The 144,179-nt window shown below is 40.2% G+C and overlaps 4 protein-coding genes and 1 long non-coding RNA gene across 16 annotated transcripts; 1 reads left to right on the top strand and 4 right to left on the bottom strand.

Annotated features, from left to right (window-relative positions):
• Window positions 1-23,938: 23,938 nt before the first annotated feature.
• Window positions 23,939-38,725, bottom strand: rpz5 (rapunzel 5). Of its 3 annotated transcripts, none has more exons than XM_072692399.1 (3): window positions 38,518-38,725; window positions 29,134-29,198; window positions 23,939-27,959 (listed from the first exon to the last, which is right to left on the bottom strand). In XM_072692399.1, exon 3 carries the CDS (start codon window positions 27,922-27,924, stop codon window positions 26,740-26,742), a length of 1,185 nt encoding a protein of 394 aa, XP_072548500.1. In that variant the 5' UTR covers window positions 27,925-27,959; window positions 29,134-29,198; window positions 38,518-38,725; the 3' UTR covers window positions 23,939-26,739. The 3 variants fall into 3 exon arrangements, with proteins under 3 accessions (XP_072548500.1, XP_072548499.1, XP_072548501.1); XM_072692398.1 differs by lacking the exon at window positions 38,518-38,725 and adding an exon at window positions 34,877-35,647; XM_072692400.1 differs by lacking the exons at window positions 23,939-27,959; window positions 29,134-29,198 and adding an exon at window positions 35,175-36,895 and having other exon boundaries at window positions 38,518-38,701.
• Window positions 38,726-62,063: 23,338 nt separating this feature from the next.
• LOC140567585 (protein rapunzel-like) lies at window positions 62,064-67,553 on the bottom strand. The gene is made up of 2 exons (XM_072692391.1): window positions 67,137-67,553; window positions 62,064-65,236 (listed from the first exon to the last, which is right to left on the bottom strand). The coding sequence occupies exon 2, from the start codon at window positions 65,232-65,234 to the stop codon at window positions 64,047-64,049; it is 1,188 nt and encodes a 395-aa protein (XP_072548492.1). The 5' UTR covers window positions 65,235-65,236; window positions 67,137-67,553; the 3' UTR covers window positions 62,064-64,046.
• On the top strand, window positions 67,131-106,469 carry LOC140567667 (uncharacterized). Of its 3 annotated transcripts, none has more exons than XR_011980625.1 (4): window positions 67,131-67,574; window positions 98,168-98,301; window positions 99,575-100,423; window positions 101,513-106,469. It is a non-coding gene; the product is annotated as an uncharacterized lncRNA (long non-coding RNA). The 3 variants fall into 3 exon arrangements; XR_011980626.1 differs by lacking the exon at window positions 99,575-100,423 and having other exon boundaries at window positions 101,513-103,356; window positions 105,269-106,466; XR_011980624.1 differs by lacking the exon at window positions 99,575-100,423 and having other exon boundaries at window positions 101,513-106,468.
• On the bottom strand, window positions 79,557-99,811 carry rpz2 (rapunzel 2). 6 transcript variants are annotated; one of them, XM_072692396.1, is made up of 3 exons: window positions 99,739-99,811; window positions 89,736-89,785; window positions 79,557-83,104 (listed from the first exon to the last, which is right to left on the bottom strand). In XM_072692396.1, exon 3 carries the CDS (start codon window positions 83,061-83,063, stop codon window positions 82,380-82,382), a length of 684 nt encoding a protein of 227 aa, XP_072548497.1. In that variant the 5' UTR covers window positions 83,064-83,104; window positions 89,736-89,785; window positions 99,739-99,811; the 3' UTR covers window positions 79,557-82,379. The 6 variants fall into 6 exon arrangements, with proteins under 6 accessions (XP_072548497.1, XP_072548495.1, XP_072548494.1 ...); XM_072692394.1 differs by lacking the exon at window positions 99,739-99,811 and adding an exon at window positions 98,568-98,595; XM_072692393.1 differs by lacking the exon at window positions 99,739-99,811 and adding an exon at window positions 98,568-98,592 and having other exon boundaries at window positions 89,722-89,785.
• Window positions 106,470-106,882: 413 nt separating the features above from the next.
• Window positions 106,883-112,294, bottom strand: LOC140567549 (uncharacterized). 3 transcript variants are annotated; one of them, XM_072692388.1, is made up of 3 exons: window positions 111,487-112,294; window positions 109,781-109,877; window positions 106,883-108,340 (listed from the first exon to the last, which is right to left on the bottom strand). In XM_072692388.1, exons 1-3 carry the CDS (start codon window positions 112,106-112,108, stop codon window positions 108,172-108,174), a joined length of 888 nt encoding a protein of 295 aa, XP_072548489.1. In that variant the 5' UTR covers window positions 112,109-112,294; the 3' UTR covers window positions 106,883-108,171. The 3 variants fall into 3 exon arrangements, with proteins under 3 accessions (XP_072548489.1, XP_072548491.1, XP_072548488.1); XM_072692390.1 differs by having other exon boundaries at window positions 106,883-108,328; XM_072692387.1 differs by having other exon boundaries at window positions 108,250-109,877.
• Window positions 112,295-144,179: the final 31,885 nt, after the last annotated feature.

Genomic DNA, 144,179 nt, shown 5'->3' with positions numbered 1-144,179 from the left:
CATCAAACTCAAAGAAAAACATACCTGCTGGTCAGGGCTTAGCTGATCAACCAACTTGACCAGTTTAACCAGGGCTTTTTCTTCAAAAGACCTATCAGATGTCGGTTGAGTTTACTTCTGTAGTACACCTGGTGACCTGGTGGAATTTTACTTGGTGAGAGCAACACAAGTATGACATGTAAACGGAGGAGAGAAAAGTACATGAAACAATACATAGAATAAAGTACTACAAGTAATTAAGAGCAGAGGCAGAGAGATGAGAGATGTAGAATTCTGTACTTGTGCAGGTATGAATACTACATATCCATATGTAGCCTGAGTAGACATACTCATATATACAGAAAGGTACAGATGGGCTACAGGTGGTCCAGCAGACTAAGGCGCTGTAGCAATGATCAGAGGTTTGCTGCTTGGCCAGGATCAGAGAATGGCAAGGTCATGCTGCTAGCCATCAGCAGGCGGAGCCCTGGCCTCTCCAGGGTGGGTAGATGGTGATTGGGTTGGGAGAGAATGTACAGGTTGGGTAATTGGTGGTCCAATTTGGGTAAAAAATAAGATAAAAAAAAGGGTGGCTGGGGAAGCACACTTCAGACCTCCGGACACTCAGTACTGGAGTCCCACAGTGTTGTGTTCTTTCACCCCTTCTCTTCAGCCTCTACACTGATGACTGTGTCTTCAAAGATCCAGCTGTAAAGATCCTGAAATTTGCAGATGACTCCACTCTGGTGGGCCTCATAGCCAACGGTGATGAGTCTGCCTACAGAAAGGGAATTGAGCAGCTGGTGTCCAGGTGCAGCAACAACCACCTGCGGCTAAACACAGAAAAGACTGTAGAGATGGTGGTGGACTTCCGACGCAATCCACCCCCCCCTCCACATCAACAACATTGCAGTATCCATGGTGGATTCACTCAAGTTCCTGGGCACCACCATCTCCAGAGACTTGAAATAGGAGAAAAACACCATCTCTATCATCAAGAAAGCTCAACAACGAATGTTCTTCTTGAGACAGCTCAAGAAATTCAACCTGCCACAGACCCTGATGATCCAGTTCTACACAGCGATCATGACACGAGTCCATTCTCACAGCCTCCATAACTATCTGGTTTGGTTTCTCCACCTTACAAGAAAGAGCCAAACTCCAGCGCATCATCAGGACAGCAGAGAGGATCATTGGATGTAACCTGCCATCACTTCAGCAGATGTACACTAGCAGGGTGAGGAAGCGGGCTGGCAAGATTACATCTGACCCCTCACATCCTGGACACCTCCTCTTCCAGACACTCCCCTATGGTAGAAGACTGCGGTCCATCAAAACCAGCACAACACGTCATGCTAACAGCTTCTTCCCCAAAGCTGTAGTGCTCCTCAACCACAGTGAACACCTCCCACTGTAAACCTCAAAACATACAACTGAACTGTACCAAACCGGACTGAACAGCTATTTTGCACTCTGCCTATTTGCACTATGACTATTTGCACACTGTACAGATGTTCTCTCTCTGTAAATATCAGCTCTTTATTACCTTTAGTACTTTTTACTTTTTAATTTATCCCCTACCCTATTTATTGTTTAGTGTAATTTTCCTTTAGATTAATACTGTAAATAATCTGTGTTCTGTGTTTTTGTTACTTGTCATACGTGTTGCTCTCACCAAGACAAATTCCTTGTATGTGTAACATACTTGGTGAAATAAACAGATTCTGATTCTGAGATAGTCCTCTGATACAGCCCTCCTAAATCCAACCTGTCAGACTGTACAGATTGTAAATAAGGATTAAGGGTGTGATGTCGAATGTAATGGCTCATTTAATTGTGTTATTACAGCCCTGCATTATTGCAGCACAATCACATTAATTACTCACAACCTGTGATGGTTCATGCGTTCTGAGTATGAAGACCATGGCTTCGGCCATGGTTCCGGGTGGTCTAAGCTGACCACTGATGGTCAATGTGGTTTGAAAGCTGGTCATCCTGATGAAAACATACCCTATACTGGCAAGCCTGCTGGTCAACCAGCTCTTAACAAGTATAGTATGTTTTGTGTTTGATTTTGGTCAAGCTTGGTTATGCTGGTCGCCCAGCTTGGTGATGCTGGTCATGCTGGATGTCCAGCTTCTGAGATTACTTAAGATTAGTCCAAAACTAAAAAAAAAGCTTTACACTCTAAACATGTTTGCTCCATTAACCACTGACTACTTCACTGAACTGGTTTTAGGATGCTCTATCAGGAAGACTGCTTCCAGTCCACCACCACCAGATGGCACTCGGGGGACTTGCTAAACTTGCCTTAACATCATTGGAAATCTGCAGGTTGCAGAGTGTCCAAACATTTGCTTTGGGGCCTTTCCTTTTTTGTTATTTTTAAACTGTATAAGAGTGAATAAGACATAGACATACACACTTTATGGCCATGGAGCAATCCCATTAAATGGAAACACCTGCTATAATTACAGCATGCTTTCCATCCCACCCAGAATAATGGGTTTCTGTTACAGGTGCCAGTTTTCAGTGGTTGGAGAGCAGGGATCAGCGAGTGATTCCCAGACAAAGGCAGATATCCGAGGAGCTTCAGTCAATACCACAGGCATGTCTGTGTTTTTTGTGCTTTTGTCAGTGCTGGGCTCATCGGCACTCTTTCTTTCAGCCCTGCTTCAGTAGGATTAGGTTCGGAATGAATCACTGAGTTCCAGATAAGAGTCCCTTGAGGCCCAGATCACATGGTTTACTTGTCAACAGTCAGTATAGACCGGTTTTGGGACAGGTACAGGTAGATTTCTGTTTGGCTAGACAAGTTAAAGTGCCAAAGCGGGTTTGCTGGAGCTCTGACACAGAAGCCGTGTTTGGTTCAGTGGATGGTTATTAAAGAAACCACAGATGAATCAGATGTGCGTCTTTGATGGCATTACTTTGAAGAACTCTTTTGAAGAACTCCAAAGTGTAGTGTACTCTGCTTTACCATTAGTTATGGTTGCTATACCTTGCAAACACTTACAGTAACACCAAAGAAATGGGCTAGCGATCTATTGCTATGGAAATCTATAGCAATTGCCTAGCAATCACTTAGCAAAACCCTAGAAACCACTAAGCAATATCATGACAACCATAACAATCACCTTGTAATTCAATAAGAATTATTTTGCGAAGTGCGGACCACGCTTGCTTAGGAGAACTTTGGGCTAGAGTTCTGGGGGGCTTCGAGGTGATGGGACACAAAGCCAGACTCCCCCCAAACCCCCCCTTGCCAAGTAGAGGTTTAGTAAAATTGGGCCATCAAGAGAAGCAGAGGCAGTAACATCACCATAGTAACATCTATCAAGAACATAATAACCATAGCAACCAGCTGGGAAACCACAGCAACTATTTAACAACACTACAACAGCCACCTAGTTACACCCTAACAACCACCTAGCAACACCACAGCAACCACTAAGCAGCACCATAGCAACCACCTGGGATAACACAGTAACCAGCTAACAAAGAAACAACCTTACAAGACCACTACAACCACTTTGCAGCACCATAGAAACAACCTAGATTACCATAGTAACCACGTAGCAACTGCCTGATAGAGTGAACCACTTTAGCTGCAAGATCATTCAGTGTTTTCTTCAGGAAATGAACTGCCCTAGTTTAACCTGTACTGTTTATACACTGGTCTGACAGGTGTGTAAACAGGTGTGTTTGAGAAAGTGGAGCTATTCTGAGGTCCTTGTGATACCATAGCAACCGCTTAGCAGCACTATAGCAGCCACTTATCAAGACCATAGCAAACACCTAAGATACCATAGCATCCACTTATCAACACCAAAACAACTACCTTTGAGACCACAGGCACCACCTAGCAACACCATTGCAACCACTTTGCAAACACTTACCAACACCATGGAAACCGTCTAGCAACACCATAACAACCTCTTGGGATAGTAAAGCAATTGCCTAGCAACCAATAAGGAAAATCGTGGCAACCACCTAAAATACCATAACAATCACCTTGTAATACAATAACATATATATAGCAAGCAATTAGCAACACAACCTCAACCTTGCAACACCACTGCAGGCACTTAGCAGCACCACAGAAACAACTTGGATTACCATAGTAACTACATAGCAACTGCCTGATAGTGTGAACCACTCTAGTTGGGTTTTCTTCAGGAAATGAACTGCCCTGGTTTAACCTGTACTGTTTAAACATCTAGGTCTGATAGGTGTGTAAACAGGTGTGTTTGAGAAGGTGGCGCTATTTTGAGGTCCTTCAGGTGTTTCCTCTTCTTTAGTGTGCTGTGCAGCACTGTAACTCATTACAGCTTGCTCATGGATGCAACGCCCCAGGCATCTTTTGTTAGTAATGGCGACGCCCACTCTGCACATATTACAGTATTACAGTTTCAATGCAGTTAAAATAGAACGTCTTCTTTTACTACACGGCTACACCTCTTCTGCTATTTGTCGTAAACAAGGAAAAGAGGTTTAAGGACTTGATCCTGAGGCGCATCATTATTAGTTGTGCAACACACCGATGCATGAATCAGACAGTTTTTATTTGATTTGAAAGCTGCCCTCCTTTAACGCTCTCATGCTGCTGCCTGCAGACTGTCATATGATGGTGTTTCTTGTACGCTGAGTGATGTGAGCCAAACGCGTCTCTCTCAAACACTGTGACTAAAATTCAATAATTCATTACACAGCCTCCTCAGAGCTGCTCCAACCCTCCACACTCGTACAGTGTGAAAGGCCTAGACAAAACAAGGCACTGTGTTTTTGAAGATATAGAGCATGCATCAGAGCATGTGGAGGCAACCAACTTAGCTAAAGAACAAAAAAAAAACAGAAGGGTTAAAGGGATAGTTCAGCAAAGATTTTCAGGAATTCAGGAAGCCTGGAAATACTTGGTATTTGAAGTGTGCTTTTTTTACTTTAGCACTAGATCTTACTGAGATCATATAAATCTAATATATTTATAAAGTGCCTTTTACAACTGGTGTTTTCACAAAGCAGCTTTACTGAATCAAGACAAGAAATCAGCAACATAAGAAGACACGTTGCAACACCACAGAAACAACCTGGATTACCATAGCAACCACGATAAAGACTGTTACAGCAGAAAAAGGATAGCGAGACACTCAGATGCAAGAACGTAGATATATTACCACTAAATACACAATATAAATAATAGAAGTAAATAAAAACAATAACAGCATTATTTACAGATTATTTACAGATGATTGCAAATGTGTGTGTGTGTGTTGGGGGGGGGGCACATTGTATTTTTATATTGAGGGACCTCTATTCCCTGAACATGTGTGTGTAGTTTAAGTGTGTGTGTATGTGGTCCGCTGGGAGCAGTGCTGGTTGACCTGCGATACCGCTCCTTCCCACACTTGGGATGAAGCAGCCTGTCACTTAAGGAGCTGCCCAGTGCTGCCAGTGTCTTATGCATGAGGTGGGAGCTGTTCTCCAGCATAGATGCCAGTGCCCTTTGGATGTTTTCTCTTCTTTAGTGTGCTGTACAGCACTGTAACTCATTACAGCTTGCTCATGGATGTTACCCCCCAGGGCAAGTTTTGTTAGTAATGGTGACAATAAAGTCTCCTTGAATCCTTGAATGAAAACCTAAGACCCCCAGTGAGCAGCCAAAGGCCACAGTGGCAAGGAAACTCTCTCTTAGAGCTGGAGGAAGAAACCTTGGAAGGAACCAAAGCTCACAAGGGGGACCCGACCCATCCTCCTCTGGTCAGAAGTTCTACTGCTCAGGCGTGCAACATTATCATAATATGATAATCACAGTAATCATTGTATAGTATAACTTAATATAATCATAGCAGTGATATAAAGAGTAATGAGAGTAATGATAGTTGATGGTGGTAATAAGAGTCCATGTAGATTTTCGAACAGTTCTGCAGACCTGCAAATGTGCTGTCCCACACTGTATAACATACTGTTGGGCCTGTTCATCAGAAATGGACATTAGTATTTTAAATGTATATAAACCACAGTAGCCTCTTATAGCCTGTGTTTTCATACTCCATACCTTTGAGATGTTATAGATAACAGCATGTCATACAGTGTCACAAACCACACAGAACAGTCGTCTGACACATTGATTTTACGTCAGTATTTATTCCTACAGTCCCCACACATTAGCTGCGTTCCAAAGCCTAGGCTGCATTTCTCGGCTGCTACATCAAGTACCCTTTGTATACAGCCTAGAAATTTACATTTACATCTACGGCATTTAGCAGACGCTCTTATCCAGAGCAACTTACAAAAGTGCTTTGCTATTTACCCAAGAAAAACTTCAGCTAGTTTGAAAAGGCTAATAATTCAAAGATACCTCTAAGTTTAGACTCTACTAAACACAAGTCAGTAAGGTGACCATAGTACTCTGCTATTCACCCAAGTATTCTCAGAAGAGGAGGGTCTTCAGTCTGGGTTTAAAGACAGTGAGCGTCTTGGACACCCAGGGGAAGCTCGTTCCACCACTTTGGTGCAAGACAGAAAAAGCCTGTACTCTTGTCTGCCGTGGATTTTGAGGGATGGCGGGTCGAGTCGAGCCGTACTTGAAGCTGGAAGGGCTCTTGGTGCGGATCGGCTTTTGACCATTGCCATCAAGTATGGAGGGGCTGGCTGGTCTGTTCTGGGCTTTGTAGGCCAGTGTCAGGGTTTTGAATCTGATGCGGGCAGCAGCTACAGGAAGCCAGTGGAGAGAACGCAGCAGTGGAGTGACATGGCTGAATTTAGGAACGTTGAAGACGACCCGTGCCGCTGCATTCTGGATGAGTTGCAGGGGCCTGATGGTGCGCAGAAGGAGACCAGCCAGAAGAGAGTTGCAGTAGTCAAGTCTTGAAGTGTCGAGAGACTGAACGAGCACCTGGGCGACTCTCTAGAGAGGAATGGTCGAATTCTCCCGATGTTGTACAGGAGAAATCTGCATGACCGAGTTACGTTTGTAACATGACCTGATCATCCATGACTACACCAAGGCTTCGAGCTTCTGTAGATGGAATGACCAGTGAGTTCTCAAAGGAGATGGCAAGATCGTTTTTAAGTCCAGCAGTTCCCGGGATGTACAGGAGAAATGCAGAAATGCAGCCTAGACTTGAAGCGATTTAAAGGACGCAACTGATGTATTTGTCCCAGCCCTCGATTACCCACAGTTCTCTGTGTTCATCCAATGTGGGGAAAAATAAAAAAAAATAAAGGGAAATAAAGCCTCCAGAGCAGAGCTCATCTAAAAATGTTAGTTTTTATAATTATAATTCACTTCCATGAAGAAATGAAAAAGCACACAAGCGTCCCGCCACAATTGCAAGAGGCGGGACCTTTCCAGTGACATCACCACACAGCCTGGTTAGACTGTTTCATCTGTGTGACCAATAGGATGCTAAGAAGGAGTTTTCATAGGACAGTCCTACCGAGGACCCCCTCACCTCAGCAGCGACCTAGGCTTCGGAACGCAGCTGTTCTGTGTGCGGATTCATCCACCAATTTAAAAAGCTGTAGTTTTTTAAGCCACTTAAGCCACATTTTAAGTTGAAATAAAAGGAGATCATTCATCAGCTATTTATTAGTCTGGCTAAATGAGTAAATGTTTATGTATTAATGTTCATTATTTATTAAGTTAGTATAATATTGTGAAATAAATCAATTGTCTACATCATTTCAAAAAGGTAAAGCATCATATATTTTTAGATTCATTACACATAAAGTGACATATTTGAGCCTTTTTGATGTTGATACTGTTTCATTGGTCATGTATTAAAACTAGAAATTTAATATTCAAATAATGTGAGATTAAGGACTTCTGATTTTTATGAACTGTAAGCTTTACTGTTTAAATGTAAAGCTAAAAAGGCTTGAAATATGTCAACTTCACTCATTATTATAAAAAAATGATATTAGATATTATATATATATATATATATATATATATATATATATTGTATATACACCTTTTCACAATAATCTGATTGTTTAAGATGCGCTAATAGAACGGCAAAGTCAGAGTGAGAGTATACATGCTGTGAAAGGTCTGATGACTCCTGCTCTCTATTGAATTCCTACAACAGCTATAATCTGATCTTGGAAATTGGAGCATGTCTACATGAGCACTTAACTGCTGAAGTCCGATTATGATTGTATTACTGGTGTGAATGTCAACACACTCAGTGTTAACTGGAGGTGTATTAGCTTTCATTACTTGTTAGCTACAGCCCATAGCTCCAGTTCAAAACTGAAGAAACTTCAGACCCCAAACATGATTTTGGGGGGCTGAGTGACTACATTGGGGGTAAGAGGAGGGAAGAGTGTGTGAATTTGATACTCGTACACTATAAAACCAAAATGCACTTCTTAATTAAACAATGATTTTAACATAACTTAAAGACTAAACAAATGTTTTAATTTATTTAGACGAGTTAGATGAGTGACCTGAGCTGTTTCAGTGAAATATGGTGATCTTTAGGGTGTACCTTCTGTTTGGAAAATGCAATCATGATAAGTCTGTCCACCCTTGCTCACCACCCGTGTGTGGTCATTGCCCATAGGCTACGGTGACTTGAATGTACATTTGTATTTTCTATAAAGGCTGACTGTCTGGCCTCAGTGTTGAACATTGTAAGAGTAAGTTACCATTTTCTCACTAGTGCAATACTGCAGGAATATACTTTCAGTGTTTTCTGTCAGATTAACAGCCAATTAGACATGCAAGATTATTCATCTTCAGTTGGGATTTTTAGTTGAAATAAATCAAAAGACTTGCTATACTTTAAAAAAAAAAAAAAGGTAGTGCACGTATTCGTCACTGTACAGTGTGGACTGTACAGCGAAATGTGTCCTCCGCATTTAACCCATCTGGTAGTGAACACACACTCACACACACGTGTTATAAACCACAGTAGCCTCTTATAGCCTGTGTTTTCATACTCCATACCTTTGAGATGTTATAGATAACAGCATGTCATACAGTGTCACAAACCACACAGAACAGTCGTCTGACACATTGATTTTACGTCAGTATTTATTCCTACAGTCCCCACACATTAGCTGCGTTCCAAAGCCTAGGCTGCATTTCTCGGCTGCTACATCAAGTACCCTTTGTATACAGCCTAGAAATTTACATTTACATCTACGGCATTTAGCAGACGCTCTTATCCAGAGCAACTTACAAAAGTGCTTTGCTATTTACCCAAGAAAAACTTCAGCTAGTTTGAAAAGGCTAATAATTCAAAGATACCTCTAAGTTTAGACTCTACTAAACACAAGTCAGTAAGGTGACCATAGTACTCTGCTATTCACCCAAGTATTCTCAGAAGAGGAGGGTCTTCAGTCTGGGTTTAAAGACAGTGAGCGTCTTGGACACCCAGGGGAAGCTCGTTCCACCACTTTGGTGCAAGACAGAAAAAGCCTGTACTCTTGTCTGCCGTGGATTTTGAGGGATGGCGGGTCGAGTCGAGCCGTACTTGAAGCTGGAAGGGCTCTTGGTGCGGATCGGCTTTTGACCATTGCCATCAAGTATGGAGGGGCTGGCTGGTCTGTTCTGGGCTTTGTAGGCCAGTGTCAGGGTTTTGAATCTGATGCGGGCAGCAGCTACAGGAAGCCAGTGGAGAGAACGCAGCAGTGGAGTGACATGGCTGAATTTAGGAACGTTGAAGACGACCCGTGCCGCTGCATTCTGGATGAGTTGCAGGGGCCTGATGGTGCGCAGAAGGAGACCAGCCAGAAGAGAGTTGCAGTAGTCAAGTCTTGAAGTGTCGAGAGACTGAACGAGCACCTGGGCGACTCTCTAGAGAGGAATGGTCGAATTCTCCCGATGTTGTACAGGAGAAATCTGCATGACCGAGTTACGTTTGTAACATGACCTGATCATCCATGACTACACCAAGGCTTCGAGCTTCTGTAGATGGAATGACCAGTGAGTTCTCAAAGGAGATGGCAAGATCGTTTTTAAGTCCAGCAGTTCCCGGGATGTACAGGAGAAATGCAGAAATGCAGCCTAGACTTGAAGCGATTTAAAGGACGCAACTGATGTATACTGTTATACATATATACATATATATATATATTTTTATTATTTTTTTTTTTTTTCAATGTTTCAATGTTCAATGTTTAGTGTTTGAAGTAAATTTAACATAAATGTTTTTAAATGTTTTAAGGTTAGCTGACCACTGTATTGCACTACTGCATGACCATACAGGATTTTAAGATTTTGAATCCTTATTGGGGTTTTCACACAAGTACCCTAATGCTAATGTTTAAAATTCCTAAAAACATAATTATTTATGTTTTATAATTAACAATAATGTCAAGCATGTTTGTAATTGTAACTCAAAATCTAGTAGATAATCTCGTAGGTAACAACAGATTAATAGTGTGCTCTGGTGATAGTGCAAATGAACTGAAATAGGCTGTGGACATTAGCATTAATGGCATGTAGTTTACCACATGGTATTAATTTGACATATTTGAGATGATTCGTTATACTTGTGGGACCTCCATGGTATATGACCAAATATTATATGGGCCAGCACTAATCATATCACCAAATTTTAACATTTTTAATTGACTTCACTTTTTTTTTATTCAATAAAATAATGCCTGTAAATCAAACATGCTAGATATGTCTTTTTCTTTGTCCTCTCCATCTTGTAGGCATCATTTTGCTAATTCCCTCCTCTCAAAAATGGTATTCATTCAGTTTTCCTAAGGGAAAACATAACATATCTCTTAATAAACACTAATCTGAGTTTTTCCTGCTTCTTAGATCAGAATGTACCTCAGGAGAGGTACAGCAAATGGCAGAGGTACAGCTCCTCTGAGGCTCCATTAGGCCATTATACAAAGACTTGATGGTAGTACTCGTGCTCCACGGCAGCCAACCATCTGATAAGCATTTACGTGTCCTTTTTTGGGGACAGAAATGAAATTATTCCCATAGAGATGGCATTAAGCGAGGGATGGGGTAACATTACGGTGATAAATGGAAGCACAATGTATTCCTGCATCCCGTGCGAAAGCGTCCTGATGCCACGTGATGTTTTTCTGCGTTCCTGTGGTCACCTGATGGGGCCGGACTCAATGCAGGGCTGTGTGACCAAATCGTATTTATGGAAGAGTAATTCTGGTCTGATTAAAAGAATCTCCTGGGTTATTTCACCAGAGCAGCATCTTCATACCACTGCCAAGGTTGAACACAGCATAGATGCTGCTCCAATGGTACTTGTGCTTTCTGGGCGAAAGGTCAACTCTTTCACAGGGGAAAGACCAAAATCGTTCATCTGATGTCTTGTCTATGCTCTGTTCAACTGTTCATCTGTAAAAGACAGAAATGGGATGGCCTTTGTGGGTTTCACTGGCTTTCAGACATCTATTTCCATGGCTGAACAGATTAGCATTAGCAGATTAGCAACAGTCAGAGGTGTTATCTTTTATTTTATAGCAAAATCAGAAACAAATTGGATGCCATTCCATGTCATACGCCCTCAAACATTTTAGAAAGTTGTTCATTTGACCAATATGACCAGTGTAGTTTGCAGATTTCGCCAATTACCCAACTCATACATATTCTCCCCCATCACATGCAATGCTCCCGACACTGGGAGGGTGCAGATCGACACCGAACCCAACTGTTGCCGATTCAACGTAACTGGGTAACCAGTTAGGAAAACGTTGTGTACCCAAATCTGATGCATCGGCCAGTAGACGCCAGCATTGCACTGGAGTGATGTGGGGGAAGAGCGCCATCTACCCACCCTGGATAGAGCAAGGCCAATTGTGCTCTCTCTGGGCCCTGGCTACTGGTGGCTAGCAGCATGACCAGGATTCAGACTAGCAATCCCCTGGTCACAGTGACGGCGCCTTATTTCACTGGACCACCCTCATATTTATTTATTTATTTATTTATTATGCTAACAGAAAACATCTCCTGTTTCATACTAAATATTGATTATTGAAACTAGAAACAAATAAAACTTAAAAAATATATTTTGGTAGCTCTTTAAAGGCCATTAAAGTGCTATCACTACTGTCATAACAACATAATAATGTTATTAAAGAGATCATCAGAAGTCATTACTAAATAAAAGGTCATATTTTACATTATTTTTGCCACTTTCCTGGCAGGATAAGGCTGGTGCTTGTGGCAGCTTGTGGCGAGACTAGTTTGGGGGAGGGGATAACAACAGTGAGCTAGTTCACTACAATGTTACTTAACAAAATATCAGTACCCTACTACTACACTACAATACATGAAGACTCTGAGTAGGACAGCCTTAAGCCGATTAAGGATAAGATTGCAGTAGCTAAACAACACATAGAACAGAGCCCTACATGTCTTTTCACAAGGACGAGGTCAGGACAGAAAGGACAGGGGGGCTGCCACAGTCACTTTGGCCTTTAGCTTACCATGAACACCAGGCCGCCAGTCTCCTCTCGCACTGCCTGCAGTGCTGTCTCTTTCAATCAGCTGCATCAGACACTTTGAGGCAATGTCCCCTTTGTACAAGCAGCTTTCCAAATCCTGCTAGGGTTTTATATATATACACTTAACTTACATTGAAAGTCATTTAATCATATAAATGTTTTTGAGTTAACTTAGCTTGGTTTAGTCAGATGTTCTCTTAGCTCACAAAATTAAATTCTGCATCTTAGTTTGGCCAACATTCAAGTTAAACCATTAAAAACAAAATGTGTAAAAACATTAGTAAACGTTAAAAACATTAATAAATGAGTTGCAGCTGAAACTGATTAAATACTGGGTAAGATGTGTTGTCTGTTCCACTTTCTATACATACCAAAACCTTTAGAAATGGCCAAAAATACCATTTTTGCCAATACTTTTAATTACTTAAATAAAAGGGGACTTAATAAGTCAGATTTCAAGGGTTAAAGCTAAAAGCAGTGAGCTGAAAAGAATCTGGCACTGTCATCTGGAATACTGTAACACTCACAAAGCAGGTCAGGTTAGCATTGCTGGGTCTATATTTGTTTTATTTTCCTATCATGATGGAAAATAGATGGGAAAAGCACCTCAGACTCTTCAGAACAGATGCCCTTCAGTGATGCCATTCAAACCTAGCTCTGGCTAAAACAGCTTCATTATATGAGTTTTACATTATTTCAGTTCACTCAGCATATTTATGATGCACATGGTACTTTTTCCAAGCCATTACTGCATATCTGTGAAATGTAAAATCACAGACAGTTATACAGATCACTGTAGGCTGGACACCCTTTTAAAAGAGTGAAAAATGAAGTGGATGAGCAGGGCTGAAGGTCAGCTGGTATTGATTTCTTCAAAATAACATAAAATTCACCCATTAGCACTAAATTCACTTTCCAGTTTGATGTAATGTACCAAAAAAGTAGATGTCCATCAACCACTGTGTTGTAATTCAGGAAATGAAAGGCACTGCCAGACTTCCCCTCAATTCTTGGCTTTGGGAAAATCCCTGGTCATTCCAATTCTCAAAAGTGTCGGGTGGTATTTTGTAACAGCAGTCCCTTAAACTCTCAAATTGACTGTTATACAAATATGTATGTATATATATATACAGTCATGCCCGAAAGTATTCATACCCCTGGCAAAGTTTGACTTAAATTTACTTTTATTTAACCAGAAATTATATTTTTGCCTGGAAACGACACAGGCATCTCCCAGGAGATAACACGATGATGTACAAGAGGCATCATTGTGGGAAAAAATATTTCTCAGCTTTTATACACATTTGAACAAAAAGTGGCATGTCCAAAATTATTCATACCCTTCTCAATAATTAATAGAAAAGCCTTTATTGGCTATTACAGCAATCAAACGCTTCCTGTAATTGCTGACCAGCTTTTTGCATGTCTACACTGGTATTTTTGCCCATTCATCTTTAGTGATGAGCTCCAACTCTTTGAGGTTCGAGGGTCTCCTTGCCATTACCCTGATCTTTAGCTCCCTCCACAGATTCTCAATTGGATTCAAGTCAGGACTCTGGCTGGGCCACTGCAAAACATTCATGTTTTTGTCTGCTAACCATTTCTTCACCACTTTGGCTGTGTGTTTTGGGTCGTTGTCGTGCTGAAATGTCCACCGGTTCCCAAGGCCAAGTTTCTCTGCAGACTGCCTGATGTTGTTGTTGAGAATCTTGATGTATTGCTCTTTTTTCATGGTGCCATTTACTGCGATCAAGTTCCCTGGTCCATTGGCTGAAAAACACCCCCAAAACATTAGGTTCCCACCACCATGTTTGACAGTGGGGATGGTGTTCTTAGGGTTGAAGGCTTCTCCTTTTTTACGCCAAATGGTGCACACATCATTGTGGCCAAACAATTAAATTTTTGTTTCATCTGACCATAAAACAGAACACCAGAAGTCTTCTTCTTTGTCCAGATGAGCATTTGCAAAGGTCAAGCGGGCTTTTGTGTGCCTTTTCTGGAGAAGTGGTGTCCTCCTTGGCCTGCGTCCGTGGAACCCAGCAGTGTGCAGTGTCCGTTGAACTGTCTGCCTTGAGATGTCGCCACCAGCAGAGTCCAGATTCACCAGGATGGCCTTGGTGGTGATCCTTGGATTTTTCTTCACCTCTCTCACTATTCTCCTGGCCAGCACAGGTGTCACTTTTGGCTTCCGACCACATCTTCTGAGATTTTCCACAGTGCGGAACTTCTTGTATTTTTTAATAATACTTTGCACTGTAGCCACTGGAACTTGAAAACATTTTGATATGGCTTTATAGCCCTTTCCTGACTTGTGAGCGGCCACAATGCACAGCCGCAGGTCCTTAGTGAGCTCCTTTGTCTTAGCCATGACTGTCCACAAACCAGCTGCAGAGAGCTGCTGTTTTTCTCCTGTTGAGTTGATTAAAACAGCTGTTCCCAATGAATCAGGGTAATTAGGATGCTTTAAAACAGCTTGGACTATTTGGAATGGTATAGAACTTTGGATTTTCCCATATACTGTGACAGTTTTCAAAGGGTATGAATAATTTTGGACATGCCACTTTTTGTTCAAATGTGTATAAAAGCTGAGAAATACTTTTTCCCACAATGATGCCTCTTGTACATCATCGTGTTATCTCCTGGGAGATGCCTGTGTCGTTTCAAGGCAAAAATATAACTTCTGGTTAAATAAAAGTAAATTTAAGTCAAACTTTGCCAGGGGTATGAATACTTTCGGGCATGACTGTATATATATATATATATATATATATATATATATATATATATATATATATATATATATATATATACACACACACACATACACATGATATTATATATGTATATACACACACATACAAATGATATTATACATTAATTTTACATTGTGTTTGTATGTCAGGTGTATTTTCAGATATTTGGAGGAGAGTTGAAGCTGCTATGGTGTCCCAGATGGTTGCTATGTGGGTGGTAGGCGGTTGCAATGCTGTTCCATTGGTGGTAAGTATTTGGTGTCCTAAGTTGTTGCTAGTTGTCCTTAGATGGTTGGTAGGTAGTTTCCAGAGTGTTGCTAGGTTGTTGCTACATTTTGTTCATCTTTTAGCTACACCTTTTCAGCTGCTAGCCATTCAGCATTTCACTGTGTCAGGTGTTTGAGTATATTTGGAGGACAGTTGAAATTGCTATGGTGTCCTGGGTGGTTGCTATGTGGGCGGTACACGGTTGCAATGCTGTTCCAAGTGGTTTCAACATTGGTGGTAAGTATTAAGTGTCCTAAGTTGTTGCTAGTTGGTGTTAGATGGTTGGTAGGATTGTGCTAGCTAGTGTTGCTAGGTTGTTGCTATGCTATGTGTTTGCTTTGATATTTTTGAAAGGGTGTTGCTAGTGTACTAGTACCAAACACAAGACAGGTGCATACTTATTTGCCTACAACATTCTGCTAAGGGGACAATTTTCATTATAAGCGGCATTGGTCAAATCCTGGGCGTCAAAACTACACTGTTAAAATGATAAGATCCTTGAGGAACTTTTGGAGATTCTTCAATTTGAAACTGCGGAGGAACCTCTTAAGGTGCTTTGAGAAACGTTCAAGAAAAGGTTTTTAGGAGAAAAAATGATTCATTGAATGTTCCTAAAACTCAAGAACCTCCAAAAGTCCCTCAAGGATCTTCTACTTTTTACAGTGTACTGTGGACCACTCTATTGCCTTTGAGCAAAACAATAGCTGGTTGCCACAGGCAGCTGTCAGAAGCCAAAAGTTTTGCCTTTGGTGGACTGGAACCGCAGCCGATGTCATTACTGGGGATGACATGGCCAAAAATCTTTGTTAAAATGTACAAAATGTTCTGCATCCTCCAAATATGATGAGATCTGACACTGGATGACATACTGTTGTCTGTAAAATATTGAGAGGGGTACACTGCATAGCTAAACAAAGTAGCAGTCTGAATTCCACCCGTACTTTTGTCTACTTTTATACAACTGAAGGGGGTTTACCCTATGCCATACTGTGTTAGAAATCACCTAAGGAAGTTGAGATTACCTAAAGGGGCACTCTGGGAAACATAAAAAACTTTACTATTACTAACATTATTACATCTCTCATACACATGCTTACTTGTCTCCTACAGTAGTACCACAGTCCTCTCTTCTATTAACATATAAAGCCCTACATGGCCTCACTCCATAGTCTCAATCTTTAAATCTAAGCTGAAAATGCATCTGTTTGGTTTAGCTTTTGGTAATTAATGTTTCTTTGATAAAGGTTGTAGGTCCAGGGGTTCGCGGACACAGGGAATTGCAGTACACTGAGATGCTGGAGCTGTCGTCTCGCTGCTTACAGGCGATCACTCAGGTTTGTGGACGGTGGAGCAGATGGACGCTAGCGTTTCAGGGGGCTCCCGTGTCTGTGTTACCTTCTGGCTCTCTCCTTTTAATGAGGCTGTTATAGTCAGACTTGCTGGAGTCGTTAGACACATTCTGATACTGCTCAACATTCTCTGCCCTCCATAAAATTCCTCTTAGAACTAACTCTCTCTTTTTACCTTCTATCCAGCCCGACCTGCTGGAAGATTGCCCGCTGAGGTCCCCTTTACCTGCATCAGACCAGCTGCCACCTACCAGTCCGACCAGCAGGCCCTTCTTCTTACGTTATTTATTTTTTGTCTCTGTTTTTTACTAATTACTAAATATGTAAAGCTGCTTTGTGATGACAACAGTTGTAAAAAGCTATACAAATAAATATGACTTGACTTGAATTGACTTGACTCTCTACAGGGAGGTTTTCTAATTTACAGACTAACGAAACCCCCTTCTAATGATGTATCTTGATAGTGGAATTTTTGAAAAACCCTGAGGGAAGGCTGTTTGATTTTTACAGCTATGAAACTGAATATCCTGCTTATATTTATTAGCATCCATAAGCCTAAGTGGATCTGCTAGCATTCAAGATATCTTTATTACTGTAGAGAGCATTCCCAATTATTTATGATGTATTTGCCCAATATATGCTGGGTAGTGAGTGAACACTCATCAGCTGGGCATTCTGCCCTGTTTAACCCCACCTGAAATGGGTTTGCAGCATGGTCCAGGCCGGATTGGTCAGTTGGAGGGATGTTAACATGTGGACTCTTCAGATTGGCGGCTTAGACCAGCTCTTGTTTAACAGATAACAGTCTGGTCAAGATAAAAGGTCAGGATATCTGACCTCAACTCAAAGAGAGAATATCAGGGAGGAGATACCACAGGGCTCCTTAGGACACCCTGAGACTCAATACTTACTCTGATCTTTCCGTTTATATGCTCTACAGGTCTACCGGGTCTAATGCAGGCACTTTACAAGTGGTATTCAGGTGTTATTCATTCAGGGTATTTACCTCATTTACATCATACAATCTATGGTATGCCATCATTACTTTGTAACTGTATCACGTACCTCAGTTTACTGTATAACATTAATTATACCATCTGTGTGACCTGACATCAACATAAAAGCTTAAACTACTGGTTTGCATTGTTTATTATTCTAAACTGGGCTTAAAAGCATAAAAGCATAACCTTTGCAATTCCCTGTATCCCTCATTGGGCTGGCCTTCCGGAGTAGGGATATACAGGAGGAAAAACCCTACAACACTGATGGACAAAAGCACAAAAAGGCCCAAAACCATGAATTCAGTCAAATTGGCGAGGATGAGGGTTCATTGCTGCACTGCAGGCACAAGGAATAACTTATTAAACCCAGACTTTAGATCAGAATGCCCTTTAACAACTCACTATGTGGAGTGAAGCAGTTGTGTGACGGTATAGCCACTGAAATTTGTGTGATGCTACTTGGTGGTGTAAAAGCTTCTATTACTTACTATTACATCCACAACATGCATTTGAGTTTTTCAACGCAAGCCTATGATGAGCTAACCCCAGAGCTAGCTGCCTTAGATAGCTGCACAAGCTAACCATAGATAGCCATATGTGATCATTTTAGTGTTGTCTGTGCAGCTTCTTCTAATGACTTCAGTAAATCTCAGTTTAATTTCTAGTGAAGGTCATGCTAGATGAGGTTAGCTACTGTCAGCTTAGCTTTCCCTGATAACAGAGGTGTCTGTTAAGTGTAGCGTTGGATGTACACACTACAGCAGATGTCATCAATTATGTCATGTATTAATGCACCTCGTTTTTGACGGTTTATAAATGTAGTTCATCTGTCCAGATCACTATCTAGAGCAATATAAAGGGTATGTATTGCCGTTATGTGCCGGCTGAAACAGGCCCCCTTTTAGTTGGACTGAATGGCAGAACATGCTGCAGGGTTTATTATAGAAAACAGCCAAACTGGGAATGACAGAAGTGATCATCTGTCCAAGTTAAAGGCAGCTGGACTTGACAGCGATCCATCCAAAATACCAAAGAACCAATGGTTCATAGGCCTATAGTTTAATAGTTATGATGCCATGAAATCTGCACAGTGAAGAATGTTTACCTGTATGACTTCTGTGAATGTCCTTTGGGTCAGTTTTCTCATATTGAAAAATGGTGTGTGTGTGTGTGTATATATATATATATATATATATATATATATATATATATATATATAATATGTATAAAATATATACACAAAATATATTTTACAATATATGGTATATTATAATACATTAACAAATATACATTTAATATGGCAAAAACAACCTTCATACAGATCCAATAGGATAGATGCAGTTGGATCATTTGTTATTCAGTATATCTTGTGTTTTTAAGCTGAGAACTAAAACAAATGTAATTTAAAATATCTTTAATAACAATATATTTATATGCCATTTTTCTGCATGTCAAATGTTTCATAAATACATTTTTGCCCATTTTCATACATTGCAAAATGCATATTTGATAAGTGGAGTAATGAATTAAATAAACTACATTTTAAAGCACCTCCTAAATCTAACGTCCCGTAAATTACATCTTGTTTTTTACGTGTCTACAACAAGTCTGCACAAACCTCCACCACCCCGTCACCTCCCTTTAACCCTGTCATTTATCATTCCTATCTCCACATATCATAAAAGCGACTGGCTTCCTACCCCAAAGCAGAAGCCCCCTGAACTCCAGACCTCCAGAGTTCTTCCCTTCTCTTACTGTCTTTTCCCAAATCTATAAAATATAACTTATTATTAACATTATTATTATATGACTTATTTATATAAATATAGTAATATAAATATAACTTTTTCCAACTGATTCTTTAAGATATTAAATTGTATTTAATGTGTAACATTAGATAGTGGGGCAGTGGTGGCTCAGTGGTTAGAACGTCGGGCTATCGATAACAGGGTTGTGGGTTCGATACCCGGGCTTGGCAAGCTGCCACTGTTGGGCCCTTGAGCAAGGCCCTTTACCCTCTCTGCTCCCTGGGCGCTGGAGTTGGCTGCCCACCGCTCTGTGTGTGCTCACTGCTCCTAGTTCACTAGTGAGTGTGTTCACTACCACAGATGGGTTAAATGTGGAGGACACATTTTGCTGTGCAGTGTACACTGTACAGTGATAAATACGTGCACCTTAAAGAACATTAGTGATTACACATTAAACAAGTTATTATTGGATGTTTCTGAACACTCCACTTTTCCATTACTAGGATTAATCATTTGCAGATAGCAAAACAGATATGGAAATCTAGCAGCTCGATGCTGCTGCTGCTGTTTTCATCACTTTAGTAAAAATATAAACCCGTGTATGGCATGGTAATGCACTTGTGATTGAGTCAGTTCTGGTGTAAAGGTGGCTGAGATGCGTCCCTGCTGTTGTTGTAAACAGGATGAGTTCTAGCAACCACAGCTGGCTCTCTGCTCTGGCTTTTTGCTTTATGATGCAGTATGTGGGCTCGCAGTAAATACCGCATATGGCCCAGGTTTGGGACCATTGGTTATATCAAATTTCTGGGCTGGGTGAGGTCATGGATGTGAGTCAGTAGCTTTATGTGGTAGTTCTGGGATTTATGCTGAACAGACATTGCCATCTAACCAAACTACAGACAGACATTGCCATCTAAGGCTGACTTCAGATGGACTATGCTAGACCTGTACTTTAATCTAGACCAGTCTTAGTGTCACACTTAGTGCCTTGGTTTCTTATCCACCCATCCATTCATCTTCTAATCTGCTTCTTCCTGGTCCAGAACCTACCTATAATCATTGGGGCATGGCAGGGATACCCCCTGGGCTGGGCCCCAGTCCATCACAGGGGACCAATTCTTCATATTCATCTAATAAATAAAGTGGTCAGTTTGCGAATGCGGACCATGCTAGCTGAGGCAAGGAGGAGAACTCGAGCAATTTGGGCTTCGAGCTGATGGGACCAAAGCCAGACCTCCCTTGCCAGGTAGAGGTTGATTGGATGATCAGGAGGAGCAGGGGCGGGGTGGGGTGCAAGTTTTTCGTTACGAGAATGAGAAGGGAGAGGAATGGTTTTATAGTGTGTAGAAATGGAGGGGAGGATTTTGGGCATGGTCCTTCTTCCAAACTTTCAGTTATTACATAACTCCATCAAAAACTATCAGTGCATATTGAAGATCCTAGAAAGCTGGCCAAAGGACTAAGGAGGATTAGTAAGAACCTGAGATCATACACTCTTACAAATAAAGGTGCTACAAAATGTGGGCCAAAACAACTGTGGGCCACAGGAAATACTGGAAGTGGGCCAGGTTTGGGCCAGGTGGGTGAGATTTGCTTTCTGGGCTGGGTGAGGTCAATGATGTGGGTTAGTAGCTCTATGTGGTAGTTTTGGGATTTACGTTGAACAGAGACACCAGTTTGGGCCCCTGCAGTAAACTCAGAATTCGTAGTCAGAGTCTGTCTGTCTTCTTTATGTTCTGTATTTGTTGTATTTACTCTTTGTTGCGCTCAGTTTTCATTGGCTGTTAATAGCATATATTCAGGGTGAATTGCTGATTAGAATACAGTAATTATCCCCCAGAACCAAGTGAAAAAAACTCTGATTAGTCTGGAACTCAATAGACAGGCTGCAAAATTGATTGTGTGCCCCTTGACGATTTTCTGAGCCAAAAGCCACCTCCTACTGTCTCCAAATCTGCAGATTCATGGCCAAGAAAGGTTTGGGCAGCCTAACTGACAGCTAGCTTTTTTTAAATGAAAAAATATATATTTTAAATGTATAAATCTAATACATATACATGTTGTGTCCTTTTTTAGAAACCCTGCTCCACTGATGAAACACTGTGGTGGTGTATTTATAAACTTGTTGTGTGTGTCTGTGTGGTGGACTGGAGCTGAACTTAATATAGCAGCACTACTGGCCACAGTTCCTGTGCATAATTATAGAGTAAGATGGGTGTTTCACTCAGCGCAGAACCACGTCTATTCATTTATTTCTCCAGCCAGTGAAGTAAATACTCCTCTACTGCAACACTGAATGGGGTGTCGGCCCAAGAAGCATTCGTTAAGTAAAGGACGATCACCGTTTCAGAGTTTAGAGTTGACAAGGAGCTCAAAAATGTCAACTGTTGGATATGAAAAAATGTCAATATGTTTGGCATTCAGTCTAAAGCGGATATTTTAACAGAGCTAGAAAGACAGAACGCAGAGTCAGAAGGTACGCTGTGTTTCATAAACATGGACTTGTTTAGATCATTTAAAAAATGTCCAGTCAGCAAAAAATCGTAAACGTCAGGCCCTGAATTGCGCTGTTTTTGCCGTTCAGGCTTGTTTAGATGTTTCATTATGAAGTACAGTAAGCTAAGTGTGGTGCTCTTGGTTAATATAATCAAAACTGTGTAATTATTGTCTCAGGAACTCTTATGAGTGTGTTGGCTACCATCTATAAATCTAGGCTTTAGGTAAAGTCCATCAAATATGCAAAAAGCCTTCCAAGGGGTTCCCTGAGGACTGCTTTTACGCCCCTACCAAAGTTAAAATCAAACCCACGCCCTAACATCACTAATTTATATTATAGGTGTAAATAAGTTCACATCTGACATCCAGGACAAATAAGCTCCTTTGAATAGTCCATTAAAGAACCCTCCTCTAGTTGAGCTTCTCACTGTAGGCAACAAAACCCAAACTTTCTGTCTTCTGTCTAAGCTGAAAACTCATATGTTTAGTTTAGCTTTTGGTGATTAATGTTTCTTAGATAAAGGTTGTAGGTCCGGGGGTTTGCGGACACAGGGAATTGTATTACACTGAGATGCTGGAGCTGTCGTCTCGCTGCTTACACGCAATCACTCAGGTTTGTTGATGGTGGAGCAGTTAGATGCTGGTGTTTTCAGGGTGCTCCCATGTCTGTGTTACCTTCTGGCTCTCTCCTTTTAATTAGGCTGTTATAATCAGACAGTCGTCAGACACACTCAACAATCTCTGCTCTCCATAAAATTCCTCTCAGTACTAACTCTGTCTCTTTACCTTCTCCGAGTAAATGGCCACCCAGCCCAACCTGCTGGAAGATTGCCCGCTCTACCTGCGTCAGACCAGCTGCCACCTACCAGTACATCCAGCAGGCCCCCCCACCCACCACCACCCATAGCAGACCAGCGGCACATCCTCCTACCGCTGCTACCTGTTTAATGACCATGTTAAAACCTAAATGAACTCTTAACTATCTGCCACTATTAATATCACCATTATTAACTATCTGCTGTATCGGGTTTGGTAACTTTTATCAATAATGTTTAAATAGTTCTGATCAGAGGAGGATGGGTCCTCCCAAGGTTTCTTCCTCCAGCTCTGAGGGAGTTTTTCCTTGCCACTGTCGCCTTTGGCTTGTTCACTGGGGGTCTTGGATCCTTCATGTCTTCTTAAGTTAATTCTTTTTCTTTTCTGTCTTTTATTAATTACTAATTATGTAAAGCTGCTTTGTGACAATAACATTTGTAAAAAGCTATACAAATAAATCTGACTTGACTTGACTTGACTTTGGTTTGTTGCTGATTTATTACCAGTAGCTGGGAAAAGAGCCTTCTCAGCTAGATGTTAGTGGAAATCAGGATGAGTGTGGAATGTTTTCACATCTTCCAAAAAATTCACACCACCATTTAATTCACTACCAGAGTCTCAGATAACTCCTCCTCATGCCTTCCAGATGAGGCTTACTGCTGACAAGAACTGGAACAGATGCCGTATTTCCTAACAGTGTTTAAAGCCAGGCCGCTGATTGAAGATGTAACTGATTAGAGAGCATTTTTGAGATGAACGTCTGTTCCATAGAGAATCATGTTTCAAACAGAGATGTGTAAGCGTGAAGAACCTTCACTTGAGGTGAAGATACTTAACCAATTCCTTAAAGGTTCTTCTCGCAAATGCTATAGAAGAACCCTTATTTTAGGAGTGTACACTAAATTCGCAATGATAGTTCATTGTAAATCCCAACAATCTGTAACTCACAGATGAGAAAAGTGAGGTAGGATCTTCTCGATTTTACCCAGAATGTTTGGTGGTGTGCCTGAGCTTTTGCATTACTGACAGAGTGGCCTTGAGCTGCATGGTCTCCTCAAGTTCACTTAAAAAAAAATCCAGGTGAGTAGATCAAATCATCTTTTATTCATGAACACATATATATATCACTGTAGGGTTGGTGTAGGGCTGCCTGTCATACCTCTACACCAACACCCAGAACAAGCCCACCAATTCTGTGTACAGGTTTCTGTTAGTAACTGCGATAACTGTCTAGCATTCCAGCAGGCTGTGGAAAACATTCATATGGCAACAAGTTCTTCTCCTTCCAGGATCCTCAATGTGTTCCAACATGCCCAAATTGGGCCTGGTGCAATGTACTAATTCCAGTTTTGATGGAACTGTGGTGTCATCCTCCAGTTTTTAAAGATCTCCGGAACAAACGTGTGGATTATGAAGATCAAGGCCTTTGTGTTTTTGATTGAATGGCAGATCACCTACATTTTTAAAAACAACAAAGTGCAAAGATGTAGCGCTTCCAGCAATGTACTGTATTTATTCTTGGTGGCTCAGCGGTTAGAGCGCCGGGATATCGATAACAGGGTTGTGGGTTCGATTCCCGGGCTCGGCAAGCTGCCACTGTTGGGCCCTTGAGCAAGGCCCTTTACCCTCTCTGCTCCCCGGGCGCTGGAGTTGGCTGCCCACCGCTCTGGGTGTGTGTGTGTACTCACTGCCCCTAACACGTGTGTGTGTGTGAGTGTGTGTTCACTACCAGATGGGTTAAATGCGGAGGACACATTTCGCTGTACAGTCCACACTGTACAGTGACGAATACGTGCACCTTAAAAACTGAAAAACAGCAATAGATAAAAGGAGATAAAAGATTAAAGGCACTTCTTTTTGCTAAATTTAAAATATCAACGTACAAAGTTTGTGTAAATTTAGCACAGACAAAAACCTAAAGCTAAAAGTGTTTTCATACCTCACACATGCCTTACACAGTTCACCAGTTTAACAAAGGAATGTTAGTGGTGCATGCACCGATCAGCCATAACATTAAAAAGCAGGTAGTGAATAACATTGATTGTCTGGTTTCAGTGGCACCTGTCAAAAGGCGGGATCTACATATTAGACAGCAAATGAAGAGTCAGTTCTTGAAGGTGAAGTGCTGGACACAGGAAGTATGGGCAAGCCTAAGAATCTGAGCCACTTTGACAGGAACCGAACTGTGACGGCTAGACGGCTGGACGACAAAACATCTCCAAAACATCAGGCAGGTCTTTGATATAATCCATGGAGGCCCACCTTGCAATCTGTGGGACCTGTCGTAAAGGACCTGCTGCTAACGTCCTACAGGACAGGACACCTTCGGAGGTCTAGGGAAGCTCTGACAAGTGAAAGCTGTTTTGACAAAACTTGGATGGGGACATACACAATATTAAGCATGGTTTTAATGGTTTGGCTGGTCGGTGTATAAAGTAGTCAGTAATTGTTCTTTTGACTTAAAGTAAAGATAATGATGATCTTTCAAATACACATTTTTTTATATATATACAAAAAGAATTAGAGGTGGGCGATGTGATGATTTTGAAGACGATATGCTTTTCTGGCTATATTGTGGGTGTTGTCATTACCTACACCTACCTATTACCTAAAACTAAAGAGACTGAAATTGCATTTCATTAAGAAGAGATTTAGTAGATGCTCCCAAATGTCGTCAATGTGTAGGATCGCCCCCTTTAAGCACCAGATGGTCTGAATGGCACTTATAAAATTGGTCCTACATAACTCAACTCATATTTCTCAATGGAATTTTTTTAAGATCGTACTTCTGGTCCAATATAACTGTTCCAACTTACCCAACAGAATATAGTGACGTGTACTGTGTTGTGCAAAACGTTATAAAAGGCCACAATTTTCCAAAACTGCTGCATATTTTAACAGGTAAGATGTAAACAAAGTCAATCAGAGCGGTTGGTGTTAAAAGCTCCACTTACTAAGATTGTTCACAGTGGTGGTGAATAAAACTGGAGGTCTAAGGGTACTACATTAAATGGTTACCAGTACGCTGCCTGATGCCTGAGACACTGGTTCACAATAGTTGTGAATTCACAGAGAAGAGACACATGCACTGTGAAACACACATTTACCACTAAATTTTACCATTTCCAATATACACTGATCAGCCATAACATTTAAGCCACTGACAGGTGAGGTGAAGAACATTATCTGGTTACAGTGGCATCCATCAAGGGATGGGATCTACGTATTAGGCAGCAAGTGAAGAGTCAGTTCTTAAAGGTCATGTGTTTACAAAAGCCAAATAGTGGTGGCTTGACAACTGGGTCAGAACATTTCCAAAACATTAGGCAGGTCTTGTGGGGTGTTCCCAGTATGCAGTGGTCAACAAAGGGAAACCAATGAACCATCAACATCAGAGTCATGGCTCATTGATGTGATCCATGGAGGCCCCACCTCACAACTTACACTTCTTAAAGGATCTGCTGCTAATGCCTTGGTGCCAGATAGTACAGGACACCTTCAGCTGTATTGTGGGACACTTGCCTTGAAAGGTTAGAGCAGTTTTGGTGGCATAAGGGGGATTCACATAATATTAGGTATTGGTTTTAATGTTGTGGCTGATCAGTATACAAGTTCACTAGTGTTTCGGGATGGTGAATACAGTTTAAAGAATTTGGCCAGTAAGAGTCTCTACAATTCACTTTTTCACACCAAACTACTTTGTTTGACTTTCTTTCGATCTCAATGATGGAATTCTGCAGAATTTTGAACATTTGGTTTAAGTATCATGATTATATTTCCAGAGCTACTTTTTCCAGAACTTTATCTACTAAAGGGTGTTCTGCACAAGGCCAAAAATAGCTGGTCATTAATAAAAATAAAGGTAGAGCCTGTTCTTTATTTGGATCTATGCAGAATGAACAAAGAGGTAGAAGTTCTTGTACTCCTCATAGAAGTGAAGCTCATCTGTAAAGCTCTTGGCATAAGCCATGTCTTTGCATGAGGTCTTGACAATGTGGACCACACATACGGGAATCTTCTCAAACAGGAGCTCCGCGACCTCTGTAATGGAGGTTTTCTTCTGGGACTCGACCAGCTGCTGGATCTGAGCTTTATCTACAGGTTCTGGGGAAGCACTGTAGGAAACCATCACATTCATTTTGTCATCTGGTGAAGGCACCTGAAACCTGCTCTTTCCCGTGAAGCACTGGAGGTCTTTCTTGTTGGCAAATAGGCTGAAGAAGCCCATGGGCGAGGTAAAGACGCGGACGGACCAGCCAACCCAGTCGTACTTCTTCGTCAGGGTATCTATTATCATTTCTGCAAGCTGCTCGTTTTTCTTGTCTCGGTTGTCCCTCACCAGCCTCTTGATGTCGATCTCGGCTTGGCTTGGAAAACTGTTGATACAGTCTTCGATGACGACGTTCATTTTCGCCTGTACCACCTTCATCTTCTCAGCCCAGTCTTTCAGCATCGCCTCCTCATCATCGCCACCTTTGAGAGCGGTGTGCCCCATCAAGGCGATGAGGCCTATGCAGAACAACTGCTTCAGCCGGGCGCAGAAGTCCTCCACTACCCTACGGTTCTTCTGCTCGTAGTTCAGAGTGATCTCCAGCACAGACTCTCCGGAAAAGTTATCTCCCGTTACGGCATTGTAAAGAGTGTGCAGGTTTTTGTCGCCCCCCGTCTTGCTAAAGTGCTCCAAAAAGAGCTTCTTCTTGACCTCCCGGAACTTTGGCTTGGCGGTGAGGATGTCCATGTACTTGCGGAACTGGTTGGTCAGGTTCTCCTCCACAGAAAAGTAGGCAGCGTCCGCCCCGCTTTTCTTTACCTCCTCGTTTATACGCTGGATCTCCTCCGATACCACCTCCAGGCGCTCCCGGACCCTCTGGAACTGCTCCTTCATGTAGTCCGCTTCTTTGCTCTCCACGTTATCCAGAGCCAGCTTCACAATGGGAGCCGCTATGGAGAAGACTGGAAACAGATCTCCAGCGATGCTGGCCACCACCTCGGCTCCTTGCTCAAATACCTCCATTACAGTCTCCACCACATCCTTTTTGTCCGCAACGAATTTCTGTAGCTTATCCGCCATCTTGAAAGATCGGTGTGAAGTCAAGCAGTGAAACTCTGGGCACAGAAAAAAAAACAGTGATCAACAACTGCTGCTACTACTGCTGCTATTACACAGTTTCATGTACATTTAAGGCATTTAGCAGATGCTCTCATCCAGAGCGACTGACAAAAGTGCTTTGCTGTTTACCCAAGAATAACCTTAGCTAGTTTGAATAGACTAATAATTCATAGATACCTCCAAGTTTAGACACTACTAAACACAAGCCAGTAAGGTGACCACTCTACTATTCGCCAAAGTACTCTCAGAATAGAGTAGACAAGAGCAACCCCTTATACTACGCTATGCTATCTTCACTCTCAGGCAAAAAACTTGCTATCTACAACTTAATAGGAGAAGGAAAAACACTTGTAATTCTTAAAGGAAGTCAGAATTTTTTAAAAATTGATTGATTTATCATGAAATTCTGATACAATGTAAAGAACAACTGCCAGATTCACAATATGTCAAAAAGTGAAAAACAGCAAATATGGAGACACAAGGTCATCTACAATATATGTCCAAATGCTGTCCAAGTGGACGCCCCTTGTAATGAATGCATTCTGCTATGTAAGTTGCACCCATTGCTGACACAGATGTGCAAATGCACACTCACACACAGCTTGCCTAGTCCCTCTGAAGCAGGTAATCATGAACCTATTGTCACCATGCTGTCTAATGCCAGGTGTGGGCTAGATGAGGTATAAAGCCCCCCGGCATTGAGCTGTGGAACAGTGAAAGAACTATGTTCTCTGGAATGATGGTTGGTGCTCCATCCAATACTTTTGGGAGGAGTTGGAGAGTTGGTGATGAGGCGGGGTGGTGATCATCCAACATCCTGATCTCACTAACACTAAATGCAATTAAATCCTCACTTATTCTAAAGTCTTCTTCCCTGGACAATAGAGACAGTTACTCCAACAAAAGCAGGATCAACTCTTTTCAAACAGTGAATGAGCAGGTGTCTCAATACTTTTGTCTATGTACAATGCTACGTTTTAAACACTGGGATTAGTTACAGAGGGCTGATGTTATGATAGTGGCTAACAAGCAAAGTACTGTTCAGCTCTACTGTGAATTAGCTGGTAAATACTAGTCACTGAATGCTAAGTCTTATGACAATAACTAAAAACGAAACTTTTTAAGGGGTTAAAGAACCTGACATTAGAAAGTAGTAAACAGGTAACTTACATCGACAGTCCGTGACTGTGTTTTTGAGCCTGTAAGCTGTGTATGAGAGGAGAAAGATGGGATCACTGCGGGAGAGAAAAGAGAGAAGAGCAAGTTAGCTCAGCTATCACAGCATACCACTCCGTGACGACACACCCCATGAGCAATGAGGCAATCCAGCAGCAGGAATTCAACACTGAGGGAGAAAATAACCCACACAGGACTACACCAACATGACAAGAATGAAATTCGGTGGTTCATCAGTCATCATTTATTTATTTTTTTAATACACATTCATAAGCTGAAAATAGGTTCTCCATTAGACTCATGTACGATCATAATGCTCCTATATATAACGCTCACATGGGCAGTACTGTAGTGGAGGACTACAAATAAGTAACCTGAGATTTTCCCCACCCCCAAAATGCTACAGCGAAGAGATCATCAATTCCGGTTCTGCATTAGAGCAAGAAAAGCATCTAAATGTGCTGAAGCATCAGCCCTTTAGGGTCAGAGCTGATGACCCCCTACACTACAGCATTAAACAAACTGGTATTCCATAGTGTCAAAAAGTAAAAAACAGCAACAATGATATACTACAAGCGTTTACACATCTGAATGATGTAAATTCAGTGCATTACTTTATTACTGCATGTATAATACTGAACATTTTATTCATGCTTGGGGTAGTGAAGTGTAGTGGGTTACAGGATACAAGGTTTGTATGTGACAGGGACAATTTGAATCATGTTACACATATTTTGTATAATTTAACCAAAAACATCATGTTGTGAGACCACATGAACACCTGTAATTATACATGAAGTTTATAATATAGAAATATATAAGACTGGTTAGTGTTTGTAAGTAGTGTTGGTAAGTTTTCTCCCCCTCCTGTAAAAATGCTATTTTGGAGATATAAGATTTTTGTATGTTGAGAGGGACAATATGAAACGTTATGCATATTTTTCGGACAATATGACCAAAAGTGATGTTTTCAGACCACATGAGCTCCTGTAATTAGTCAGAGCATTTACTGAATATGCATTAGAAACATATGAGATTGGTTAGCATACTCATATAACCTACAATGAAGACCATTCGTTGAAATTAGAGGCCTACACACTGCAACACTGAAGTAACCTATACTGCTTATGTTTCAACCTAATGCGAATCTGGCAGTAGTATTTTACATTCTGTTAAAATTTCATGACCAATGGACCAATGAAAATACTGCAAAATTACTTGAAATACAATATTAAAGTGAAGGTTTTCTCAGTCTCAGTGGTTAGCATACTCATATAACCCACAACGAAGACACTTTGCATATTATATTAAATTAGAGGCCTTCACTGCAACACTGAAGTAACCTATACTGCATATGTTTCGACATACTGTGAATCTGACAGTAGTATTTTACATTCTGTTAAAATTTCATGACCAATGGTCCAATAGAAATACTGCAAAATTACTTGGAATTAAATCTTTTTCTTTTGACTTCTATTAAAAGGTTAAGATTTTTTCAGTCTTCAGCTGTTTTGGAGATTTTGCAGAGGTTTTCATGTGACGGCAACAATTATTTTACACATATTTTGGACAATTTGACCAAAACATGATGTTTCATGAGCTCCTGTAAGTAGTCAGACTTTCGACATACTCTGAATCTGACAGTTGTATTTTACATTCTGTCAAAACTTCATAAAAATGGACCAATACAAATACTCCCAAATGACTTGGAATGAAATATTTACCCTTGACTTCCATTAAAAGTTCAGTTTTCTCATTCTCCTGTATAATTGCAATTTCTGAGATATAAGGTTTGTGTGGGACAGAGACAATTTCAATCATGTTCACCATATTTCACATTTTACATTCGGTCAGATTTCTTGATTAATGGACCAATAGAAATGCTTGGAAATTATGGGAATAAAGCCTGCTTACACTGACTCCCACTGAAAGATAAGAAGGTGTTTCCTTCTACTGTTAGATCACTATTTTGGGAGCTAAAAGGTTTTTGTGTGAGAGTAATGACAGAGTTAGGAGTCTGAGAGTCCAAGAGTGGTGTTTTTTTTTTTTTTGGCCTGGTCCGGGACTTAAACCTAGCTAGTTACCAAGTACACTACACCAACCATGAATCAAATAATGATATGAAGAAAGTCAGGGTCACTTTTGTCAGAGTTACAAACACTGGAAAAAAGTGTAAAACCTTGTAAGTCCTTTTTTGCCCTTCTTTTACTTTTTGACATAATGTCAATCGGGCAGTTGTTCATGATGAATGCTCTAATGCTCTAATATGAGCAATAGCAATCAAATATTAAACATTGACGTCCATTTAAAGTTAAGAAGGTTTCTGTGGCAGTGATGATTTTCTATTGGATACATTTACATATCTATTTTAACATTACCTTATTTTTGTCAATAACTTACAACCATGATCATGTTCACAGGGAAATGAATAAACATTACTTTCAGGGCATTTTAACAGCACGTTGGGAGCAGCTGATGGAGCAGGTGATACACTATCTCTGCTGACCTTATGCCTAGACACGTACTCAGGCTCAGGCTCGGGCCTGAGAACTGATGAACTGAGAACTGATGGTGGCGAAACTACAAATGATATATAAACAGAAAACACAAGCACTGAAGAACCTACAAGAGTGAAGTAATGACACACAACACACCTATAATATCCATCAACACTTCAGAGTGTTGTCTGTTTCTCCTCTGTGTGTGTGTGTGTGTGTGTGTGTGTGTGTGTGAGTGGCACCGTGGGTGGGGAAATGATTAATACGGTAGTTCAACTTGCTGGGCAGGAGTACATTTTCCAAAGCAGCTCAGACGGTTACCATGGAAACTAGACAAAGAAAACCTGGCCGTCAGCTTTTCTTCTGACAGCAATTCGTTTTTGCCCACATTTTTAGTTCACGCCGCCTCTTTCACACAGCTTCTTTTCCAACGTCAGGATCTAGACTGAGTATACAGGCTAAATCTACAACATCTACACCTCTGTGTCCTCAGTGCAAGTCATCTGAACTTCAATTAGGTCCAAAAAAAATGATGGTTTCAGACCGCAGGGATGCCTGTAGGTAGTCCGATCACTCACTAAACTTTCATTAGAAACGTATGAGATTGGTTAGTGTGCTCATATAACTCACAAGGAAGGCACTTCTGTCCCATAGTATATAAACTTAGAGGCCTACACTACACCTAATATCATCTCAATACAGTATGCACTTAAAACCTGCCTCTATGCTGCGTATTTCTCCCTGCACCATAAAGCACTAGACAGAACCGGTACAGCTTTCCTCATCCGGCCCCCCTCCCCTGGGTTTCTGCAGCACTTTTGAGAGACAGGGAGTCTGTATTGAGGAGATTACACAGAACACACCACTAATGCAGTGATAATATATTGGGTAGTGGCTGAGGTTTCAGACTTCTCATAGGAAGAATCCTGAGAAGCTGTAAAGAGGTTTCTAAGTGAAGGTATAATCGTTTCAAAAGAGAAAAATGAAAAATATTTTAAAAAAAATATATATATATAAATATAAAAAATAAAAAAGAGCATTTATTAATCATCTTTAGTGAAACTCCATCAACTAATAGCTCAGTTGCACCTCATGCTACTTTGCTTTAAGATCCAATCTGTATAATCGGCACCTTTTTTAGTGAATAACATCAAAAACTGAAAGTCAGATTTGAAAATCTCACTGAACCTTAAAATATGTATTAAAATAAGTAAATTCAATAAAAATCGGTACTGTGTGGTCGATGTATCCATCTTGGAAAACAAAATTTAACAAGAAAAGCTGAGAAGAAGCTGGCACCTGCATTTGCAGCCACAGCAAGGAGGCCTGTTTCATATTAAATTAAAAGAAATATATTGTGGCCACAAGTAATAATATGTTGGCCACAAAACTGTATGTTGAGGCCATGAGATAACATGATAAGGACACAAATTAAGTTTTTTTAGTGGTCACACAATAAAGTAATGAGACCACACCATAATATATTGTGGCCACAAGATAAAATATTGCAGCTACAAAGTGATGTATTATCTTGTGGCCTCTAGAAACATCATTTGGCTTAATATATTGTCGCTGTCCAATAAAAAGCATGCATCACCAAAATGGTTACTTGCATGGATGTCAGTGTAAAAAAATGTGCAAAACCTTGTATATCCTTCCATTAAAAGTTACAAAGTTTTTTGGGACAGCTATACATATATATTTTAACATTAACACAATCATGATCATATTCATGTGGAAATTAATAAAGAGAAAATAAGACGTTATTCCAGGTCTCTACCATTTTGAGCATTTCTATTGGTCCATTTATCCAGAATTATTCACACAGTGTACAGAAGCAGCTATAGGTTTCAAACCATGGAGAAAACTGACAAAACTGGAGATATATGTTTGTCATCGGACAGCAGCAGCAGCAGCAGCAGCGATACTTTCATAAGGTCACGCCTTAATAAAAACGACCACAATGTCACTGCAGGAGCTCCTTATCCAAGCATGACCTTGATCTCTGGTCTGGGTCTAGCTGGGTCCAAAACCACACACTACCCAACCACGTCAAGTGCATAGCAGCTGTGTGTGAGTGTATTTACAAGGAGACAGCAACTAGTTGCATGTAGATGATGGACATGCGCTTCATGTCCAAATGTTTGTGGACACCCCTTTCGCTGATACAGATGTGCAAATGCACACACACAACTTGTTATGCAGAGAAGTACTACCAATAGAGTATTACATGAACCGATTGGCACCTTGCTGCCTAATGCCAGGTGTGGGCCAGAGGCCGGGTATAAAGCCCCCCTCAGCCTAGAGCTGTGGAGCAGTGGAGGAACTGTGATCTCTGGAATATGGATGGATGGAAGGAAGGAGCTCCATCCAACACTTTTGGGATAAGCTAGGGATGAGGCAGGGTGGTGATCATCACAACACAACAATGTAGCTAGTAGAAACCTTAGAAGAAACAATGAATAAGCAGGTGTCCCAATACTTTTGTCCATGTAGCTAGCTAGCTAACTAGTACAGCCACTACGTTGCAGTAGTTGACCTCTTCCTTGTACTCAGGTTGGGAGTCAGTATTTCACTAAAATCCAACAGTTTGTCCCCAGGTATGAGTTTAGCCTACTCTGCACACTTCTGAGTGAGGATAAAGTAGGCAGCTAGTTAGCACTAGGTAGGTAGTAGCACTAGGTTAGTCGCTAGCCAGGGGTTTGGACGCAGCCCCCTAGATGTAAACAACGTTATAGCTAGTTTGTTAACTTGTAAATCGTCATTTTCTGTACAAAACAAGCTCCAAGAAGTCGTTTTAGCTCTATTTCCACTACTTTGACATGCCAGGGTTACATTATAAGCTCAGGTTTGGGTCAGAAGTTAGCTAGATAGCATACAGTTAGTGCTAGCAGGCTGGATGGATGGCTCCAACGCAGCTGGCTGGCCACTTCCTGGTAGGCTACAAACGCCCAAATGTAGTAGTTTTGCGGATTAAGGTGGTGTTAAGATGTTAACTAAGTAGGTAAAGTTTTAGTAAACTGCTCAAATCCACTATAAGAACTGAAAAAATAACGTTAAGTTAAAATCCAGTGATTACTGAGTCGTTTAAAGCCAGCAACGCCCTAAAATGAACTTACTCAACTTCTGCAGCCCTACAAACAGCCCTCATTACAGTCTAACTTACAGTGAAGGACTTCAGTACGGGTTACTGAAGTTTATTAGATGATCTAAGTTCTCGCAAACCTCTAAAAACTCACCTTGTAATCGATCAGGAATTAAATAAACAGTCCAGCTTCAGATCATGTAGTTTCCCTATTCCAGCTCAACTCGAGGCACACCCCATGATCCACAAGAGAAAAGGCTGCAGTAGACAGACAGCCAGCCAGCCAGCAGGCTGCTCACATACACACCCAGACCTTAACCCTTCTGGAGGTTTAACTAGTGAAGGTATGCTGCAGTTACACTTATAAACCTTTTATTATCTGAGTGCCTGACCCCTTTTGATTTTCTGACCACTCTGATATCTAACTTTGCAAACAAAAGTCCAGATAACACTTTTTACATGTAGAGTAATAGTGTTTATAGAGGCATTAACATGAAAAGAGACAGCATAGGATCACAGACTGGTACTACATTGCTTTCCCCCACACACACCATTGCTAAAATATATTATTCCATGATATTGAGGCTGCCAGCATCACAGGTTTTCATTCAGTCAACAAGACAGGCCACAAATGCTTCTTTTTTGTATACACTTTCACACTAGCCATGCTTTTACCATGATTTTCTTTGCCATAACACATACAGATATAAGTCTTATAAGTCTTAATGAAACATTATAAGTGATTTGTCTTATAAGGCAGAGACACATGAGAGCTTTAAAGGTTTATACAGGTTACAATGAAGCAGTAGCTGGATTTCCTCGTGCACATCCCAGCATTGTTGGTTTGCGTAGACATTTGATCATTTTTTGATAAAAAAAGCAAACTATAAAAGACTGATTGCCATTTAGATGTTTCTGCTATCTCAAGACATCTATTCTGAGTGGATGCAAAGGTATGCCCTTTTGTGAACTCCAAAATAATAGCATTCTGGTTGGAAGTTGTTGGTCTCCTCCATTTTCTTATAGCGGCTGACTGCATGCACAAGGCAATTGGGTAGGCTGTTGCACAGAGACTGTGCCACGGAGACCATGTTGCCCTTGAGCTTTTGTGTCTCGATCTGATCGTGCAGCTGGCTTCTGTTGAGCGGTTTAGGGTCCACGCTGAAAGACACCACAATTCGAATGTCATTTTTGGTCAAAAGGTCAAAGAAATTGCCGCCTCCACCACTTCCATGATACTTCTTGCCAGCCAGCCAATTCCAGAAAAACACGCCACCATGGTTGAAGACCCTAATAGACCAGGAGACCCAGTCGTACTTCTTGACAAGGGCATCCAGTAGATATTTGGCAAACTCTGGGTCAACACTGCTTGGCTTCTCCAAAAGTTGGTGCTCTACATCCATCTTGGCTTGGGCAGGGAAGTTATTTATGCATTCATCGACTGCCGCCTTCATGCGTTTCTCCACATCCTCCATGCGCTCTTGCCATTTCTTGACCATAGGCTCCCCAATTTCTCCTTCCTTCAGGGCAGTGTAGCCCATCACTGCTATGATCCCGACCAGGAACAGCTTCTTCAGCCGGGTGCAGAATTCCTCCACTGCCCTTCTGCTTCTCTGCTCAGTGGTCACTACCGTGTCCAGCATTGCGTCTCCAGAAGTGTTCTCTCCAGTAATAGCGTTGTATAAGGCGTCGAGGTTGACCTCGCGATCGGTGTTCTCAAAGTGGCTGAGGAACTTCTCCTTCTTCTTCTCCTTGAACTTGGGCTTGGCGAGGACAAACTCTTGGAACTTCTCATACTGACTGATCATTTGCGCCTCGCGGTCGAAGTTCTGCTTGTTCATCGACGTGCGCTGCAGCTCCAGGGCTATTTTGTCGATTTCGTCCTGGATCCCCTCCAGCTTCTGATTGACCCTTTCAAACTGCTCAGCGAGGTACTTGGCCTCTTTGCCCTCTGGGTTGCTGAGGATCTCAGCGGAGGCCACAAAAACCGCCTCCAGGATGGGATGGAACTGGCCCACGGTGGCCGCCAGGATCTCACAGCCTTGGCCCATTATCTCCACTCCTTTCTCAATCTTGCTCCGGTTCTCCAGAACCCATTCTTCCACACGATTCATTTTGGATGCCAGGAAAGAGGCCCTGTCTTAATCCTTTAAGGGCCTGGCAAGTGCTCTCTCTGTAACACAGTGAGAGAAATCATGTGAAAACCTCTCTGTCAAGTGATACCCACAATATAAAAATCAATGCCAGAATCAATGCGGTCATCTCTAAGGGTCATATTTATTTCCCCAACATGAGATCTTTGAGGTAACCTGAGACAAAACTGACGTCCAGATCACAGGTACCAGCCATTTCTGCACAGAGTACAGCAATCTGGATGTGGTTATGCAGGTTTGTCATAAGCCAAAGCCAACAAAATGTGGGAAAATAAAAGTCTGGACATGTAAGGACATGCCCAAAGACACAGTACGCCACACCCTCCAATTCTGAAGTCTTGGGCAAGATCAGGTGTCTACTATGCATGAATAAGAACAAACATACTGAAAGTGTACCATTGGTTTAAAGTAAACATCGCAAGGCAAATTATGACCGCATCTCATAATGACTATGAGAGTTTTGAAATAACGCTGGGCGAAAGGGGAGTTATTCCCTGTAGCCGAGGAGTATAGAACATCTGTTTTCAACATGGCTTGCTGGGAAAGACATTTAAACGCTTCAGCCACTGAGCGTTTGAGGACGTTTCTGGGTAGTTTGATTACACAGGGGAGATGAGCTCACACATATCTCATTTCCCAAGACCCTGCATACACGACAGGGAAAAAAAAGGCACACCCAGATCTGAGAAAATGTGTAACCATTACACTTGTTCATTAATATAAGCCATACGCTTTCCACCAATCAGCAAAAAACAGTCCTAACCAAATGCATAATTGGCATACAACTGAAAATAAGTGCAAAATCCAATTTCTGGCCTGTATTTAAAATTTTGTACATGATAATGTTTCTTATGATGACTTCCAACCAATGATTTGGCTTGATTATGCCAACAATTAAGAAAATACAATATTTATAATGAGGCACAACATTTGGTTTTCACATTTAGAATCCATTAATCACTCAGTGTTAGATGTTAATGATAGTATTCGAGTAAAATCTGAATAAATTAAAAAAACATACTTACTTAAAAATGATCCTCAGTGAGGCTCTGATCAAATCCTCCCTTGCAACAACATGTATGATGGCTTTGCAATTAAAACTCCAGGGTGTTTCCAATTTAGAAGAACAACAGAGCAAGTGCCAGCATTTTTCATGTATCTGAATTTAGTCAGACGTAATTGCCTGCAGCAGAATCTTTTACATCAGGGCCAAAAATAAAAAAAAGGAGAGATCTGCTTTTGATCGTTCTTGTAGGCACAATCTTTCAGCAGTGTTTCAGCAGCTAACCTTTACAGCTCAAAACCACATCCTTGGTTACTAATCCAGCCATATTCACTACGTTAGACAAAGTCTTATGCCAGTCAATATTTACTTAAGCTCAACATCCGGCCATCTCTCGTTACTTCAGAGGAACCTTTTTTTTTATTAAGCATTATACTAAGCCAAATAGCTTTATTATTGTATGTATTTCAAAGATTATTTTAGGGTTTCTATGTCAAGAAGAGCTGCTTTCATATCTCTGTGAACTTTCTTTTATGTGTTTTATGTTTTGTCTTTCAAATAAAATCACAAATGCAGACAAAACTGACAGAGAATAAAAGACATCACTGAAAAAGTCTGAGAAAAAAAGACGAGGCTTACCGTTATTTGGGTAAAGTGTACAGAGGTGCGCTCTAGTGTTCCAGCAGTGGCCAGCTGTGTCAAAGCACCAGCCTCCCAGGGTCTGCATGTATATATAGCCTCTCCCCTCGTGTCACTCCCCCTTTGGATCGGCTCCATCCCCCTTTGCGAACATTCTTGCGAGCCCACTCGGAGAGAGGGACGAGGGGCAGGCACCAGAGACAGATAACATCCTGTAAACATTCCCCTCTTTTTCAAAGGCATCCACATTCATTCAGCAAGAAGAAATGCTGTAGGGAGAGCACTAGCAGTCCTGAGAAACAAGCCAGGGGGGTGTTTTCTTTTTTTTTTTCTTGCCACGCACACAAAAAAAGCCCCTACTTGTTATTCTGAAGGGGTTTGCCACTGCCATGAGCTCTTTTGTGGTTTATTAGATGATGTCTGAGGCTGATTGAGACTTTAATATTACAAATGCAGTCATTCAGTGTCACACAGTGTCAGTGTGTGAATGCCTTCATGCTGATAATGCATTTGCTGAAAAATTCTCCACAGTGCTTGGGCCCCTTCAGCCCTGGTTTAACTGCCATAAAAGCTTCTAATGACATGTTTTTGTTCACAGACACGTGTTTTCTTTATTTTGTTGATTTTTATTGTATTGATTTGTGCTATATTAACGCTAAGTAGGATCTACCTTACAATTATGTTGTACATCGGCATTTTGTGGTGGCGTTGTCTTCTGGGAGAACTTTATACTCTACTTAAAGGCTCTAGGCATGTTTGTGGAGAATGACTGCTGATATTTAAACTCCACAGCAAAACAAATACACCCCTCCCTTCAGTGCTCCTTAAGAAGCTCCACCCTCCTAATAATGAGGATTATGTTGGAGATGGTCGTTAGCTAGTGTGCTAACATGGCTATGGGGGTGTTGGATGAGGCCGGTAGCTGGAATGTGCTCACAATGTACTGGCCTGCTACCATGGTGGTGTTGGATGGGGCCGGTAGCTGGAGTGTGCTACCATGGCCATGGTGGTGTTGGATGAGGCTGGTAGCTGGAGTGTGTTACCATGGCCATGGTGGTGTTGGATGAGGCCGGTAGCTGGAGTGTGCTACCATGGCCATGGTGGTGTTGGATGAGGCCGGTAGCTGGAGTGTCCAGGCTAATTTCCAGGTTAATTCAATCGTCTCTAATGTGTTCTCAGTCAAAAGATATGAAGCTGCTGCTGAGTATGCAGCTACGCAGGCTGTATGGAAGATTATGGCTAAGCAAGAGTGTCACCAAGAGAAATTACAAAGACTTGAAGCAGAGGTGATAAGCTGATAGTTGCAGGGCAAGAAGCCTTCCATCTTCATGAAGCGAAGAAAGAAAGTGAACGCAAGATAGAAAGGGGGAGACAAGAGGCTGCTCTCTTAAAGGAACAGCAAGGAGAGAATGCTGCGAGAACTTGAAAAGAGAGCTTTATTGCTTGGAGGAGCTGAAAAGGCTGAATGCAGCCTGAGCAAAGCTTCAAGTCTATGGTGAGTTATTTAGCCACCCACAACCACTAACGGGTGCTCCAAGATGACACTGGAGAGTTTGTGAAGGTCTTGGCTGACGCTATATCAGCAAATAGGCTACCCATTTCAGAGCTTACAATCTTTAATAGGAATCCTCTCAAATTTAGTCATTGGAAGTCATCCTTTCAGACACAAATTTGGAGGAGCTAGAGGCAATTTTCTGAGTGTTCAGAAGATTATTATGATGTAACTTGAGACCTGCTCAGGGAAATATATATATATAGTATAAGCCTTCCTAGCCTTCCAATTTGGTACTGCCTTTTTTTACCTTTCCTGTTCGCAGCTCTCCCTAGCACTAGCATTGCTCCCGACACTAGGAAAGCAAGGACTAGCACATGCCTCTTCTGATCCATGCAAATCCAGACATCACCTCTTTTCATGCTGTCATTAATGCAGCATCTCCGGGCAGCTGACACACTTGCAGGAAAGCGCCGGGTCCCTAGCTCTGCCACACCAGCTAACAGACGCCTGTGCCAGACAACATTGTATTTAGAGTCATGAGGGAAAAGAGCACAGCCAATTGTGCTCTCTCGGACCCTGGCTGCTGATGGCAAAGAGGCATGGCTCAGGATTCGAACTTGTGACCCCCAAGCCGTTGTGGCAGGGCAATAGTCTACATGTTTCTAATGATGGAATTGAGAATCACAGCCTTATAGTAGAGTTACCCGAATGGTTAAGTACTAGATAACACAGAAAGACCACACAGTACCAACTGGATCACAGAAGGTTCCCAAACTTCAGCTGTTTTGTGACGTTCCTAATAATGAAGGCTACTATAGCTTGCAACCCTATAACGTCTGGACAAGCAAAGATCAAGAACTAGAACGAAGTGGCCTCCAAGAACCAAACTGCATGGTCACGTGTGTTTTGTAAGAAAATAGGTCATGGTTACACAAGTGTCGCAAGTTCATTGAAAAGCAAGTTGCTGACAGACCTAAATTTATTAAGAATGAGAGACTGTGCTCCTGGCCATCAGTCTAAGAGCTACAGAAACCAGATGGTCTGTGACACCTCCTCAAAATGTAAAGGAAAGCCACAATCTATACACCAGACACCAGACATCACCAAAGACACAGCAGCCAACAGAGTTGTGTAAGATGGCACTCAGAGTTCATCACTAGTGCCTATGTGTGTCTATGTGTCAACACCAAGTGATTTAGATAAGGAAGTTTGTTTATGCTCTGCTGGATTACCAAGTGACCATTCATTCTCAAGGAAGAGGCAGACGCTCTAGAGACAAACGGCAAACAAGTGAAGCTGAAACGATCTACAATGTCATCAAAAGGGACAACCATATCCTGTAAAAGACACAAAGGCCTGCAAATAAGAGGTCTGTTCTCCTCTAGGAAGATCACAGTACCTTCAGAGGCATGACCTTATATCGAGCAACTGCCCACATGCTCTAATGCCTAGAGAAGCTGTAGGTGGGGAGGAGAACCAAACCTTTCCACAGAAAGCCGACCTAGGTTGGAGCATAGTGAGTCCTGGTGACCCATGCGAGCACTACAGTGATGCAATTGGAGTAAGTCAAGCCCAAAGGTGAAGTTCACTATGTTTGGTTGGGACGATCCACCTTCAGAAGAGCTCAGAACACTGTGGGAATCATGGCTGCAAGATCTTCAAAACTTCAGAAGGTGCTATATACCAGCAGACTTCACAGTAGTCTGTAAGCAGTATGAGCTTCACCACTTCTCAGATGGGAGGGTACTTATCTCAGGGCAGTTAGCAATATAATATCACAGCTGAGTCAATGAATGGAATGAAAACTCTTGGCTTATGAGACTTGGAGGCACGTCAGTGAGACATACAGGCCCAAAATCACAGTGTTAGTCTGTGACTGTCGATCAATTTCATAAGTGACAGTGGAATTACTCGAATATACTCTACAGTCTATATATCTAAATCTATAGAAAAGGTTTGACTACCCCTGATAAAACACTGTCATAGCCTACTTTGAACTACTGTGCATCATCAGCGGGTGTAGAGCTGTATGAGCGCTAACCCACCCCCCTCTGCCCTTATGGCTTCTGGGTCATTTCCATCACAGTGCTCAACAATGCAGTGAAAGGCTCCTCTGTTTCTCTGTCCACACCATGCCAGACAGGCTGACCCAGAGCCTTTGTGCTGCAGCGTTTTCTCAGCGATGCTGAAGCTGAATGACTAATCGCTACATTTAAAGAGACAGTTCGGCTAAAAATCTAATAATGAACAAAATGATGTATCTCACATACTCTATATGGACAAAAGTATTGAGACACCTGCCCATTCATTGTTTTATTCCAATATTAAAGATAGTAAAAAAGAGAGTGTCCTGTTTTTGTTGGAGTAACTGTCTCTACTGTCCAATGAAGGCTCCTGCCAGACTAGACTTTGGTCTAGGCATTGCTGTGAGGATTTAACTGCATTCAGCAAAAAGAGTGCTAGAGAGGTCAGGTTTTTGGATTTGATCACCACCCCAACTCCCAAACCGCCCAACTCATCCCAAAAGTATTGGATGGAGCACCGTGAAACATCGTGAGGCTTTATAGCCCTGTAGCCCACGCCTGGCATTAGGCAGCATGGTGCCAATAGGTTGATGTTTATCTGCTTCAGAGAGTCCTATTCTATTGGCAGTACTTCTTCTCTACAGGGACTAGACAAGCTGTGTGTGTAATTGCACATATGTGTCAGCAGTGGGTGCAGCTAAATACCTTCATTTGAAGGGGGGTCCACAAACATTTGGGCATATAGTGCATCTATAAACGACATATCGGCCGTTGTAAAGACTGAATGTTGTCTGTACAGAATGGCATTCAGTGCCGAAAACCTGCAAACAAAAACTGAACTGAAAGTGTAGCACCTGCTCACTGCCTTCTATATTAGGCATGTTTTGAGTCAACATGGTTTCAGTTCTTTTTGTGAGAGAACTGGGAGGGTTTAACCCATTCCACTACTCTTAGCTCCAGTGTGAAAACAAAGAAGTAAGACCAAATGTGTCAGCTAATCTGATTTCTGAATCAGGGGCAACAGATTTGGGGAATAGTGGACCACAGCAATATGGGAGAGACCAGTGGCTCTTCGTGTCACTGCGATATCTCGCACTGTGCTAACTCGCTACAGTCCAAAATGCGAATACGCCTTCGCAGCAGGATAACGGTATGCGGTGGTTCATACTTAGGGCTGCAAACTGGCTCCTTGATTTGCCGTGGTTGTGTTCGGGGTCTTACTAATCCTGTAGAGCAGATAGGCTTTCAGTGAGTTTATTCCTTTTAGCAAAATTGGCATAAATGAGCTTGTGTCTGACACACTGTCAGACATAAGATATTCTCTCTCAAAATGAGTTACTACATCCAGGGTTGGTCTTATAGACATAGAAAAGACCAAGATCTTGTACTACTCTTCGAACATCTCATTTAGTGTAACCTTAGGCTTAATACTTGTGTAGGAAACCAGTCTGGGAAACCAGGTGGTCAAGCCTTAGTTGTTATCTAACCCCACTTACTGTTTTAGGTACAACAAGTTCAAATGTTCCATTGCTTTTTAAAAGCTATAAAGGAACCACGCTTTGAACTTACAGCAGGTTTTATGGAGCAGCCCAGCCATTCATCTTTAGTAAAGCTAAACAATGGAAAAGCCATTATTCTAATAGCTACCAGATGAGCAAGGCGTGGCAGACGTGCTAGTACATTGCCCGTGTTTTGGATGGTAGTGCTTGAACCCCTACTTTCAACCCATTTTTCGAAAATGCCATTACGAGACAATGCAATTAGAAATTCACTATATGGACAAAAGTATTTGGACACCTGTATTATTCCCAACTCATACCAAAAGTATTGGATGGAGCACCATCCATCATTCCTGAGAACACAGTTCCACTGCTGCACAGCTCAATGCTGGGGGGCTTTATATCTCTGTAGCACAGGGACGAGACAAGCTGTGAATCTGTGCATTTGCACATTTGTGTCAGCAATGGGATCAACTTAAAGTAGCTGAATGCATTCATTACAAAAGGGTGTCCACAAACATTTGGACATATAGTGTAAGCGCAGTGGTGTAAAAAGGGTTTTGGGAGTGATGCCACAGAAGAACAACCTTTGGTTCCCAAAAAGGGCCTTTCAATGGATGGTTCTTCAAAAATACTCTATGATGACAAAATGATGCTTCTCACATACTCTATATGGACAAAAGTATTGAGACTTCTGCACATTCATTGTTTCTTCCGATATTAAGGGTATTAAAAAAGAGAGTATCCAGTTTTTGCTGGAGTAACTGTCTCTACTGTCCAGTGAAGGCTCCTGCTAGACTAGACTTTGGTTAACTGCATTCAGCAAAAGGAGCGCTAGAGAGGTAGCACAGGGACTAGACAAGCTGTGTATCTGTGCATTTGCACATCTGTGTCAGCAATGGGAGCAACTTAAAGTAGATGAATGCATGCATTAGAAAGGGTGTCCACAAACATTTGGACATATAGTGTAAGCGCTGTGGTGTAAAAAGGGTTCTGGGAGTGATGCCACAGAAGAACAACCTTTGGTTCCCAAAAAGGTCCTTTCAATGGATGGTTCTTCAAAAATACTCTATTGAAACCACTTAATTGAAAGTTCCTTTCGGAACCAAAAGTGGTTCTTCTGTGGTATTGCTCCCGAGAGCCCTTTCTGGAACTTTTATTTATAAGACTAAAAGCTGCAATGATTCCTGTCATGTCTTTTCTGTCAAGTCCTAAAATAAAAAGCAATAAAAAGGCTTACCAAACTGCAGCGTCTTGGTAAGAAGATGAAGAAGAGACCCACTGCCAACACATTTTTGGCATTTCCAGGCTCCCATAGTTGTAATACAGAGCATCCAGTATATTCGCACTGAAGTAAGAGGATCCACATTAGCTGATGCTAAATCTGTTGACCACAAATGGTGGCTAGCAATTGACCTTGGCCTCTCTTGCACTTTAATGCACCCATTACCACAAGATGTCACTTTTGTTCACAGCAAATGGCCTCTTCAGTTCAGATGAGCTGTCAGATTAAACAGCTTATTAAGTGCCTGGATGCTGCACAGTTTTAGCCAAAAGTGACCGTTTAGCGATCGTCCGTTTGCCACCTGCTAGGACAGTTGTTTCTCCGCCTGTGTACTGTATTAGTGCTTGTATTCAGCAGGAATGATGCTGTACTGTATTTTTGGAACACATCCAGCAGTGAACAAGCAGAGACAGGCCAAACATGAGTGAAGTGTAATTGTCTAATTACGCAACAAGTGTGGGAATTAGCTTCAGGCCTATTCCTTATTAGCATTCAGACAGGTTTATCCTCCAAACAGACTCAATTAGTCATATTTTTTTAGACGTTACCAAGTACATTAAAAAAAAATGCTGGGCCTTTTCCACAACCGAGGGCTGGGTTGAACTGACCTATGAATAATCCAATCGTTTTTCCAATACAATAGTGTAGGACAGGCAGACGTCCTCTTTTTCTCGGACATGTCCTCTTTTTGGGATCTAAAAAATGCGTCCACCCTGGGAATTCTTAGGCTAGAGATATGCTTGCTATATGGCCAACAGTTCGCAAAGACAACCGGCTGTGTCTTAAACGTAAAACCCATAGCATACTTAATGCAAGGATGCAAACACAAATGCCTTGAGCTTGTAGACTACGTTTTGTGTGTAGATAGGTTATAATATAGATAGGTCGCAGACAGGAGCTGCATTCTGAGTGTTGCCACAAGGGGCACTACAGCGACAGACAACTTGTCTTGTATGTGTATTTTTTTTTCTAGTCAACTGTCATGGTGGACCAGTTTTGATTTGATTTATCCTCTATTGCCCCCAGTGCTGTTGACCCCCCCTGCTGTTGACCCCCCTGCAGCAGGACCATGCAGAGCACTGGCATTTGCACTTGCATACTTGCATCCACACTGTTTCTGGCCTAACTGTTCACATACTTGTCTATGTGCCACGCATGTTACTGGAGGCTTTCACTAGATGGCAGACCAGAGGACTCTCTGACCTCTGACCAGGTTTCCACATTGACTTTTTATATGATGCTGATCTCTCGCCAGCTGTTTGGACAAGCATATTTGTCACTGTGCAGTGGCAAGAACACATCATACAGATGTGGGTATCAGAGAGAAAGAGAAAGCGAAAGAGATGACGATTGACTGCAGCCTAAACGCCCATGTAAATCATCACTGTCATGCAAAAACATAGTATCTCCAAATAGCTCTATTTTGCTGTATTTAGTTGCATTAAGTGACAAGAGCTTCAGTAAGGTCAGGATGTTGGATGATCACCACGTCACCTCATGCCCAGTTCCCCAACTCATTCCAAAAGTATTGGATGGAACACCACCATCCATCATTCCAGAAAACACATGTACTTTCACTGCTCCACAGCTCAATGCTGGGGGGCTTTATACCCCTCTAGCCCACGCATTGGCATTAGGCAGCATGGTGCCAATAGGTTCATGTTTATCTGCTCCAGAGAGTCCTATTCTATTGGCAGTAACTCTCTACAGGAAATAGTCAAGCTGTGTATGTTCATTTGTACATCTGTGTCAGCAATGGGTGCAACTTAAAGTAGCTAAATGCCTTCATTAGAAGGGGTGTCCACAAACATTTGGACGTATAGTGTGTGTTAATCAAATGTTACATGTCTTCTCGATTCAGGAAAGTTTTCATTTTGGAAGGATGAATCTTGGAGAATCTTGGATACACTCGTTCTGAACCATGGAGGTTTCAAAATAGGCTTTAAGGCAAAACTTTCTCAAAAAGATGGTTTCAGACACCAGGCAGTGTATTCATAACCATTTGATGTAATAGCTTAGAGTAGTTTTAGAGGCCTTGCACTGTTCAGACATCTGGTTCAGTTCATCACTACTGTAAACAGTTCTGACTTTGAGTTTGTCCAGAACAGAGCATTTCACATCTCACCACTCAATGATTTTGTTTACATCTAAACCATTTAAATCTGCAGAACTGTTGGACAAATCAATAGAATTCCTCTTTATATAACTTGAACCAAGACTGTATTACAACATTACACACTACACACTTACTCTACACATTCACTCTTTCCATAACAGGATCAATATGTAATGAACTGTCTGAACTGATCAGTCGTCCTCATGTAAACTAGATAGACACATGACTTCCCTGTCGTTCCAAAACAAGCAGTATATCACCAAGTAGGGGTGGGATTACTTCATAAAAACGCCCAAGAAAGAACACTGATAGATTGACTCTGCCTGTATTGTGCCTAATTCAAAATACAGTATGGGTAACACTGTAGAGTAACACTCTTCATGAATGGGTGGAGCTAAACTGCTGTAGGCTGAATAGGCAAGTCACTTTGCGTGTTTTAGGTACTAACTTTAAGCTCCTGCAGATGGCGCTACACAAGGAAGGATCTATTAATGACGGGGGTTCATAGATTAAGAAGAGATGGTTCAGTGTAGTGAACGTCTTGTTGGATGTGTGGAAAATAGGTCGCAAAGCAGACTAAAAGGTGTGATTGCATTTGGGCATGCTGAAGTGTATGGAAGCAGATGGTCATATGGATCTACCAGCAGTGGCAGAAAATTTCCAGAAGTGAGCACAGTGCCACTCTGCTCCATGTGTTGATGGTCTGCAGTTCCCATGTGGAGATTTTTTTATTCACAAGCCAAGAAACTCAGTAACTAGCGTGTATATAATGTTATTATTTTTATGGGTAGATGTATGTAATGTGGCAAGCAAATGTTTGTATATTAATGTAATAGAATTATTTTTGATTGAATAGAATTGTTAATATCCTTTCTGTTACTGTTACTGAGTTAACCCCTTAATACAGCAAGGCTTTGACACACTAAGGTGTATTACTCAGTAACTACAGGGACGTCTGTACAGACTGATGGGGCTATTGATATTGGTATTGCTGGCAGGCCATATGCTTTTTAAGGGGTTAAGCAAGTAGAAGATGAACTCGGAGATAACATTTACCAAAGTCACAGGCCTTAATTAGCTAGTTAGGACTGTGGCTTGTTCCTAATCATCGTTAGGAAAGTTCACAATGTTATAAAACAACAAGTGTTGCCCCAACAATCAGCAGCCAGGAGCTCCTCTAAGCTGCAGCCTAGTCCTCAGAGCATTAAAACATGTCCATTAACCAGAGGAGAATAATGAGAAGATAGAAAAACACTCAAAATACCTCAAGATGCAAAAGCTAAAGGTTTGCCATGACCTTTACAGTCCCCCAATCTTAAAATCATAGACAATCCTCAGACCTCAAATGACCGTCAGATGCAAGACGGCCCAACAATTCAGGACTAGAAGTATTTTTAATTGAAGAGTGGGAGAAGATCCTTCAATGGCATTTACAAGCTGTGACGCTCACCAAGTGGGGGTTCTACTATGTACTGATCATGCAGGGTAACCTTTATTGTTATTTTAAGTGAAAATAAAATAATATCTTTGTTTAAAATATTAAAGCACTTTTTAGTCTTTAACATTTAGAAATCAGGTAGTCTTACTCGCTTAGCTATTTACAGTAACAGATATTTTAACCAGGTGTGCCAAAACTTTTGCTTGTCACTGTAGATGGACTGTTTGAGCTCTTTAAAGTAAACCGTATTCATGCAGTTTCCTATACCGGTCGACTGATATGAAGGACTATTGAGTCATGTAAAAACAGGCAGTGTGGGGGTGCAGCTGTTTCCAGCACGCTGAATCTCCGAACATAGCTCTCAGTAAGTCAAGGGAAGAGCAGGTCACGATACACACCAGAAAAAAACATCTTTGATGACAGATCAGATTTTTTTTGCTTCCTCTGGTGAGAGAGAACAGGACATAGAGGAAACAGAAGTAACAGTTGTGTATTTCTTTGCATTCTGTGGATCCACGCCTGCTAGGGTTTGTGAAACTGTATGGACATGCATTGGACATGCTGGAAATTCACTCTTTGCCATATTTAGGCCTAAACAGACCCATTTTTTCACAATGCAACAGCATGCTAAAACTGTGTGTATAAACCAGTACACTCTTGCCTGCAACCGGGGGTGGAAAACTCATTTGAGGTAATGGGTCACACATATAGGGAGTGGCCCATTTTTATTGGAAAACCTGACACTGTGTGCACTTCTTAGATTGCTAATGGAGAATTACATCATTAGCACATTTTGACTAACGTATAAAAGTGGAACAGCGACAAACAACAACTCACTGTCTTACTGACAGTGACCACACTGACTCAGGAGCTTTAACCTTAGCAGCACTTCAACATCAGGTTGTAGTGAGGCAGCAGTAAAAAAATACTGTGACTGACTCAATGTTTCACACAGTGTGGAACATAAATCAAGATTGTGCCTGGTTATGCCTCTGATTTTGACTCTCTGTTGTCCCGACCCTTCTGAAATTGAGATTCTGCCTCTGATTTTGACTCTGATTTTGACTCTCTGTTGTCCTGCCCCACCCGAAATTGAAATTCTGTTTGCTTATGCCTCTGATTTTGACTCTGTTGTCCCTCCACACCCAAAATTGAGATTCTGCCTGTGATTTTGACTCTCTGTTGTCCTGCCCCACCCCAAATTGAAATTCTGCTTGCTTATGCCTCTGATTTTGACTCTGTTGTCCCTCCCCACCCAAAATTGAGATTCTGCCTCTGATTCTGACTTTCTGTTGTCTTGCCCCACACACAATTGAGATTCTGCCTCTGAGTTTGACTCTCTGTTGTCCTGCCAATCCCCAAAATTGAGATTCTGCCTCTGATTTTGACTGATTTTGTCCTGCCCCATATACTGTAATACTGTTGTAAAGCCGATCCCTAATACTGTTCTAGCCTGCACCAGCAACTAGCCCATCTTGTCTTGATCTGTATGCTCATTTCCTCTCTAGTGAGGAGATGTAGAACCCAGACAGCCTTCTAACCCTGATGGAGTCCATCAGTTCGACTGGCAAGATCGTTAAATGTTCAGATGCCTATTGATTTTGCTCAGGTTCTCCTCTGCACGTCTTTCAGCCACCCTGGCAAAAACAAGAAAACGAAGTGACCGCAGATCCCTCAACCCATGGTGCTCATGCAAATTCCTAACTTGATTACAGTGCAGACTCTGAGTGAAGGTGAAGGCCAGTTCTTTCCAGAGCTTAATTAAATGCCATGCTAGCTTGTAGGTCACTGCGGTTTATTTATGATCATCTGTCACTAAACCCATGCTTGTCTCCCTAGTGTCCTCAGTAGCGGTATCAGGCAAGACGTTAATTCATCTCTGCGAGTGCTTTCAGTGCTTTCAGCCTGGCAGTTATGACTGTGCGCTTTCCACTGAAGGACGTTTCCTGTCAGTTTTATTTGGGTTTAATTGTAGGCCGGAGTCAGATAAGCTACCAAGGGCGTTGAAGCACTTGTCTGGAAAGCACCTGATTAATCATTCACATCCAATAGAGGGTACACATTCTGTAATTCTCCTGTATTTCATGTTCCCTTGAAGTTCGCTTTGTTTTATAGACAGCTGTAATTCAGTTTAGATGACTGTTTACCTTTCTCTATTCTTCAGAACGAAATCTTTCAGATACGTGGGTTCTTTGGAAGACTATAATGCTATACTTGCTTCCTGACAGCCAGGAACAGCACAGTGTTTTATTATTGTTATTATTATTATTATTATTATTATTATTACCCTGCATTTGTAGCTCCCCTTAGCTATTTAGCAATGCTCCCTAAGGCCTTAACACACTGCCCTGATACAAGCAAAACCAGCCACCACCTCTTATCAAACTGCCGCCGATGTGGTGTTCCCGGGCAGCCCAGCTAGATCCCTAGGTTGCTACACCAGCTAATAGACCCTGTGCCATCCAAAGTCGCTTTTAGAGTGATGAGGGGTGAGACGGTGAGACTGCAATCTACCCACCTGGAGAGAGCACGGCCAATTGATCTCTCAGAGTCCGACAGCTGATGGCAAAGCAGCATGACTCAGGATTCAAACTTGTGACCCTCAGGCCATAGGGGCAGCACAATAGACCACAGAGCATCTCTGAGACCCCCCCTCTTCCCCTTTAATCCGTATACTCTGCCACAGATTGCCTGCAGGAAAAACTTCACTGTCCTGGAGTCCCCCAGATGGCCTTTACTGTTGCTCCTAGTACCCAACACACTGAACCCATAGAAGTCCCAGTATGTGGACTGTCTGGGGTTCCCTAAAGATTACGTTTGGACTCTCCAGCTTAAGCTGCTATTCATAGTGACTGGCAGAAGTAGGCAAGAACTGCTATTGAGGCCTAAGCTTGACTGAGTAGTGCTGCACGTTGTGTTTCTGACTCCATTAATCCATCTGCCTCCTGTCTGCTCTGGTGATGAGGCATACTAGCCAATTACTCCCACACATTCTAGTGGCTGATTTCAGTATTCCCAAGGGCGGACTACCTTTGTCTAGTGTTTTCTTAGTCAGACTGGTAGCGCTGTGGTGACTGAAATATAAACCACTATAGACAGGATTGTGTAACCATAGTTATTCCACCTACGCTGTAAAAATGAAGTGTTCAGACTAGACCTCTATAATGGTAATACTCTATATCGCCGTATTTTAAAATGATGATGGTATCGCAAAATGAGGAAGGTATTGCATAATGATGACGTGTCTGATGTGTCAAATTTCTGTTCGGTGTCTAACTAGTATATGGCTAAATAAGCTCATTCCCCCTCATTTGCATTTAAGAGGGTGGCAAACTCACAGTGGGAGCTTACTGATGGTTGGTGATCAGGGTGGCTCTGAAAACAGGTGGGGAAGAACGAGCCCACTGTAGTTGCAAGTTTAGCGATGCTGAGTTTGACTAAAAGACAGATCAAGCAGACCTTTAGGCTTTATCCTCTGTATGTGTGATTTGAGCCTCAGTTAGCTGGTCTTCTGTCACTGCCAACTCCAGTCGCTTGACTTCGCTGTCTCAGACACAAGTTTTTATGGACAACACTTGGGTCAGTAGCTCAGCAGTTAGTCCACAGCAGAGCCCTGGGCTGCTCCGTGGAGCTGTTTCTAAGCTTCTGAGCTACTCCGGGCTTGGTACGCTGCTAACTGCACTATGTAACTTTGGAGAAGCGGGAAAGCAGGAAAATGATCTTGAGAGCTGCATAATGCTGCATAAGTCATATCTGTGTACATATTTCTGTTATATTAGTTTACCGCCTCACATGCCCACATGCTTCTTTTGTATCTTTGCTCGTTCGAATTCCACTTCCTGACTGTAGGGGGATCCTGGGAGCAAGAAATACCAATGCTCCTTTAAATAAGTTAATGTAAAGGTTTTTTTTTAGGTTCTTTACACTCATATTTCTTTGACCACAAATCAAAGTCTTTATGCACCTTAACATTTAATTTAATTCCATCACTGACATTTTATGCCATCACCTTTGCACCTTGCACTTTTTTAAAGAGTAAACCAACCAGGAGCTAGAATGAGGAATCTGAATTGCTGACTGTAAACGGCACCCACTCTCTAAGGCCAAATAGGGTTACATGAGAATGTCCTTCTTGACTTTAGGGATTTCATTTTTTTGTCTTTCTTAGAAAAAGTATTTAACCTGATCGCCTCTTTATTATTATTAGGTCAAGTCCATAAATCAGTTCAAATGCAACCTCAACTTTAGCTCTGTCGTGCCCTGCAAATGTTGATTAGAACAAAGTATGATAAAGTGTTTTTCTCAGTAAAGACCTTCCTATCGCTTCTGTTGTTCAGAGTTTCTTTACAATGAATCATTAATCAATTCAGTGATTAAATGATGTGGACATATGAAAGCAATCAGTGGAGTTCCCCTTTAACCTGACTAAACACAACAACACAGATCTATGAAGGTAGCTGAGACAGTCCAGTAACTGAAACCTCTGCCTGTAAGGTTTGTAAGTGTTGCTTTTAGAGGAGGGGAGGGGTCAGAGAAATAGAAGAACGCTCTAATAATAGAAGCCGATGCAAGATCAATATACAGATTACGCTAATGGTTCAGTGATATGTACAGATTTTAATACGCTAATGGTTTAGTGAATAGACAAACAGGCCTCTGCTTAATACTCATGGGCTGAATCCAGAATGGCTGCCATATAGTGCACTAGATGTAAAAGCCATTATTTCTAGCTCGCTGGACAGTCCAGTTTATATGGAGCAGAGAACAATTTCCTCCTGCCGTTTTTATGTCAGGGGTCCCCCGGGATTTTTTGGGTGCACAATTCCGTAAACTAAAGTTTTAGTGCTTTTATTACTAGGTAAAATACCACAGACAAAAACATAATGCACCTAGCAGTTAAGGTTATAGATAGGCCCCAGCCGGTTCTCTTCACCCATACTCTAATCACCCACTACATCACAAGCTCTTCACAGGGGTCATCAGGTCGGCACCTCCCTTTGTCAGTGTTTCACTGAATTAAGCACACAACACCTCCGGAGGGATCAACTGTGAGGGTCTGACCTCCCAGACCCACACCCCTCCAGGCTTTCTTCACAAACCTATCACTTAATCAGATCCTAACTGTGGAACTACACTGGCCTCCCTGGTAACTAACTGTACTGACCACTGGCACAGATTATTGTTGTTCTTTCTCTTGTGTTAGAAAATCAATAGAAATTGGATTAATAGATATTCTTTATATTGACTTTCATTGAAGTTGCCATTTTGGAGATTTTTGGAGGACCTAATGTTCCTACAATTCCGGAGAATTCAACCCTTCTTCTTTAGGGAGGCCACCCAGGTGTTTTTTTTCTTCTGGCTGGTCTTCCTTTGTGCACCATCAGACCCCTACAACTTATCCAGAATTCAGCAGCACGGGTCGTCTTCAACGTTCCTAAATTCAGCCATGTTCATCTCCACTGCTGCGTTCTCTTCACTGTAGCTTCCTGTAGCTGCTGCCCAGGTCATCAGATTCAAACCTCTGACGCTGGCCTACAAAGCCAAGACTGGACCAGCCAGCCCCTCCATACTTGATGGCAATGGTCAAAAGCTGATCCGCACCAAGAGCCCTTCCAGCTTCAAGTACGGCTCGGCTCGACCCGCCATCCCTCAAAATCCACGAAAGACGAGCATCCAGACTGTTTTCTGTCCTGCACCAAAATGGTGGAACGAATGAACAGCAGAGTCGCTCTCTGTCTTCACAAAAACAATGACTTAACGCCAGGCTGTATTTGCAGCTCAGTTTTCATATACGAACTGGATGAACCAGGGAATAAATGGTGTGTTTAAACTTTAACAGCTTTTACACACTACATTTAAGTCCATTTTAAATGAAGAACATTTCCATTTCCAAATTGTCTGTGATAGAAGCCCTTTAAAATAAAATACTTTGGAATTGTTGTTCCTGTTAATGCGGGTATTATGATTGTTGTATTTTATGACAATGTTATAAAAGTAATAAACTCCTCACTATAAAACACAACTGCATTTAGATTATTGCTTTATAATGCAGTCTGTGTTTATTTGACCTTTATATGTAATTTTACTGTTTACCTGTTCACTGTTTTACAATCTGACCCTCAGAACATTTGTAAAGAGGCCAGGTTTAACTGACTTCACTCTTTCTGCATTTATATATATAAACTGTAATAAGGAAGTAAAAAAATACACATTAACAAAATAGGGAGTACTATCTATCTACATATCTACATATATCTATCTATCTATCTATATATATATGGACCTATATATGGACCAATAGAAATGCTCTAAATAGCTCAGAATAAACTTAATTCAGAGTTAAGGGCATTTCTGCCTTCTCCTGTAAAGTCTGCTTGTTTCTGGAAAAACGTGGTATTTTATGGGGGCTAAAGGGGCTTTTTCCATCATGATTTGCAGCCAAATGTCTCCTTGATGTTAAAACGTGCATGTCCTGGGGACATCACATATTTTGTTAATGTTAGGATTTTACAAGCTTAAAGTTCAGGTTTTCATTTTATAAAATAAAGTAAAAACTTACAAAGCTTTCTGTCATTTGGGAAATATCATTCTCTCTGTCTGTCTCTCTCTCTCTGTCTGTCTGTCTGTCTCTCTCTCGCTGTTGTGTTCATTCTTTCATACTCTCTTGCTGAGGGGGTCAATTAAACCCCAATCCAAGCCCATGCACTTTTACTACACACGCATACACACAGTCTCAGGGGCCTGGGACAATAAGGCTGTCTTAATTGGATGTCTCTGGAACAGTATCTTTGTTAATAATTTTCCAGATTATTTATTTCCTGTTTATGCTGTATTTTATCTCTCGTATCTTGTCTTTTGATCTTGTGTTTAATGTGGCCGGACAATCATCAAAGTGTTTGACATTAACTGTGTATGACTGTGTATGACTGTGAGTGTTTGTGATAAATAGGCTACAGTTCGACTTTATTAAATATTGGATCTATTAAACATTTGAAGGATTTGCACTGATAAAGATGCTGAATTTGATCATCATGTTAATAAACAACGTGGGTTTTGCTTTAATGAGCAGTCCTGTGTTCAGACAGTGAGAAGTGTTTCTGATGAATTATCAGGGTGTGGTTTTAGTGTGCAGTACTGGGATATTGCTGTTATCAAAGTTGAAATGCGGGTATTGTGACAGGCCGGATAGAGACAGACGTTCAGGTCAACACTATTAACAATTATTTTCCATGTCCCAGAGCTGAGAGAGTGCTGGGCTGTTTCCTGACTCTCGCTTCCTTTTGTCCATGCACTCTCTCTCTCTCTCTCTCTCTCTCTCTCTCTCTCTCGCTCTTGTGTTCATTCTTTCATACTCTCTTGCTGGGGGGTCAATGAAACCCCAGCCCATGCACTTTCACCACACACACACACACACACACACACACACAGTCTCAGGGGCCTGGGCCAGCAGAGCTGTCTTAATTAAATGTCTCTGGAACAGTATCTGGAATTTACTGCCTCATTTGGCTGCAGTTCCTTTTCAGGTGAACTGTAATTACACTGAAGCTCAAACTGACATTGCTTTAATGATACGTTAAGAGCAGTTTGTCACTGTTGAATCTGGCAGTACTTTTGTACTATACTGTGTCAGATTTCATGATGAACTGACCAATAGAAATGATCCTAAATGACTTGGAATAACATCTTAAAGGATTGAAAGGGCTTTTCCTTCTTCTGTAAAGTTGCTGTTTTGGAGATACAAGGTTTTTGAGTGACTTATATGTGTAAGTATTTGTGAAAACATCAACATTTTGGCACCAAGATTGGCCATCATAAGGGACATTTTTTTTTCCCCAAATTGCAAAAGCTTTATTTTTATTAAATTAAAAAATATTTTAAAATTATATTTACTGGACTTTAAGCTTGGAAAATCCTCATGAATAAAATATTTGATGTCTCCAGATTCATTAAAAACATGCACATTTTGACATCATGGAGACATTCGACTGCCCATCACAATGGAATCACAAGTCCCCTTTAGCCTCTCATACAATATCATGATAGCTTTCTTTTATTGAAGTTCATATTTTATTTTATTTTTTTCATTAGTTTTATTTTATTTAACTTTAAGCCTAGAAAATGCACATTGACAAAATAAAAGTCCCTAAAATCTGGACTGTAAACTTGGAAAATCCACATTAATACAATAAAGGCCTTAAGATCTGAACTGTAAACTTGGAAAATCCACATTAATACAATAAAGGCCTTAAGATCTGAACTGTAAACTTGGGAAATCCACATTAATACAATAAAGGCCTTAAGATCTGAACTGTAAACTTGGAAAATCCACATTAATACAATAAAGGTCCCTTAGGTCTGAACTGTAAACCTGGAAAATCCACATTACCAAATCATTAAAAAATAGGGCTCTGGGCTAAAGTCAGACAGACATAACTATAAATGTGTGTGAGACAGAGAGAGAGAGAAATACAAATATACTACATTATTACATAAAGGCCGAATCAGTCAGCGTGATGTTTTCTGGCTTTGCTTGCTTCATAAAGATGGCATGAGAGACACTGGGCTGTGCTGAGCAGAAGACTGACAGGCTGATATACTGCAGTGCTGGGAAGACTCACTCTGTGTTTAGCGTCAACACAGGGGAGGGGTGGGCTTATCTCACCGTGAGAGAGTGTGTATGTGTGTGGGGGTGGGTGTGAGACAGACATGGAGCAAGAGAGAGAGAAAATAAGGGAGTTAAAGCCCATGAGAGCGAGAGTGAGGGAGAGATTCCTCAGTGCTGACGTGTTCCTAGTAGGCAGACAGTGATAGACAGTGGAAGAGCTCACTGCTGTGCTGAGACAGACAACTACAGTCAGCCAGCAGTGCTAATTCACATGTACAGGCCCCAGAGTGACCAATGAGGCCTGCTGTGCAGGCCTACACCACTACCATTTTGTGAACTGCTAAGCCTTCTTTCCTTAAATGTAGCAGTTAGGACTTTTATTTTGAAATTTTAAAGGATAGCTTTTCATCAAAACTCATATTTTGATATGTAACAGTTTGATGTGGTTTATAACTGTGGTACAAATTTCTGAACATAATCTACACTCCATATATGGACATAAACCTCAATTAGTCATGGTTGTGATGTCATATGGCTCCTTATTCAGTACACAGCAGTTTAGCTCCGCCCATTCACTCTGAAAGAAGCAGCGTTGCTCCTGCAGTATTGTTGGGGTGAGCAATCTTAAACAAAGGTAATACAAAGGGTTTTTCTTGTGCAATGCCGTAAACAAACCTTTTTTGGTTCCGTAAAGAACCGTGTTTGTAAGCAATGTGTGTGTGAAGAACCTTTTAAAGGTTTAAGGAAGTCAGCCTTCTTCACACATGCACCTCTTTTACAAAATATGGTTCTTCTTCTTTAATGCAATGCCATACAAGACTGATTTTGGTTCCATGAAGAACCATATTTTGTAAGAGAGGTGCTGTGTGGGAAGAACCTTCTGAGGTTTGAGGCTTTGTGGAACCATGTGACACTGTGTAGAAACCTTTTAAGCAATGCCATAAAAGAACCTAAAATTAATTTCTGTAAATTAATTTTAAACTCCACCTTCTTTGATGATGTAATAGTGAGAATTTTTCCTTCTATTATGTAAAGGTTATGTAACCCCGCCTCCACTCGCTGACACTATGTAGCAGTTGTGCCTTAAAATAGTTTCAGATTTAGCTTTACAATCACAGGCAGAATAGTGTCTCATTGTGTCTCTGCTACTTCACCAGAACATGCGTACGGCCGCATGACCCGAGTCATATTCTGTCCACGAGGGGGCGCTCATAGCATGACTTTTATCTACTGCAGTGTTTCACAAGTAAATTACACTCCCCAACTGTAGGGGGAGTCCAGAAGCACAAAACACCATTTTGTATTATTTTTTTTACATATTGCTGCTTTAAAAATAAAGTACAAAGAAAATGTTGAATATGAGCCCTTTAAAGGAAAGGGACAGAACCCGCACAGGCGGGGGAAAAAAAAACAAAAAAACAGTACCCCAATCTATACGCCCGGTCAGGGTGAGCTGCTGTGTGTCACCGAACAAATGTTTTAATGCTTTTTATCAGATCAGGCCACTTAGGGAGCAGCGAGTGGGTCGATGGTCCACTCTGACGGATGGGTAATATCATTAGCTCGGGCTGCGATTGGCAGATGCAGCCGCACTGAGGCATCCTGGGATTGATCGACCGCCTACAGCACGCGGCTCTAATGCTGGCCTTCGTAAAATCACTCATTTATGAAATATTGATATTGGCTGATATCTCTTCCTGGACAAGGCTGGACCCAGAGAGCTCCTCTCACAGCAGGGTAGATTTAAAAGCAGAAGCTAACATCTCGGCCCTGTGTTACCGCCGTCCTGTCGTCTTGTCAAAGTACTATAAATGAGCACCTGCTCACTCTTAGAGGAATGAGAGAAGTCAGTGGAAGAGACAGAGCACACACACAGAAAGAGAGAGAGAGAGAGAGAGAGAGAGAGCAAGACATCCACACAAAAAGTTCCTTCAGCATTCAGGCAATAAACGTGCTGCTAGCGCCATCTGTCACCAGAGCAAGCGCAGACGCAGATGAAGCCTGTCCTTTTAAGGGAGGAAATGGATCAGATGGGTTGAAAACATGCTGGTTAGCTTGCAGCAACAGCTAGGGTTAAAACTAAGCCACAGGAAAACCTTTATCGGAGATAAGAGCTCTGCAGATCAATAGCATCAACCAGAGCAGAAGCCACTCAACCACTAATGAATACAAGAGTTTTTCCACTGGCTGAGCCAGGCTGTCTGTAAACCTACTGAAGAAACATTTGGACAGGCCTGGTGTTGTATACCTTCTTACAATATCAGTAACTTAGAGTTTGTTTTGGTGTTCGAACCACAAATCTAGATTTTTGTACAATATAAACAGCGTAGTTAACACATGCCAACTGGCCATTTCAGAGAGGCTTAGCCTTTAAAGGGGAATTACACCAATTTCCCACCAAAGATCTGCATAAATCAGTCAGTGAGATGTAAACAAACTCTTTCAGAGCGGTTTGGTGTAAAATGGTTAATTGTAGAGGACTTTATTATTGACTATTTCTTACATTGTTTGACATGACCACAACATAAACCTAGCCATTTTGTTTAGTAGCCAAACCCACCAGTAGACCTACACATGTGTTCTTGGTTTCTTGGTTCTTGGCAATGCAGACAGTTGTAAATTAGTGGTAAATCTTTATTTAGGTTGAACATTTCAACATCGTTTCAACATCTGTCTATCTATCTATCTATCTATCTATCTATCTATCTATCCACAGCAGCACCAGTTTGACCTGATTACATAATAAATACATAATAAATTGTTGCTGTCATGCAAAAAGTCTTGATGGAATATCAATCCAATACTTGGATTACTGGTTAATTACAATACTAATTAACCAATAGAAACGCACAAATATGACTTCAAATAAAATATATTTTACATTGACTTGACGATTAATGTTTTTTTAATGTAATAACGAAAAACACAGCAGGTTGTCCTGATTGGTCAATTGTGATTAAATGTTGAATGCTATCCATCCATCCATCCATTCATCCATCTATTTATCTCTCTCATGATCGATCAATCTATCTATCTATCTATCCATCTATCTATCTATTCATCCATCCATCCATCCATCCACAGCAGCACCAGTTTGACCTGATTACATAATGAATAGATAATAAATTGTTGCTGTCATGCAAAAATTACTGGTTAATTACAATTACAATACTAATTAACCACTAGAAATGCACCAATATGACTTGAAATAAAATATATTTTACATTGACTTGACAATGAATGAACAACTTCAATGTCTCCAAGTTGCCATCTTGAAGATGCAAGGTTTTTGCGGGACAGTGAGAAAATGTTGGGTCTATACACAATCAAAAATCAGTGCTCCCATGTGACCAAAAGATAAGTGATACAAACTCACTTTTCCCTAAAAAAATGTATTACAATTAAATATGATGTGTTTATTCAAGCCAAATGAACAACACACACCAAATGCAACCTATTGAACTGACCTCCGAGAGCCAATCTATACAAGTGATCACAGCGAGCTGCTGTGACCAGTTTGCCTAATTTGCCTGCATCAGAATACTTTTAATATGCAAAAACCGGAGCCGAGGGCCATGGTTTACACGGCACATGGTTCAAAGACCACAAGCCCCATTCGTTTTGGCTATATTGATTTACAATAGAGCGGCGTGCTACCTTAAGCCCTTATTCTCCCTCTCTTTACTGACAAAGAAATGATGGATCGTTCCCCAGCTCTCCATCTCAGCAGCCTTAATGACTGGCTCCATCGAGCTGAGTTCAGCATTCTAGGCCTTGGCTGAACCGTAGCAGTGGAGTTACTCTCCATCTATTAAAACAGGCCTGCATGGAGGGAAATGCTGACTTATGTGTAAACGCTGTAATTAAATTAAACGCGGCTTTGAGTGGTGTATGTGTCCGCTGCATAGATTTAACAGCAATCCACGTCAACAAGGGTTTGTTAATCATGGTATTGTGAAACAATAACAGGAAATGGAAATTGTATTATGCGTGCCATATATAACTCTGATTGGTAGCTGTAGCTGTAATCTGCAGCAATGACACAATGAATTACAGCTGGTCTGGTCAGTGCATAGTTTGTTCCTCATTAGCACAGTATTAGCCTTTACAACAGAGATATAGCAATTGTAATACACTATATGTCCAAATGTTTATGGACACCCCTTCTAATGAATGCATTTAGTGACTATAACTTGCACTCACTGATGACACAGATGTGCAAATGCACACAAACAGCTTGTCTAGTCCATGTAGAGAAGTACATGAACCTATTGGCACCATGCTGCTTAATGCCAGGTGTGGGCTAGAGGGGTATAAAGCCCCCCAGCACTGAGAGAACTGTGTTCTCTGGAATGATAGATGGTGCTCCATCCAATACTTTCGGGATGAGGTGGGGAGTTTGGGATGTAGGAGGTGGGGTGGTGATCATCCGACATCCCGACCTCACTAACGCTCTTGTTGCTGAATGCAATCAAATCCTCACAGCGATGCTCCTCCAAAATCTAGTAGACAGTCTTCTTCCCTGGGCAATAGAGACAGTTACTCCAACAAAAGCAGGAGAAACTCTTTTTAATAGCATTAATTTTAATAGAAACAATTAATGTGCAGGTGTCCCAATACTTTTGTCCACATAGTGTCAGTAATAATGCATTAAAGGTCACAGAGTTCTCCATATAGTCTTTTTTAGTCTTGCAGTCAGCAGGGTTTACAGTGTGAGGGGAGCTTTGAGAACAAGGCATCTGGGTGAGAATCCTGAGCTGCTGACTCTTTTCACTTTGGCCGTCCTTTTCACGGTTGACAAGCCATCTTTCATGCCCTCTTTCAGGTCTATGTAGGCCAGCCTGAGACAGCAGAATTGCACAGACAAAATAGGGCACCACTTTGGTGATTTTGGAATGGCCTCTGAGCTGCCTGAAGCCAGGGTTTCTTGCTGGAGAGTTCTTGTGTACACTACCTTTCAACAAAACCAGTATTCAGTGTGTTTACTCTATAAGAGAGTGTCCTGTGCAGGAGACAGATTCAAAGCAATGGATTTTTTGCTCATTTTTAAAGCAGTATACAACACGAATGCAGGACACGAAGGCTCAATGAATATACATTTAATAAATACATCAGTTACAGTTTACCTTCTTGATAAATGAGTAATCAGTACATGGCAGTTTGCATGATGATACACGTTCTACAGTGAGAAACAGCCCCTAATAGACAGACTGTTTATATTCTATTGTCTATTTTTGTGAGTTTGGTCCATGCGGTCAGCTTATTAAATGATGATATGAGAGGAGACTCTTAGAAAGGAAGGAGACCTCAGAGAACTTTGAGCTGGAGCTTGAGTGGCTTCTGCTTTGTGGTAGAAAGCCAGACCCCCATCTGATAAGTGGAGCTATGACTGAGAGATATGGCTTGGAGTTAAAGTGATGTGACGGGGTGGTGGTGGTGGTGGGTTGCGAAACACTGTTCTAAGCTGAAATTTATAGGATGTTAGATTGGGAGAAAGAGGGGCTTCAGGCATGCTCCTTCCTCCAAACTTCAGCATACATACATTTTTAAAGCTTCCTTGTATTACTGAATCGGTTAAAGGCTTTGCAAATCATCAGAATAATCATCAGACATCAGACAATATGATTACTAATATAACTGACAGAGACTTCCCAACTGAGCACATTTATAAAGTGCAATCCAGACTAACGAATAAATGCATGCAGTGTTTAAGACTATGTTAACAAAGCCTGAGAATAGACCATGAGATTAGACAGTGTTAGTATGGTTAATACACTATATGCTTATATACAGATTATAAGTAACTGTTAGAACACCATACATAAGGACGTAAATACACTCATATACTGCTTAACAAGTTTTATACATATTCATATTTAGGGTATAATGATTTCAATATGTCTTAATTAACTGAATTTGTACCAAGAATTTGAATAATATTGCCATGACATGCCAACATGTCCCTTTGTGTATTTTGGGGTCTTTCATGCATCATATTTGGTGGAATTCCCTGATAATTAGTCATTTGGGTGCAGCCTATCAAAGTAAGGTGGGCAGGGAAGGGGAGGGGCCAAAATGCTTTAAAAAAATATATCATTTCTAAATACTGGGGGTCGTAATTTGTGGGGTTTCTTTTGAGGCAGCAGTACTGGAGACCTTATCAATAAACCAGTCTGCACTGGGCTTCCCAGAAGCATTTTGGCGTGACACTGGGCCCTCTCTTACACCCTGCTCAAGGTGCGTAGCGATGCTTATTGCTATCTTACACCCCACCAACAGTCTATTTTCACACCTTCCGCCTGCGTCCTATAAATAGCAACAGTGCCTGTGAATATATCTACGGCGATGGGCTTGGTGGTCTCGGAATGAGGTGTGATTAGGTCGATTTTTGGCGTGTTGCTATTGTGGCAACGGAAAAAATGCAGGTGACTGAAAACAACCTAGGTAGACGTCAACAGTCAGACGTTCGTTGCTATTTTGGCATTGAACTGTCACAGACGAGTGCCCGGTGCGTGTACTCATAGCTCGTGCCGTTGGCAGCAGAGTAAAACGACATTAATCTAGAGGCGAGGCGCTCCACCGCTTCAGCAAGCCCTCCCAGATCGTACGCAGTGCGCCACTGAAATAGCAATACGCTAAAGTCAGACTGGAATGGCAGGACACCCATGATTCATTAAGAGACCTAGTACATGCTTGTTACGCATTTCGAGCCGAGCAAGGTGTACTTTTCCCATTGTTATGATAGCAAAGACACACTGACACGCCCTAAATCAAGCTGCGCTGTGCACCGTTAACAGCTTGCCTAAGATTGCTAAAATAGGGCCCTATGACTTGATGTAGAAAGCATTACTTGAGCTCTGTAGAATCATTTGTACCATTCTTAACATGCAAGATATTGAAGCTAAATTGAATCCTGACCTCAAACCCTGACAAATCTGTGCAGTATTAGGCCTCTATTAACAAATGAGCACAGGTACCATCATTTAATAGAATTTTCAATGCTCGTATCATTATACCTCATAATTCATTTCTATATTTAATCATTTAAATATTTATATATAGCTTTGTCACTCATCTGAATGCACACACAAGGTCACATTTCGATGTCTTTCCCAATGATGACACTCTTCTGGAAAGTTCCATGCTGCGTAGCTCTCCTTATGGCGGCTTATGGCATGGACCACGAAGCCAGGCAGCTGCTTCTCCAGAGTTTCCGCCACAGTTTTGGCATCTCCCTTCTTAGTGGGACCGTCCATCAGCTGCTGGATGCTCTCCTTGGGAAGAGGCTGGGGGTTGCTGCAGTAGGACACCACCACATTAGTGTCGTTCACCTGCAAAACATCGAACCAGCTCTGTCCTATCACATACTGGAAGTTGTCGCCAGCTCTCCAGTTGCGGTAACTGCTTCCTGAGTGGTTGACGACGCGGACTGACCAGCTGACCCAATCGTACTTCTTGACCAGAAAACTGAGCAGCTCTTGGGCCGTGTCCTGGAGGCTCTTGCCTTCCCTCTCCTGGACCAGCCTCTGGACGTCAAGCTTCGCCTGTTCAGCAAACAGCGTCACACATTCTTCAATGGCAGTCTTCATCTTGGTCTCCACCTCTTGGATCTTCTCGCTCCATTCTTGAATCTTCTCCTGCTCCAGGTCTTCCCCTTGGGTAAGAGCACAGTGGCCAAGAAAGGCAATCAAGCCCAGGCAGAAGAGTTCCTTCATCCTCACGCAGAAATCCTCCAAGACTCTCCTGTTCCTAGCTTCGTATTTCTCCACCACCTCCAGGACAGACTCTCCGAATGTGTTGTTCCCCATCAAAGCATCATAAAGAATATAGAGGTTCCTCTCGCCTCCCGTCTTACTAAAATGCTCCAAAAACAACCTGGTTTTGACCTCACGGAACTGGGGCTTGGCCTCCAGGATGTCCAAGTACTTGCGGAACTGGTTGCGTAGATTCTCCTCCACAGAAAAGTACTGGGAGTCCAGGCGTCCCTTCTTAATCTCGCAGTCGATGTCCTCCAGCTGACTGGAAAGCACGTCAAGCCTGTTCCTCACAGCTAGGAACTGTTCTTTCACATAGAACACCTCTTTGCTCTGAACGTTGTCCAGGGCTAGTTTCAGGACCGGAGCAGCTGCTTCACACAGCGGGAAAAGCTCCCCCACTGTGCTGGCCAGCACCTCTGCTCCTTTCTCAAACACCTCCATCACGGCCTCGATAGCCTCCTTCTTCTGCGCCACAACTTTCTCCAGTGGACTCGGCATGGCTGCAAAATATACAAGCAAGCAAAGTCAGCAACATGCAGCCTAGGCCCAAACACAGTGTCTTAAAAGAAGAGAAGCTAGTTAGTTGGTACTTTTTTTGTGTTTTAGATATGGAGTAAAAAGTATTGGGACACCTACACATTACACCTACAGGAGCTTTTATAACATCCAATTCTAAACCCATAGGCATTAATATGGAGCTGGTCCCCCTTTGCAGCTCTAACAGCAGCAGCAGGTCTGGAGCTCTGCAGTTACTGAGTCAGTTGGAGGCTTTTCTGCACTCTGCTCTGAGCTCAGCACGCGGCCCTGACCCCGCTCTGTAACCTTACGTGGTCTGACAGACACTCGGTGGCTGAGCTGCTCTCTGTGAGCTGTTCCTCCTAAACTCTTCCACTGTTCAATAATAACACCACTCACAGCTGATGGAGGAACATCTAGGAGGGAGGAAATTTCACCAGCTGACTTGTAGTTGTTGGTGCAGTGGTGTCTCCTATTACATACAGAACCACGCTGGAGTTCAGTGAGCTCTTCAGAACCTCCCAATCTTTCACTAATGTGTGTAAGAAAGGCTGACTGCACGGCTAGGAGCTTGATTGTATACACCTGTAGCTGTAGAACTGAATAAAATTCACCCCTAAAAGAGGTGTGTCCCAATACTTTGTTCATATATATATATATATATATATATATATATATATATATATGTGTGTGTGTGTGTGTGTGTGTGTGTGTGTGTGACCAGAAATTCATATCTTGTACAATTAAACACATCCTACTGTTTGTGTATTTTAGATGACCATTTTCCTACCACTCTTAATCCCATAGACTAGAGGCTGTCTTTGTTTCTCTGTATCTGACTGATACATGTAAATTAGCTCTGTTTTGATTGGCTGTCCTGCATCGTTCCTCATTCATAAAGCAGTCCAGACTCAACATAAATTGGAGTTACAAAATCTGACCCTAAAAATGTGTTGGTGTTTGTCATTGTCACAAAAACAGCTGACATTGCAGTCTCGCTCCCATGCATGCACTGTGTAGACTGACCATTAAAAGCCTCGTGCCTCGTTCAATAAGCCCAAGCCCAAGCAGACACGCTCCCTCTATCAACATAAAGGGGTTGGAGCTAAACCTAAACGGCAGTTGGCTGATATCTGTGGACAAGTGGATGGAAATGTAGTGTATATATGGCACAAACAAACGAACATATTAAACAGTACAGATGTTTACAAACTATATAAGCATGTATTGCACTTTGGGAAGGTTTTTAAGCAGGTGAAATTTGTAGAAATGTCAAGACACCTCAGACTCCAGTGGATAATTATGCCGACCCTCTAAAATGTTGAGTAAAGGCCTTTGTTGATTGGATTGTCACCATTGCTGTACAGATATAGCTACACATACAGCTTAGCATTGTATTCAAGGCCTTTGAATAGCAGACAAGTGTGCATGGCAGTCATTAAGTCATATATTGTAGACGTACCAACAACAGCCTGGCCTCAAAATATAATTCAATCCAATATAATATAAATATAATCATAAAATATCATTCAAACATAAAGGAAGGAATCTACTCAACTAATACAGCCTTATTTTCAACATCTGAATAAATAATTGATCTTTCCAGCAGCTCTAAAGTCATGACGCATGAGGGAGTCACCTCAGCAGCCTCGTCCTTTAATCAGACAGCAAAGGAGAGCTAATGTTGGAATAATGAAAGCTCCAAACAAATCCCCTGGGGGGAAAATAAAGCATGTGTTGTTTACCCTGACAGGCACAAAATGCAGGGGCGTCCTTAAAAGGACACACCTTAAAAAAAAAGCAGCTTCAACTGTACACTGGCAGAGGGAGTGCGCATATGTATCTGCACCCCCCTAAACGACACGCAGAGGCAGGCTGGTTTACCCTCAGAGAAGCGCAGATCAGGTCCTTCACGCCTATCAGGACGAACAGCTGCTCCAAGATGTCCCTCAAGTTCTGCTATTCAGTTCAGCTCTGATGATACACGGACTGGAGAACGACGCATCTGGAACCAGAGAGAGAGAGTGTGTGTGTGTGTGTGTGTGTGTGTGAGAGAGAGAGAGAGAGAGAGAGAGAGAGAGTTGCGCGCCCTGAGCCGTGACGCGTTTTTGGAGAGCTCTTATGGCACCACAGGGCTGAAACCTGCTGCTGTCTGTTGTGAGCAGACGGGCAGGAAAACGCCTCGTCTGCGTGTGTCGCTGAGTTTTGCGCGATTTTCTTCGAGCTGCTTCGCTGGGAGCCGTGTCGTGCTCTCCGGAGAGCGCAGGGAATTACGCACAGTGCGCCGCAGCTCCCCGCATCCAAGCTGCGCTGCGAATGGAGGTAAGAGCTTCACATGCGCATACATGGCTTATGAAATGGGGGTGATCTCCTGTGTGCGTTTTAATAATGATAATAATGGCTGTGGGTTCAACCTCAGAACTGATTAGTGAGCAGTTATTTAACCTGTGCCAGTGATGGCCTTGGTTCATACCATTTAAAGGCGTCTTATCGTGTCTGTGCTCTGAAACTACTCAGTTATTTGACAAGATGCATGGATTTCCATGTCTGACATATTTCCTTATACCCTCCTAATGTGGGTTGTCTGCTCTTGTCTTGGAAAATCTGACCATTTCTAACCACCATGACCTTCCTAACGTCGGTGATAACTGCCCTGTCAGTGCTTACCAACATCATTGTAATCTTATTTTTGAAAGATTCAGCTTTAAAATCCCACATTTTCATTGTAATACTACACCCATGGAAAGACCGTACACCTATCCAGCCAATAAGGAGGCAGAGGATGGTGAACCTCAGGTTAGCCTAGCATCCTAGAGGAAAAATCTGCCAGATAATGGAGTAAAAAAGAAGACCTGGGCTATATTGGACTTTATTATGTCTGAACCTTAAAAAGGGTTTCCTTAAAGCAACAGACTTTTTCAGTTTCCTTGAGGTGAGGTCCACAAACCTGTTCAACTGGCTGCTGAAGGAATGTTTGAGGGGCTTAAAGGAAGGTCTGAGCACTGAAATGTGAGAAAGGGTTATCACTGTTTAAATGGGCTGGTTTTCTGCTTATTGTGGTGGCCTCAGTCATTAGCTGACCAATAAACCTAATCTGAAATACTGTGAAATACTGTGGTATAAAATTGCAGGTATGATAACACGGCGTCTCTAAAAGCTGCAGGAGAACCTCAGTTTGAGCCTGTTGTTTTCCGAAGCTTCAGAAGAAGCTCTCTGTTACTGATGAAGCTATGATTCAAAGAATCTTCCTATCATATACAGCTCCGGAAAAATGAAGAGACCACCCTACACAATCAGTTTCTCTGGTTTGACTATTTATAAAAAAGGTAAAGGCGCACGTATTTGTCACTGTATAGTGTACACTGTACAGCGAAATGTGTCCTCCGCATTTAACCCATCTGGTAGTGAACACACACTCACACACACACACATGTGTTAGGGGCAGTGAGTACACACACACACCCAGAGCGGTGGGCAGTGTGTTCAGAGAAATTCATATTTGCACTGTATTTCATAAATCATGGAAAATATTTTCCCTAAATTCCAAACAAAAATATTTACTATTTAGAGCATTTATTTATTTGCAGAAATGACAACTGCTCAAAAGCTGCTCAAATATTGTTAATAAATAATTATAATCATTATAATGCAAAGAAGTTATTATTGAACTTTAAACAACTCAGCACTAATATCTGAGCTTTGGGATCATTCAGAAATCCCTATGGTGAAATAAGCTTCTCTCACGTCTTGGCTGGCTCTCTAGTCTTTCGCATTGCTGTTGGGACTCTATGGCAGTCATAGTCTGCAGATTCAGCTAACTCAGCTCTGTTTGATGAAATATCTGAAATAAAACGGCTGCCGTAAAAAAAGAGATGCACATTAAATAAAATAAATTAAATGGTGTCTTAATTTTTTCCAGATCTGTAGTTTAAAGTCGAGATGCACCGATACCACCTTTTTCCTTTCCGATACTGATACCAGATTTTGAGTACCGATACCAACTCTGACTGAAATACTCGATATCTGACTATAAATCCTGCTATTTATAGTGTTCCACTTTTTATAGGTTGTACGTTTTTATTTCTGATCCCAAAGTGTCGGTCGCTCTGGATCAGAGCTTCAGGAAAATGCTATCAATGTTATTTTGGCCCAATATCAGATATTTTGTTATTTCTGGCCCAAAACATCATGTAGAGATGCACATTTAATAAAATAAATTAAGTGGTGTCTTAATTTTTTCCAGATCTGTAGTTTAAAGTCGAGATGCACCGATACCATCTTTTTTCTTTCCTATACTGATACCAGATTTTCAAGTATCAGCCGATACAGAGTACCGATACCAACTCTGACTGAAATACTCGATATCTGACTATAAATCCTGATATTTATAGTGTTCCACTTTTTATAGGTTGTACGTTTTTATTTCTGATTCCAAAGTGTCAGTCGCTCTGGATCAGAGCTTCAGCAAAATGCTATCAATGTTATTTTGGCCCAATATCAGATATTTTGGTATTTTTGGCCCAAACCTAGAATTTATTTACCGTTAAACTAGTGTTGCACCAACAACAATACCGCATCGATATTGGCGCTGATACTTACACACAGTATCGGTATCGGCAACAGTATCGTTATCGGTATCGGCAAGATTTAATAAGCTTGAAAGAGCAACATTTACAGGTTGAGGAACTGCGCATCTGAAAAGTTTTAGAGCTAGAAATAATAGAAATGACCACAATGCAAGTAGGGAAGCATTATCTGGCTAAGCTCGGCCAAACTTGCTTATTCAGCAATTTCACACTCAGCTACACGTCTCTGTGTAAAAAGCACCTGAACTTCAGTGTGTGTTAGTCTTTAAACAAGCTGCTGAAACTCAGCTTTCAGTGCCATAACCAAAAAAACCACCAGTGCTCCATTAAAAGTCTGTTTAATGGTAATAATTCAAGTCAAGTCAAGTCAAGTGGGTTTTATTGTCATTTCAGCTACATACAGAGTACACAGTGAAACGAAACAACGTTCCTCCAGGACCATGGAGCAACATAGACAGTGCATACAGAACACAAGTGCAACACAATACAAGTGCGAACAGACAACACAACACAGTACAGACAGAGAATAATAAATAATTAGGGGTAGTGTGCAAATTATGCAGTGTGTAATAAATATTGAGTCCTGTGAGGTAGTAAAGTTATTAGTGCAAAATGCTTTGTGCAAAAATGCTTCCCATTTTATCTGGGGTAAATGGTTGGAGAGAGAGAGAGAGAGAGAGAGCATGGAACAGAAAAGACATCAGTTCAGAAGTTGAGTTGAGTTGAGAAGTCTGATGGCTTGGGGGAAGAAGCTATTGCAGAGTCTGGTCGTGTTGGACCGGATGCTGCGGTACCTTCTTCCTGATGGCAGGAGGGAGAACAGTCTGTGTGAAGGGTGGGTGGAGTCATCCACAATGCTGGTTGCTTTGCGGATGCAGCGGGCAGTGTAAATGTCCATGACGGAGGGGAGATGATCCTCTCAGCTGTCCTCTCAGTTGTCTTGGTAATAATGGTAATTATTAATAATTAATAATGACTGGCTTTTACTGGTTGTGTAAACGTTTGGTTTTATAATAAAGTCTCCAAACACAAAAAAACAATATGTTCTATAAAAAAGAAGTAGGCCGCCAGTAAGCTTCATGGTATCGGTGTTCTCTGTTGCTGATACCGATACTGTGTGTAGGTATCAGCTGTGATATCGATGCGGTATTGTTGGTGGTGCAACACTAGTTTAAAGGTAAAAAAATCTAGGTTTGGGCCAAAAATACCAAAATATCAGATATTGGGCCAAAATAACATTAATAGCATTTTGCTGAAGCTCTGATCCAGAGCGACCGACACTTGTGTCATGCTGCACGGGTAGGAGAAGGTGGTGTTAGCATTGTTGCTCAAGGACTCTTATTAGTGTAGGGTGGTGTGCTTGTCCAGCTGGAGACTCGAACCCTAGTCTGCCACAGTTAAATTATTGTTAACCTACTTGGGGAATATTGGAGAAACACACTGTATGGACAAAAGTATTGGGACACCTGCTCATTCACTGTTTCTTCCGAAATCAAGGCTATTAAAAAGAGTTCATCCTGCTTTCTCTACAAAGACTAGCCAAGCTGTCTGTGGTCATTTGCACATCTTTGATGAGTGCAACTTAAAGAAGCTGTTTATTGGTGTCCACAAACTTTTAGATATATAGGTCATATCACTGTACAGAAGGAAAATGTTTTAGTCCAATTAAACTGGTTTTAAAGCAGAATTATATGTCGATCTGCCATAACATTAAAACCACTGACAGCTGAAGTGAATAACATTGATTATCTGGTTTCAGTGGCACCTGTCAAGGAGTGGGATCTACATATTAGACAGCAAAGTGAACAGACAGTTTTTGGTGATCTGAAGCAGGAAGGATCTGAGACACTTTGATAAGAGCAAAATAGTGATGGCTAGACAACTGGGTCAGAACATTTCCAAACTTCAGGCAAGTCTTGTGGGGTGTTCCCGGTATGCAGTGGTCAGTACCTACCAAAAGTACTCCAAGGGAGGACAACCGGTGAACCAACGTCTGGATAAAGATAAAGATGGTCATAAATGAATATTACCCATGAACTCTGAGTGATCCAGCACTGGTTTAAAGCTAACAATGATCACTTAATGCTAAAACAGGTTTATATATCCTCTTTTGTCTTGTAATAGTCCTAGATTACAAATTGTGTTGAAAAGAGCACATTACTGTAAGTAATAGTAAAAGCAAAAATCTTGATGTAATCAGTATTTCCAAATTGCCAATAACAATACTAATAATATCATACAAGGATTTATCCATATCTCTGTTAGTGTAATATTAACTGGGCCATATTGCTATTAATAATATTAATATGTTTAGTCTGCTACCAGTACACTGTCAGACTCATATATATAACAGTAATACTGCACCTATATCTATCTATCTATCTATCTATATATCTATCTATATATATATATATATATATATATATATATATATTAACACACTTGTTTGTTTGGCCCAAAATCCTCCAGTAGGTCTCTCTCTCTTTCCAGAGCCTAGTGACTTATTAGTGCTTTTATTTAATTTACTGTTCAGCTGAGAGGGTAGATTACACTTGATTTATGCTGAAATATGGATTAATCTCGTAACTAACTCATTTTCTAACTCACACATATACATACAGCTGCTCCTCTCTTAGCTCTTAGCTTCATTTTATTTTATTCATTATTAGCGTTTTCTCTATGAAAGCTTCTGTGTCTGAGCTTCGTAGTGTTCGAGGCTAAAGTTCTTTAAACTGAGATATTATAAGAAAAAAAACTCTAGCCAATTTATTAGACATTTATTTGTTCTCCCACCCCCAAACGTCAAGGATGGACTAGCTTGCATTTTAACTTAATTAATCAGAATAAGTAATCACAGAATATTATTATATTATAGAATATTATAACGCCAATAAACTTTTTAAAACGATTGACACCACTAATATGTATGTTTATATATATATATATATATATATAGAGAGAGAGAGAGAGAGAGATTTATTAATCACCTGTCCATCATCAACAGATTGTACATTAGGCACCCGATTGTTGGGGCTGGATCTTGGAGCAATAGGAGAAGGTGGCCTGGTTCTGTTTTTCTTCTTACATGGCTTTGATGGCTGCATACATGCATACACTGCACTATTTACCTGTGCTAGATCTTAGCCAAATCCACGCTGGATGCACCTTGCAACTGACAGGATCTAAAGAATCTGGTGCCAGAAACCACCTTTAGAGCCCTTGCAGAGTCAGCTGTTTGCTTCCTGGTCTGACAGTAGTACCATATATCAATATATATATATATATATATATATATATATATATATATATATATATATACACACACACACACACACACACACACATATATATATATATATATATATATATATATATTAATCTTATCTATGTAATGTATAATATAGCAACAAGATGGTACATTAACTGTATATGAAATTTTATTGAATTATCTTTATCCTGGTGAGCCGTACACCACCATAACCACAAATACTAGCCACCAACCACTTAACAAATTGAAGGCAACTTTAATTACATAAAGAAACATAAAGCTGGTTGCTTTATGTTTCTTTACACTTTCATTCATCTCAGGAGCAACAAGGCAGATGTCAAACCAGCTACTGTTCGACTGCGCTACTGTAAATAATGCTCTTTTGGGTGACATTTCAGTGAATATGTCAGAATATTCATGAATAATTTACTCAGCTACAGAAGAACGGGAAATCCCTGAACTGTTGTTAGACTTGTATGTTTAATAAGACCCTTTTAAATAGATGTAGTGTTAGTTTAGGGATCAGGTAAGGGGTCTATGCCCTGTGGAAGCCAACAGGAGGAATGTAAGAGCATAGAATTTACACTGGGATCCCCCTTATTGAGTTAAATATGCTATTACACCAAAGCCAGGGCCACAGATGTGGCTTTACTGATGATATTAATGGTAAGGTAAATTAGCGTTAATATAAATAAAGGTATGATGGGAAATGCAGAATACAGTAGATTAGTGAGTAAGGCTGGATGGCTGGGTGTTCAGGTAAACAGCATAAGTAAAACTTTCCAAAGAACTGCTTGACAAGTATAACATGAATTCATACATAAAGTGAATTATATTGATAGTCCTTTATTAAAAAGGTCAAGGTCTGGTATGTACACAATATGAGCTTTATACAGGTATTGGGACACACTGTTTATTAATTGAATTCAGGTGTGTTATTCAGTTCCATTAATACAGGTGTATTAAGAGTGAGAGGTTCTAAAGAGCTCACTGAACTCCAGCGTGGCTCTGTAATAGGAGCCACCGCTGCAACAAAAAGAAGTCAGCTAGTGAAATTTCTTCTCTCCTAGATCTTCCACCATCAGCTGTGAGTGGTGTTATTGACAAGTGGGAGAATTTAGGAACCACAGAGAGCAGCTCAGCCACCAAGTGTTAGACTATGTGAAGTTACAGAGTAGGGCCGCTGAGTACTGAGCTCAGCGCACAGTGCAGTAAAGTCCATATTAATGCCTATGGATTTAGAATGGGATGTCAAGTGTCCCAATACTTTTGTCCAGTACTTTTGTATGTTAACAAGTAACAGAACAGATTTTCACAATGTTGGATGCAGGACAGCTGCTCACATGTGATGACCTGGGTGACTTGGGTGACATCTGTTGTTATGACCAGGCCACTGGGTCAGAGCATCCCCAAGATAGTAAGACTTGTGGTGTGTTCCTAGTCAGCTGTCAGAGTCTGTTATTGTCTGTTATTGAAGTGAGAGAGCACTAAATGATATTCCATCTGGGCGGTACCAAGAGGAGGGTTACTGGAGCACAAGAAAAGAAATGTTTAATGAGAGTTTGGGACACACAGAGCAGCACCCCGTACTGCAGACCAGTCAGTGTGCCCATGCTAACGCCTGTCCACCATCAAAAGATTGTACATTAGGCACCCAAGTATTGGGGCTGGATCTTGGAGCAATAGAAGAAGGTGGCCTGGTTCTGTTTCCTTCTTACATCGCTTTGATGGCTGCATACATGTGCACTATTTACCTGTGCTGGATCTTAGCCAAATCCACGCTGGATGCACCTTGCAACTGACAGGATCTAAAGAATCTGGTGCCAGAAACCACCGGGCACCTTTAGAGCCCTTGTGGAGTCCTGGTCTGACAGTAGTAAAATAAAGGTCTCCACTGAATCAGTCAAGCTGCTGTTGTCCAGCTGCATGCAATGTTTGGTCATCAGAATTTAAATGAATGCTTACATGGGGTCGGTTTCTGATTGGTGCTTGGAAACATGTCGCAGGAATCCATGGAAACGGGTCATTCCTCTGTGGCTTGGCATGGGGAGGTGTATGTGCAGTACCCAGTTTCACTTAAGGAGCAAATATAGTCAGTGATTTCTGATAGGATATTCAGAAAGCCAATACAATAATAATACTAATAATATTATAATAATAATACTGTATACTCTGTTGGTCACCGTATCCACTGATGCTCCACTGTAGATGGGTATTTCCAGGGGGAAGGTGGATTGGCCTGTCTTATAGTGTAATTATACAGCCTGTTTACTGCTATAGAGCAGCTCTGTGTTCTCTCAGACTGTCAGTTTGCCAGTGAGAACTGCTGACACATTAAAGGCAGCATCCCAGATCATCCATAATTCTGAGAAACAGGTGTTAGTAAGCAGATGGAGGCGGTAGATCAGCTACAGACATGGGATAAGAGAAGTAATACATATCTGAACCACTGGAAAATGGGACCTCTAGGTAAATGACGCTGTGATCAGACCTGTACCAGCAATACCAGCTGTAATTTAATGGCGGTCTTTGCTTATTTACATTGTTTAAGCAATAAAATCAGAACGTTTGGTAGTTGTTTATCCCAGAATTGAACAGATTTGACACATTTCCAGTGAGATATTATATGTAAAATGTAACAACAACCTTTTTCAAGGCTTTTAAATGAGAAAATCTGATATAATGAGTTTACTGTCCTAAAGAATTACACACGGAATGATAGTGTAGATTCCATGTCTATTAGTAGGCCTCTCTGAATCCTCATTCTCATACTGGCCCTCATTTTAGCTGCACATGAAAAGAGAAAAGAGAAAGTCCTGCAGTCCTTCCTGACCTCTGGTGGCAAAGTGAGTCATAACAGTGAGATCAGCATCAGGGTGGGCGTTCAGAGCTGGAAGCCAGCTCAAATGCTTTGTGTTAGCCTGTTTAGGTCCAGCATCTAAATTTAGCACGATAAAAATTAAATGCCAGAACTGGCTCTGAAATGCCTTGGATGAAGATCTAACAGCATGCCTTTATTATTTATCTGTTTAGTTCTTTGTGTAATGTTATTTGTTTGTTTGTTTGTTTATATGTTTGTTTGTTTGTGATGTGTGGGTCGACCTAAGGCAGATGGGTTCCTTGGACTGAGTCTTGGTTTCTCCCAAGGTTTCGTCCTCTTAGTATGAATGAGTTTTTCCGTGCCACTGTCGCTACCATCTCCATTGTGGTGCTTGCTCATAAGAGGTGTGGACCTGGATCTCTATAAAGAGCTTTTTGACAACATAGAATTTAATTAAATTAGATTTTAAATTTCACATAATTTTCATGATTTTATATATAAATATATATAGAGAGACAAACTTTAGACTAGCTTCACTCTAATAAATTAAGGGCGTTTTCACTCTCTGGTACATTTGCTCAGTTGTGAAAGCCCGGGAGCGGTCCAGAGCACCGATTACTGGTTCTCCTAAAATCATCTGAAGTCATCTGGGGTTTGGTTCTAGCAAACTCTGGTGAGGTCTGATGCAGGTGGGGAAGCTAAGGGTTGTGTGGTTGGTGAGGCCCAACAGATAACACCACTCTCCCTCTGCCAGTGAGCTATTACACCATGTGGGAGATGAAGGGTTTGATTCCCGGTCTGGGTGACTGTATGCTGCGCTACACTAATAAGAGTCCTTGGGCCAGACTCCTAACACTACATTGGCCCACATCTGTAATACTAGTAACCTTGTAAGTCGCTCTGGATAAGAGTGTCAGCTAAATGCTGTAAATGTGATTGGTTCATTTTGTCACATGACTGCTTCGACTTACAGCCTGCGTGGCTAAAAACCTTCTCCTATTAGAATGACTGCTTGTTTGCAGGAGTTCCTGCACAGTGAAATGCCATGACTGCAGAAAGTGCTGTTCTTTTTATCCAAGGAACACGAGGGAAAGCAATAAATGGGTAAATCTAGGCTCTACTATTTCGCAAAAATGCGTGCAGGAACGTGATTTAATAAATACCCACCTTTAGTCACCCCACAGTTTGTATTCAGGACGAGGGTGAAAACACACTAAGGGACAAATCCCCACCTTTTAGTCACTTAGTTTATAATAATGTTCCAGGCAACTTCCAACAGGACATTTTCACTATTTTCTTCCAGTATCAGTAAAGCACTCCCATCCCGTTCTATTCTAAAATGTTGGGATGTGATCATTAACAGGTAAAGCTTGCAGATGTAAGTATTCTAATATTATATAGTGTTTCAAAGGCATAAGCACACTTACTGCTAAGAATTTTATTAAAGCATCTTTTCTGACTGTTTAGGATTGTAATAATAGTATATTATTATAGTATAGCATAATATATTGTGTACATTTGGGAACGATGTTCATATTTAAACCAAGTAAATTCAGTGTGTTACTAATTATTTATTCTTATTACTTATTTAAACCAACTGACCTGCCACAATAATGACAATTTACACTCAAATGCTTATTTAAGTACAGTATGTTTTGTTTAGCACAGTGAGGCTAATATCTGTGCAAGGTAATACCAGGCCAATAGGGATAAATGAAAATGGTGTACTTTACTACAATTCTCTAAGCAGGTGTCCTGTAGTATCTGGCAGCAAGACTTTAGCAGCAGATCCTTCAAGTCCTGTAAGTTGTGAGGTGGGGTCTTCATGAGCATCACTGAACCTTAGGTGCCCATGGCACTGTCACTGGTTTACTGGTTGTCCTTTCTTTAGGCACCTTTGGTAGGTACTGACCACTGCAGACCAGGAACACCCCACAAGACCTGCCTGATGTTTGGGAGATGTTCTGATCCAGACGTTTAGACACCAGTCTAGTTTGTTCTTGTCAGAGTGACTCAGATTCTTACGCTCGCCCGGGGTTGTTCGTGGTTTTAATGTTGTGGCCTCAGTCCTGAATTACTTTTGAATGGACTCTAAAGCCATAAGTTAAACAAGTTGTAGTTAAGGGCAGTTCAAGCCTTTGGGTTGAGAAGAGAATGGCTCCATCTAGTGGCAGTAAGTGAAATGGCATGACAGTGACAATTGGATGATTCTTGGTCTGGCACTGCAGCACTTCATTTACAGCACAAATTAATGTTCAGTTGTAAGTTTTCTAATATCTTAGTGTTTAAAGGCAATTAAAAGTAATTAAAACAATTTTTGTAACTTTACAAAAATGATCAATCATTATAATAGGATCATAATAATGTTGATATAATCTATTGTGTACATATGGGGATTATATGCTTATTTTATAGTTATAATACAAGCAATAAATACTACATAAACTATAGTTATGCTTATTAAATCAATATATGAAATTATAAGTAAATAGTTTTACTTATTGTTATTACTTATTTAACCCCCAGACCATAATAATGACAATATACATGCAAATGCTTAGTTAAGTACAGGTTAAGTACAATGTTTGTGTAGCATATTACAGAGTTAAAGCTTAATAGCACTTCATTTTAGAGTTTTCTAGGGTTTAAATGTAAGCATTTTATTGTTTTATTGTGTTTCAAAGACTTAAGCACACTGCAGAGTTGTTATTAAACTATTTAAATATTTTTCCCTGACTGACTTTAGGATCATAATAATGTTGATTTTGTATTTTGTGTACATCTGGAAAGATATTCATATTTAAATCAAGTAAATTCAGTGCATTACTTAGTACTTAATAAGTTAAATCTTAATAGCACTTTATTTGGGGATTTTCCTGGGTTTTATTGTAAATATTCTAATATTATATAGTGTTTCAAAGGCATAAGCACACTTACTGCTGATAAGAATTTTATTAAATCATCTTTTCTGACTGTTTAGGATTGTAATAATAGTATATTATTATAGCATAGTATAATATATGGTGTACATTTGGTATTGATGTTCAGATTTGTACCAAGTAAATTCAGTGTGTTACTAATTACTTATTCTTATTACTTATTTAAACCAACTGACCTGCCACAATAATGACAATTTACACACAAATGCTTATTTAAGTACAGTATGCTTTGTTTAGCACAGTGAGGCTAATATCCGTGAAAGGTAATACCAGGCCAATATGGATTAAGGATGTTTGTGCAGTGTTAGACTGCTAATATTACAGAGTTTAAGCTTAATAGCACTTCATTATGGGATTTCTGGTGTTTAATTGTAAGTATTCTAATATTTTTTATAGTGTTTCAAATGCATAAACACACTTATTGCTGAGATGAACAGTTATTAACAAAACTACTTTTCTGACTGTTTAGAATCATAATAATGTTGATATAATATATCGTGCATATTTAGGAATGATGTTTATATTTGAACCAAGTAAATTCAGCCAATTACTAATTACTTATCCTTATTACTCATTTAAACCCACAGACTTGCCATAATAATGACAATTTTCACACAAATGCATAACAATACATTCCGTTTATATTCAATTTTTTAACAAATACAAAAGGCTCAGTTTTTAATTTTCCATGTGATTTTTATTAGTAGTGCTGCGTAGTACTTTACAATTTTCAACAGCAACAAAAAAAATAATGAATATATAGATTTACAAGAAAGCATCTTCATATTCAGCGGACCTCCTCCTATCATCTCCAGTGCAGGCTGCTCTCTACACTAATCTGCATTCTGCCCTGGAACACCAAATAATGTCAGAATGCCACGAGGCCCACCGAGACGCCCCCTCCAAGGATGTTACTGTTCATCTTGTTTTAAAAGTGCATAATAATTGAATTTAAGCGCATATACATACATTTATGTGATTGGGAACCATGACAGAAGGCCTTCAACTTAAAGAGCGAAGGGAAAGTAAAGCACTAATGGAGTGGAAACTGATTTAAGATGCATTTGAAGTTCACAGGAGGCACTAATGGCATGATTTGGTAAATGGCCCACCTAAGCAGAGTACACTTGGAGCAATATACTGTATATGGTAAAGGCAAACAGAGCTTTTAGTTTTAGAGACCGTCATCCAGCGTGAACAGGCAGAAAATTAATCTGAGGGGGGGGCATAAACACGCAAAATTACATACAAAAATAAGGACAGTTTCTTGATCTACATTTTAACAAAGGAAATATAAAAAAAAAAAAACACTTCAATGTATTCTCAAAACATCAAAAACATGCCTCTTCTTCAGCAATAAGAATGTCAAACGCACAAAGCTAGAACAAATAGGCGTTCGGACTAAACGTATTGTCCTATGTAAGAAGCTTTGTAATGGAAAGCTGCACTTCTCCACATTCTTCCTATATAAAAAAATTAACGGGTTCTGGGATAAGTTTGCACGATTCATGCAAATGAATAGTCGGAACAAATTATTATAGCATTTAGACAAACAAGAATATTCCAGGTTGTAGTTAGTACTGCTCATATTGCAAGACAATTGAGGTAAGGCTAATATCCGTGCAAGGTAATACCAGGCCAATCTGGATTTAGTATGTTTGAGTAGTGTTAGACTGCTAATATCGCAAAGTTAAAGCTTAACAGCACTTTATTTAGGGATTTTCTAGTGTTTCCTTTCCAGCATTTTAAGGTCATGTAAGCAAATGCATGCATGCAGTATTACATTTGTAGTGTTACTTTAAAGGGAACATTGTGAGGATCTGTCTGAGGCATCAGTGATTATTCAGTTTAGCAGACAAACACACTGTATTGTGTTGTTTTTTAAAAGTGCAATATGTAGTGTATAAACTACCGTATCCAGGCTTTAATTAGTGTCGTAAACACCAAGTACAGATCATTCAAAACACAGCACAATATTCAGCTTCATGCAGCCTCACATCTACAGGGTTTGGCCTCTGTTTAGATTGTATGGCAGAGCCACCGGCAGACAGTGTTGAACAACTGGATTTCATAAGGACCGTCCCAAACATGTCGCTGGGTGTGAGCGTGACGTAGCGATACTGTTAACTTGAGACAGACTTGCCGGTGTGGAATCTGCAAGTATGGACAAGAGACCATTAAGCCCTCAGCTTTGTTATGGAGCACGAAGATGTGGTTTGAAAGGCTATATGACTATAGTTCCTTAGTTTGCTCTTTGAGCAAGGGTAGTTGATCCACAGGCATTTAACAGGTACTTAGCACGAGCAACAAGAAGTGCAAAACGATTTTTGGCAATATACTAAAAGTCTAGACTATTGGAGCGAAAAAAAGGTGGTTTAATTGGTGGGAATCTATTGGTAATATTAAGTATAACTTCTCGTATTTATGAGTATTGTTTTGAAGGACAGGTACTGACTGTGTTGTAAAGGGCAATTCTGGTTTTGAGGATTTTCACTTTTTAAAATAAGGATCCATAAGAGTAATTTGAGCAATGCCACAGAAGAACCACTGTTGGTTTCATAAAGAACCTTGAAATTAAGGTTATTTACCAATGTAAAAGTTCTTCACACATCTCTATCATTAACATGGTTCTTTATGAAAGCAAAAGTGGTTCATCTATAAAATCTGCACCTGAATCCAGTTTTCAGTTTTGGATTTAGTAATCCTTGTTATTGATTGTCATATGGGGACAATCAATCACATGAACTGTTCCCTTAACTTCCAGTAAGAACAAAATCCAGGACTGGAAACTGGATTCAAGGTCCAGATTTGAAGATCTGTGGAATCTAAGGAATCGCCCAAAGAACCATTATAAGCTTTTTTCATCCTCCCCAGTCTAAAACACCTAATCTAATTAATGAAGCCATTTAAAGCCACCTGACTGTTGGAGCCATGTGTGTTGGATCTGAATTCTCTGGTATGGAAGATCACCACCAGGATTGAACGCCACTGCTCCCTGTCTCCCTTCATAAGAAATCATAATACAGACACTTGGCCTTAATCTCTTTAGTTTTGAGGCTGTGTTTAATGTTTGTTATTGAGACTAGCACAGGTCTATTGGATGGGACTGGGCTCCTTGCCACTAGAGGACTCTCTCTCTCTCTCATATAGAACTACTGTATTTATAAACACAGAGATGATACAAGACAGTGATGGACAGAAATGAGGGAAAAGAGTAGGACTGAAAGAAAGAGCAAAATGAGAGAGTATAAAGAAAAACAGACCATAGGGGGTAGCAGTGAGACTGCTTTTGGGGGCATGGTCCCCACCCCTCCTCCTAGGACGTTTACCTTCCTGCATAGGAATATATGCTAATCTTGATCTAGGAGACCAAACATGCCAGGTGGCTAATGGCATTAGATAGCAAACAGTGCAGGACCAGGTTGGTTGGTTGGTTGGTCTCCAGGAGGATGGGTAGTGACCACTACTTTAGAAATTACATAAAGAGTTCAGCGCTTAGAAAGGGAGGAGCAATCACTTGCACTTCCTCAGAACCTCCTGCATCCTCTCCTGCACATTTTCCATCTTCTCAGCCCATTCCTCACTCAAGCCTTCCTCATCATCCCGAATGATGGCAGTATAGCCCATGAGGGCAATCAGCCCAATGCAGAAGAGATAGGTGAGGCGGGTGCACAGGCGCTCCATCACCTGCCGGTCGCCCTGGGAGTGGGTCATGTAGACTTCCAGGATAGGCCTGCTGAACAGCTTGGGCTTGCCCATGACGCCCTCATAGAGCGTGTACAGGTTCTGGTCACCCATGTCGTTGGCGTAGCTTTCCTCGAAGTCGTCCTTTTTGCGCTGCTGGTGTTCGGGCCGTGCCTCCACGATCTCCATGAACTTGCGGAACTGGTTGCGGATGTTCTCCTCCACGTGGCCGTACTGGCCATCCAGCGTCTCCTTTCTGATCTGCATCAGGGCGCTGCGGTTCTGGTGGGAGATCTCGTCCAGCGCCCGGTTCACACTGCTGAACTCCCGCTTTAGTGTCTGGATCTCTTCATCATCTACTTGGTGCAGAACCACGCGAATCAGCGAGCCGGCCACGCCGAAGATGGGGTTCACCACGGCAGCTGCCGATGAGATTGTAGCCACGCACTCCAGGACTTTCACCAGCCCTCTCTTGAGCTTGTCGCGATCCTCAAGGATTTCCATGTCAGCCATGTCAGCAAACAGACAGAGGCTCTCTTGGAAGTAATGAAGGCCTGAAAGGACAGAGAAGGTTAATTTTAACCATATTATATCTATATACAGCATGTGACGTAATCTGTAGCAGCAAAAAGCATATGAAGACCATATAACAATGCTTGGTGCACCTAAGCCAGTCCAGTATGGCTTCTTTCATTCATGAATAAGAGAGTGATCACCTCGTATGAGCTTAAACCCATCAGGAGAACCAGCTCAATGTCGTGGCTGGTCGCCAACTGAATGCAAAACATACCAATTTACATATCCAGCTGGGTTGAGCAGCCCAGCAACTTGGACTAAAATACAGTATATGTCCAAATGTTTGTGGACACCCCTTTAAAAAAAAAGAACGCTATTTTAAGTTGCACCAATTGCTGATATAGATGTGCAAGTGCACACACAAGCAGCTTGTCTAGAAGAAGTAGAGAAGTACCGTCAATAGAATAGGACTCTCTGAAGCAGATAATCAAACATGAACCTATTGGCATCATGGCAAATGCCAGGCATGGGCTAGAGGGCTATAAAGCCCCCCAGCATTGAGTTGTGGAGCAGTGGAAGAACTGTGTTCTATGGAAGGATGAATGGTGCTCCATCCATCATGTGTTCTCAGGTGCGGTAGTGATCATTCAACATCAGTCATGTCAGAATATTATGGAATGGTTTGGAATGAACTCACTGTGTAGTTCTGTAATACCGCAGACTCTAGTCCATCTGTTTCTCTGCATACCTTGTTAGCCTCATTTCACCCTGTTCTGTTCTACAATGGCCAGGACCCCAAAGGACCACCACAAGTGAATCAGACACGGCAGTACTGCTAGAGAGTACTGTTTTTAAACACTGTGTCCACTCATTGTCCATTCTATCAGATACTCCTACCTAGTTGGTCCACCTTGTAGATGTAAAGTCAGGGGCAGGAGCTCATCTGCTGCTGCACGGTTTGCAGTTGGTCATCCTCTAGTCCTTTATCAATGGTCACAAGAAGCTCACAAAATTCTCAGGGTCACTGATGGACTGAGGTGTTTAAACACTCCAGCAGCACTGCTGTGTCTGATCCACTTGTGGCAGTCTTGTGGGATTGACCATTGAAGAACAGGGTGAAAGGAGGCTAACAGAGTATACAGAGAAACTGATGGATACAGTCTGGAATTATAGAACCGCACAGTGCTCCTGTATGGGAAGTGGAGCTGATATGATGGGCAGAGTTAATTAACCAGGGGTGGTCCTAATAATCTGATATGACGGTGTTAAAAAAGAAAGAGTAGAGACAGTTACTTCAGCAAAAGCAGGATAAACTATTTTTAAACCCTTAATGTTAAGAAAAAAACCCAAAATAAAACAATGAATGGGCAGGTGTCCCAATACTTTTTTTATATTGTGTATTTCAAACATCAGCACTGTGTATTCACAGTGCAACACTGATCATTATAGCAAAACATGCATCTCACGTCCAGAGATGCTAAGTAATAACCAAGTAAATTCTGAATTTGATATGGAAACAGAAAAGATTTATTTTTGTGCAAACAAGTCAAACAGTGTGGTCCACAGTGGCAAGATTTAAAAACTGAATAACGATGATAGACAGTATGTAAATAAAATACACAAGCCTCCAGCATTACTATACATTCAGCCACACTATAGGACTCAGCAGATCAGCATACTTGAAATTCTGCATACAGGATATATGGAAAGTGAATAAAAACAAAAGGAATTAAGTGCTATACAAAAAGGAGGCAAGCTGCACAGGAAAGACTACAGCAAGAAAAAAGGTTCCTTGTTACCCATTTAAGTCACTTTGGCTTCTTTGATTGCTCCATTACAACGCTTCAGCATATGAGAAGACTATATACAAACACTCTTCCCGGAGCAGATGATCTCAGTTCTCCTCTTCACACTGGTCCAGGATCTCCTGCATCTTGGTCTGAATGTCAATGACCCTTTGGGCCCATTTCTCCTTGACCTCATCCTCGTCGTCCTCAGTGACGGAGGTGTAGGCCATCAGTGCTATGAGGCCGATATGGAACAGGTGGGCCAGATGAGAGCACCTAGCCTCCATCACCTTCCTGTTCCTGTCGCAGTGCTCCAGGTAAACCTTCAGGAGGGGCCTCCCAAATAGCGACCCAGTCCCCATGACGCCACGATAGTACACATCCAAGCTTAAATCGCTCTTGTCCCTTTCGTAGACCTTCTCAAAGTCCCCCATGTAGCGGCTTGCGTTCTCCGGGTCCCCCTTGACCCTATCCACCATGGTGTTGAAGGCACTGTACTGGTGCTTGATGTATTCCTCGTACTTGCCAAACGTCTCGTTGATCTCGTCTATGCGGATCTGCCGCAGGGTCTGCTTGTTCTTCTCAGAGATGGTCTCCAGCTTGTCGTGAATCGGACGAAAGTCCTTGTCCATTTCCTTAACTTCTTCGTCCACCAGCCCCTTCCTCACAACCCCAACCAGGGACGTGACAATGCCGAAGAGGGGGTCTATGGAGGAGGCGAACGAGGAGATTTTCTCCACGTAGCCCAGAACCTTGACCGCGGTCTGTTTGATTTGCTCCTTGTCCGCCATGGATGCAGCGATCAGCAGCTTTTTGTGATTCTGAAAAAAATGAAAATATGGTTAATAGACCATAATTAAAAATCAACCATCCTTGTTTTTTAAAGAACGTCATTATCCTGGTCACCCAGAGCTACTACATGAGTGGGCTTTTAAAACAATTAAACCACATTAGTCTCACTTCTTATTTGGTCAGGATTTTTTTCCAGAAGTAAAAACTTCATTTACGCCACAAAGCAATCCAACCCCCCCCCCCCCCCCCTTCCAAGAAACCATGGGTGCTGTCCAGTTCTGAAACAGCACAGGAGAAAACTGTGGCATGCACCTTTGAATAAGACTCAACTCTTCCACCTAGCATGTAATGATTACTGCAGCACTTTCCAGACTTACAGTACACCATGCATTGGACTGAAAAAGCAGGCTATCCATTGAAAACCACTGGCCTAAGTTCTCACTTCACCTTCACCACTAGAACTTCTCTCCAAGACCTGGACTTAAGTCCAGAAAGTCAGGCTTCATATTTTCTGAGTAATCTGATACTATTTCCTGAAGTGCGGAGGAGGAACAGAAAAGGGATGTGTTCATTTCCATGAAAACAAAAGGAGTCAATTTTAAGGATCCATTTCTACAAAAAAAAGGCATCATGGGACGCAACAGCCTCGGTTACTCCCAAACCTAAACACATTAACAGAGACACCCCTGATTTGTCCTACTAGAAGCTTGTCATTCTTAAATTTAGAAAAAGAAACATCTCCACAACCATAAGAAGTCCCTCGATGCATGTCTCCAAACCATTCAGCTGGTACGCTGTACGGTGCAGGGAGTGGAGCAATGTAGCACTGCCTGTTTCCAGGCTAAACTGCTTAGCTTAAAAAGACAAACCAGGCCAAATCCAGCCTCACTAACGCCATTAAACAGCAAGATTAGCACAAAACACATGCTGATTGATAGTGTGGAAGACAGAAGGTGACTGAGCTAAGATTCTTACCTGCTTTACGTCTGTAGCTGTTCCCTTCCTATTGGTGCTGCTGCTGTTTTTGTACAGGCAGCCACCATTTCAGTCTCCGGCCAGAGAGAGAGCGCCTGCCTCTGCGCCGTATAAGGGCAGGGTGGGGGAGTGACTCATGCCTGAGCAATGCTGATTGGGTTAGGGAGGGAGGGAGGGAGGGAGGGGGGGAAAAATGCAGCTCTTCCGCAATCCCTTCTACTGCACAGAAAATGGCTGCGGCCTGCTTTGCCTCAATCGGCCATAAATCAGCAGTTGCGGAGTACGTACTTACTTAATTAACACAATATTACATTTAGGCCCAACGACACATGAGCAGGCCAAGGAACAGCAGGAAATGAAGGAACTGCTGGTTTGTTGTACATGTTGAAGTTAAGGGGAATTTCCAAATGAACTGATTAGTAAGGAATGGAAAGATGTGTGAAGATCCACTGGTACACAAAGGCTTTACAACATGTAGAGGGTATTTGTTTGAAGGCCTAATCAACAGTGATGGAGTCAGCTGTCAGACAGCTGCTTTCAGTCGTCCCTCAGCAGCTGGCAGAGACCTTCCAGACAAAGGCTGTTTCTTTTGGAGGATTTCTTTCACAGCCAGTTGCTGGTGTGTGGCTGACAGTCCAGTTTTGCTTGATAGTCTACAGACAAATATGACCAGGCTTGATTGTCTAGTTTTATCTCATTCCTATGCGGAGATGAGCATCACAGAGTATAAAGTTTTGGATTTGGACACTCGAGTATATGGACTGACTTGGCCTCAATAGACTTTCCACTCTAGACTGAAATGTCGCGAAATTTCAGCCTGAAAATGCATAAATATGTGTTTTATAGATATTATATTCAGTTTTGCTACAGTTGTGCACAGTCATCACTGTGATGCCGCTCACCAGCAGCTCGCAGTGGCATGATGTGGCTTTAAATAACAAGGCTTTCACTATAGAGAACCTTCAGTGTAATGGAGAAAACTATGTGCTACAATACAGTAAATATAACGTTTAAGGACAAACAAGCTGAAATTAGAGGTGGGCAATATGACAAGATTATCATTTTTTAACCAAATTTAATCATCATGACACTTTATATATATTTCTGAGCATATCGTAGATATCATCAGTGCCTAAAGAGCGCTGACCAACTGCACATTTCATTGCAAAGAGTGTAATTAGTTTGGTTTAACTGGATGAAGCGCAGCACAGTTTGAATAAACATTACTATACTAAATATGATGAGATGATTTTTAAATATAAAAACAGTTTTTAAGAAAAATCTGCTGCTACTGATGCCTATGACTGATTCTATACGCCAGAATATTGTGATAATTATTGTGTATCGTAAAAAAATGGCAATAAATACAGTGTTTTTACCCACCTCAAGTTGAAATGGTCGACTAGTATCTACTTAGGAAGTATATTTGCTAAAGATAAGTTAAAATGCTAGTCTGATGGCGTATTTGCTAAAATATTGCGCTAGTTGGAATACTTGCTATACAAACTTAACTTCATGTTAAGGCACATTTACTGGGGGTTGAGTTTCAGAAAAACCCAGAAATGTAGGGTTTTTCTATAATTAAAGGCTAAGTTGAGTTTTTTGCAGCCAACAACAAGCAGAGACTTAAAATCTTAAGACTTGAAACTCAACTCTGATTCAAAGCCCAGAGACTCCTGATTTGACTCAGACCCAAAGCCAGAGATTCAAGACAAAGCCCGGAGACTCAAGAGTTGACTCTGACTCGTTCTAAGAATTATCAGACCCAACTCAGACTCAAAGCCAGAGACTCGAAACTTGATTTGGAGTCTAAGCTCAAAGACTCAAGACTTGATTTGGAGTCTAAGCTCAAAAGACTCAATACTTGATTTGGAGTCTAAGCTCAAAGACTAAAGACTTGATTTGGAGTCTAAGCTCAAAGACTAAAGACTTGATTTGGAGTCTGAGCCCAGAGACTCAAGTCTAAGCTCAAAGACTCAAGACTTGATTTGCAGTCTGAGCCCAGAGACTCCAGTCTAAGCTCAAAGACTCAAGACTTGATTTGGAGTCCGAGCCCAGAGACTCAAGTCTAAGCTCAAAGACTCAAGACTTGATTTGGAGTCTAAGCTCAAACACTCAAGACTTGATTTGGAGTCTAAGCTCAAAGACTCAAGACTTGATTTGGAGTCTAAGCTCAAACACTCAAGACTTGATTTGGAGTCTAAGCTCAAAGACTCAAGACTTGACTCTGACTCCAACATAGAGACTTGAGACTCAACTGAGACTCAAAGCCAGAGTCTTAAGACTCGAATTGTACTCGAACACCAGAGATTGGATGTGCAGATCAGACACTTTAGAAAGCTCAACCTTGAACCCTAGAGACTTGAGTCTCAGTGCAAATTAAGCAACTTTTGAACCCTTAACTATTTTAACCTTAATCAAAGTGAAAGTACTGAGCGAACGCTGCTCTTTCTCAAGACTGGCATCTCTTTTAAGCGTTACAGGATCATATGACAGATACTTCAGTAGTGCAGTAGTTGCAGCACGATGAAGGAAGTTGTGGTTAAATGCTTTCCGCAAACGAACAACAGAAGGGGTCAAAGGAAAGGCAGCAATACCACCAGAAAGAACCACTTATGAGTTGATGAGATGTGGACCTTTTTTTAAATAAACGTGTAGGATGTAAAGGTTCTAAAAAACAAACAAAGTTACCTTTGTAAATTGGAGCAGATTCTGAATGTTCAGAGCTTAAGAACTTCTAAATCATATCTTATACCTCATTTGGCATTGCTATGTGAACAGCATCCATTTTTGCTCTTTCTAATCCAGCTGTGTACTACGGATTGTACTACGGTAATCTTCCAACTTCCTGTTTTGGTCCTGTATGACCAGAGTCTCAACTAAGCAGTTAATTACCGGGTTCAGTAGGTGTGTTAGCAAGAAAGCCAGTAAACTGTGTCGGACCAGAATTCGTTCCTGTTTCCAAACTAGTAATAATCTGGTTCCTAGCAGAGAAACCTCACTTGCTGGACACATTTCCTCAGTTTCTGTTAAACATGAGTAAAAGTGGATGTTTTTGCCACCACCAGGTCAATCAGGGTTAGCGGAAAGTTGAGTCTTACGTTGCAGTCCTCACCGGGGCGTGTACAGACAGACCTCCAACCACTTCTCAGGTAAACAGAGTTCCTGTAAAAAACGAGAAGCAATGACAAGTCGTCAGTTTTCTGTTTAACAGAACTGCACCTTGTACCACGTTACATTACACACGAAAAGAATACGGCACAAGATTGGACCAAAACTGATACTAATACTATTCTGATACCTTATGCTTCACAAAACTACACTTAGCCTAGTTGCTTTAACCCTTGGTGTATCATATTAGACCATTTTATTTACTTTTTAAACTGAAATATGTTGTAAAAAATAAATAAATAAATAAAAATAACATCTAAATATCAATCATATGGAATAACATTTAATTAATAATAATTAATAAAATTAGAAAATCAGATGCATGTTTTGTGTGGATAGTGGATAATCTATGCACTGCATGCACCAGAAAAATACATACAGATTTCTATGTTTACGTAAAATATGAAAAACAATTGTATGCTGTATGTTTTAGTATGTTTACAAAACGTGTTGTGAGCAATACATTCCTGATGCATCAAATATAACACAAAATAAAAGTAATGTGCAGTGTTATTTAATTTCTTTTTTATTTTAGTAATTGGTTTGAATGTCAAATAAACACTAGTATAAAAAATATAGGAATTTTTCAGTAAAAACAGGCACACTTCACTTAAGATAACATCTAAATGTCTACTCTGGCACTGACTCCACTACCCTACAAGAAGAAGACAGCCAACATCACATTACAGTGCGGGTGTGTGCTATTTCAGACTAGATCTGATAGAGATCAGATCATGTTCATACTTTTTCACCACTGATATCTGATGCCCTTTCGGTGCCAAGACAGCTTCTCTAGTGGATGTTGCTGAAATGAAGGGAAATGCTTCAGTTTGTTGCTCCAAAATGAGAGCACAGCACCACATTAACACCTACGGATATTTCAGAATGCAGTTCAGTTCCTGTTGGTTTTGGTGCAAGAAGAACTGACAGCTGAGGAAGTCATCAGGCCTCCAGTGATTAAAGCCTGATAAACTGACTCTCTCTCGCTCTCTGTGGTTTGACACTGCATCAAGACAAGCAGCAGAAGATCAGAGCCACTGTTCTCCATTATGAACCATCTGTTACTGGAACAGTAAGAGTACACTACATGTCCAAATGTTTGTGGACACCCCTTCTAATGAATGCATTCCACTAATTTAACCCTTTAAACCCTGTATGTAAGCCCACATGTAAGTTCTTCACTCTCATTGCTACATTTTTTGCAATAATTAAAAGCTTTCTAGACCCTAAAATAGAACCCTGAGGGACATAAAATACACTAAACAGTTAAAAACAAAAGATTAACAATAGTTTATGCATTTCTGCAATAAATGAATCATGAACATAAGGTTCTAGGTGTTAAGTTACACCCATTGCTGACATAGATGTGCAAATGCACACACACAGTTTGTATAGTCTTTCAGCAGATGCTCTTAACCAGAGCGACTTACAAAACTGCACCAGTATAAAGAAAATCATCTTTAAGAAACTCTGAATAGGCTTGAATCCTAAAGATACCTCAAGCTTAGTCAGTGTGGATACCTAGACACACAACACTCGCCAAACTACACTTCACCTGAATGTCAAATTAAGTAAGACATGAGTATAATCACAAGCCCTTAATAAGTACAAGTGCACCCACTTTGGTGCCTGGACAGTCTGGATGCTTGTCCTCCATGCATCTTAAAGGATGGTGGATCAAGCCAGGCTGTACTTGAAGCTCAAAGGCCAACTCACATATCAGCTTACCCAAACCTCACCTAATAAGCAGCAAGCTCTAAACTAACCAAGACAGTCAACATTTCTAACACAGTCTAGTTAAGAGCATATTCAAAACCAGCCTACCTTACAAGCAGAGGATGAGCCCAAGTAAAAAGGCAAGCGCACTGATTTCTATGCGAATTCGGGCTTAATTTATCTAGACTTGCAAGGCGTTAGCACCGCCCCTGCAAGTCCCTCTTCAGCCAACCCGAAACCACACCTGAGCATCCAGGTTAATTAGTATTGCAGATACAATAAGCCTATCTTGAGCAGATAAACATGAACATATGGGCACCATGCCTAATGCCAATAACTGTATTATCTGGAATGATGGGGCTCCAGCCAATATTTTTGGGAGGAGTTGGAGATTTGAGGTTGGTGATCATCCAACATACGGACCTCATTAATGCTCTTATAGCTAAATGCATTCAAAACCTCACAACAGTGCTTTGAAATAGAGACAGTAACTCCAACAAAAGCAGGGTAAACAATGAATAAGCTAGTATCCCAATACTTTTGTCCATATAGCATAGATGGAGACTAGAGGAATAGATGCACCGATTTAACAGAATCTTGCACAGTGTCCCATATTTCGCACAAAGGTCCTTACATTCTACATGACCAGTTTTCTAATCTCTCTTCATCCGAGAATTAAACAAGATGTCTTATTATTGTGCCCTTATGATATATGGAAATGAGCTCTGTTCCTACTGGCTGCCCTGTAGTGTTTTCCAAAAGCAGTTTGGCTGTTTTTCTATTATAACTTTAACACACATGTGCAGGACTAACTTTTAACAGGTTGAATATATGTAAATATTTAAATACATATTTTGTGACATCACAAAAAAAGCACTAAATGACTTTTTATGTCTTATTTACTGAATTTTTAAAAATATTTTTGGAAGGTGGGAGTGGAGCAATCTAGGTCTTGAAATTTATTGAAGGTTCTGTGGAAGATAATTAAGGTCAAAATAAGAATTATGACTTTAATAAAACTTTATCATCCGGCATTTAATGGTTTAAATGTAATCGGTTACATCCCAGACAGCTCTAATCAACATAATCACAGCGGTTTATGGATGTGAAACAATACAATTACACTGCTTATGTGCAAAAAACAGAACATTACATGGATAGTAGATGAAAACAAAATATAAAACTATAAAATATGTAAATATTTAAATATATATATATATATATATATATATATATATATATATATATATATATATTGTAGCAAATTTACTGCCTATTTTTACAATACTTTTTAAAAAATCCATTCATAGTGAAAAAGTGCATGCAGGACACTGTAAGGCAAAATAGTCTTTCTTACTATTTTGCCATTATCAACATTACATATGAAACTCAGAAGACTTGTGTAGGTTCACTGGTAGTTTTGTCAGTAAATAAAATGGCTAAATCTGTGTTGCAGACGTTCGGACCCCTGGTTCAACACACCACTATTGTAAAAAGTTTCGCAACAATTAACCATTTCACACCAAACCTCACTCTGAATGACTGGGTTTACGTCTTATTTACTGATTTTTTTATAAATATTGTTGGAAGGTGAGAGTGGAGCAATCTAGGTTCTGTGGAAAATCATTAAGGTCTGGTTCTACAATCAATAACAGATAGCAATCGTCTTAAAAAGAAAAAATAAGAATTATGACTTTATAAAACTTTATCAGCCACCATTCAAGTTAAAATTTAATCGTTTACATCCCAGACAGCTCTAATCAACACAATCACAGCAGTTTATGGATGTGACTCCTCAGGGAAAAAAACAGAACAGTACATAGATGGTAGAAAAAAAAAACTATTTATATAGTTTTACTAAAGAGTATTAATTAAAGGATCCTTTCACAGATTTTCATAAATTCCTACATCAAACTAATAACATATAGTCATTCAGTGTGGTTTTGGCAGGAAATGCTTTTTTCTAGAAAAACTGTTTACAGTGGTGGTTCTGACCCCTGAATCTGTGTAAGAAGTTGGCAGTTTTCTTTATAATGAACCATTTCACACCAAACTGCAACCAGAATGACTTTGTTTCCATCTAAATGACTGAATTATGCAGAATGTTATAAAAATTGTTGAAAGGTGAGAGTGGAGCAATCAAGATCTTGAAATGTATTTGAGAGGTTCTGTGGAAAATTATTGAAGTCTGGTTCTAAGTTCAAGGAACAACAGATAGCAGTCTTATTAAAAAATAAAAAATAAGAATTATGACTTTGATAAAACTTTATCAACCACCATTAGAGTTAAAATGTAATCGTCTAATCAACAATCACAGCGGTTTATGGAGGTGATAGAAAAGCACAACACAGAACAGTACATGTATAGTACATAAACTACACAACCTGTAACACTGAAGATTACTAATATAGGGACCCCTTCTCTGATTTTTGATGATTTTAACGTAATCTGAACATTAACAAATAGTCATTTGGAGTGAGTTTGGTGTGATATGCTGTGATATGTGTTTTTTTTACAGTGGTGCTGAAAGGAAGCTGAAGACATCTGAAGTGTTTAATATCTCTGAAAGCTTTTTAATAGAGCTGGCCAATATAACGATATTTTATTTTATTGTGATACATTTTGTTATCGTGATAATATGCTTTTCTAAGCATTTGGAGGATACTGTTAGAGCTTAACAAACACTGGTTTCATTACAAACAGGTGTACTTTGACTGGTTTTATTTAAATGATGAGCAGCAGATATAAATAAATATAAAAATCACGGTATTCAGTAGGGAAAGGATCTGAATAGTAGTTGATAAGAATCTGCCGCTACTGATGTTTTTATTCTGTGATTACATGTATCGTGATAAATATTGTGTATTTATCACAATACATATCATGCATTGCAAGTCTTTAAATATCACCCAGTCTTACTTTTTAAAATTTTGTAAAAATCTATTCTTGGTGGAGATGAACATGCAGGACATTGTAAGGCAAAGTAGTTGGCAAAGACAATGTAGATTTGGACATTTCTCACTATTACCTTCATCAACATTGACATTGGTATTTATTTATTTATTTATTTTTAATAAAATGGCTGTTTTTGTGTTTTTTGACGTTTTGACCTCCTCGTTCCTTTCACCACCACTGTAAAGTGCCAGTATATTCCTACAGAATTAACCAGTTTACACCAAACCCCAGTCAGAATGACTTTGTTTGCATCCTAATTACCGAATTATGCTGAATATTTTGAAAAATAGTTGGAAGCAATTCTAGATCTTAATATTTTATTGGAGGTTGTGTGAAAATTCATTGAGTTTAAGGAATAACAGACAGCAGCCTTCTTTAAAATAATAAAAACATTAAAAGCACACAGTTTATGTGCAAATAACAGAGCAGTACATGGAAAGTACATCAAATACAGAGTGTGTAATACTGAGATAATTTTAGTGCAATCTGATCATTAATAAATAGTCATGCAGTGGGTTTAGTGTGAAATCCTCTGTTCTAGAGAAACTGCTGGTGAATGGAATCGGACATCTGAAAATCACAGAAAGTCTTTACTGTTTTTTTATTATTTTTATCAGCACCACTGTAAAAGGTTGGTACGTTTGATGATGTTGGTACTTTGAATGACTTTGCATTATGTTGCAAGACTTAAGCAGAATTGTTTGCAAAAATTTATAGAAGGTGATTGTACAGTAATCTAGATCTTGAAATGTATTTAGGAGGTTCTGTGGAAACTCATTAAGGTCTGGTTCTACATAAAAGAAATGATAGACAGCCTTCAAACAAATTATAAAACCATCAAACATTGTGGCTTTAATTCTTGGGTATGAACTTTATCTGGTCTGACTTTGAACTGTGTTTGAAGAGGCATCATTTACTTGTATATTTTTTATTAAAATTTAACTAGGCACAATCGCCAGTGTTTTCTTATTTGTAATTAGCTAACGATAACAATGGGATCAATCATTATAAGCTGAGAACAATTAAGCTCTTTAAACAGACATGATGAATCAGATGACTTTTCTCAAGAACATTCTTATGAAGTGATTGGTGAATAATTACCAGTACACAATATAAGAATGGTATGATTGATATGTTAACACAAAGAGATGTTTGGGAAGGGTGTGCTGACCATTTTTCCAAAGAAGCTTTGTGTTTTGGCATTTCAATCAATTCAAAGTGCTAAAATACTGTATCTGTATCTACTAGAGTATTCTTTTCTTCTCCTACTTCCACTTTTACTTCACTGCATATTTTTGGATGAGTTTACCACTTTTACTCCGTTACATTTATGTTTACATGCTGCAGCGTTACTCGTTACAATCTAAAAATGATACGAATCATTTCAAATCCACATTATCACCTCCAGAGCACTAGATGGCGCTGTCACCGGGTTTGATAAAGTCGCCTCAACACTGAGCAGAACAGGGGATCGAGCCTAGAGCTCTGTTAGTTTATCTCCAGATGGAAGAAGAAGAACCACCAGAAGAACCTCCTCCATCTTCACCTCCTGCAAATACTCGTATGTGCAGAAGGGCCTGAGATCTTTCAGCTGTAGTTGAGTTTACAGAGCGTGAAGCTCAGGGTTTGAGCTGCTCTCCTCACTGGTTTTACAGATGAAACTCTTGTATGTAAGCATCTGAAATAATATAAACTCTGATACTCAGACTTCTGACTGCTCTCTGTAAGAACTACAGAACACAGTACTGTACTTTTACTTTCAGTACTTAAGCAGTACATTTTACAATACACTACTTGCAAATACTTAAGTACTTGTAATACTTTAGTACTTCCACTTAAGTACGGAGCTTAAAGACACTTCTACTCAAGTCACTTTTGTGATACAGTACTTTTACTACAGTCTGGCTCTCTAGTACTTTATACATGTCTGCCTAACAGCACAGTGTGTACACCTCAGGTCTATGAAATGTATACTGTATTGATGGCCAAGCTGACAATTAAGCAATACTTCCCAGCAGTTTTACCAACCCTGTATCCAGACCAGGCTCAGGGGGTGAAACTCAATAACAGGCAGATGCCAGACTGAGTGTGCTGGACTTGTTCTTAACTCTGACACTTGTAGTTCACACCTACTTGCATACCACCAGGGGCAGGCCTTTGACCCACAGTGTTCCTCTACTTGCAACAAGATTTCCACTGGAAAGCTGCCCTAAAGGCCTCCAAACAGGCCTGTGGGGTTTCTATGGCTTTTTGTAGCCATAAGCTGAACTCTGAAATAACACACCAAATTCACCACGCCTGTTCCCTCGACCCACCACAGGGGGCAGTGATTTACATTTTCCCCCATTTAATACCAAAACCTGTCCCACTGATTACAGAAACAACTTGACTGGGAGGCTACCAAGACTGTTCAAATTTAACCCTTTACGTGCCAGACACTTTTAGGAACTGAATTTTAAAGCTGTACACAGCAGGTCATGGATGTTACTTCTTTATAATCATAAAAACAGACTGTTTACATCAAAGCCAAGCACATTTTACTTTACAACTTTACATTTTACTTTAGAGAAGGTTAGGAATCTCACATTTTTCCTTAACTTACTTGATTAAACTGCTTATTTACAACCTGCTTAAGCCTTTAATTAAGTCTAACAGGCTTTAGACACCATATTTGCCACTTATTTGAAATAAATACGTAGAAAAAAATACATTAAATTGTATGTTTATAATAGAAATATTATAGTTCAGATCAAGCTGTACTTTTTTTTTTAAATAGAAAAGGTGCTATAAATTACATGTGTAAGCAATTATTATGGTTTTAGCACTTTTGTTTGTTTTTTCATAATGCTTATGACTATTAGGCATCTAAAGGGTTAACTGGGGATTGATTTATTTATTTAAAAAAATAAAATAAATGCAGAAGATGCAAGTCATATCTCCAAAAGAGGATTAGATCACCACTTCAGCAACAATAAAAAATATTTTCTCTACATTCTCATGTTCTAACTAATTTTTAAGCCACTTTAACCCTTTGGGGCGGGACTAGCAGTGGATTACTCCGCCCCCTTATGTTGATAAGGCATTGTTAGGAAGAAATAACCATTTTGCATAAACCTCTCAGGTCATCTGAGCTATCAACAGTCAAAAACAGTGGGCCTGGTGATAAGAATCACAGTAAACTAGTCTTTGTTTACCCCGTAATCAAACCATTAAACGGTTAAACGGCTTCCAGCTCTGCCTGTTCTCACCGTCTACACCACCAATCCTTCCTCAGCAAGGTAAACCTGAGGTCTGAGGCTTGTCCTATGTGGGAACAGTCAAATTAGGCCACAGTGTAGTGTCCCACTGACTAATGAACTTCCCATATGTGTATAAATCATCACTCTCATTAATTAATCATGTGCTTTAAGCATGTCTTCATATAAGAAAGTCTTGACGTGCTTCAGGACAGTAGTAAACACAGAATGGCAGAATGGGGCTCCAGTCAGGAAGTAGGCAACTTCAGCCGCACTCACTCTACTGAGGAGCGGCCATCTTTAAAACTCACTGTCAATACACACAGGAGGGAGTTAATCTGCTCAATTTGACTAACAAAATCGCACAAAAACCCACCAGATGAGATCATTTGCATAGATATATTTACTCTAAAGGCCTCTCCTTCTCCATGTGTCACTTTTATAACAGTTTCCTCTCTTTCTTCCACAGAGCACAGCCTGCTTGCTAATCCTGGCACTCCTCTTTGGACAGCAGCCCTCAGACCAAGCAAGAACAATCGAAAAACTACTTCATACAGCCACAAGACAACAATGCAAGCCCTTTTCCTGTGTTTATCCACCAATGTGAGTAGCTCAAAGGGTCCACATCCCCTCTACAGCAGATCACAATCAAACAGCACCCTGGCCAGCTTAGCTAGAGCTCCCCCTAGCAGCCATTGCACAGTTCCTCATGTGTGCTGAGCTTCCTATCCCCTTTTCAACCCAACAAATAGCCAATATACCACCTCCAAACATGCATCCACTGGCATGGATGTGAGCTACAGTGCCTCACAATGCAGCCCATCCATCCATTGGCAGCCTAGCCATTGGACATCACAGTCCTTTCTTACCTCTTCAGAGAGCTACCTCCCTCTCCAAATTCCCAATCTCGACTGTACTTCTTCTTCCCAGCAATCCCTGCAACAGGGCCACTTCCATGTCAGCTCTCAAAGCAGGGGTGTTCATATTGGACCATACCATTTGAGAGCCCTATAGTAGGCCCTGGTGCCTCAAAAAGGGCCCATTAGGCACCACACATGCACAAGCCTCCACTTGCTCCAGTCAAATGGTATGCGCACAGCCTTCTATACAGCAGCCCCCTCCTCATGCTGCACACGTCCTCCCCCAGTCACATTCAAATATTCCAATCTTCCAACAGTCGGATAGCCTATACAGAAAGGCAACTGTGACTCTGGAGACAGCTGGAGGCGCACAGAGTCTCCAAAGAGCCTTTGAGAGGGTGCCAGACACTGCCACTAGCCCCAAAAGGTCAGAATCTATTATAAGAAGCTATTTGGAGATACAGTTGTGCTAATTCAGTGGGAATAAACCAAATAAATCAAGAAAAAAAGCCAGTGAATTATGAGAAACCCATCGGGAGTGCCGGAGGTAAGTGACCCAAGGCACCTCTCCAAAGGTGCAGGTGTATCCACAGAGGAAGATACCTTTTTAAAGTCCAAAATAAGATCAACAGAAGGTCTTTAAAAAATATATATGGACTCAATATATGTGAAAATTCAGAAATAAGAGCTGACCTGCACCAAACCGGAATGCATTTGGGTGTATTGATCTTTTAAATATAATTGTATTAATAGTATTGCAGTGGCTCATTGTAGTGCACTCTCCAAGCCTTGTAAAAACACTACACATGTATTCCAAATATAATATTTTAGTCATTTCAATAAAATACAAAAAACAAATAGCTTTGTTAAACCAAATAATTCAGTAATAAGAGCAGGTAGTTTAGCTCAGGGTGGTCATATTGCTTCCAGTAACACTGGTGAATGCATTGAATGCCTATCCATCTCAATAGCATCATCATTTCCCTGGTTTTAATGTATTTATTTATGTCATACAGCCAGAAAACAGCACAGCTACTCATCAGACAGCCCAATCAGCAATGTGCAGTGTGCACTTCCATTTGATGGTGTGGAGAAAAGATGACCACACAGCACAACTCCAGCCTTTCACACTGAAAACCCAAAGAGCAGGAAGCACACCACTCAAGACAGCCCAACATACCAGGAGCTAATGGACAGGATACAGGTCTGGACTTGAAACGGGTCCCCTTCCTCCACTTCTTCGCCCCTGCGTTCAGCACCTCTGTACAACAACACTGGGAACTACTCCATCCCACTTGCGCACAAAGGAAAATGGTCTCCAAATTAGGGTCCTCAGCAGCGTGCGCAATTCATCCACTTCTCCTGTCCCCCCATGCTCCATATGGACAGTTGTAGTGTAGCAGCCTCCACTCTTTTAGCCTCAATGAGGACACAATAAGGCTAGTAAAGAGAAGGACAGGTGCTCCCACCACGGCTAGCAGCCCGTCTGCTGCAGCAGCAGATGGCGTGTAAGTGTGCATGCAGCCCAGTTTACCGGCCGTGTGGCTCATGTTTCAGTGGGAGACAACAGACAGCACCACAATGGCATACAGCACACATGTGTCCTCAGACAGCACTCCCCCACATGCTCCCCTCCCTCTCGACGCTCTGCTGTATGTTGTGTTTGCTGGGCTTTAGTGTAAATCCCTGTTTACGCGCAACAGAAAAGCCTTGAGCAAGATGCGCCTTAGCAGCGCGTTACGCAATTAGCGATTAGCATCCCTGCCATTAAGAGGAGCACCAGGGCTGTGAGGATCAGTTCAGCTGAGCTCCTTCGAGATGGGACTGAGTAAAGGCTTAAACGTGCACAGATACCTATGATACAGGTGCTTAAATCATAGTTTTCGCTCTGTATATTCTGTATATAACTATGGTATGGTTCAAATATGTGTGTGTGTGTGTGCGTGTGTGTATATATATATATATATATACATACATATATATGTGGTATATATATATATATATATATATATATATATATATATATATACACCCTTACAGCATAGATGCATAAAAACGCATATTATAACCACAGTTCCTTTTATTTTTTGTTTATTTGTCTGTATATTTTATATAATGGATAGAAATACCCATCATACACACACACACACATACATATATATATCATACTTTTGCATAATTTAAAGTATTACGCAACATTACTGTTTATTTACATTGGCTGAATTTAACATATTGTGAGAAGAAAACACTAAATGTATGCAAAACTATTTGCATGTTAAATATTAAAGTAAAAACATTAGGTTAAGTTAAGTTTTTGTTAAGTTCAGAAATAAACGGGAAAGCAGGAATCGTTTCTTAAATGTAAACAAAAAAATCCTATAAAAGTTGTTTTCACAGATTTTCAAAATGTGTTGTTGGACGGGTGTGCCCAAACTTTTGCATGAGACTGTACACATATCTGTGCTGTGTATTTTAGTATGTTTTTTTTTAATAAAATGGATAAAAACATTAAAACATGTTATATCTGATCATATTTTATATGTAAATACATTATTTTGTGTAACATTTCAATGTATAATATTTTTAGAACAAAATATATAAATTATATAATTATATGCACATGTTTATGATCAGGTTTTCAAACATGTATTTATGATTACACTCAAAGAATGATAAACTTCTAATTAGGTTTATAGTACTGTATAATAGATGAAATATAAACAAATACATAATAAATGTGTATAAAATTTATTTTCTATATTATTATAAACTCATTTACTATATGACACTTTCCATAAACATCTCTGAAATTGCTCAAATGGTTCAGACCTTATTGTACAAAGGACAGTTTTTGAATTAAGCTTATTGTAAATAACAACTGAATTAAACATAATTTATCAAATGTATGAAACTCGTCCCTCATACACACTTAGAAAGTCTTAATTACATTTCAGATGAGGAGCAGGAGAGCAGCCTGGTGGAGGAAGACATGGAGCAGAACAGCTGAAGAAGATGAGGAGTGTACATGGCTGAGGAAGATATGGAACAGAAGTGCTGCTGAGGAAGATGAGGAGCAGAACAGCTGGTGGAGATGAGGAGCAAGTATGCAGAAGATGATGAGGAATAACATGGCTGAGAAAGATAAGCAGCAGAACAGCTGATGAGTAGCATGTATGGTGAAGAAGATGTGTAGCTGGTGTGCTGAGGAAGATAAGGAGCAGAGCAGGTGAAGATGAGGAGTAACATGGCTAAGGAAGATGAGTAGCATGTATGGTGAAGTAGATGTGTAGCAGGAGTGCTGAGAAAGATGAGCATGTATGCAGAGGAAGATGAGGGGTAGCATGGCTGAGGAAGATATGGAACAGGAGTGCTGCCAAGGAAGATGAGGAGCAGAACAGCTGATGGAGATCAGGAGCAAGTATGGTAAAGGAGATGTGTAACGGGAGTACTGAGGAAGATGAGGAGCAAGTACGCTGAGGAAAGTGAGGAGTAACATGGCTGAGAAAGACATGGAGCAGAGCAGCTGAAGAAGATGAGGAGTAACAAGGCTGAGGAAGACATGGAGCAGAGCAGCTGAAGATGATGAGGAGTAACATGGCTGAGGAAGACATGGAGCAGAGCAGCTGAAGATGATGAGGGAAAGAAGGCTGAGGAAGACATGGAGCAGAGCAGCTGAAGATGATGAGGGAAAGAAGGCTGAGGAAGACATGGAGCAGAGCAGCTGAAGATGATGAGGAGTAACATGGCTGAGGAAGACATGGAGCAGAGCAGCTGAAGATGATGAGGGAAAGAAGGCTGAGGAAGACATGGAGCAGAGCAGCTGAAGATGATGAGGGAAAGAAGGCTGAGGAAGACATGGAGCAGAGCAGCTGAAGATGATGAGGGAAAGAAGGCTGAGGAAGACATGGAGCAGAGCAGCTGAAGAAGATGAGGAAGACATGGAGCAGAGCAGCTGAAGATGATGAGGAAGACATGGAGCAGAGCAGCTGAAGATGATGAGGAGTAACATGGCTGAGGAAGGCGTGGAGCAGAGCAGCTGAAGATGATGAGGGAAAGAAGGCTGAGGAAGACATGGAGCAGAGCAGCTGAAGATGATGAGGGAAAGAAGGCTGAGGAAGACATGGAGCAGAGCAGCTGAAGAAGATGAGGAAGACATGGAGCAGAGCAGCTGAAGAAGATGAGGAAGACATGGAGCAGAACAGCTGAAGAAGATGAGTAGCATGTATGGTGGAGGAGATGTGTAGCAGGAGTTCTGAGAAAGGTGAAAGAAAGGAGAAAGAAAGGAGAAAGCCGGTATGCAGAGGAAGATGAGGAGTAACAAGGCTGAGGAAGGCATGGAGCAGAACAGCTGAAGAAGATGAGGAGTAACATGGCTGAGGAAGATATGGAACAGGAGTGCTGCTGAGGAAGATGAGGAGCAGAACAGCTAAAGAATTTGAGTAGCAAGTAAGATGAGGGGCACGGTAGTGTATGTACGAGGATACCTCAGTTGGGTCTGTCTTCCCACAGCCCAGGTTCCTCCCTTTCTGACCCCAGAACACATTGCTGGCTGGATGCTTTTGATTGTTGGACTGACCCCAGTAACACCATTGTACCTGATACACTCCTACTGGTGCCACACACACTACCATGTTGGTGTAGACTGATGTGCTTAGAAGAGTCCACTCCCCAAATCCCATCTGGTCAGTGGTGGTCCTAAGGTGGTCCCTTTCGGAAGGAAGAACCTTCTTCCTGTAATGGGCTAGACAGATTGTGCAGCGGCAGATGGGCTACGATCAGTAGCTGTATACATACAAAGGTACCTGTGCATATGGTAGGTGTCAAATGACCAAGGTGTGCGAGGATTTTCTGTGGTGTTTCTGTTATTCTGGACACCTGTATGTGCTCTTTAGTGTTGTAGAAAGGTTTTAGGCAACCAGTAGGTCTTGAGGGACTCAAATTGATGGGTTTAATGGCTTTAATTATGTTATTTTAGTACCTTAATACTGTAATACTTACTGTATCTGGTTGGAAACTATACAGGCTCAGGGACATTTCAACCACAGTAGTAGATGGCTGAAAAACATGCACAACACATGGACACATGACTAACAGCGTCATAATCAGCGTTTTCGTACGGGGCCCTGCTCATTTCACTGTTTAGGACAACTTCCTAAACCTTTTAGAGATGGTTCAGCGTCAAATAATATAAAATACAAACAGTTAATCAGCTTATAGAAGTTGAAATATGCAGAAAATCGGTGGCTGAGGTGAGAGAGCGTGTGTGGCAGGCATATATTTAGACTGGTAGAGACTGGTGTTGGGGGTGTAGTCACATCATTGCTGGTTGAATTCGGATTCAGAGGCCGCGTCCTGAGGGCAGCCATGCAGGAATGGTCAGAAGATGCTGAAAGAAATAATGAGTAGTTGTGGATAAGAAATGCTGAGGTTGGGTGGGCTAAGGGCAGTGTGTGATTGAAGGTATATAGTATGGTGGGAGATATATATAGGCTGCTGGTGTAGTGGTATTGAGGTTGTGAGTGTAATCTTGTGAAATTCTATAAAGTAAGCTTAGAGGGGAGTGGGTCTGGGATGCCAGACTTCACTGTTGAGCCGTCCAGAGCAGTGTTGGAGTGGCTTAATTCAGCTGTAAAGCAACTTTTGGGGGCAGTGGTGGTTTAGCGGTTAGAGCTCCGGGCTATTGATGACAGAGTTGTGGGTTTGATACTCGGACTCGGCAAGCTGCCACTGTTGGGCCCTTGAGCCCTCTCTACTCCCCGGGCTCTGCAGCAGTGGCTGCCCACCGCTCCGGGCATGTGTGTTCACTGTCCACTGTGTGTGTTTTACTGGTGTGTATGTGTGTGTTCACTGCACGGATGGGATAAATGCGGAAGCCAAATTCCCGTCACAAATGGTCAATGTGGTTGTTTAATGTTAATATTTGATGAAACACTGATGAAGTGAGGTGCTTATCTGATAGAGCTTGAGATGTAGGATGGGTCCCCCTTGTGAGTCTTGGTTCCTCCCAAGGTTTCTTCCTCCATCTCTGAGGGAGTTTTTCCTTGCCACTGTCACTGTTGGCTGCTCACTGGGAGTCTTCAGCGGTTAGAGCGCCGGGATATTGATAACAGGGTTGTGGGTTCGATTCCCGGGCTCGGCAAGCTGCCACTGTTGGGCCCTTGAGCAAGGCCCTTTACCCTCTCTGCTCCCCGGGCGCTGGAGTTGGCTGCCCACCGCTCTGGGTGTGTGTGTGTACTCACTGCCCCTAACACATGTGTGTGTGTGAGTGTGTGTTCACTACCAGATGGGTTAAATGCGGAGGACACATTTCACTGTACAGTCCACACTGTACAGTGACAAATACGTGCACCTTTTACCTTTTTTGATCCGTCATATCTTACGTTATTTCTTCTTTTTATCTCTGTCTTATATTCATTATTAATTATATAAAGCTGCTTTGTGACGACAACAGTTGTAAAAAGCTATACAAATAAATCTGACTTGACTTGACATGTAGTGGGTGATTAGAGTATAAGGGAAGAGTATGGGCTGGGCCCTGTGTGTAATCCCAGTTGTTTGGTGCAGTTGTTTGTCATCCTCCTGTATTAATCCACTATGCCACAATTAATCTGCACTAACTTTAGTCATTTGCAGTAGTTTGGTCTTACTCTATCACTCTTTCCAGTGCTGGCTAGTATGAAGTTAACCAACTGCTTCTGTTTAAATTGCAGCTGATGTAACATCACTGTATCGCTGAGCACACTTGGAGGACACCTGCCAGTTCTATCAGATGACACACATCCCCACTGACTAGCATGATGCTGAGTGACTGGGAAAGATGGAGGGCCATCCTACCTACTCAGGCTGTCATCATATGTTTGTTAAATTGTTCCATTTATCTCTCAATTTGGTACTACCAATTAACCCACCCTTTCATAGCTCCCCCTAGCACTGGCGATGCTCCCCTCAAAGCCCTGAATATTTTGACTTTTGTCAAGTCTGAATGCATGTGAATGTATGTCTGTTTAGACTAAGCTCTCAGTTCACACTGAACATGCATAAACACAAGCCTATGTGATGTCAGGTTGTGTGCGAAAGCTGAGTATCTAAACTCTAAATCAGATTAGAGTAACTTTCTGATAAATATCACTTAATGAAGTATTAAAAACTCTAAAACAAATATCACCTACTGAAGTATTAAAATACTGTCTCTAAAAAAATCACTTAATGAAGTATTAAAATACTGTTTCTGATAAATATCATCTACTAAAGTATTAAAAACTCCGTTTCTGATAAACGTCACCTACTGAAGTATTAAAATACTGTTTCTGATAAATATCACCTACTGAAGTATTAAAATACTGTATCTAAAAAAAAAATCACTTAATGAAGTATTAAAAACTCTGGTTCTAAAAAAAAATCACCTACTGAAGTATTAAAAACTCTGATAAACAGAGGTGTCAAGTAACGAAGTCGTTAAGTTTCTTAGGTAGAAATGTTGGTTATCTATACTTTACTGGAGTAATTATTTTACTTTTTACTTCTACTCTATTCTAAATTTTCACCCAATTATCTGTACTTTCTACACCTTGCATTTTAAAAACAGCCTTGTTACTCATTTTCATTCCGGCTTGGCATTGTTCAAAAAAAAAAGAAGAAGAAGAAATCTCGATCAGGATAAATTGAGCCATCCGGAAAGTGTGGCATGGCAGACGTATGAAGACGTCCGTGGCAGAGACTCAAGAGAACTTGGTTGAAATGTCCTATCTAAGCCCCACATTTACATTCCAATAAAGCTTATTAATCAAACGCCTCTGAAGTTTGACTTTTTGCACCATTACAAAACTTCTAGACAACGACTCCTCATATTTTCCCTCAATGAAGCACATGTTAATGCTCAGTAGAGCACAGAGACGCTCCTTTAATAGAGCTGATATTACTGAAATGCTTCATTTTCAATGGGCAGATCTGCAGCTGAAACAGGCAGCCTAGTGCAGCCCAACATTTTTCAACATCAACATTTTAATAGAACATTCTCCTCATTATGGCTTTTAGAGAAATGTGGTTTTTGGGGGTAGTGCACTATAGACCCCTGTGGCGCGAGCCCCTGAGGCCTTTGTTTTTCTTACATTACTTTTACTTTTCTATTTGAAGTCGTTCTGAAACCAGTACTTTTACACTTTTACTGGAGTACAAAGCTTAAGTTGATACTTCAGCTTCTATAGAAGTCTTTTAAACCCTAGTATCTCCACTTCCACCTGAGTAATGAGTGTGAATACCTTTGACACCTTTGTTGATAAATATCTTTTAATGAAGTATTAAAAACTCTGTTTCTTCTTTCTGGACTGTATCTGTATCTATCTCTAAAACAGGAAGAAAAAGAAGAGGAAAGATTTAGTGTATGTTAATGTAACAAGATTTTATTCTAAGTCATTTTGGATCATTCATGGTGAAACATTAACACAGTAAAGAGCAGCTGGTTTTCAAATCTTCGAAAAAGAAAAGTTACTGGAGTTACAGCCTTTTTAAAACCACAACAAAAAATATGTAAAATGATCCAAGTAACTTTTTTAACACAGTAAGTAATTCTACCATGTTACTTCATGGCACTGCAGGCAGTATGACTGCCAAGACCACTGCACTGGCTTTGCCCACACTGCTCAGCTATCTGCAACTCTAAAGTGCTACATCATTTAAAAGTCGAGCAGAAATCAAAATTGACCTTATTTTTCTCTTAATTTTACAATTCCTATTAAAACATAGGCTCTTTTTGGCTTTTGATAACATTACTATGCACCCGTGGGCTGGGCCAAATAATATTAACTGGTAATATCACGTATTGACCTTAAAATAAACACTAGACCTTTCCCCAAATGTCTCTGGAATTAAACAGTTCAGTTGTAAACAGAGTAATTCAGAGTGGGTTTGGTGTGAAACGCTTCGTTGTAGAGAAACCTGTACGGTAAAAACGGTTCACAGTGGTGGTGAATGGCACCAGATGTCTGAAGAGTTGAATGATATTACATGAAATGGTTATGAACACACTGCCTAAATCCCTGAGGCACCCCTTTTTGGCTGATTCACAGTGGAGTGATACCTGCAGGACATTGCAAAGCCAAATAGATCCCCCCTAAAATGTATATTTTGTTTCAGATTTGCCATCAATTTGACCATCGTCAACATTACAAGCAGCTCTGGAGTGTTCGGAAGATCGATATGCTAGAATTGTGAACCCCTGGTGTCTATCTAGAAATCTGAATATTTTCTCTACAGTGAGCCAATCCACTCTGCACTGAATTACTCTTTATATCTCAGTGGCTGAATTGTAGAAAAGTGACCTACAAAATATGAAGTTACCTATTAATTCAACCTTAGGAGGAGAAATATTAAGAATAGGCGAACCAACATCATAAATCCTCTTCAAACAATCCCAATTCCCAATTTTCCTTTAAATATGTATTGTTTTTTCACAGACAGCAGGGGTATTTCACATTGCAGAATGAACTAGGACATCATGCACAAGTCAAAAATTCAACTCCTTATGTCTAATGCTGTTATATGCAGCTGGATTCCACAATCAGACCAAGTATGAATGATCAATTACAACCTCAGAAGATACAGACTACAGCGTTACTCAGCAGTTAACAGTGTTGATCACATATTGGTCATCTTGTGTATGAACGAGAGTAGACTGGGCTAGCTTCCGAGCACGGTGCCGTTTTGAAGCCTCTCTCCAGGCCTTCCTCTTCAGGTTCTTCATGGGTTCGGACAGATCTGCAATGGTCTTTCTCCTGCGTAGATACCTGGACGGTAAGCAAGATCTCAAACAGACAGATACATCAAGGAGCAACTACACATTTACTACTCACTATGTGGCATGTGGTTAGTGTAGCACAATGGATAAGGCTACTACCTTCCAGTGAGCTACCACACCATGTGACTGGGGTTCACGTCCCGGTCTGGGTGACTATGCTGTGTTACACCAATAAAAAAAAAATCCTCGGCAAGACTCCTAACACTACACTGGCCCACCACTGTATTACCAGTTACCTTGTAAGTCACTCTGGATAAGAGTCAGCTGAATGCTGTAAATGTAAATGTAACTGCTGCCACCACACCCTGACCCGGAAGAAGCTGTTAAGAAGATGTATCAATTTAGTTTTTTTTTTTTTTTACCAAACTGTGCCTTGAATATCTATTTTGTTCTTGAAACATTATCTAATGCAGCGGGCAATTCCGGTCCTGGAAGACAGAAATCCTGTGCAGTTCTGTGCTTTTCTTGCTCAAGCAAACCTGACTGAACTAGCCTGTGTTCTTGGTCTTTTAGAGCAGAGAAATTAGCAAACTGTGCTGGACTCCAGCTCTAATGGCATTAATATTCCTAAAGTAAATCAGAAACGAGCTGTCCCAGGCTTCTTCCATCTGTTTAGCTGAAATGTGCACCCGGATCATTAAGGAGTGGGCTAAAATGGACAGGGACTATTTCAGGTAACTGGTGTTATTCATACCAGACTGGATTGACACTTTAATTAAAGCAGCATTATGTGAAAAAGAATTGATATTTGTTTGCCCCTACAGTTGGGGGGTATAATTTACCCCTGTGAATACCCCACTGCTGTAAATACAAATCTAGTTTTGAGCTCCCCCTCATGGACAGCTCAGGGTACATTTGTTGACAATAGTAAGTGAAAGAAGCATGTGGCACCAATCAGGGATTGGAAAGAGTACAGGCCATGAATTTACAAATTTTAATTAATTTTACTTTAATAATAAAAAACTTTAATAATATTTATCCTGTTTATTATTATTATTATTATTATTATATATGTTATTAAAATGTGTATTTATTTCATATCCCTTATACTGGAATCAACAACAAAATCTGAGATTGATTGGAAAAATCTGTCACCAGATATTTCTCAAAATTAAAAGCATTTCAAAAGATTCTCTGAGAGATCAATGCCAAAGTGGTCCCTTTTTAATGGCAGTGTTTCTCAATCCTGGTCCTGGAAGCACCCAGTCCTGCACATTTTACTGGATTCCCTACTTTAACACATCCACTGTACCTTTAAAAAGACTTGTGAAGGAACTGATTACCTGAATCAGGTGTGTTGGGAGAAGGGAACGTGGTGAATGTGCAGGGCAGGGTGCCTCCAGGACCAATTTTGGGAAACCACCACTTGAAGAGTGCTTTCCTTTTTGGGCCAGTGGATTCTACAGTGTAACGTAATGTCATCAAATACCTCAAGCGCTCCTTCTCCTTCAAGATATGGTACCTCTCAGGGTCAGCTCGGATCCTTGCTCTGTATTGCCTCACTCTCTCGCTGCTTGCCAACCTCTCTGTAAACACATAATCACAAATCTTCATTCACTTGGATTCACTACAGGTTTGCATGTTCTCACTCACCCTTAGGGCTGCATACCGTTCAAACTGTGGCAACTAAGCTGGAAAAACAGCACACTATAAATATACTGTTTGTGAGATCTGCATTTACATACACGTCTACTCAACCTTCAGTGGTGTAGCCCCCTCCCATTCACACTGAAGCTACAAGGAGTTTCAGCCCAGACGTCTGTTAGAATAAGAAACAACACATAGCAGACAGACAGTCGTACCCAACACCTGAAGACATGCTGAGTGTATGATGACTGATTGGTGTAGGCTAATTAGTGCCTAGAAGCTTTCATTGGAGCACAATGATAAAATTACAGCCGTTATGGTACCACAGAGGAGACTTTTGTTACACACTGTGTATAATATTGGCTGACAATATTGCAGCCAATCCAAGTGATCACCTGCAATTAACCTACCCCTTCCTATTCAGTGCAATACCTACACCGGTCAGCCATAGCATTAACACCACCTTGAACAGGTGAAGTAAAAAAACATTGACATCACCTGCATCTACAACGACACCTCTCAACGGCTGGGATACATTAGGCAGCAAGTGAACTGTCAGTTCCTGAAGGCGATGCGTAAAAAATCTGAGACACTTTGACAAGGGCATTTCCAGGAAGGTCTTGCGGGGGTTTTCTGGTGTGCAGTGGTCAGTACCTTCCAAAAGTGGTCCAAGAAAGGACAACCGATAAACTGCCGACAGGGTCACGGGCACCTTTGGCTCATTGATGTGATACAGGCAGGCCCCACCTCACAACTTACTGAAAAGCCCCCTACTAATTAGAGCGCTGGGATATCGATAACAGGGTTGTGGGTTCGATTCCCGGGCTTGGCAAGCTGTCGCTGTTGGGCCCTTGAGCAAGGCCCTTTACCCTCTCTGCTCCCCGGGCGCTGGAGTTGGCTGCCCACCGCTCTGGGGGGGGGTGTGTGTGTGTGTGTGTTCACTACAACAGATGGGTTAAATGCAGAGGACACATTTCGCTGTACAGTGTACAGTGACCAATACGAGCACCTTTACCTTTTTACTTTACCTTTAGATACCTTAGAACACCATCTGCTGTGGCGCAACAGGGAGACCAGGGATCGATTCCCGGTCTGGGTGACTATGCTGCGTTACACCAATAAGAGTCCTTGGCCAGGACTCCTAACACTACATTGGCCTATTACTGTAATACGAGCAACCTTGTAAGTCGCTCTGGATGAGAGGATCTGCTTAATGCCATAGATGTGGCACAAAGGTGACCTACTCAACTTTAGGCGGGTGGTGATAATGTCATGGCTGATCGTGTACGTTATAGACAGGGTGGGCAAAATAACAAGATCCGTTAAATAGTTCTGGAGGTTCTCTAGGACCTCTTAAGGTGCTCCCAGAACCCTTCTTCTTCTAAGAGCTTTTTTTAAAAGGTTCCTCCACATTTGGAAGTTCAAGAACCTCCAAAAGTTCTTCAGGGACCTTGTCTTTTAACAGTGTAGAGCAAAAACGAAAGAAACACGTCCTGGCTGATCGACTAGACGTGGGGTACGGGCAGCCACACCAACACAGCTGCATACTTTTCTCTAGGCTTGTTGAAGCTGGGTCGTCTTCATGAACAGAGTGGTTGAGGCTGTTGCAAGCTCCACATCTCTGCGTAGGCATGGTCTGCTGCTGTGGTTGACCACCAACCGTCCTGCTGCCCATATGAGCCAGAAGATGGTAACCAAAGTCCACGGCAGAGTCTTCTTCTGCGATTTCATTCTTGATCCAAAACGTGTCTTCATAAGCAGGCTCTTCCTTAAACATCTTGCAGTCTGAAGCCTCCAGGCTGGCCTCCTTCTCAGACCCACCTTGAGGACACCCTGCTGCTGCTTCACTGTCCATCACTGAGCTGAGACTGCGAGTGGTCTCAGGTGAGAAGCTCAGGTCAGCTGAGATTTCGTAGCTGTCCCCAGAGCAGGTGCTGAGCTGGCTGGTCTGGAGCTGCCTCTCAGCTGCCTTCAGCTTCAGCTTCAGCTGGATGTTCTCCCTTTCCATTTCGGCCAGCTTCAGCTGGTAGCCCTTAGCTCTGTTGTCGCTCACGTCCAGGAGCACCTTCATGATGGACATGACCGCTGTCCTCACGGCTGTCTCGATGGCTAGAGCCTCGTCTGCGTTTTGGAGAAGTGAGGGCAGGTCTGGGCTCTGCTGTAAGCTCATCCTCACGGGTGGAGCGACCGTAGTTAGCTAGCTAGCTAACCCTCCTCTGACTCTTACTCTTAGGAAACAGGCGAGTCTGAATCACAGCTGTCCCCTCTCCAAAACCTCGGACAGAAGGGCTTCAGACCCTCGAAATGTGAGGTTAGAGGCGGGCTGGGATGAGGCTCTCCCACCTGCTGTATTTGAACAGTGCTGTGTTTACTTCCGCTGGCCGGAGATTTGGGCCACCCGTGCTCTGGTCGCAGCGCCATCTAGAGACAGCTCCAAGAGCAGAGACATTAAAGACATGAACTGTGAACAATATAATCATTTATTTATTTATTTATTTATTAATTATTAAGTTTGTCTATAAAGTAAAACTATAATAGTATTTGTAACGTTTTAAAAAAATCAGCATGCTAAAATTCACAGAATATAATAATATGTATTATCAAAAATAAAATGGTAACGTGATAATAATAATGTTATTGTTGATGTTACTCTTATTGAAGCTAAAATTAATATGATTAATAATAATAATAATAATATAGCTAATTACAACGCGCTAATAGTAGTAATAATAATAACGTTGTTGCTGATATTACCATTATTAAAGCTAATATTAATAATAATAGTAGGAATAATAATAATAAAAGCACGTTGTAATTAGCTAAATTACTTTAAGTAATGCTACTTATTATTTAAGTAATAACAATAATAATAAAAATAGCAATAATCATTATTATTTTAAAATGTAGCTAATTACAAATGGATAATACTAGTAATAATAATATTATTATTGTTGTTTATTGTTACTCTTATTAAAGCCACTACTACTACTAATAATAATAATTATTATTATAATAATGATAATAATAATAATAAAAGTAATGTAGCTAATTACAACGTGTAATTAGTAATATTAATAATAATAATAATGTTGCTGATATTACCAATATTAAAGCTAATAATAATAATAATAATAATAATGTTATTGTTGATGTTACTATTATTAAAGCTAATCATAATAATAATACGAAGAAGGAAAACAACAAAAATAACAATAATATTAAAAGCATGTTGTAATTAGCAGTTATTAGCAGGATTTTCTTATCTTATTGTTACTAATTACTTAAGTAATAACAATAATCATAATAACAATAATAACAATTATTATTAAGAAATAATAATAACAATTATTATTAAGAAATGTAGCTAATTACAAATGGCTAATACTAGTAATAATAATAAAGTTATAGTTGATGTTGATGGTAATAATGATAATAATAATAATACTAAAGTAATGTAGCAAAGTGCTAATAGTAGTAATAATAATAATATTAATAATGTCGTTGCTGATATTACCATTATTAAAGCTAATATAATAATAATAATAATAATAATAATAATAATAATAATAACAATAATAATAATAATAATAATAATAATTTTAAAAATAATAATAATCACAATAATGTTACTATTATTAAAGATAATAATTTATCCTCCCACCTGACAAAAACACACATGCTAGGTGAACTGGCTGTCCTTAATCGCCCCTAGGTGCGTGGAAAGGGGCTGGCACCCTGCCTCGCGCCCCATGATTCTGGGTGGGCTCTGGACTCACCGTGACACTGACCAGGAAGAAGCACATAAGAAGAGAGATGACTACAGTGCCTTCCTCAAACCTAAGGATGCTTCACATCAGCAAAAGAAAATAATAAATGATTCATATAGTTAAAAAAGAAAAGAAAACTAAAGGTTTCGATCAGAATATGAATCTCGATTTTATTTTTCATTATTTATTATTTTCATTTATTACAATAAAGATCACCCATTTTCTAAATTATTACAGAAACATTGTTCCCTCTAATCCACATAAACAAGAGCTGTTATTGCACCATCAGTATGTGCCCTTTAGGGGGCGTCGTTGTACAGCTAAAGTAGCTGTCTGGATTTCCAGTCCATCCAAATGCATTGGAACCTACAGATTATGGGCATTTGATGACTAAAATGTTCATGTTTAAATGTGAATGTCTTCATTTGATCCTCATGGCTTGAACTAAGACAATACAAGGGCCTTTTCACAATACACAATTTGCGTCACAATATTCCGATGTTCACTAAATAACTAAATAAAATAAGATCAGCACAATGAGCTGGCATCAGTAAGCGAGGTGTTTGTTTACAGAGCAGTGAGTCTAAATCTGGGTTTATTGTTGAAATACTGATGACAGCCGTGAAATAAGGCTCAGACGAGCATGTAGTGATGCAATTTATCATGTTAACATTTCCTCATATTGGCCAACTCCCACATAAGCATATGCTGTCCAGCCCATATCCTACTTATAACCTGAGGTGTACCTACAGTGTTTCTGCGGGTTTAGGAATGAAGTCATCAGTTCATGTTTATATGACCATTTCATTCTGACTGCCCAAAGTTGGCCTGTGAGGATGTTTGAGGCCCCCCAGAAACATATACCCTACCCCCTCACCCAATGAGAGAATATATAGATATATGTAACTTCCTTTCTATATATTCTATATATTACATATTTACAAGTTACATATTTCCCATATATTTTCATATATATATATATATGTATATATATATATATATATATATTCATTGGTGTAATGTGTAAGGGTAAGTTGTTACTGTACTTTTAGGACTGATATATATTATATATGTATAAAATATCTCATACACACACAAACACACATACCACACTATATATATATATATATATATATATATATATATATATATATATATATATATGTGTGTGATGTTGTTATATGTATGATTGATGATTGCCATATATATATATATATTACATATGTACAAAATATCTCATACACACATACACAACCACACTATATATTTATATATATATATATATATATATATATATATATATATATATATATATATATATATATATATATATGGATGTAGATAAACTGCTGTAGGTTGTACATAAGTAAACATACTGTTCTGTGCAACTTTTAAAAACCTATATAGCCACAATAGTAGGGAGTCTGTGGGAGTGAAACGGTTGGGCATCCCTGGTTAAAATGAAACAGGCTGTTACAGTAAGTTGATACTGTACCTGTTACTGTACTGTGACATTTATTGGGCAATGTTAGTTTTTACTGTAAAGAGATCCCATTAGAACATATGCAGGTAAACATAAACACAGTAAAGAGGAACAAGAGCTTCTCCGTCTGAAGAAAGTAGTGAGATCTTGTCGGTGAGCTAGTCTGAAGAACAGAGCTCGGTTCCTCCAGGTTTCTCCTGGACGCCCCCCAGTCCAGCCAGCACAGCGTGGAGGATGTGTTCAATTCCACCACCAGCAGCAGCAGCTCACCTGATTTACCATCATTAAGGGTGCTGTAGGAGAACTCTAAATAATACCAGACTCCAAGAGGAGAACTTTGGAGATGTTCTAATGATGAACACAGTGATGGAAAACCATGGCTGTCACTAGTATTTATTCTAATATTAATGTTTTGCGGTATGGCTTGAAATGTAGTGTTTACATGCTACACACTACACGTCCAAATGTTTGTGGACACCCCTTCTAATAAAGGCTTTTAGCTACTTTAAGTTACACCTATTGCTGACACAGATGTGCAAATGCACACACATACACAGCGTGTCTAGTCCCTGTAGAGAAGTACTGCCAAAAGAATAGGAGCGGTGGAGCTGTGGAGGAACTGTGTTCTCTGGAATGATGGTTGGTGCTCCATTCAGTACTTTTGGGATGAGTTGAGGAGGAGTTGGGACTAAGATGATGTAGGGTGGTGATCTTCCAACATCCTGACCTCACTAATGCTAGTGTAGCTAAATGCAATCAAATCCTCACAGCAACTCCAACAAAAGCATGATAAGCTCTTTTGTAACACCCTCGATTTCAGAAGAAACAATGAGTGAGTAGGTGTCCCAATACTTTTGTCAGAATAGTGTTTGTGAAGTCAATGCTGCATATTGGAAAGATTCCTCTCTTTAATGATTAGAAACAAGGTAAGAATGTGCTCGTGGCCTCGGCCCTCTGTTCCCAGTGCGGTTTGTGTGACATTTGCGTAGCAGGCGGTGGGAGTGTTGGTGTTTTATCAGACGGCCCTCACAGCTCTGAGGGGCCTTATCACTCTTGAGGCTGCTTTGCCGAGTTGTTCTGTGAAGTGACCCGAATTGTAAAGCAAAGTGGTGGAGGTGTTGTGGAGTGGGAACAAGGGTGTGTGTCGATGTGTGTGTGTTGGGGTGAGGAAAATGTGTGTGTGTGTGTGTGGGGGGGGGGGGGGTTGCCTTGTATGTTGAGAGTGGATGGAATGAAGAGGGTGTTGGGGAGGGGGTGGGGGGTTATGCCATGTTGCAGCTGTGTGTGTGCTAGTGTGTGTGAGTGAGTGTGTGTGTGATTAAGAGAGAGGTGGAAGGGGGGGGTAGGCAGGAAAGGTTCAGAAGTGTTGGAGCAGAAAATCTCCCCTCTCTCTCTCCTCTTTCTCTCCCTCCGTTTTCCTTTCTCTCCCTCTGTTCGCCGGGGCCAGACGTAAAGCAATAGCAATTTGTGCGATTTCACAGCTCGCTGGCTTCCAAAAAACTCTGACAGCCTTCTACTGAGAGAGAAGGAGAGAGAGAGGGATGGAGAGCGAGGGGATGGATACACAAAAAGAAGAGAGCGAGAGAGAGAGAGAGAGATGGAAGCAGGCGAAGCGCAAACAGCTGAAGATTCGGAGAGTGCTCAGAGATGAGCGGATTAAACGTGTCAAAGCAATTTAACAAACACATCCAAATTAAAGCCACAGTGTCTACTGGACGCTCAGCAAGAGAGGAACCATGGACAGAACCGGTCCCTAAAACCAGTTCTGAGCGAGCTCTGCAGGGCCTTTTACTTTTTACGTGTAGATGTTTGGCCTTTGTTTATTGTCTGGACCTTCACATGTGCTTGAGGGCTACAAAAGCAGCTAAGTACTAAATCTGACCCTGAATAGCACCTAATCCCTGGATCTTCTCATGTGGTTCCACTGATCAATGGGGATCTAGTTGGGTGGCCTGTCCGCTGCAGAGTAATTAGAGATGTGTTGGTTTAAAGACCTTCTCTAAAACTGATAAGTTGGCTAAAATTAAATGTACACGTCCGTCCCCCATCCCCCCATCCCCCCTTATCTCAAACATTATCAATCAGCCAAGATACGTTTGGTGTCTGAAGCTTACCTCTTCAGCTTTGCACAGGGGCTACAAGGCTAATGGGGCTAACAAGTAGTGGAAGCAGTGGGTAGCAGCGACTTACTTTAGCATACTTTAGCCATCAAACACATGCCTTCAACCATGTTGAGTTGTTAGAGACAAATAGCTGTGTTTCCATTGACGTTCTGCACAATTTTAAGCAAAAAAATTCAAATGCTGTAAAAAACCTCGCTAATTTCCATCAAACTGACTTTGTGTTGTACAAAGTTACAGCGTCACGTAATCCATTTTAGTTCACCAATATAAAAGTTGTTTGATATATGTTTGACATGTTTCCATCTCTAATTTCATGTAAATTAAATTGACAAAAGTATTGGGACACCTGCTCATTGGGTTGTTTCTTCTAAAATCAAGGGTATCAAGAAAGATTTTCTCCTGCTTTTGTTGGAGAACCCGTCTCGACTGTCCAGGAAAGTAGGCTTTCTACTAGATTTTGAAGGAGCATTGCTGTGAGGATTCGATTACATTTACAGACAAGAGCGCTAGTAAGGTCAGGATGTTGGATGATCACCACCCCAACTCATCATCCACAACTGCTGTGGTGTTTTACTCAGTAACTACAAGGACTTTTGTACAAACTGGTGGGGTTTTTCTTTGGTAATAGAAGTGTGTAAAACGCTTTTGGCCCTTTTAAAATGATCTGCCGATAGAATAAGATGCTTAACATAAGTTAATACAGGTTAATAAATCTTGTAGTATAACTATAATAATCTCAAAAGAATACAAATGAGATATTTAGACTACATGTAAGAGGATTTCTCTTGCTGAGATATTATTTTGCAGGGTGAATGCATTGGTGAGCTCAGCAACACTAAAACACTAGGAAGACGATCAAAAGTTCAAAGGAAATCAAAGTTCAATAAAAAAAAATAGTTTGACTCTTATTAAACATAATTATTAAAATTTTAATTTTTACACAGTGACATTGACCAACTTTAGGAAGCAATGAAATGCTGTTAAAAAGGCCTTTGAATCGTGACATAAATATTAACATCTAAAGAAATTGACAAATGCACTGCTCCCACTGGTGTTAGCTATACAAAGTGCTTTTAACCATTGATAACCAGGGCCCAATTTGAGGGGGCATGCAAGGTGGTCATACCCCCAGTCCAGAAAAAAGTCAAAAAACATCCCCTCACTAAAATTACCATCCCCCTTTCCATTCCCTTCAGGTTAACGTTGTTATAACACCTAACACCAACACTACGCAGACACTCCTTCTCATTATTGAGTTCAGGAGTTTCAGCCCCACCCACTGCTGGCAGCTATAAAATCCAGCTCATAGCCAAGCAACCTCTGTAGACAAACACTGGCAGTAGAACAGGTTGTGCTGAAGAGCTCAGTGACTTTAAGCATGGCGCTGTCATAGGTCAAGTCAGTTTTTCTGGTTTGATGACATGGTTTGACAGGTTAAGTGTGGAGGAACTCCAGTGGCCTGCACCTCAACGCTACTGAGCACTTTCCAGATGAATTGGAATGACAATTGCGAGCCAGGCCTTCTTAACCTTGACTAAAGGGGCACACATGCCTTTCCAGAAGGGTGGAGACTGTTTTAGCTGTGGTGTGTGACGTGTGATGGTCAGTACAGTCAGAATTTTAGATCCATTCAACCACTGTAGATAAAACCAGGTCACACAGTGTAGGAAACCACAAAAGCAAGTCTGTTTGAGATCACTCATCTCAGAGGCTAGCTGGTGGTTATAAGCTTCCATTACTTGTTAGCTACATTAGCCTCATGGCTCCAGAGCAAAACTAAAGAAGCAAACTCCAGACACCAAGCATGTCTTTAACCCTTAACACTAAGGTGTATTACTCAGTAACAACAGGGTCTTCTGTACAGACCGGTGGGGCTATTCTCTGGTAATAGAAGTGTAATAACACTTTCAGCCTGGAGGCAGGCCATAGGCTATTTAAGGGGTTAAGTGATTGACCTTTAGATTTTTCACCAAACTACTCCTTAAAGAGATATCTGGAGTCCAGAGCAAACAGCACTTGCATTTAGAGTGGTAGCTTTATCCTTCAGATTTCTCAGTTTTATAGAAATTATTTTAGTATATAAACTAGCGTAATGGTACGTGTAGCTGTACCAATCCATCACATAGTCGTATGGAGAATACATGGTATACGCTAATAGGGTAAATACAGTAAATTCACAAGCATGAGGGCCACACAGAGACCTTTTGTATCAGGATTTGTATGGTATTGTGGGAAATATTGTGGTTTTAGGAGTATTGCTATGGCAACTGTCGTCAAGGACGTGTCAATGTTTTTGTGTGTGTGTGTAAACAAATATGTTAATATTTACACTCTATTTTAAACGCATAAATGTATTAAAATATCAATATTTTGAGTATATTGAGTATCAAAAGCTAAATTAATAATTATTAATTTATTAATTATTAAAAGCTAATTAATAATAATAATTAATAATTAAAAAAAATATATATATGATGCAAATTCCAAAGCTTTATAAATACTCTGATTCTTCAAATCATGCCCCAACAATCAGCCGCCATAGCAGCTGCCTAGCATCTAATATAGTAAAATAACTGATGTCCACAAAGCAGGACGAGGCTGCACATGCTCATGTGGGGCTCAGATAGGTGGGTTCCATGTATACATGGGCTCTGAGTGGGCTTTTCAGATGAGCCCCATCATTACAGCCAGCCTTAATCTCACATGGATCCCATCTAGACCCTGTATGCAAGGTACAACCCAGATGGGACCCATGTTTAACCGCTCCTGATCCCATCACTGGGCATATATATGTGGGGCCAGTGTGGAACCCAAGGACAAAACTTTGTGGTTCTCAGTTGGACTACCCATACAGGCCCCACATGGACATGTTAGGTCGGTATAAGAGGATAATAAAGGTTTTTCAGGGAGTCATTTCCTCAGTTCTAATGTAATTAAGAAAGGACAGTTGGTGGACAGGAATGCTGGAGGTCAAGTTAAGGTTTGGAGGACCAAGAAGACCTTCAGAGAGAACTGCTCGCAGGATTGATAGAAAGGCAAAGCAAAACCCTGGTTTGACAACAAAAGAGAGTTCAGGACGATTCAGCAGACTGTGAAGCGCTGGCGCGCTGGTGTACTGTGGGGCGACATACTAAACATGCATCAAATAGTTCCTTGTTCGATTTGGATACCAAGAGGCCCCCTAGTTAAGAAGTGTCACCTGAAGCCTTTGTTTCGAGGCTTGCACGACATCTGGCCTGGCTTTAAAGGTCAGCCATGGGACAGGAAGCCCCTTTAATCCATCCAGCTGTAAGCAAAGGCGGATTTACCCCCAGCTTGACCCGTTTCCGCCAAACGGTAGCTGACCACTGCATCTAATCACATGCAGCACATCATCAGTTTCTCATCTTGAACTTTTTAAGGGAAGCAAGTCTGAACTTAGTTAATCAAATACATCCAGTTTTCCTCACAGATAAGAAACGATTTCCTTAGTCTGGGGCTGCAGTGAAGCAGCAGTGAAGTTCATGTGCATAACTAGTAATAAAGGCTTATAGCCACTAATTAGCATAGTGCTACACACTGCACACACACCCCTCAGACCACATGGCAGTTCATTAAGCGAACCTTTGGTTCCACTGAACATCGTGCATCACAACACTCACTGGAAATGAGCCTCGTTCCAGTGATTGGATCAAACTTCAGGTACTAAACTGGGAAAGTCTGCTTTTGGCTGCAGGGACGCCGGCAGCTGGAATTCACTACAGGAAGCTCTAAAACTCGGCTCACTGGTGTCACTCACCACCTCCACTCAGCCTGCAGCTGTTTTACTGGATATTAGTTCTACACCTTAATCTACACCTTAGTCTACACCTAAACCTTGATCTACACCTAAGCCTAATCTTAACCTACACCTTAATCTACACCTAAACCTAACCTTAACCTACACCTTAACCTACACCTAAATCTAATGTTCACCTAACTTTAACCTAAACCCTAATCTACACCTAAACCTAATCATAAACTACACCTTAATCTACACCTACACATAATCTTAACCTACACCTTAATCTAAACCTAAACCTAACCTTAACCTACACCTAAACCTAATGTTCACCTAACCTTAACCTAAACCCTAATCTACACCTAAACCTAATCATAAACTACCCCTTAATCTCCACCTAAACATAATCTTAAACTACACCTAAATCCAATGTTCATCTAACCTTAACCTATACCTTAATCTCCACCTAAACATAATCTTAAACTACACCTAAATCCAATGTTCATCTAACCTTAACCTATACCTTAATCTCCACCTAAACATAATCTTAAACTACACCTAAATCCAATGTTCATCTAACCTTAACCTATACCTTAATCTACACCTAAACATAATCTTAACCTACACCGTAATTTACACCTAAACCTAATCTTAACCTACACCTTAATCTACACCTAAACATAATTTTAACCTACACCGTAATTTACATCTAAATCTAATGTTCACCTAACCTTAATCTAAACCTTAATCTACACCTAAACCTAATTATAAACTACACCTTAATCTACACCTAAACATAATCTTAAACCACACCTAAATCCAATGTTCATCTAACCTTAACCTATACCTTAATCTCCACCTAAACATAATCTTAAACTACACCGTAATCTACACCTAAACCTTATCTTAAACTACACCTTAATCAACACCTAAACATAATCTTAACCTACACCATAATCTACACCTAAACCTTATCTTAAACTACACCTTAATCTACATCTAAACATAATCTTAACCTACACCTTAATCTACACCTAAACCTAATCATAACCTACACCTTAATCTACACCTAAATCTAATGTTCACCTAACCTTAATCTAAACCTTAATCTACACCTAAACCTAATCCTAACCTACACCTTAATCTACACCTAAACATAATCTTAACCTACACCTTAATCTACATCTAAACATAATCTTAACCTACACCTTAATCTACATCTAAACCTTATTTTAACCAGCACCGTAATATATACTTTATTCTACACCTGAACCTAAACTTAACCTACACCTTAATCTACACCTTAACCTAATCTTAACCTACACCGTAATATACACCTCATTCTACACCTAAACATATTGTTCACCTAACCTGAACCTACATCTTAACTTACACCGTAGTCTACACCTAAACTTAACCTTGATCTACACCTTAATCTACACCTAAACCTAATCTTAACCCTTATTCTAACTTTATCACACTGAATGCTGAATCCTAACTAAAGACACAAGCTTCAGACACCAAGCACATCTTGGTTGATCATCTATAAATCATACTTCTGCTTAATCATCCCCCAAATCTTCTTTCACACCTCCACTGGCGTCCTACATCCCACTCACGTCCCAACATAAGAAGCTAGATGAGCTCTGAAGCATTACTGTGGTATAAGGAAGAACAGAGAAAGGTAAGAGAAGGTCATGAACGTACATGGAGCTCTGAAAGCCCCTTGAATGCTCTCTGTGTGGCCTTATGTTCTGTCACACGACAGCGGAATTACCATACTGAGTTGAGGGGTCAAGTGAAGGTGGCATCCCCAAGCCAGCCAACTGGAAACCTTAGAGTTCAGAGGTTATGGAAAAGCTGTCAAAATCACATCCATTTGCAGCAGCACTCGTTCAGACTGAACTAGGCAATTAACTATAAACAGACGGACATTAGGACTACTCAGATGGCTTGTTATCCACTGCACATGGAATATATACTTATATCTGTATTTAAAGAGCACTTAAAAAATACATTGGACAAAAGAAATCATCTTAAATATTTAAATATTAAAAAAAATATTATTTAACATATTTATTGACATTAATTAATTTTAATTAAATACATGATATAGATTTTATTATATTTTATGTAGAATTATCTTATTCTTAGTGCAGGAAATTATCCTTTTTTAAAGAAATCTTATAAATATTGACTATATTTAGGAAGTCTTCACATCAGTTTTTCAAAGTGCAACATGTTTGGAATAAATAGGTTGGAATCTTAAATCCAACTTAACCTTTTACACGCAAAAAGGCTTATTACACACTAAGGTGTATTACTCAGTGACTACAGGGACTTCCGTGCTAACTGGTGCGGCTATTCTCTGGTAATGGAAGTTTGTAATAACACTTTTGGTCCGCCGGCAGTCCATTGGCTGTTTAAGGGGGTTAAGGGTTAAGTTCAACAAAGTTGCTTTAGGAATTTTGCAGAACTACCGTAAACTGAACTACTTAGCCTTTGAACCCATCAATTCACCAATAATACACCTATAGCCACCTGAAGAAAAATTGACCTTGCATTTTTAGTGAAGATACCTTCTTCAAGGCCTCATAGGAGAGAGTAGTACACTGAGACTAGTGTGGCACCTTCAGTATGAACTATAGATTCATAGTGAAATACACTGAGGTGTATTTTAGGTAGGGGTCATTTTGTAGGTCATGTGGCAGCTAAGAGAGAAATATTGTGGTTAGGGGCTGAAAGAATGTTATTGCTCACACAGGTCATGGGTAGTTTTAGATTGAACAGCAACGGACAGTTTTTCAGCTCTCGATAACTTTAATCTAACTATTAAACAAGTAAATTGTTAAGACTAGAGAAATGGTGGAATTGTAGAGATTTCACAACATTATACCGCGTTGTATAAATATTACACATGCTAATGTAGAAGCATCATCTGAACATCTGGAGAACATCAATCTTTTTTCTTGGCATTTTGACGAGGTCAGCAGATTGCATAGGATACCATCTTGCATTCTGAGCATTGGTTGGACACAAGGTGTTGATCTTGATGACTTACCAGCACCTGCAGATACCCAGATAACTCTAACAGTTAAAGGTCTATGTGCAAATTCATAAAAGAACATTTTTGGAAATAAAGAGATATGTGAAATATATGTGATTATATTTTGAAAAGGGCTTGTAAAGGTTTAAAGAAACATCCAGGGAAAGGTTTTCTAATGAATCAACAGTAGCTCTTCTATGGTCTCTGGCAAAGAATGCTTTTGGGCAGTTTTATATGTAATGTTGATAATGGTGAAACAATAAATCTGAATTTTTGGGGACTATTTTGCCTCCCAAAACCTTCTTAACACTATCATAAATAAATAATAACTAGACATAAAAAATGTCTCATGAATCAGGGAGCATATTTGTATCAAATCATTTAAATCAGTATAATGCAAGAATTGGTGTTTCTTGCTCCTAACTTGCTGACTTGACTTCTAAAGCAAGTCTGAGCAACTTCTAAAGGACACGCTTTACACATGCATTTCTGGACAGGCTAAAAAATACTGAGGTGAAAAAAGCTTGTGGACTGAGTGTAATATTACATGAGAGCTAGTGTAATGTTACAGGATTTTAGCAACAATAACGGCTTTATTTCTCTATTTTTTTATTTATTTGAGAAGTTTTTCACAGCAAGGTTTGGAGACTGTTTTACTGGACCTTTGATTTTTGGATAGGTGGAACTGGCTTCAAACTTTAAGCTGCTTTAGGAATTTTGCAGACCTACCGTAAACTGAACTACTTAGATTTTGAACCCATCAATTCACCAATAGTATATCTATAGCCACCTGGGGTTCTTCATAAATGTTACCTTGCACGTTCAGTGGAGAGATCTATTTGGAGGCCTCATAGTAGAGTGTAGTACACTGGCGTACTTATAATTACACACTACAGTATAATTCAGACTTTGAGCAACCCCTAAAGGACACCCTGTACACATGCATTTCTGGACAAGCTAAGAGGTACTGAGGTGTAAAAAGCATGAGGGCTAGTGTAATATTATAGGGTTTTTGACAACGATAGCAGTGCCATTCTCCATATTACAGTCAGTGGACCATCACAATGATTTAAGCTGTTATTTTACGGTAAATTTGATACATATAAATTGATTTAGGTACTTACTGTGGTGTAGCTTTTGGAGACACTAAAATCTTCAGACTTCCAGACTTCAGACTTCTCTGTAAGTTTCTCTAGAACAGAGCATTTCACAACAAACCATGCTGGATGACTCTTTTTGCATCTTAAATATTTAATAATTTAAAAATTTGGCTTCCCCTCCAAGAAGGGACTCTACCCATAAACCTGAAGACTGCACTCAACCAAATATCATTTCAGCTTTGTTCAGGACCTCAAGAGGCTGTAGCTTTTTAGCTATGATTAGCTGTTGTCATAAACTCATCTTCTTGTAGCTTTGGCACAAAGGAAGCAACAACCTTTAACAGCGGAGTAAATATTCGTGTGATACACATTAATCCAGACTGTGCCATCGAGTGAGGATAGCGGAGAATGTAGGGGAAGTGGCTGGAACACGGACCAGATGTCAGCAGCTCACCATTAATAAGGCTTAATCACTAATTAATGCCCCCAACGAAGACCTGCTGGCAACATGCAGTCATTCCAATTTGCTTATAAAGTCCGGCAGAACAAGGGATAGACAGGGATCATCCTCTGTTGTCTTTGAAATCCCCTTCCCCCAATTATTCCTGACAGAATTTCTGTCCTTGCTGGTGACGTTTAAGCAGGGGGTAGTCAGAATACAAGCAAAATAAGCCTGTATGTTGAGGCTAACATATGTACAGTTTTTACAGTGTAAAATAAATTGCCATTGTTGTTACTGGGCTGAGGATACGTTGCTTTAATTGGTTACCAATCAGCCATAATATTAATACCTTATATTAAATAGGCCCCCATTGTGCTGCCACAACAGATCTGACCATACAAGGCATGGACTCCACAAGACCTCTGAAGGTGTCCTGTGGTATCTGGCACCAAGACATTAGCAGCTGATCCTTTAAGTCCTGTAAGTTGTGAGGTGGGACCTCCATGATTTACATCAAGGAGCCTTAGGTGCCCGCGACCCTGTCACCAGTCCCTGTCCTTTCTTGGAGCACATTTGGTAGGTACTGAGCATACTGGCAACACCCCCACAAGACCTGCCTGATGTTTTGGGGATGTTCTGTCCATCACAAAGTGTCTCAGATTCCTACACTTGACCATTTTTCCTGAATTTAACAACAACTCACCTCCAAAAACTGACTGTTCACCCGCTGCCTAATATTGACTAATGTTATGGCTGAACAATGAAGCTAACTGGCATAACTTAGCTGCTGTTTTCTAGCAAATGCTCTGTTTTCATTGAAAATGTTAATTAAGTTGAGTTAACTTTGCTTACATTTAGCCCCTTATGCTCTGTGACTTTTACTACACCATAAGGTTTAGTAATCAGTAACTACGCAATGCAAACTGGCTGAGTTGTTCATGGGTTATAACAGTGGGGGGAAATGCCAGGAACCATCGGTGGTTTCAAGGAGTTTAAGAGGTTAAATGATTAAATCCGGTTGCATTCGGAAAGCAGAACACAAAAGTGACATATGATGAGTGGAGCCTAAATTGCAATTGACATTTCGAGTAGAATACACTGTCTGAACACTGATTTATGCAGACATAAAAAAAAAATCCCCATTAACCCCATAAAACTCCAAGGCTTATTACACACTAAAGAGTATTACTCAGTAACTACAGGAACTTCTGTACAAACTAGTGGGGCTATGCTCTGGTAATAGAAGTTTGCAATAACACTTTTGGCCCGCCGGCGGGACATAGGCTGTTTGATAGGGGTTAATCTGATGCTGCTTATTAATCACTGAGCATAGTGTGATATAGAAGTTACATTTGCTCTGTATGACTGTAGTTTAATTGTATTCAGAAAGTAAGAGTTGGTCTGTTCTGGAAAACGCTTGACCAAGTATGCAATTGTTTGTAGACTATTCTATGGCGTCCATTTACTTTTAGACTCTTACGTTTTAGACTCTTCTCTTGGACTGTTCTAATTAGTACTATTCCTTATTTTTTTTTACTATATATATATATATATATATGTGTGTGCACATTATGGTAAATATGAACAGATGGGGCCACAGAGGGATGAATTGGCCTACAAGACAGATGTTTATGATCCATTATTCTCCTGCAATTTATTCTTGTTCTATTTCCTCGCCCTTGGCCATAGAGTGGCCTGCAGGTCACTCTGGTTGAACCCAAGTCACCGCGGGCCATTCATCTCTCAGTGGGCAGCTAATGTGGCGGAGTCGCTCGAGTGAAAAGCTGTCAGGGCCACGCTCCATTCATTGTCCCTTTTTTTTTTTTTGTTACCCCGCATACGTTTCAATTAGACGGCTCGGATAAAACTCTCAGGCAACTAAGGGGAAAGCCCGGGACCTGCCCTTGCTTAATTTTCCCATTTGTAAGATGAATATTAGCTGCGGCACTGTCCCTATCGATTTGGACCGAGGTTAAAAGCCTGGCAGACCTTGTCTGGAGCACAGGTTGCCCGGCAACAGCCCCTGCAGACTGGACCCTGGCCCTACCCCAGACGGCCGGAGCTTCGGGCCTTGATTTCTGTGATTAAATGCTGCCCCGTCCCTTGTCACCCCGACCTTAACCCTGCATCTCACTGCTCTCAGGTCACTTAACCTTGAACCCAATTACAAGATAAGGTTACTTAAGGGGGACCCTCACTCTGCTTTACTCAGCTAATAGGACAGTGCAGAAAAGGGCCAGCGCAGCTGATATGCTTCTAGCTAATTTGTGGGGTTGACAAAGGTCGCACTCAGACCATAAAGAACAGCTTCGATCTGTCATGCAAAAAGAAACTCAGCAATACACACCGAAGGAAGCCAGGCAAAGAGCCAAGTCTGCAACCTCTTATTCAAATAAGATGCGGCAGGTACATCGCAATCAACCACGGGCTAATCTCGCTGTGTGAACATGCCCCGCTTGTGTGCTGGCTTGGGTTCTTTTCATGAATGACCAGAAAGTCAGCCCATTGCTGAAGCTGCCAGTTTTGGACCAATATTGTGTACAAATAAACACCGTAAGCGTCTTTCTTTACATTTTATTTAATTACGTCTCATTGCAGAAAACATGCAGAGTCAAAGGTCCAAGCCTTCAGTTCATACCATTCATTTTTGCTTGTCAGTGGAAGATGTGATATTTTATTAGGATCTGAATTTAATTAAGTTTCTGTACAGAAAGAAAAAATAACACTTCTTATATTTAAGAGGTAAATAAAATTACAGTGAAATATAAAACAACTGTCCTTTCACTTAAAGATCATCATAAATGTTTTGGGATAGAAACATTATTTTAAATCACAAAAAACCTTGTGTCTCCAAAACCTTCTGTGTCTCAGAACCTTCTTAACTTTCAATGGAAGTCAAGATTTCATTGAGTTATTCATAGTAATTAATAATTCATAATAATAAGTTACTGATCAATTCACAATATGTGCTGAAAAATTCATAGTAGTGACTGAAAAAGTCATAAAAGTTACTGAATAAATCACAATAGTTACTGAATCATTCATAAAAGTTATTGAATAATTTACAATATTTACTGAATAATTCACAATATTTAGTGAATAATTCACAATATTTAGTGAATAATTCATAAAAGTTACTGAATAATTCACAATATTTAGTGAATAATTCATAAAAGTTACTGAATAATTTACTGAATAATTCATAAAAAGTTACTGAATAATTTACAATATTTACTAAATAATTCATAAAAGATACTAAATAATTCACAATATTTACTGAGTAATTTATAATGTTTACTGAATAATTTATAAAAGTTGCTGAATAATTCACAATAGTTACTGAATAATTCACAATATTTACAGAATAATTTATAATGTTTACTGAATCATTCATAAAAGTTACAGAATAATTTACAATATGTACTGAATAATTCATAAATGTTACTGAATAATTCACAATATTTACTAAATAATTCATAAAAGATACTAAATAATTCACAATATTTACTGAGTAATTTATGATGTTTACTGAATAATTTATAAAAGTTGCTGAATAATTCACAATAGTTACTGAATAATTCACAATATTTACAGAATAATTCATAAAAGTCACTGAATAATTCATAAAAGTCACTGAATAATTCATAAAAGTTACTGAATAATTTATAGTACCACAGCAGTTACAGAATACTTTACAGTAGATATTGGATAATGAATCATTTAAAAACCCTAAAACCCTAAAAACTCTAGATGTATTAACATTATTAATGAACAAATGGTAGCCCACAGGTTTGTGAAGTACTTCTATCTTCTTTGTTGGACACAGAAATGTACAAGGCTTCACTGCTCTGGAGAGAGGTTGTCTAACTGCCTGATTGTTAAGAGACAGGAGGTCATGAGTTCAAATCCCATGAACACCACAGTCCTCCACAGTCAGGAGCCTGAGAACAGGAAGGCCTTTCACTATGTGGGTGAGTTCTAACCTGCAGACGGAAATAAACAGTAAACAGATTAAGGGGGAGGAGCCACAGACACTATACACATCATACACAGATATTTAATGCAATTTCAGCTGCAGCTCATTTACTGATGCTTTTCAGGATTGTTGACCAAACTGATATACAGAAGTAAAAAATGTGAGTTGGGAGAACTTTTGACAGTAGTGAGTTGAGTTAAGTGGACTCCATACTGACTTCTGTATTTAGTAGTAGCTGAGCTTAGAAGCGCCTTAGTGAAGCTTTATATATATATAAATTGCTCTGGATAAAAGCGTCTGCTAAATTAGTTAAGATTGTAATCAGATACTGTATCATTTTCCGTCTGCCTGCCTTTGCATTTTTTATTATTTATTTTTATTTGTTTACACTGCAGCTTTTGCCAAATCAGCTGCCAGTAAGTGAATAGCTGATTGTGAACGGCTCCCACTGTAAAGCCAAAAGGAACATGAACATGTCTGCAAGGCTTCAGGAATTTTATTTTCGGCCTTTTCATCTTGGAAACAAGCATTTAACCTGATCGGCTCTTCGTTTTTAGGTCAAGTCTTCAATTGGCCACATGCAGTGCTGATTAGCAGAAGAACATATCTGTTAAATTGCACCTCAACCTCTCTATTGTGTTCTGCCAATACTGCTGGAAAATCTGGAGTGACAGAATAAAGCCTTCTGCATATCTTTGCTGAGAAGAACCACATCGGCGGTGTGTATATATACACAACCATCCGCATGACGGCTGAGTGACGCAACCAAGTTATTGCTTGTCAAGCTGCACATGTATGAGTTGAGGGGTCTTAAAGGGAAATTCCACTTAGTCTTGAACATTTCTGCATAATTGGATATTTACAATGTCGGACAGATGGTTTGATTTGAAATGAAGCATTATAGAAAAACATACAGAGCCAGAACTGTTTACAGTGGTAGTGAACCACTGGACCAGATGTCTGATATGTTTGGTGCCTCTAAAAGCTACATTACTGAAAGTTATTACATGAAATGGCTATGAATGCACTGCCTGAGGCCTGAGACAGTGTTTTACGATGCTTTTTAACAGGTTTTGGCCTAAAATCCATTCATTGTGGGGCGTTGCTTGGAAAAATGGTCCCGGAGCAAACTTTAAAACTTTACGGACATATTATTATTATGTATTAAACCCAGAACCCTGATTATAGATAGTGATTAAAACGGCTATATTTGTGCTGTAGTCATGGCGACCCCTGTTTTCCCATCACCACCCCTGAAAAAACGTCACAGTACTCTGAATTCTGCAGAACTGTTGGAAAATCAGTGGAATTCCCCTTTAAGGATCGTCTAAGACATACGCTATATGTCCAAATGTTTGTGGACACCCCTTCAAATGAATGCATTCATTCAGCACCCATTGCTGACACAGATGTGCAAATGTAAGCACACACATACGCAGCTTGTCCAGTCCCTGTGGAGAGGTATTGCCAATAGAATAGAGGACTCTCTGCCAGATTGGCATGGATCTATTGGGGTATAATGTAGTTGATCAGTCTTGTCTGATCATCTACTTTAAGAATGAAGGGGGAATTAGAAATATTAGCCGATTAAGCTTATTTTTTTGCCGAAATTTCATTTGAAATGTACAGTGTGCACAGCCATGCTGTGCTGCGAGGAGGATAACGCTAACAATCTGATTGTACTGCTGGCAGAGTCTGCAAAAACAAGCTAGCTGAAGATTTTAATACATCAGTGTATTTGTGCAGCCTGATTGCTTAACAGGCAGGGAAAAGAGGAGAGAGAGAGAGAGAGAGAGAGAGAGAGAGAGTGAGAGGGAGAGTGAGAGGGAGAGAGGGAGAGTGAGCGAGAGTATCCAGCTGACCGATGTTTGAACTCCCTCTGAACTGAGGATGAACCCTCAACTTGAGGATGGCCGGTCACACATCTCCCTGAGAGCCTGACGCTGGGACCAGCACACAGTCATGTTATACACACTCACAAACTTGCTCACACACACACACACTGTGACACACGCACACACATTGTGACACATCCGTGCAAACAAATACACAAACACATGCATGCACACACACACACACTCACACACATGCAAAGGCAGTAATCTGCAGGCATGAAGGTCAACCTTGCCTAGTTCTTCTCCAGCAAGCAGAAGTGTGTGTGTAAGCAGGACATGCACACAACCCACACATACTGTAACAGTGGCGTGCAAAGGATTCAGCACTGCGGTTGAAAATTGTGCTATTGTGAACAGCTAAGCAAGTAAACTGAAGCAAAAGTTTGGGCACCCTTCATGCTCAGCACTTAGTCAAGCCTCTTTGGCGAGGATCACAGCTTGTGAACCCACGTTGAAGCAGCTAGGAGTCTTTCAGTTCTTGTCTGAGGGATTTTTGTCCATTCATCTTTGTGAAAGGCTTCCACTTCTGTGATGCTCTGTTCTTTTGAGGTCTGCATTCACAGATTTTCAATGATTCATTATCCTGCTGTAGAAATCACCCTTTTCATCTCCAGCTGTGTTACACAGGGTGTGATGTTTGCTTCCAGAATTTGCTGTTTTTTAATTAAATTCATTCTTCCATTCTGCATCTTTTTTTTTAAATAAATACCTTTGGTCACTGCAGATAAAAAGGTTGTAAGGACAACTTTGAGTCGAGGAGAGAGTCATGTGCCCCAAAGGCTCATTGATGCGATCCATAGAGGTCCCACCTCTGAACTTACAGCAGAAAAGATACCACTGGCCTTGAATGGTGAGATATGTTGATGACCTAGTCATTGCCTAGGCATTGTACTAATGTTATGGCTGATCAGTGTATAAACCAGCTGTCAGTTATTCTATAACCACAGTGACACTAATGTGACTCATGTAACTATGAGGAATGTCATTGTTTAAGGGGTTCAAATTCTGGTCAGAAATCTGGTGGGTAAGGTGTGTTGTATGAGTTGTGTGTATGAGCGTGTGTATTTTAACGTCTGGACTTGTTTCCAAAATGCCTCAGTTCTCAAAATGCATCACCTGTTTAGAATAAAAACTTTAAAAACTGAAAACCCTGAGGCTGAATTTTGTGGTGAAGACGCAGGAAAGGTTTTCTAGTGATGACTCTTCCATGAAGGTCATATTTGTGCAGGATTCACTGCACAAATATCTTCCCGAAGGTCTTTTGCAGTCAAACAGAGATTTTGCTTTGCCTTTCTATCAATCCTACCAGCAGTTCTCTCTGAACATTTTCTTGGGCTTCCAGACCTCAACTTGACCTCCACCGTTCCTGTTAACTGTCCCTTCTTAATAACATAATGACTACCTGAAAAGCCCTCTGCTATCTTCGTATAGTCTTCTCCTACTTTGAGATCATTAATTATTATATTCATACAGTATTAGGCAGCTGCTCAGAGGAACCAATGGTTACTCATTGTTGAGACACAATTTGAGGAATCAGAGTATTTACAAAGCTTCAAAATTTGCATCACCTGACCTTTGATAAGGATGGTTGTAACAACCAATATCCCCTGACAAGCTAATTAAGGTCTGACACCCTGATAAAAGTCTTCTGAAAGCTCAAATCCTGTGATTTTGCATGCCACTCTTTTATTATTTTACTCTAAAATTGTACAAAACAGAAATAACACTAATCTTGCTTAAAATGTTGAGAACAACGATCATCTTTAACTTTGTTTATATGTCATATGTGTATATATAAAATACCTTTATATAATAATAATGTCCATGTATATATATATATATATATATATATATATATATATATATATATATATATATATATATATATATGGTGTATTTGTGTGTATTATACATGTATTATGTACATATATGTATATATGTAATAATAATTTCCAATATGTACCTATATACAATTGTAATATGTCCCGTTTGTGTTATTGTGTTATTGTGTAAGTACCTATATATAAGTAGTATGTCCCTTTTGTATTACATTTGTATTACATACAGATGCATAACTACCATATGTTATATATATATATATATATATATATATATATATATATATATATATTACATAAATATACATAAGTAACCATTTGTATAATTAATGTATGTCCCACATGTATTAATAAATGTATTATAAATATATAATATATAATATTATATATACACATATATATAGTAATCATATGTATTATATGCATGTAAGTATCTATATATAATGATAAAATATCCCATATGTATTATATACGTTATGTATCAATTATATGCAGTTTATATAAATTAAATGTCACAGTCAGAATACTCTGTCCTAATAATGTACTCTCAGACACACACACACACACACACACCCCCTCAGCAACCATAAACCAAAAAACAATGCAAACAAACATGCACAAAAGCCTACATTATCTTTCACACACATACACACGCACATACACCAAACACTCCACCAATCACACATACACATTCACATAGACATGCACACGCACACACACACACTCTCACACGAGTAACACTTGACCAATCACACATACACAGCAGCCTTTAAACAGCCCACTCTGACACGCCCAGTGGGGGAGTGTAAAGTGCAGCTGAGGGGTCATGGACAGGTCAGTGTCGAACATACCATCTCTGGCTCCGTTTGGCATTCAGCTGCAAAATGTCAGCGGGGCGGAGAGTGGGCCGTTCTCAGATGAAAAGCAGAGGGTTTCGTCAGGCACCGGCGCTGGCCATGTGAAGTGGGACAAATATGAGCTCTGGGGTGAGAAAAGAGGGCAAGAATCCCATTCTTGCCCTACGGAGCGGAGCAGTACCCCATGCTGGCCTCTGATAATGTGCGACATGCAATACACACGCTCATACACACAACTCATACAACACACCTTACCCACCAGATTTCTGACCAGAATTTGAACCCCTTAAACAATGACATTCCTCATAGTTACATGAGTCACATTAGTGTCACTGTGGTTATAGAATAACTGACAGCTGGTTTATACACTGATCAGCCATAACATTAGTACAATGCCTAAAACTGATTAGGTCATCTAGGACCCCACAAGACCTCTGAAAGCATCCAGTGGTATCTTTCTGCTGTACGTTTGGAGGTGGGACCTCTATGGATCACATCAATGAGCCTTTGGTGCTCATGACCCTCTTCCTGGCTCACCAGTTGTCCTTTCTTGGAGCACTTTGGTAGGTGCTGACCCCACAAGACCTGTATGATGTTTTGGAGATACTATGACCCAGTCATCTAGCCATCTCAGTCTGGTTTCTGTCAACGTGTCTCAGATTTTACGCTTGTCCATTTCTCCTGCTTTTAAAACATTACCTTTAAGAACTGACTCTTCACTTATTGCCTAATATATCCACCCCTTCACAAATACCACTGCATATGAAGTGTTTTTCGATTTCCCTAATGTTATGGCTGATCGATGTATATGGGTATTTTTGGGTAACATCCCTACCTTCCACAAAACTGGCTAGGGATTGATTATTAGCTTGGGCAAGCACATCATACTATAGCATTTAGAGTCCTAAAGCTACATTCACCTGTCCCTGTAACATAAGAAGCTCTGGATAAGAGCCTCTGCCAAAGCTGTAAATGTAGATCAGTATGTCCTAAAGTAGCATTTTGGCTTAAAATTAGCATTTCAAAATTAGCAAATTTTGCAATTAGCAAAGAAATTTCGGTTTTGACAAAATTCATGGTTTGGTATCATTCTCATGTTTTTAATTACCAGTATTTTTCACTACAATACCCAACATGCATTGTGTGAATACCATAAGGCTATGTTGTCACTTTCCGCACAAAAATCTTCACTCTGTGATATAATGTTTCATGATGACTAGACCAATAGAAATACTCCCAAATGACTTTAGTTGCACTAAAATTGGTTTACATTGACTTCCACTGAAATGTATCCTGTAAAGTTTTGCATTTTGCATTTTGGAGATACAAAGTTTTGTGTGACAGCGACGCTATGCCTATAAAAGCAGCTGCGTTGCAACTAGTAGTTGCAAAAAGTTGATGCTAACATTAACATAACAAGATCATGTTTCTCTTTAACAGACATACATCTGTTGAGGAATGCCTGCAGAGAGCAGCATACCTGGGTGTGGAAAATATGAAGAGGTGAAAGCTAAAACTGCTGAAAATGTTGTTTTTCATCATTCCCCCATATTGTCCGAAAAGTAATTAAAGGCTAAAGGAAAGGTTGCTAATTACGTACAGAATTCTGTTTTCATCCAACATAAAACACACCACAGCTTCTGATTTGCAATTGGGATGCACCCAATTATATCTAAACAACACCCACATACCCACAATGCATTGCAAATCTGTCCACAAGATGATCTTTAAGTTCTCTAGCCGCATAGACCCTGCATTTACTTTCATAACAATGTTACTTTCATAATTAAGATCAGTTTTATAGGCCCCAAATTAGAACCCTGTGGGACCCCTGTGTAAGATATATTAAACCTAACAGTTCATTCACAGGGAATTCTGTTTTCATCCAACACAAAACACACCACAGCTTTCTCTATCTCCTCAGCCAGAGGAAAAAGCAGCAAACTGCGGTAGCTAGGGTATTTAGGTAGCTAAGCAGCTAGCTAACTTGCTAACTTTCACTAGCTTTCATTATCTTGTCTCTCTCCTCATCTGATAAATTGTTTAAGTCGCTTGAGTAATCTTTTCTCTCCATTGTAAAAATGAGTAGAAGAAAGGGTTAAAAGCTATATTTGTTAAATTATATTAAATAAAATACTGAAATTCTTTGCATTAGCTTGCTTTTCCTTACTTCAGTTTTGTCCCAGCAGTACTAGTTAAACAAAAAAAATCTTTCACTTTCAAGACTAAAATATGAGGATAACCAGGAAATTTTACTCATGACACTGTTGTAGCTCGGCTAAAAGAGGTGGACAGGTCCTTTTACAATAGCTAATCAGAGGTAATCGATAGATCAAAGCAACACTATGTAACATTTCTACCTTATAATGGCAGTTTTAAAATCTTTCTCATGCTCTTCTGACTGTAATATAGAAATAAATAGCACCCTTGAGTTGCCACTGCAGGCTCGACACACTGCTAACTGCACTATGTAACTTTGGTGAAGCAGACAGGAAAATGCCCTCAGCTTGTCCAGAAAAATGTGTCCTTTAGTGGCGACTCAAAGTGCTGTAGGTAGTGCTGCACAGGAGCAAGAAAGGCCAGCTTTTTAACAGTGTTGCTTGAAGGTAAGTAAGTAATAGCCTTATAAGGTTCAAGGAATTAATCTATGGCTGCATTCCAATTGTGTACTACACACTAATACTATAAAGGTAAATACTATATACACAAAATATTAACATACTAACCTGTGATTAAGTGATGAAGTGTTGGCATGCCAACAAACGCCACTGCCACCTCCACCACTCTCATTTTATTTATATTTATTTATATTATGTACTTCATGCTCAAACATTTGACAGTATAACTAATTAATTTGCAATTGGGATGCAATTTAACCACATTGGCCCTTGCATTTACTTTCACAACTATGTTACTTTCATAATTAAGATCAGTTTTATAGGTCCCAAATTAGAACCCTGTGGGACCCCTGTGTAAGATATACTAAACCTAACAGTTAACAAATCATTCACAAAGGTTTCTGCATTAGGAATAAGAGCTGAATATTAAACCAAGAGTTCAAGGGGTTAAAGAGCTTTACAGCTGTTCATCCGTCACATGTTGGTGTTTGGTGTTGCAACCTGACAAGGGTTTGAACTCAACTTTTAACAGAAGCTGTAAATACCTATAGAAACACAGGGGTGGGGGTTATGTGCTTTAGCAGCTATTGTTGGCCCTAGTGGTACAAAGATCTTCAGAATGACCCAAGCCACAGTGCTAAATGTTAAACAAGAGTTTTAAAGGGGTTCTAAGGAAGGAAGTTAAAGGGGCCATGCTGCGGAAAATGGAAAATGAACAGATCTGATGTAGTGTTTGAAATTGTAACATTGACGCTCATATTTAACAGTGTTTTTAAGCTCAGACTGCCACAATACAGAACAGAGGTTAGTTGCATATAGTCGTTTTAAAGGCAATTGTTTATATCCACATCAACATTGTGAGTAGACCCTATAGAAAAAATGAAATATTAATATAGGATATAAACCTATACATTTGTTTTACTGTCCCAAATAAATCATGTTAACTATTTAACCCTGTTTATTTTATGATTCAGCTGCATAATAGTGTGTTAACTGTCTTTAGCAATACTACAGTCATCCCACCACAAATACCTTAAGGGAATTAAAAGGACAAACAGTACAGTAATTAGCTGTTGAGTGAGTCATGACTTGCATATTACTACGATTTATTTTAGGTAGAAACTCAATCTAGGGACTTTTTCTGGCTAATGCTTACTTTACGATTCAGATGAATATCTGAGTGTTTTCATTTAACACGCACTTCCCTGGGTGAATGTCTCAGCATTTTATGTGATGTTTTATTTAAATCCCACTGGGGGAAAATGGGACAAGGGAAGTTTCTGGAGGAAGATTTTGATGTACTGAGGCAGCACAAATCTGCCAGCTTTCAGGATCTGAAAACACTCCTGTGACTTTTTGTCACTGCTAATGCAAAATCATGGTAAAGTGTATGAATCAAGACTTTGACCAGAGGGCCTAGTGGACGCCCCTGAATTCTGCTTGGCCCAAATGCTGGGTGCCACCACAAACTGTCTTTCACGTTTAAACTTTAACTGGCTGTTCAGACACCAGCAGAGAAAAGAAAAAGAAAGTTTTAAACAGCTGCAATTTGATTATAATATCCAGCAGAGCCACAACATCGCAACTTCAGACTGCTGCGTTTAGTGGCATGTCAGAAGTACAGCCCCCTTGCATACGAGTACTGAATCTCTACTATAATAGTAGAAGCAGTACAACAGTCTAATATGGTGGTTCAGTGAGTTTTATCAATAATTTATAAATAGTTCTGACCAGAGGAGGATAGATGGGTCCCCCTTGTGAGTGTTGCCATTGTCACAAAGCAGATTTACAGGAATCAGTAAGAAGACAAGAGATCAACAAGACATAAAAACCTAAGAGCAAACTCAGTGAGCAAACCAAAGGTGACAGTGGCAAAGAAAAACTCCCTCAGAGCTGGAGGAAGAAACCTTGGGAGGAACCCAGAGTATCCTCCTCTGGTCAGAACTATTTATAAATTATTGATAAAACTCACTGAACCACCACATAAGACTGTTCTACTGCTTCTACTAATACAGCAGACATTCAGTACTTGTATGTAGGGAGGCTGTAATTCTGACATGTGCCACTAAATGAAAGCCTTTTACGATAATGTTCTAGACAGATCAGTCAAAAATGTAACTTTTCTGTATATCTGCAGTAAAGCCAATGCTGCATTTCACTGCTGGATACTAACATCACTCCAACATTCAAACATGGTGGTGGTAGTGTGACAGTGTTGAGATTTTTTGCTTCTTTAGGACCTGGCAACTACTGTTGTTTTAGAGATTTCTTCTGTAGACTGTCTGTTCATCTGTCCGTGAGACTAAGCTAAAGCGTAATCGGGTTATGCAGCAAGACAATGGTCAAAAACAAAGAAGACAAAAACCGACAGTGTCACCGTTGTCACAAAGCAGATTTACAGGAATCAGTAAGAAGACAAAAGATCAACAAGACATAAAAACCTAAGAGCAAACTCAGTGAGCAAACCAAAGGTGACAGTGGCAAATAAAAACTCCCTCAGAGCTGGAGGAAGAAACCTTGGGAGGAACCCAGAGTATCCTCCTCTGGTCAGAACTATTTATAAATTATTGATAAAACTCTGAATCACCACATAAGATCGTTCTACTGCTTCTACTGCTTGACAATGGTCAAAAACCGAGAAGCAAACCCCTCTGATTGGCTGAGAAGGAAGTGTTCCTTGGAATGGAGTGGCCTAATAAAATTCAGAGCCTCAGACAAGCAGTTCATCTGAATATGAGCTTTTTTGTTAGTCTGGCCTGATTAAAGTTTTGTAAACAATTATTTTTTGTAAACAATATTGAATGTAACCCTAGACTTAACCCTAACCTTATGGTAATGTTTAGAGTTAGATTTAAGGTTTAGGTTAAGATTAGGGTTACGATTAGGTTTTAGGGTTGATTTAATGTTTAGGTTAAGGTTTAGTTGCGGGTTTACATTTAATAGACAGTCATGTACACTCAACTTAGAGTTCAGATGCATTTAATACATATTCAGTTGAGTATGTTGAATATGTTGCTGTGGGTGTCCAACAAGACCCCCTTATAATTACATTCAATTGTCTTTTAAGTAAAATAAATAAATAAATAAATAAATAAATAATAATAATAAAATGATAACAAAATAATCTTAAATGTGTCAATATTATCCATTAAAATAAATGGTATTCTCTCTAAGTGTAACATATTTGTCAATTCTGCTAACCATAAAGTGAAAGTAAGTGCTTTCTGTATTTTTCCACAAGGTAAGAATAATTTTTTTTTGCTACAACAAGTGCATGTGCAGTGAGATAATCTGGGCCATTTTTAGCTCTGCCATTCCCACATTCACACATAATTACTAAACATAAAGCGTAGCTGTGTAGTAGCGAAGCTTCCGTGAGAGCTCTGGGAAGAAAGTATGTCATTTTAATGTACAGTAATGCAGCCGGTGTGGGATTATTAACTGGACTAAACGATGACGTGCATTAATTGAACACATAGAAATATACTCAAGACTTTCTTCCCAAATGTTTTTTGACAGTGGAGCCCCCAGCTCTTCTTCCCAAGGTGCCTTTGTTACTTCAATTGATGACCAAGGCAGGTGTGGGAGGCCATAGATGGTGACAAGGGTGAAGTTGGCTTATTATTTGGATTTTCTATTCCTGTTCCACCTTAAATGGTTCGTGGGGATTTACATCGCTTCTTAGGTTGAATAAAGGAATTTAAAGAAGAAGCTGGTGAAATAAAAAAATCAGCTTCAGCTTTGATGAACTGAAGCAATACCCTTAATTATTAATATTCACTACTCTTTTAAGTTAACCTATTGTTCGCATTAAATGGCTTTCCTGGAGTATTTTTCTATACATTTACTTTTATTTTTATGGCATTTAGCAAATGCTTTTATCCAGAGCGTCATACAAGGTGATTCATATCACAGAGGTGGGCCAATGTAGTGTAAGGAGTCTGGCCCAAGGACTCTTATTGGTGCAGTGCAGCAAAGTCACCCAGATCGGGAATCGAACCCTGGTCTCCCACATGGTGTTGTGGCAGGATGTAGTCTTATCTGTTGCGCCACACCAACCACCCTTTCCGATATTAGATACTGCTAAATACAAGTCTATATGGAGACCATAATACTCTACACTACACTTTTTGATGATTACACATATTTTTTACTTCTAAAACTGCTTCGGCCAACCAATAGCCACTTTGTTGATCGGCTAAAGTATGCAAAACTTTATCACCCCTGGTCAAATGAATGTTTTGTTGTTCTTAATTTAACATATTTCCAAAATCAAAACAACAATGTAATGTAAAACGGCTAAGGCACTGACGCAGCAAACAGAAAATCACTGACTGTGACTGAATAACCATTAACAACTGTCTTTTCTCCCCTGAAGTAATTTCTAAGCAACAGTATTTCTGAGGAATTCTGTTGCTCTGTAAACTCCTGTTTTTATCATGATGGATTGAGTCTGGCAGAAAGTCATGTACAGTGACACTGTGCAGCTGGAGAAGACTTCAAAACTACAAAAAAATCAACGAGCCCTGTTTGCTCTGGATTCTGCTTGTTATCTCGGTGTAAAGTCAAGTAAGGTTCATGCAAGCTACTTTTCCCTCATTTTAAAGGACCCCCCGCCCCCCTTCATCTCTCTTTCGCACTTTGGTTACCGCCAGAGACGTGAAAAGCCAGAGCTTTCCTGTCCAAAGCTTTCGGACAGTGTGTTCCCACATCGCAAGTCGTATCTGCCAAAACAAATAGCCTGTAAGTTATTTGGGACAGAGGGGACAATATCAGCCGCTGCGCTCTCTCTGTTGTCCTGGCCGGGTCGTCCTAACCCCCCTCCAAAGAAGCTCTCGGTGCGTGAGTCAAGGGTTCACGATGGAGGCCCAGGGCGCTGGTGTTGTTCCCATAGAGGAATGCAAGCTTTTTGGACCACTCAAGCCTGCATGGTGCTGCCATTAACATGATCAAAGCTTTGCACTGTCCTTTCAGTCTGAAAGGGTGAATTCCACTATTGTATCACACCTTGGGTTTTTATAGATGCCACAGTCTTGTTTAAATTTAAGAGCATTAAATGCTTTCTGTATGATATTTAATGTAACCTGCTTACAGCAATTAAAAAACAACCTCATCTAGTTTTTTTTTTTTACTGAAAAGTTGCCTCACTACCAGAAACTACTAATCTTTGAAGTAATACTTAATAATAAAAAAAATGAATATGTTTTGTGGCTGACCAAAATGTTTTATTTATTTAAACATCAGAAAAAACACAACAACTTACATATTATACATCCTGTTTTGTATATATTTTTGATGTTTAACATTTTATTTTATTTTATTTATTTATAAAAAATTAAGTCAATCTTTTTTAGCCTTTTTAATGTTTATGAAGGTATATATGCAGTATATACAAAATTTCAACCATATGGAATTAAAAAAAAAAAACAACAACTTTAGATGGTCAATGTAAAAATTATTTATTACAAGTAATTTTGATTCATTCCTCTGACACAGACACAAAACAAAGACCAACTACCAGATTCAAATGATATACATCATGAAAAATGGCAAAATGATACATAAATGATATGATATATATTTATTATCTATGTGTCCTGGACTGGACTGCAGTTAGTTAAGGTGCAAGTCAGGAATAAATCCTGAACAGGGCGCTAGTCTATCGCATGGCAACGCATACATGCAAACTTTTAAGGACAATGTAGCATAGCCAGTACACCTACCTGCATGTTTCTGAAACTGTAGTTCTCAGAGGAAACCCAAGTGGGAGAACACACCACCTTCTCACAAAGTATGAAGTGAGGACGCACTACATGTGGTGCCACCACATGTTTGAGCATTGACCTTTCCATTCAAGAGATTGTGAGTTTAGACCATGGTGATTTCACACGTAGTACAATTCTGTAATATTTATTTTACCATGGTGGTTTAAGAAACAGCAGTTTTAAGACGTTTTGACTAAACTAAGAAGTTTGAGGTGGGTGGACTCTGTTTTACAGAGCATTGAAGGAGCTTTCAAACTTTCAATGGTTCTTTTAAAGACTCATATATGTAAATAAAATGATTAATCTGAAGTTGTGAGTGTTGAGAGTCGTTATAAAGCTTAAAGAATATCCATATTGTGTAAAAGTTAAATGTTATATTTTAAGATTGTCCCTAGAACCATATGTCCAAAATAAAGGACATTTAGGAACATTTATTGGAGAGTTTGGCTCATTAATGCAGTTTTGTTCTGTATTTCTTGTCATTTTTAAACGACTAACAATTTTAACATGCTATTAAATATTAGATAACCAGAGATGCTCCTTATCTGCACACTTAAAAATAAATATACCAAAAAGTTATTCTGAGAAATTAATAGAAGCACCACATTTAATTCCCAAAACAACCTTATTTTTTGGTAATGAGATATGTGAGGAACCCAGTTACCGTTTAAAGAACCACCACATAATTTAAAGGTTCTATTGCAAGTAAAGATTATCCCTAGAACCACAGGTCCATGCTAACATAATATTAAATTAAATTACTATCTAAGATGTGTGAAGATCATTTTTTAAGTTTGAAGAAATCCACATACCATAAATATTCCCCCCTAGAATCATATATCCGAGGTAGGAACACTCCAGAAACATGTATTTTAAGATAATATGGTGTATTTAGGATTTGTAGGCTTTAGTTAAATGTTATTAACATGGCATTGCATTTGAGCTCTTCAAAAAGCTTATCAGTATGGAGTTTTTAGATAGTCCAGTTTTTGGACGCATTGCTGGAATATTTCGACTGTTAAGTGCTATTAGCATGCCAGTAAATGTTAGCTAACCCTTTTCATAATACAAAACCCCTTAATCTTATCTTTGTACCGTCCAAAACTTTATGTTCCTTCCAGGTCCACCCTGCCTGACAGAATTATTCCTGTAATGAAATCCTCTGTGCAATTTATCTTTGAAGTAATTTCCACTAAGCGATATTTATGAGTTATTTTGTTAATAAAGAAAAGACAATAATCCAATAACATTTATTTGCTTTGAATTTCAGTAAAAGGTTTGGAGCACTGGATAAAACATTCATTACAAGATGTATAAAAATGTTCTTTATATAAAACATAAACAATTGTAACATAAAATTCAACACAATAATAAACTGCACTAAGCTATAACTATTACTGTCTCTAAAATATACAGACTTTCAACATGGAAAAACTGCACATTTTCAGTTTTAGAGTTCAAATGAAATTTAACTGAGATTAAATAATCTGCACTGTGTAATCTGACATTGTGTAATCCCTTATGTGTTATATTAACAACATAATTATATGATTATATATAAAAAATTAAGC

Source organism: Salminus brasiliensis, chromosome 1 (genome assembly GCF_030463535.1).
Source record: "Salminus brasiliensis chromosome 1, fSalBra1.hap2, whole genome shotgun sequence".
Lineage (NCBI taxonomy): Eukaryota > Metazoa > Chordata > Actinopteri > Characiformes > Bryconidae > Salminus > Salminus brasiliensis.
Note: the sequence above shows the minus strand (reverse complement) of the source record. Positions and strands in the feature narration are given on the sequence as shown.

Excerpts from the sequence above, each read along its gene's own strand:
- rpz2 (XM_072692396.1), bottom strand. The coding sequence starts at position 83,063 with ATGGCTGACATGGAAATCCTTGAGGATCGCGACAAGCTCAAGAGAGGG.
- LOC140567585 (XM_072692391.1), bottom strand. The coding sequence starts at position 65,234 with ATGCCGAGTCCACTGGAGAAAGTTGTGGCGCAGAAGAAGGAGGCTATC.
- rpz5 (XM_072692399.1), bottom strand. The coding sequence starts at position 27,924 with ATGGCGGATAAGCTACAGAAATTCGTTGCGGACAAAAAGGATGTGGTG.
- LOC140567549 (XM_072692387.1), bottom strand. The coding sequence starts at position 112,108 with ATGAGCTTACAGCAGAGCCCAGACCTGCCCTCACTTCTCCAAAACGCA. Across the intron at positions 109,878-111,486 it reads TTCAACAAGCCTAGAGAAAA|AGAGGTTGGCAAGCAGCGAG; the intron begins GTATGCAGCTGT and ends ATGTGTTTACAG.